Source organism: Mustela nigripes, chromosome 6 (genome assembly GCF_022355385.1).
Source record: "Mustela nigripes isolate SB6536 chromosome 6, MUSNIG.SB6536, whole genome shotgun sequence".
NCBI lineage: Eukaryota > Metazoa > Chordata > Mammalia > Carnivora > Mustelidae > Mustela > Mustela nigripes.
Window position 1 is genome coordinate 71,323,355 of NC_081562.1, and position 134,832 is coordinate 71,458,186.

At 35.9% G+C, this 134,832-nt stretch overlaps 1 protein-coding gene and 1 pseudogene across 22 annotated transcripts; both read left to right on the forward strand.

Annotated features, from left to right (window-relative positions):
* Positions 1 to 21,520: 21,520 nt before the first annotated feature.
* C2CD5 (C2 calcium dependent domain containing 5) lies at positions 21,521 to 119,194 on the forward strand. 22 transcript variants are annotated; one of them, XM_059402811.1, is made up of 29 exons: positions 21,521 to 21,716; positions 21,873 to 21,991; positions 36,084 to 36,170; positions 41,438 to 41,609; positions 44,792 to 44,887; positions 48,010 to 48,165; positions 49,420 to 49,618; positions 53,576 to 53,700; positions 60,346 to 60,431; positions 61,164 to 61,196; positions 66,546 to 66,654; positions 69,343 to 69,408; positions 78,547 to 78,661; positions 81,547 to 81,642; positions 84,256 to 84,447; positions 88,398 to 88,584; positions 92,355 to 92,519; positions 96,417 to 96,557; positions 98,688 to 98,751; positions 99,604 to 99,665; positions 99,883 to 99,981; positions 100,449 to 100,538; positions 101,031 to 101,118; positions 102,065 to 102,151; positions 111,508 to 111,558; positions 112,456 to 112,557; positions 113,878 to 114,068; positions 116,856 to 117,002; positions 117,883 to 119,194. In XM_059402811.1, exons 2-29 carry the CDS (start codon positions 21,902 to 21,904, stop codon positions 118,012 to 118,014), a joined length of 3,228 nt encoding a protein of 1,075 aa, XP_059258794.1. In that variant the 5' UTR covers positions 21,521 to 21,716; positions 21,873 to 21,901; the 3' UTR covers positions 118,015 to 119,194. The 22 variants fall into 22 exon arrangements, with proteins under 22 accessions (XP_059258794.1, XP_059258793.1, XP_059258795.1 ...); XM_059402810.1 differs by lacking the exon at positions 53,576 to 53,700 and adding an exon at positions 54,684 to 54,835; XM_059402812.1 differs by lacking the exon at positions 53,576 to 53,700 and adding an exon at positions 54,684 to 54,835 and having other exon boundaries at positions 112,486 to 112,557.
* LOC132020127 (leucine-rich repeat-containing protein 34-like) lies at positions 45,296 to 47,204 on the forward strand (annotated as a pseudogene).
* Positions 119,195 to 134,832: the final 15,638 nt, after the last annotated feature.

A 134,832-nucleotide genomic window follows, 5' to 3' on the forward strand; every position in this document is an offset into this window, starting at 1 on the left:
ATGTGGGGTGTGTGTGTGTGTGTGTATATATATACACACACACACACACACCCCACATATATACACACACACACACACCCCACATATATATATATATATATGCACTACTATGGAATTATTGCACTACTATGCAGTCATCAAAAGAAATGAAATCTTGTCATTTGTGATGACGTGGATGGAACTAGAGGATATTATGCTTAGTGAAATAAGCCAATCAGAGAAAGACAACTATCATATGATCTCCCTAATATGAGGAAGTGTAGATGTATCATGGGGAGTTTGGGGGGTAGGAAAAGAATAAATGAAACAGATGGGATCAGGAGGGAGACAAATCATAAGAGACTCTTAATGTCACAAAACAAACTGAGTGTGGCAGGGGGTAGGGGGGTAGGGAGAGGGTAGTGGGGTTATGGACATTGGGGAGGGTATGTGCTATGGTGAGTGCTGTGAAGCGTGTAAACCTGGAAATTCACAGACTTGTACCTCTGGGGCTAATAATACATTATATGTTAAAAATAAAAAAAAAAATTAAAAAAAATCTAAATCTACAAACAAGGTTGCTAACAAATTGAATGTGAGGTACGAAACAAAGATAGTCAGGATGGCTCAAAGATTTTTTTTTTTTTGTCTGGGGAGGTAGACAGATGAGATCATTTTATGAGATTGGGAAGAATGCAAACAGCAGTTTGGGGAGGACTGATTAGTGAGATCAGAAATTCTATTTGAGAATACTACATTTGAAATACCTATTACAATTCTGCACCCAATATTGATGTGTGGGTTTTTCCCCTACAATTCTCTAACACTAGCTGCGTATCCTACAATTTAACTTATTTCTGACACTGTCTACCCGATAGTAGTGTGAGATTCCATGGGATAAGGGCTCAGACCTACAAGACTGCCCTCCCCCCACCTCAGATGGCAGGGCAAATTCATGTTGACGCTAAGGTTTCTGACCAAATGACTATGGGTTGGAGACTCCAACATAACTCCCTCCTTGGGTTTGATTACTTGTCAGGCAACTCATATGATTTAGAGAACCATTTACTTGCTAGATTACCAGTTTATTATGAAAGGATAATTCAGGAGCAGCCAGATGGAAGAGATGCATAGGACAAGATATATAGGAAAGGACATGGGAGCCCCCGTGTCCTCTCCAGGAGAGCCATGGTCTCCCAAATCTCTGTATGTTCACAAACCTGGGGGCTGTCTGACCCTGGCCTTCTGAATTTTTATGAAGTCTCCAATTCTGTAGGCATGAATGATTAAATCACTAGCCATAGATTCAACTTCCAGCCTCCCTTCCCCAGAGGTCGGGGGGGGTAGGACTGAAAATTCCAGCCGCCCAATCACCAGGTTGGTTCCCCTTGCAGGCAGCCCCCATTCTTGGTGCCTTTCAAAAGTCTTCTCATTAACATAAACTTAGAGAGGGTTGAAAGAGGTTAGTTTTGAATATCAAGACACATTTATCACTCTTATTACCCAGAAAAATCCAAGGTGCTCTACACCAGAAGTAAGATGAAGATCAAATATGTATTTCTTAAAAAACACAGTATTATATCTATACACATCCATTCTACAGGAGAAATAGTCAGGCTGAAGACATGAATTTAGGAGTTGTGAGAATACATCATTTAAAGCCAAGGGAATAAGAATTATCTAGGAACTGAGAATAAACTGAGAAGGGGAAATACAAAGATTAAGTCCTGGGACACTTGAATGTTCAGAGCAAGTACCCTCAAATTATGGTTTGTGGTTCAATGGGGTTCTCTGAGATTTTTACATGGAGGCCTGGAACTATTTTTGTAATAATACACAAACAATATCTGCCTTTAAAAAAAACAAAAACGATTAACAACTGCACTGAAAATACAGAAACAATGGTGGGTAAATCTGCTGCCACTTCAGCACAAATCAAGACAGTATCACTGAACTCTATTAGAAACCATTGTACTTTTCATCACTGCTCTTGTAGTTAAAATAAAGGTGCCAGTTTCACTGAAAAATGTTCTTGAGGACAGAGTAAACATTACTCATTGAATCTCAACCCTTCAGTGAATATTTATTTAACATTCTATCAACAAGGAAAGTCCTTTTATAGCACTTTTAGTACAAGCCAAAAAACTAGCCTTGTCTTAAAGAAAGACACTTGTGCCTCTGTTTGAATTTCAAGTTGAACTAACTGATATTTTTCATAGAACACAATTTTTACTTGAAAAAAATGACAAACAGAAAAAAATATGCTTTTTCAGACTTGTGTTTTAACAGACATCTCCTGGAAAATGAACCAAGTGACCTTGCCACTTCGAGGAAAACAACTAATAGCATTAGTTGCCAGTGATAAAATTTGAACTTTCAGGCAAAACTTAGAATTTTGGAAGACTGATAGCTGCCCCTATGAAGCGTGAGAGGTTTCCAATACTTGTTTGATTAGATGGGTAGTAATAATAGCAAATCTAATTTTTTTGGATATCATATAATGAGATGTGCAGACACTTGGAAGATCTGTATAATTCAGAGAAACAATATGTTATCTCTTTTTTAAGATTTTTTTTAAAAGATTTTATTTATTTATTTATTTGACAGAGAGAGTCACAGCAAGAGAGGGAACACAAGCAAGGGAGCAGCAGAGGGAGAGGGAGAAGCAGGCTCCCCTCCAAGCAGAGAGCTCGATGTAGGGCTCGATCCCAGGACCCTGGGATCATGACCTGAGCTGAAGGCAGATGCTTAATGACTGAGCCACCCAGGCACCCCCAAGATCTTATTTTTTAAAGTAATCTCTACACCTAACGTGAGGCTCAAACTCATGACCCCAAGATCAAGAGTAGCATGCTGTTGGGGCACCTGGGTGGCTTGGTTGGTTAAGTGTCCGACTCTTGGTTTTGGCTCAGGTTATGATCTCAGGGTCCTGAGATGGAGTCCCACATAGGGGCTTCACGTTCAGTGGGGAGTCTGCTTGAGATTCTCTCCTTCTATCTCTGCCCCCCCCCCCCCCCTCAGGCTCTGGCTCTGTGTCTCTCTCTCAGATAAACAAATAAATCTTTAAAAAGAAACGCTCTTCCAAATACATTTCTGTGTGAGGTCAGATGTTCTTCATATGTTTCAACCCCAATAACCTATTACAATAGATTAGCTGTTAAAACTGGATTAGGAATAGGCATTTTTTTTTCTATAAAAGTCCATGTACTAAAAAAGCCCATATTTTAAGATTTGTGGGCCATATGATCTCTGTCACAAATATGCAACTCTTCACTTGTAGAGAGAAAGCTGCCATAAATAATACAGAAGCAAATGAGTATGGCTGTGTTCTGGTAAATCCAGTAAAATAGGCAGTGGGCAGCATTTGGTCTGTAGGCTGTAGTTTGTGGATCCCTAGACCTCTAAGCTGGACATTAAAGACATTTTTAAAACTATAAAGCAAATGCCAGTCTTATCACCAATTTGTTTTGGAAAAGACAGTTTTCTTTTTCATAAAATGGTATTTATGTTAATATGCAATTGATTATAATTATTATTTTAAATGAATCAATAGATAATTATTGTAAAAGTCTCAGTTTAATTTCCAGTGGAGTAAGTATTAATAGATATAAGCCATGTAACCCAAAGCTTTTTGAGGTTCTCAATAATTTTTAAGATATTGTAAAGGGGGTCCTGGGACTAAAATGTTTTAGTACTACTGGTTTAAAAGTTGGGGACACGAGAAGGAACTAGCAAATGAGATAGAGGACCAACTCACGAGGAAGTAGGAACACTGGAAATGTAAATTCTTGGAAGCCAAGTCAAGAAATTCTTTCACGGAAGATGGCATAAGGTTAACTATGTCCATTGATAATAACCTAGTCAAAATGCTAATGAAGAAACCAATAGACAGGGAAGTGTTAAGCTTCAAGGGAGGGAAGGACTCATCACTTTCTGTAGGACACTGGAGAAGAAGGAGATGGTATCCAGAGCACTGCTTGAAGCCTTTGTTTTAAATGAGTGAAAAGCCCCACTTCTACTAAAACAAGAGGTAGTAAATAAAGGATAAGGGCAACTGCAGACACATTTGTAGGTACAGAAGCAGGAGACTGAGGGAATGCCAATCTGATGGCTTCTATTTTCACATAGAAGTAGGAGGTGAGGCATCTGTTGGGATGAGGGGGTGAAATGTTTGGAGGCTTAGAGGAGTGAAAAAACGTGAAAGGCTGAAGAAAAGAGAGCTGACTAGGAAAATTAGAAGGAAAACCAGGCAATGTTGAATTTCCAGGTGGGGTTTAGGATTATGAATATATCATTCAGTGCACCAATCTGTATAATTGTTGGTTTTTCTCCAGCAAATATTTAATAGTCCAAGCGTTAGTACAGAGATTATAGGCAACAGACCTGCTGCACAGGGATAGGTAAGTTTTTTCTGTAAAGGGACAGAGTCCATATTTTAGCATTTGTAGGCCAGATGGCTTCTATCACAGCTATTCAGCTTGGCCTCTGTAGTATGAAGTCAGCCATAGACAATATGTAAACGAATGAGCATGACTACATATTCAAATAAAACTAGACACTAGAATTTGAATTTAATACAATTTTCTTGTGTCATAAGATATCTTTATTTTGAATGTTTTAACTGGTTAAAATGTAAAAATAATTACTAGCTTGTGAACTATACAAAAATAGGCAGCAGGTAGATTTGGTCTGCAGTGCCCAGTTTGTGTACCTCTGCACTGGACTGTGGCAGATTTTTTTTTTAAAGATTTTATTTATTTATTTATTTGTCAGAGAGCAAGAGAGCGAGTACAAGCAGGGGGAGTGGCAGGCAGAGGGAGAAGCAGGCTCTCTGCTGAGCCAGGATCCCCATGTGGGAATTGATCCTAAGACCCTGGGATCACAACCTGAGCCTCAGGCAGATGCTTAACCTACTGAACCACCCAGACATCCCTAGACTGTGGCAGATTAGAAAAAGTTGCACTGTCAGGACTTTGAATAGAGTCTGGGTTGGTTTCCACTTGTTCCCTTTGTAGGGTACTGTTGTGTAATACATAACTGCTATCTCTTTTTTTATTTTATTTTATTTTTAAGTAAGCTCCATGTCCAACATAGGGCTTAAACTCATGACCCTGAGATTAAGTGTTGTGTGCTATTCTGACTGAGCCAGCCAGGCACCCCAACATGCATCCTGCAGAGTTAGTCTATCAGGTAATATGACAACAGGATACAAAGCATGGGAATTGAGAATATCAATACAAAATGTCTGAAGTGATGCACCACTGCAATATAAACAGGATGGAAAAATAAGTGAAAAGTGGAAAGCAGCCAATAGACACCGATGTCAGAGGGTCAAGGGTAACTAAGTCTTGATGAGCTCAAGGAAATGATGGTTAACAGAAGTGACGAAGGGAAGAATTGGAAGGAAGATCAAAGTCCTAGAGTAGTACGTTTGCATGTAAGATTTTAGAGTGAAAGGGCTGCAGGTTAATAACAGGATATGGATGGCTCACCCAGGGGTCAAACTCTTTGATGAGAAAGTGATAATGACCAGGTTGCCAATAAATGTACCAACAAAGGTTAGAGGTTGATGTCATGAATCACAAAGGAACAAAAAGAGTGAAGATGTAATAATCTGAAAATGGTTCAGGGACAAAGTGAAGATCTGTCAGTTGCTCTAACACATGCCTGACCCTTCCTGGTCATCTCCCTTCCAAAAATTAGCTCCCAACCTTTGGCTACTGTACTTCAAGGAATTAGGTCCTTTAAGATCCTTTTCTTTCCTCCTATAGAACTGGTCTGGCAAGACGATAGTAGAGAAGAACCTAAGAGGCTAACAGGTGGGGGAGCAGAAAAGCTTGGTGTAATAAATTTTGCCTTGAAAAAATTCATTGTTTTTAAATTTTCTTTTGGAATCTCCAAGTTGAATGTATTACAGTCTTCATAAACTCAATATGTCCAAAATAGATTTTAATTTCCTCCTTGACACACCCTACACACACCTTAAACTTTTGCATCCTCTCTAAACTTTTGCATCCCCTTACGTATATTCTCTTAAAGCCAACCTTTGCTGCCACAATTCCTTTCATAGCCATCCTTAATCCATCCAATTGTCTTTATAGTCACTGTTACTTTGCTGCTTCAGGCTCTCATCATCTCTCACATAATAATATCCCTCCCTAATAATCCTGACTTTATTTACGATTTTCATAAATTTTTCATCATGGATTTTTTTTTTTAAAGATTTTATTTATTTATTTGACAGAGAGAGATTACAAGTAGGCAGAGAGGCAGGCAGAGAGAGAGGAGGAAGCAGGCTCCCTGCTGAGCAGAGAGCCGGATGCGGGACTCGATCCCAGGACCCTGAGATCACGACCTGAGCCGAAGGCAGAGGCCCAACCCACTGAGCCACCCAGGTGCCCTTCATCATGGATTTTTTGCATTGATTTATTATACATATATTTTTAAAGATTTTATTTATTTGACAGAGAGAGAGGCAGCGAGAGAGGGAACACAAGCAGGGAAAGCAGGAGAGGAAGAAGCAGACTTCCCGCTGAGCAGCGAGCCTGATGCAGGGCTCCATCCCAGAACTGTGACCTGAGGCCTGAGCTGAAAGCAGCCATTTAAGGACCGAGCCACCCAGGGGCCCCAACATTAATTTTTATTTTTAAAAAGTATTTCACGGGGGTGCCTGGCTGTCTCAGTCAGTAGAGTGTATGAATCTTGATCTCAGGGCTGAGTCTGAACCCCATGCTGGGGGTAGAGATTACTTAAAAAAATATATTGCATGAAAATGTCATTTATCTTGTTTACTGAGTTTTCTGGTTCCTCCTTAAGTTGTGCATACAAAGCCAGTGCTTCACTCAATTCACCCTTGTTCCAGCTCTACTTACTACCTCTATCTTGTCTCTTGCAGTCTGTTTTCCATTCAGCAAGGACAGTCAACTAAAATACGTGTGAAGTCATGCCACATTTCTGCTTAAAATTCTTCAGTGAATACATTTCAGGTTAATTCAATGAGACCTGGGGGTCCCTGATTACTATTTAAGCCTCTTTTGTAGATTTCCATCTCCTTTACTCACCATCACCATGACTAACATTACAAAAGAGCACAGAATGAACATATTGTGTTTAGAGCCTTAATGTATTATCTCATCCTATATGATGAAGTGGGAGTAAATACTATTATTTTATAGCCAAGATACTTACCTATAAAGTTCTGTAATTCCCCACCATCTAAGTCCCTTTAATGCTTTTCCCCATGTTTCCACTTTCTGGAAGACTCTTTATTCTCCTTCTCTAGTTATTTCCTGTGGCAGGCTAAAAAAAGCCCCCTTCTCCCATAGAGGCATCCACATCCAAATCCTGAGCACCTCTTACCTTACATGGTAAAACAGAATTTGTAGATATGATTTGGTTAAGAATTTTGAAATGGGGTGATTATTTGGGTGGGTCCAGTATAATCACAAAGGCCCTCATAAGAGGGAGGCAGGAGGATCAGAGTAAGAGAGAAGATGAGATATGGAAGTTGAGGTCAAAGTGATACCATTGCTGAAAGGGGGCCGTGATCCAAGGAATGTATGTGGTATGTAGAAGTAGGAAAGGGTAAGGATCCAGAAGGAATACAGTCCTGTGGACACCTTGATTTTGGACTTCCAATATCCAGAGCCCAGAACTGTAAGAAAATAAATTTGTGCTGTTTTTTTTTTCAATTGATATATAATTGACACATAACATTGTATTAGTTTCAGGTATAAAATGTAATTATTTGATATTTGTATATATTGTGAAATGATCACCATGGTAAGTTTAATTAACATCCATCACTGCACATAGTTACATTTTTTTTCTTGTGATGAGAACTTTTAAAGATCTACTCTTTAAATAACTTTCATTAAGTATAGTCACCATGCTGTACAAATATATGTTGTTTTTATGTCGCTAAGTTTGTGGCGGTTTGTGACAGCAGCAATAGGAAACACTTCACAGGGAAGCCTTTTTTGATTTCTGTCCCCACCACCCCCCACTCTGGCCCCAACTGGATTAGCCACCCCTCCTCAGTGTGTGCTCAACTCCCTGTCTTGCCTCTCCCATGGCATTTGCCTTGCTGCATTGCATTTCCCTGTTAGGACCCCACCTCTACCTCTACACTTTATGTTCCTCCAACAGGGATCATATTGTTCCTCTTTATCCCTGGAGCCTAACTTAAAGATACATACCTGCAGCTGAATAGGTGTTTGTTAGCCCTCCCATTCTCGAAGAGGGCTAAGATTATGTATTTATATTAAAACCCTATGTAGTGTCTATTTAAATGCAACTGTATTTGTCTTCCTAGCAAGAAAAATTAAAAAAAAAATGCACAGACTGGACTTTTTCTTAAACGTGCCACAAACATAAAAGGAAGAAGGGGTTACCTCAACAACAATGAGAAATCTACTTTCCTTAGAGATACGAAGTAACAAAGCAAGAGAGAGTGAAAAAATTAAGAACTTTTGAGGTTTAGCAGGGGCTTCTAAGTTTTTTATACAGTGAGGCATATGCTTAGATATGACGTAAGTGTCATCTACCAGCAGTTTTTATTCATGACAGTAGTGAATTACACGTGGCTGTGCTGGGCTTGCTACCACCATATATGACTCCAACGTGAGTCAGGGCCACATGACATTTTATTTATTCTTATCTTCCTTTTGCTGTAAATCTTTGTTACATCTGAGTTTCACAATGTAATTTTAGTATGCTGACTCTCAAAGGCAGAGGTCATTAGAGAATTTTGAGGGGACGTTACAGAGTCCCCTGAGTTTCTCTCCCATCCTCTACCTTACCACCTGTTCGGAGGTGTGGCATGGTGGCTGTATTCTCCGCTCAGGGTACTACAAGTCTGAAACCAAGGAGACAGCCGGACTGAGTTTTTGTCTGGAGGCTCTGGGGAAAAATTCACTTCTAAGCTCCTTGGTGTTTTAGTTCCTTGTGATTGTAGGACCAAAGTTCCATTTACTTGCTGGCTGTCAGCCAGGCCCTGCTCTGAGCAATGAAAGGCCGCTGTTAGGTCTTTTCCCCATGGCCACCATTGTTACTTCACAACATGGTATGTTTGCTTTCTTCCAGGCCAGCCAGAGCACAGTTCTCGAAGTTTGTCTTCTGCAACCAGCCAGAGAAAACTCCCTACCTTTTAAAGAATTCATATATTTAGGTTAGACCCATCTAGATTAATCTCCATATCTCAGGCTCCCTTCTGCCACAGAAGAACATAATCATAAGAGGAAAAGTCATTTTAGTCATAGTCCCAAGAATTATTAGGGCATGCACAACAGATGGGTGGAAAATTAGGTGCTATTTTGCCCATCACAGCGCTGCACATGAAAGCCCATTAGAATGGGAAAAGAAAGTGTATTTTGAAAACAATGCAACCAGTATGTAAACAAAAACACCTAAGATTTTTCTTAGTACCTTTCCCCACCTTCCCATAGAGAACTAATTTTTAATGGCATTAAACTTGAACAACTCATAATTACATAATTAGTTTCATTCAGTGCGATTAATATGACTAATGCAGTTCTTCCAGCATGACTCTTGACTTCAACTGGTCACACAGTTAGCTTGTGCAGGCTACCCCTGTTGCCCATGGGTAGCTAATCCATAAAACAATAAAACATTCTTTTGGAGAGCTAACAATAACAGGTGGTGGTTATGTTATACTAGAGTTTTGCTACTACTAGGGGAAACTGGATAAATGGTACTTGGGATTCCTCTATTACTTCTCATAATTGCACGTGAACCTAAAAGTTTCATCTCAAACTTAGAAGTTTAATTTAAAAAATTTTAGTTTTAATGTGGTGGCAAATTAGATCTAGGTGCCACATGTCAAATATCTGTATTGGTTTTGCTCTTTGCAGAATAAAAAAGATGACCAGAGGTAGGATAGAACTGGAAGCTTGAGGAGTGGGAAGGGCATTTGGAATTCCCTAAGTAAGGAATCTGGTAAGAGCTCAATGCATGATGAGCTAAAGCTCCAGAAGAGCAAAGGCTCTTCTTCAGCTGAATTAGCAGTTTCTAAATTTTACAGAGTGGCCATTCATTTAAATTGGCCATTCATATTTTGGAACTTGTGCATTGTTTAGAAGGTTAGAAACCCAAAGCTTTTGTTAAGTTTTCTTTCTGTTATTCGGAGTGCCAGATGTCTTGAGCAACAACTGTCTGTTTTGTAACCACTTAATAGAGAGTGATTAAAAAAAAAAAAAAAGCCTTGTTATACACAACTGATGAATTTTTGAACTCTACATCTGAAACTAGTGATGTACTATATCTTGGCTAATTGAATTAATTTAAAAAAGAGGGGCACCTGGGTGGCTCAGTGGGGTAAGTGTCTGCCTTTGGCTCAGGTTGTGATCTCAGAGTCCTGGGATTGAGCCCTGCATTGGGTTCCCTGCTCAGCAGTGGGTCTATTTCTCCCCTCCCCCTGCTTGTGCTTTCCCTATCAAATGAATAAAAAATAAAATCCTTTAAAAATTAATTAATTCTAAAAAAAGAAAAAAGATGTTAGTTGATAAATAGTTACATAAATAAAAATAAAAGCCCCCAAGGAGCAAGGTGCTTATTTTCTCCTAGACACCATTTCTGTAATTTCAGTTACCATCACCATGTGCCAAGGAAGGCCCATCAAGTGTTTTCTCTGTGGATAGGTTACATCCTGGCAAAGTAAGGAGAAGATGGAAATGTGCCTTTGATTCAGTCAATTATGATGCTGACTATAAAAAGTATTTTAAGGGATACAAGGCTGGCTCAGTTAGAGTATGTAACTCTTGATCTCAGGGTTTTTCTTTCTCTCTCTTTTTTTAAAATTAACACATAATGTATTATTTGCCCCAGGGGTACAGGTCTGTGAATCATTAGTCTTACACAATTCACAGCACTCACCATAGCACATACCCTCCCCAGTGTCTATAACCCAACCACCTTATCCCTCTCCCCGCCCTCCAGCAACCCTCAGTTTGTTTCCTGAGATTAAGAGTCTCTTATGGTTTGTCTCCCTCCTGATCCCAACTTGTTTCATTTTTTTCTCTCCTTACTCCCCATGACCCCACTCCCTGCCTCTCAAATTCCTCATATCAGAGAGATCATATGCTAATTGTCTTTCTCTGATTGAATTATTTTGCTTAGCATTTTATATATATAATTATATATATATATATATATACATTTTATATACACATTTTGCTTAGCATTTTATATATATAATTATATAATGCTAAGCAAAATGTATATATATATATATATATATATATATATATGCCATATCTTCTTTATCCATTCATCTGTTGAAGGACATATTGGCTCTTTCCATAGTTTGGCTATTGTGGACATTGCTGCTATAAACCACTTGGGTGCATGCCCCCCTTCGGATCATTACATTTGTATCTTTATTAATCTCAGAGTTTTGTTTTTTTTTAAGATTTTATTTATTTATTTGACAGAGAGACAGAGAGAAAGAGAGAGATCACAGTAGGCAGAGAAGCAGGCGGGGGCGGGGGGACTCCCCGCTGAGCAGAGAGCCCGATGCAGGGCTCGATTCCAGGACCCTGAGATCATGACCTGAGCTGAAGGCAGAGGTTTAACCCACTGAGCCATCCAGGCACCCCTGATCTCAGGGTTTTAAGTTTGAGCCCCATGTTCGGTGTAGAGACTACTTAAAAACATATTTTTAAAAAGTATTTTAAAATAATTATTAAATTTATATTTTATCTTATTACATAATGAAACATCAAAGTACTATATCCTATGATCAAGTTTATTCTTCAATTTATCTGTTCTTTTAACCCCAAGCAAAAAATTTCCAGGCAACTTTCAAATGCTATCCATCAGCTATTTTTTCTTTACCTCTTAGTTATTAAATCTTCATGTGTTGTTACTCCAAGCCTGTTTAATTGAGGAAATGGACTAAGATATCTTCATTCTGCTAATCCCTGCTTATTTTTCTCAAACTTATTAATCTTCAGGGAACACCATAAACCATCATTTCTATTTCTGAGTCAGAATAACAAAAAGTGGGGAAAGTTGTGGATGACAAGGACTCTTGGAACATTAGACAATCTGTCTTTTATCTGGAAAGAGAAGGATTTGATATACTGTCATTATACGTTCAAGGTGCCCCAAGGCTAGGATTATTTGATTCGAAATACAAACTTTTAAAAAGCTAAGACAAAGTCAAAGGAAAAAAGTATAAAGGATGTTTTTGCCTTTGTATCTTACTCTATGTCATGAGAATTTTTGTATTTATGCAACACTTCAATTAAAGGAAGCCCACCTTTCAAGGCCCTAAACATAAAAAAACAAAACATTTTAGTTTGATGTCATTTTAGGCATCAAGGTCACTTTGCAAGGGAAGACCTGACTAGGTCATGACAGTGGGTCCTGGCCACAGATGTATTTTTCTTTTTCTTTTGTTTTCTTTTTTTAAAGATTTTATTCATTTATTTGACAGACAGAGATCACAAGTAGGCAGAGAGGCAGGCAGAGCCTGATGCAGAGAGCCTGATGCGGGGCTCGATCCCAAGACCCTGAGATCATGACCTGAGCAGAAGGCAGAGGCTTAACCCAGGCGCCCCTCACAGATGTATTTTTCAAACGTTGGTAACAGTGAAGGCAATGCATTTCACCAGCAGATAGCTTTTGCCCTATTGGAATGCTGCTTGAGGCCACCATGTTAGAGCCAATCCATCCTGCCTGACAGGCAGTGCCGAACACAGATTTGTAAGACCACATTCCAGTGAAGTCAGACTATATGCCGTTATACGAATGGGTCCAGTAAAACCTACAGAACTGATGTAAGCAGGCCAAGTCAGAGGACCCAGAGGGATGTCCCACAGGACCAGCCAAGAAGGTCCTTCCTTGGCTTCACACAGGATAGAAATCAAATTCAAGCCAGGAGGAAGTGAAAGCAGAGATTACTGAGTAGTCTAAGTGATTGAGTATAGCAGATGGAGTGTCTGGGAGACTTGGAAAGGAAAGGAGAGTAAGCCTCTTTACTGCTTGGGGTGAGGGGTTTATACTGCAAAGGGGTCCAGGGTATGTGTTTCTTCGGGAATCCAGGGCAGAGTCTGATCAAAGGTGAGTGACAGGTGAACAATAGGTGTTATTTCATAAATCACTGAAGGTAGGGGGTATTGATATCAGCGTCAGCTGAGGTTTGTCCAAAGCTAATGTCCTGGAACACATTTGGGATCCAGTTCTTAAGATGTCATCAGGTGTTTGGGGGCTTACGATGAAATTTAAAAAATGATTAACTTTCTTGCTTCCCCATTGGAGTGGGAATATAGCTTTTTTGACTTATTCAGGTGCAAGGTAAAATATAGAACATGAGGAAATGGGACCGAGCAGGAAAACAGCAGAGATGGAGCCTTTCCAAAAAGGAAGTCCCTTTAGTTTTCCCTTCAGAACTATCCAACTAACCCACAGAGCAGTGAGCATAATGAATTCTTGGGAAGTCACCAAGTTTTAGGGAGGTCAAAACAGATTAGAATGGTTGAGGAAGACGTCAAGGAACTCAACACGAACAAAACTAGACTCGTTTTTCTTGACCTTCAGACTTCATTTTTTCTAATAATGATGCCACCATTTCTTTTACTCTGTTTTGAAACAGATGCATTTTTTTCTTCCTGTCTTTCTCTCCCTGATATATAGTGTCTAATGGTTGTCAATTTTTCCTTAATGATTTCCTTCTCAACTCTCTTTTCTATTACCACTTTCATGCCAATTTCATAATGAAAGTACAATAAAGATTTTTTTGCTTCTGGTCTTCAGCAATTCAATTTAAACTGAGTCCTTGTGTAACTGTCATTGTACCAAAATATTGTTCCACTTATGCTTCTTTCCACCAAAAAAAATCTTCAATGGCTTCCTTTGCCTACACAAGAATGTTCTTGATCATCAGCTTTGTCTGTTGAATCGCCCCTTTCCTAATTGTGATTGCTACGTATATTTCCAGGCATAGCCTATCTGTCTCTCAAATTATTGTTTTTCTACAAAAAAAAAAGAAAAAAAATCCCAATTCTAGCCAAACTAGCTTACTCACAGTTTCCAGACTATGCCATAAACATTTTTTAAAATCATTTTTGCTCTTGATTTTTTTTTCTAAATGAATTCCCATGCATCTAGAAATGTCCCATTCAAATTCTACCTTCTATGTGAGGCTTCCTCCTTAATTATGCCCAAATAATTTTTATAAACTACTTTAATATTTTATTGTCCAAGCCATTGTTAATACCCAATGGTATACAGTCACTTACTATAGTTACATTTCTTATATATACATGTTTTATCTACAACACACCTAAATTGTAATCTTCTGGAGATAAAGGTCTACATTTAATGTCTTTATATATAAAGTGTTGTTAGAAAATATTAATTGATGTTGAGAGAGGCAGTAAGATTTGAGTAGGTGGGGAGAGAAGGTACATTCTAGAGGAATAGGAGCAACAAGTGAGAATATGTATGGTTTATTCCAGAAATGGGAAAGAGAGTATCAAATCAGGGGTCAATTTAATTACCTAACAACAACAACAATTCAGCACACAGCTATCATTCTCCACCTCATTTACTTTTTTCCAAGGCACAGTGATGCTCATTTATGCCTCAGGATTTTTACACACTTGTGGAAAATATGATCACAGAAATAGAATTTTAAAAATACTTTGTTGTTTGCAAATACTGTGTTACAGGAAGGAAAGAGGGGGAGTGTTCACTAACCGGAGGCAAATTACCACCATATGCCAGTGTCAGGATCTATTTTACACCTAAATTCTCCTCCCCATCCCCCAGTTGCCTAGTGGTTAGCAGGGGAGGAAATATCTCAAAATACCCAGCAGGGTTGGGGGAAGAGTGAGTCCAGTAGTCAAAAAGAGATCGATGCAGATGGCACAAGTCATCTTATGTGGAAAAGTCATGAAAATAAAGCTAGTATCATTGGTAGGGGCCAGATTACATAATCTAGCAGAGTTTTATAGTCTAGATTTTAAGTCTTGGTTTTTGACTAAATAGAAGTAAACAGGCACTCAAGAGTAGCATGAATCAGTGTACGTTTGAACAAACCTCCCTTAGCTGGGGGAGGTGGTGGTCAGTTTCTTTATCCAAATGGGAAGCACTACACAGATTATCTACCTGGTTGTCAAGACACAAGAGGAGCAGCAGTGGGTAAGGTCCCAGGGTATGCAGCTGGATTTAAATTTAAGTTTGTTCAGGGGCACCTGGGTGGCTCAGTGGGTTAAAGCCTCTGCCTTCGGCTCAGGTCATGATCCCAGGGTCCTGGGATCAAGACCTGCATTGGGCTCTCTGCTCCGTGGAGAGCCTGCTTCCCCCTTTCTCTGTCTGCCTGCCTCTCTGCCTACTTGTGATCTCTCTCTGTCAAATAAATAAATAAAATCTTTAAAAAAAAATTTAAATTTGTTCAAATCCCAACATCTTTAGTATTAAAAGCTATGTAACTGACTTATCTTATTCCACTATGGTTTCCACAGTATTGTTAAAATTTCAAGTTCACTTCATTTGAATTGCAGTAGCCTTCTGCAAGCATGACACCAGTAGTATGTGAAACTACTCCCTCCTGTGGGAATCAACCCAACTTATAGCCGGTTTAAAAATCCCTTACCCAGCTATCTAGAACAGACCAAATAGGGATCATATCACAGTAGACTATACAAGGTACTAGCCATGAACTCAGCTCACTTTTGTTCTTGCCATCAATTGCAATAATTAGTAACCACTCTACTAGTCAGCACTCTTCTATTGAGTAACACTTATCCACATTGGGAACTGAATCTTGTTCATGACAATTTAGTAAATATATAGCTCTAGTTTTGCTTTCCAAGGTACACTGGATATATTACGGGACTCCTCTTCCAAAAGCAGGAGACGATTTGAAGTTAACAAAGGGGTTAGGAAATTATGTATCAGTGTAATTAATCCAATTAATGTGTTAGTATCTCTGTGAAGATAATGGCTTACTGGATCATAAAAACTCCATTAGTGCCACCTAATTGGCAAAGAAAAAATGATATGCATAAGAGGAAATACTGTGTTAACTTTAAAGGGTCAGGCATATAATTTGGATCCTATGATCTGAGGTGAATTGCGATCTATTTCAATTTGTAGATACCGAAATGGAACAATGCATTTGAACAACAATTCAGTTGAAAGGGAATAATCTCTAGGCGATTAATTAACACAAGGGGGAGAAGGCCTTGTTTGACTTTAAAAAACCCAAGAATGCGAAAATAAATTAAAAACCCACTTCTGATGTCCTGCTCTTGAATTTCTGGACATTTTAACTTTCTTATAAAGAAAAAGGCTTGCCAAGAATAGGGATCTTTGGCAAGCAGTTTCCCTAATACAAAGTGATACGAATATTTGTTATTTAAAAAGATCACTTGCACTACTTTATGCTGAATGGATTAGATGAAAGCAAGAGTGGAAGTGGGGATAGCAGTCTTCCACGTGAGAAATAATAGTGGAAAGTAGATGGATTTGAGAAATCTTTAGGAGTTATTAACCATAACACTTGGTGATATAAGTAGAAAACCTCCAGGCTTTGCAGTACAGAAACAGCTAAGAAGAGCTTGTCCTGGGTGCTGGCTTGATCAGAAAATCAAGGCCTATAACCTTTCCATTACACCTAGGTGACGTGGCTCACTGAGAGCATTGATGGGTACTGATACAAAGCAATGTGTTCTACTTCAGTAATCTTCCAATCTAGAGAAGGTTTTACTTAATGAGGTCATTGTGCCTACTATACATGAGACACACCTTCATGGGAAATAAGGGAACTACTGGGAAGATGAACTGACCTAGCTATTTAACTCATTTTTACCCCTTTATTCAGCTGATCTGCTGCTTAAGAAGTAAATCAAAGTAAAAGTACCTGAAAGTTCAAGTTGCCATTTGTATCCAACTTAAACCGGTGGTTTCTGGCTTGAGCACTTGACTAGGTAGCTGGTGTTCTGCGATTTGAGACGGGTAACAGAGTAGACAAGGACCAGGCTTTTTATTTTGTCGTTGTTGTAATTGCTGCTGCTGTCCTTGTGGGAGAGAGAAAGAAAATAAGATCAGTTTTGGATATTGACTTTAAGGTCACTTTGATACTCCAATTGGAAATAGGAACCTGGCATTTTGAATATATGGGTCCAGATACCAGAAGAAAGCTGTGGGATGAAGATAAAAACATCATCAGAATCCTGCTAAATAGATAGAACTTGAAATTACAGGTATGAATGAGATCACCTAAGGAGAAAGTATAGTTAGAAGGAAAGAAGGTCAAGAACTGAAACCCTGAGGAAAACTCATACTTTTGTTAGGACCAGTGAGGAAGCTGAGAAGGCAAATATTTATATGGTGCAACATACAAGAGAAGCATAGTATCTGAATATAAAGTGGAAAACCATTTCAAGTGGAACATGATTAACAGTGTCAAATGCTACTGGGAATCCTGTAGAACAAAAGCTATCCAATGGATTTAGCAATGGATTTAGGTCATTGATGGCCTTAGAGAAAGTTGTTTTGGTAGAGTGGCTGTAGCTAATGTCAGAAATATTTTGTTTTGTTTTTATTATTATTTTATTATTATTTTTGAATTTAGAGAGAGAGAGAGAGAGAGAGGGAGTGTGTGTGTGTGTGTGTGTGTATGTGAGTTGGGGGAGGGCAGAGGGAGAGAATCTCAAGCAGACTCCATGCTGAGGGCAGAGCCCATAGTGGAACTTGATCACATGAGAGGGAGAGGGAAAGATAAAGAATTATCTATATAGACTGTGCAACAATAGATGCATTAGATTTAGTGGTAGCATAGTAGTGAAAGTGAAGAGTACGTTTATCAGGAAGGAGATAAGGGAAGACATTAGAAATAACATTCTGAGTTATGAATTCTTAAGTGTTTGCTAGGAAGAGTATGAGAAAAAGAAAAAAAAAAGCATAGTTTATAGGAAACTATACACAACCTTTAAAGAGGGGTTCTTGGAATCAAATTGTTTAGATATAAAGCCTGTCTCCAACATTACTAGCTCTGTGACTTTGGGTCATTATCAAGTAAGCATTGCAAAGTCTCAAATTCTTCACTTATAGAATGAAGGCTGATAATTCCTATTGTATAAGATTCTAGGGACCTTTAAAAGCTGGGAAGCACTGAATTCAGTAGCTGGTATTCAATACATGTTATTATTATGGGATCTAAGATGCAAAAAGAGTGGTGAAGTATGAAGCTACAGAAGCTAATTAGGAACCAGATCATGATAGATTTTTCAGGAAAGTTAACACTGCTCCCAGCATTAATTAAAAGAAACTAGTACCATTATTAGAAAACAAACTGAAGTCAGGCTTAATTCTACTAAAAAAAAGTCTTCAGGAAACATCTTAATTATAATCTCCTGTTAATGAAGCCTAAGGCAACAGGTATGTATGTGCAAGTACCTTACAGGATACTAATTAGGAGGCTGAGATTGCTAACCTCTAATTGTCCAATTTGCAAATATATTTTTATATTACAACATCTTATAATACAAAGCATTGTTTTCCATTAAGATTGTTACAAAACTTCAGTTTTCCAATTTTTTTCCTTCTATGTTTGAGTACTTTTCAAATTCTTATTTAAATTCTAGTTAGTTAACATACAGTGCATTATTGGTTTCAGGAGTAGAACTCATTGATTCATTACTTACAACACCCAGTGCTCACCATAACAAAACCCCTCCTTCATGTCCATCACCTATGCAGCCCATCCCCCCAACCCACCTTCTTTCAACAACCCTCAGTTTGTTCTCTGCCTTTAAGAGTCTGTTACGATTGGGTACCTGGGTGGCTCAGTTGTTAGGCATCTGCCTTCGGCGCAGGTCATGATCCCAGGATTCTGGGATCAGGGTCCCTTCTCTGTGGGAAGCCTGTGTCTCCCTCTCCCACTCCCCCTGCTTCTGTTCCCTCTTTTGCTGTGTCTCTCTCTGTCAAATAAATAAATAAATAAATAAATAAAATATTTTTTTAAGAGTCTCTTATGGTTTGTTTCCTTCTCTTCCCCCCCCCATCTGTTCATCTGTTTATTTCATAAATTCCACATATAAGTGAAATCATATAGTATTTGTCTTTCTTTGATTTGTTTTGCTTATGGGGAGTATTGCTCCCCATAAGCAATAAGTATTGCTTATGGGGAGTCTGCTTCTCCCTCTGACCTTCTCCTTGCTCATGCTCTCTACTATATTTAGTAGAATATACTCTGGCTCCAACCACATCATTGCAAGTGGCAAGATTTCATTCTTTTTGATGACTGAGTAATATTCCATTATATACCCCACCCCCCACATCTTCTTTATCCATTCATCACTTGATGGACATTTGGGCTTTTTCCATAGTTTGGCTTTTGTTGATACTCAGGTTTTTTTTTTTTTTTAATGAATTGGTAGTGTGGTATTACTTTGATTTCAGTAAAAAGGCTATTTCAGGGTGCCTGGGTAGCTCAGTTGGTTAAGCATCTGCCTTTGGCTCAGGTCATGATCTCAGGGTCCTGGGATTAAGCCCTGCATTGGTCTCCCTGCTCAGTGGGGTGTTTGCTTCTCCCTTGCCCTCTCTCTGTGTTCTCTCTCTCACCTCTCTCAAATAAATAAAATCTTAAAAAAAAAAAAAGGCTATTTTGGGACGCCTGGGTGGCTCAGTTGGTTGGACGACTGCCTTCGGCTCAGGTCATGATCCCGGAGTCCCGGGATCGGGCTCCCAGCTGCATGGGGAGTCTGCTTCTCCCTCTGACCTTCTCCTTGCTCATGCTCTCTCTCACTGTCTCTCTCTCTCTCTCTCAAATAAATAAATAAAATCTTAAAAAAAAAAAAAAGGCTATTTCAACTCTACCACCAAAACAAAACACACCAAAATTAACTTATCACATCGTGTTGCTCACCGTGAGTGTTTGGTAAAGGCATTTTACGAGTAGAGTTAGACTCCACAAAAAGCTGCAGTAGGATGCAAGGAAATCCTCATGTGAGCTGTACTCTTCTACTCTTTTTTCATAGTTTGAGTGGATGAAGTTTTCTTTGGTCTGAAAAGTCAATGATTTATCTTACAGATTTTTATTTTGAGGAAGACTTTTTCTTTTCTCTTTGTAAGATTTTAACTTCTCACGTGAATAATATTCCCTCTATAGAAGGAACTTTTGCCTTCAAAAGAGAATTCTGGGTCACCACTGCCTAGAGTTAGTTTAATCTGTTCAGTATTTTCTTTAAAATATTTGATTTTAAGTAATCTTCACACTCAATGTGGGGCTTGAACTCACAACCTCAAGATTAAGAGTCACTTGTTCCAACCATTGAGCCATCCTGATGCCCCAACCTGTTCAGTATTTTTAAGGTTAAAAAGATTTATCAGTTTGGGGACATGGATGACTCAGGGGGTTAAGCATCCCACTCTTGGTTTCAACTCAGGTCATGATCTCGGAGTCCTGAGATCCATCCTTGCAAAGGGCTCCCGGCTCAGTGCAGAATCTGCTCTGGGTTCCCTCTCTCCCTTAGCCCACACCCATCCCCATGGTCTCCCTTTCTCAAATACATCTTAAAAAGAAAAAAGAAAAAAAGAAAAGAAAAGAAAAGAAAAGGTGTATCAATTAAAAAAAAATCTTCGTTTGGGAATTTTCCATTCCTAATGAATCCTGTGGTAAAATCTTTCTACCTGAATTGTTAATGGCGATTTTGTTATTTGATATGGCGTGTACTGTTGATACTCGGTATACGGTGACTTAGGTTACATCGTGTGCGTGTGCCTCAATTTCCCTAATTTTTTTCCCGATGGTTTGAGCCTACAGATTTCGCCTCTTTTTTGCATGTTTATTTACATATATTATTGGGTCGATTGTCCCAGGTGTTTCATTAAGAGCACCAGGTTTGTTTTTTGCAGTTGTCTAGAAATTTCATAGCGGAGGAGGTCCTGAACTCCTGCCTGCAATGTAGGTCTTTGGCTTGTTGATCCTTAGTAAACACACCACGTCCATCTGGGCGTGCAGGGGAAACTCTCTAACCAGAGGCTTTGGATTTCAAAGTTTTGTTTTTCCCCAAGACACACAGTAACATCTACAGCCCAGCACACGTGTACATGACTGAATAAAGAATGTTGCTATAGAATATTTACGACTACCAGAGATGTCCCTAAAATTTCATACTCTAATTCATATAAAACCAAAACTGCATTCATTCCAGGTAAACTTATTTTACAAACGTGGTTAAAGCCCGACTGACATCGCTCCTCTAACAGTCTCCGCCTCTTCTCCTTCTATCGCAGCCCTCGACAGTGCGACGTTTGCAGCTGGGAAGGGAGAGACCCGCGATGCCCCCGAGCCCTACGCCAGCTTTGCTCGGGAAGCAGCGAGCCCGCTCGCAAACAGCTGCGCACCGACCCACTGCCCCGGCTCGGTGGATGATGCAGGGCTCGACCCATTTCCCTGCCCTCCGGCTTCCTGGAAGTCCGCCCCGCCCCCTCCAACTGCTCTCCGTCGATTTAATCTCGCCGCTGTAAAGTGGGCCGAGCGCCGAATGATCGATGTTCCCTCCACGCCCCGAGAGCCGCCATTTTGGGGGGAGGAAAACAGAAGTAGGGGTGGCAGGTCGTCCACAGGATGTTGGCTGGCTTTTGCTTCTCTTGCCAACGCTGTGGGACCGGGGTGGAAGAACCCACCGGGGCCACTCCTCCGGCTGCCTTCCCGGAATGAGGCCTGAGCGCCCGCGCTGGACGGCCCCCTCATTCATCCGAGAGTGAGTGGCGGCGATCAGCGGCACGGCGCGCCCTCGCGCGCCCTCGGCTGTCAGTTACCCGGCGCGCTCCCGCCGAGGCGCAGCTCCCCGCGCGCTCCCCGCCCCTCCCCCGCCCGGCTAGGAGCTCGGCGCAGACTCGCTTGTTTGTTTCTGCAGGAGCCCACGGAGAGGCCGAAGCCGAGAAGATGCCTGGCAAGCTCAAGGTGAAAATCGTGGCCGGGCGCCATTTGCCAGTGATGGACCGAGCTAGTGACCTGACTGATGCCTTCGTGGAGGTTGGTGCCAGGTCCTGCCCCTCAAAACGCAGGGAGCACCCAGCCCCGCCTCGCCCCCAGCTCTGCAGCCCTTTCTCCTGTCGGCCGCTGTCCTTTGTGGGGGTGCTCGTCCAAGCCCTCCTTTGAGAGCTTGAGCGCCGGGACTGCAGCCCGTCTGATGGGTGCCCCGCTCTAGGGCGTCTGCGGCGCCCTCCCCGCGTGGGGAGGCTCTTACTGCTCTGCATGCTGGGGTGACCCTAATGTCAGGACTCGGAGCGGGCCACCTGCCAGGCAGGAGGCGATCCTGAGGCGTGGCCGCGCAGCCGGCGGAGCTCAGGCGCACACACACACGCGCGCGCACACACACACGCACACGCACACGCACGTGGGTACCGCCATCGACTCAAGGAGAGGCGGTTCCTCCAGCCAGAGTAATGGAGACCACGTGAAGAAGGTAGATACAGTCCGTTATGGGCACTTGGAGACCTAGAGGGCCCGATAATCCATTCTTGAACGCAGCATTGTCTGAATCATCAGTGTAAACAACCATAACGTCCTCTGCTCTTGTACAGACTGGTAGGTATGATGAACTGTTTTAGGGTAATTTAGTGCCTTGAGGTAGGAAGCCAATTAAGTGCCATGGATTTAAATTGCAAAATTGCTTTTTAAGCCAGATGATTAGTTTAAAACTCATGCAAATTAGCACAAGCCTAGGGCTCGGAAAGTAATAACCCTGAGTCTGAAAGAAGCCAAGTAAAAATTGTAATAAAAACTGACTTGATGAGCCAGAGCATTAGAATAATAATCATTAGGGCTAGTAATGCTTAAGAGTTGACAGCTACAGGATAATATACAACCTGATTTCATCGCAATATACACTATTCTTGATGTTCTGTAAAGGTTCTCTGACGTAATAACTGCAGTCCCCCCCCCCCCCCCAACATTGCCGTGGTCATTCTTAATCCCAACTTGAGAAACAGATGCTGAGTGTGCTCTTGGGCCAGATGTTGGGTAATGGGGATACACAGATGGCCAGAGCATAGTTTTTGCTTTCAAGTAGCTCAGGGACTGACGCATACAGTTTAGGTTAATAACTGATAGCTAACGTGTTGAGTCTCATTGCCAGATCTTTGCTAACTACTTTTTAATTCTTATTCCTCATAACAGTCCTATTATATTGTTATCCCATATTACAGTTAAGGTGTCGGAGGTCTAGGAGCAGTAAATAATTTCCCAAGGTTTCTTAACCTTGTAAATAGGCTTGTGGTCTGTTCTCTTAACCACTGTGCTAACGTTGACTCTCTAGACAAGGTGATGAATGTAGTAGAATATGGAAACTTCATTCTGTCTCTGAAAGTTTAGGAAGTTTTCCTAAGAAAATGACATTTGAGCTGAATCTTGAAGGACACTCAGGATTTTACTAGGCAGAGGGAACATCAAAGGCACAGAATGGGATACATGGTATGTTCAGGGAACTAGGTTTGAGATATGTCTGGAGTAAAAGGGAATATGCGGGTAGTGGAGGCTGGAAAAGTAGATTGGTGCCAAATCTCACTTTCTGTACTAAATAATTTTTCCTATTCTATAAGCAGGGGCAAACAAAGAGAACTTTTTAAGGAGAAATGGAATAGGATATTTATTAGGTTGTTTATAGGATGACTATATGATGGACTGGACAGATGAAAGATGAGACAGGGAGATCAGTTAAGAAGGTGGTAAAATTATCCACACAATATGTGCATGTTGAGAATGACTGTGGAAACTGATTAGAGGTGGAAGACTTGAGAGGGACATTTCCCATTTTTTTTTCCCCCTTAAGATTTTATTTATTTATTTGACAGAGAGAAAGCATGAGCAGGGGCAGGGGAGAGGGAGAGGCAGGCTCCCGTCTGAGCAGGGAGCCCAATGTAGGGCTGGATCCCAGGACCCCTGAGATCATGACCTGAGACAAAGGGAGATGCTTAACTGACTGAGCCATCCAGGAACCCTTTGAAGGACATTTTTTAGGTACAATCGTCATGCCTTGGTAATAAATGGTTTTGCTGGTGAGAGAATGGTTGGATTCAAGAGTGACTTTTAATTCCTTCTTTTTAGCAAATAGTTATTGAATGCTGTTTGCCAGGCCAGTGCTAGTCACTGGTATAACTGATTGCCTATGTGATAGTAAAGAAACTAGACTTGGTTCCCAGTTTTATGGAGTTTATATTTTGGTGGAAGAGACAGACATTAAAAAGTAAAGAAATGATTAAATAGATAATTGTGATGGGTGTCATGGTAGAAAACAATAGAGATTAACAGGAACATCTACTTTGGGTTGGGTGAGCAGGAGACCTCTGAGGAAGTGTCAATCAAAGACCTACTGGATGAGGAGGAGCCCGCTGCTCAGGGAGTGTGTTAGGAAGTGAAGGAAGATGGGTGTGGCTGGGATCTGGCGCAAGTTGGAGAGTTAAGGAGCCAATCATGCAGGATCTTAGAGGCCATGATTAGGAATATGGATTTTTTTTTTTTAAAGATTTTATTTATTTATTTGACAGAGAGAAATCACAAGTAGATGGAGAGGAAGGCAGAGAGAGAGAGAGAGAGGGAAGCAGGCTCCCTGCTGAGCAGAGAGCCCGATGCGGGACTCGATCCCAGGACCCCGAGATCACGACCCGAGCTGAAGGCAGCGGCCCAACCCACTGAGCCACCTAGGCGCCCCAGGAATATGGATTTTACTCAAGTTCTATGGGAAGTGGTTGTTGAGTTTAGTACTTTTTTTTTTCTTTTCCTGTCTGGAGTATGGACTGAAGAGAGAAAGAGCTGAAGGAGACAACTAATTAAGAGATTCTATAATAATTCATAAAAAGAGAAGGTGGGGCCCAAGATGTTGGTTTGGTAATGGAGAGAAATGGGTGGATTCCACATAAGCCTTGAAGATAGATTCTAGAGGATTTATTGGTTGACTAGAAGAGGGAACCAGAGAAAGGGAAGCTAAAAGATGACTCAGGGCTTTCTGAAATCTTTGGGGTAATTTTCTGAGGCTCCATAGGATTTGTAGAGGTTGTTTGAGTAGGTGGAGGATCAATTTCTGTTTAGGTGTCTTAGGTTTGAGATGTTAATTGGAGTTGTCCATGAGGGAGTTAGATTTGTGAGTATGGTGTTCAGAAGAAAGATGTAGGGGGGCGGAAAAAAAGAAGAGAGATGTGAATTAGAAATGAGCTCATACAGGCCATTGCTTTTCCACTCTGTGAGACCCAGTGCCCCCTTTATATAGCAGGTATTTTGAAATCCACTCTTTACTATGCTGTCATAATATTTATGGCCAATGTAACTTAGCCTCACAATTAAAAAAAAAAATCAATACATTGTTCTAACTAGTAGTTTGACAAATTAGAGAATTTTTTTAGTATGTATTTCAATATAGAAGTACTTGTTCATGATCACAGTAGAAGATACGAAGTAATCAGATTAAGTCCGTGAATATTTATTAAGTCTTTGTATATGTCCATCACTGTACTGGGTATAGTATAGTGTTCTGGAGATATAGTAATGACTAAGACAGAAATTTCTTTAATCATAGAACTCACATTTTACTGGGAGGATGAAGTTCATAAAGAAGGTAATTATAAGATAAACTGATAGATGGTAAGAATATGGAGAAAATAAAGCAAGGATACAAGATAGGGAGCATCTCACCTATGTGTAAAAATCATGTGAATTTGACTCCATATAGTGAGATAGTCACGCAGTTTTGACATCTTAGACCTTCATTGCTATCTGATTTTTCAAAATAATCAACTAATGGGGAAAAGCAGAATTTTCCCTTAATTTACATGATGGTTATATTTCTTGACAATTATGTTTATGAAAACTGCATTACAACCTCCCCTTTCTTCCCTCATTACAACATCTTTATCTGTAAAATGAGTTAGGTTTTTAATCCTATGTGATTATCTGGTAGGACATTTGAAAGTCCTGACATGAGACAAGTCTTCATTGTTGGGAACTATTTCTTGCATTGCAGGATACGTGCCTCCTCTGGCCCTGCTTCTAAATATTAGAACTGTTCTCCACAAATATAGAAATATCTAAAATTCCCTTAGGAGTTGGTCTGTCCCTTTTGTAAACCTCTGACTTAGTGGGGGAGAGAAGAGGTATGGATCCTTGAAAAAACTTGACATTAAGCTATTAGAGGAGGAAGATTAGGGGAAGAAAACAGATTATCAGCCAATGGGGAGAGAGAAACATCAGGAAAGTAATGTCTCAGAATGCAAGAGGAAGTTTCTGGAAAGAGGAAACCCTCAACCATTAAATGGCATAGAGAGGTCAAGTAAAGAGAACAGAAAAATCACTGAATTGTACAGTGTGGGGGTTGTTACTGATTCTGATAAGGAGAGTCAAGAAAGCCCATACTGTAGTAAGTTAACAAGGGTTAAAATACAAGGGAGGTGAGGAAGAGGTGAGGCATGAATAGGCAGCTGTTTCAAGAAACAGGGGTGTGAAGGGGAGAGGAGAAATTGTGTGGTATTTGGGGAGTATGTAGCTTTTAGTATTAAAAAAAAATAAATGAGAAGATACTAGAACATATTTCTGTGGTAATAGGAAAAATCCTGCAGGAAGGGAAAGATTAATGCAGGAAAAGGGGGATAATGAAGGATTACTATATAATAAAGGGATAAATTGTGTGATGTAGCCTCTTGTACTATTTAAGCTCATAGGAAAGGGAGATAACGATGCCAGAACTGGTCACGAGAAGTCTTTTTGCTGGGCTTGAAGGATGGCAAAATTTCTATAGGCAGAGAGGAAAAGGGGCTTTTTTAGATGAATAGGACAAACTCAGTAAAAGCAAAAGGAGAGAGAGAGAACATCTGTAATTGCTGGGAGGGTTCTTTTGTGGAATAAAAGTTGCTATATAGGGGGATGCAGGTTATTGAATGATCCGAAAACTATAGGGGGGAGAAGTCTGTACAGTAGAAGCTCTCTTAAACAACTTCTATTAGCTCACTTACCACAGTCCTCAGTGCTCTGCATTCCTTCCATGAGGGTATTCTTGAATACCCCACATTGCTAGATTATTCTCTCATGTTCCTACTTCTCTCATCAGTTGGCTGATAATACTTTACCAGGAGGTAATTATGTTTTTTCCCCAAACCTGTTTATGCCAACTCTATTTGTTATTGTAATTTACTTAAACCTTATGTAAATTGGTGAAATAAGAGTGAAAATGAAGTTGATAATGCTATGTAAAGACATATGGATACAGTCACTAAACATTACTCTAGAATTAGATGGAGAAAAGACTAAAAAAATCTAGGATTCTGCGTTCATATATTTTTACAAGCAATTTTAAGTTCTACCACCACATAAAAAAACCCAAACTGGAAATCACAGATGGTACATTATGGGTGTGGTTTATGCAAAAAAAAAAAAAAAAAGATGCAGAATTCTAAAATAGTGGACCCTTGCTTAAAGAAGAGGCCTTTGCCTTACATTCAAATATAGGGGAATGAATATTTTATTTATATGTCTTATCTTAAAATGTTTACCATTTGAATCATTTTTAATGATTCTTTGATTTAACCAGATTACCAGATTATTTGATTAACCAATCAAATACTGGTCCTGATTGCATTGGTTGAGGGAATTTCTACTGTGTGTGATGTGAGTAGTTTACGAAGCCAGTGAAGACCAAATAGTATGCATACATGTATGTATGTATTTAAGGACTAATTTATTTATTTTAGAGAGAGAGGATAATATGGGGAAGGACCAGAGGGAGAGAGAGAGAGAGAGAGAGAATCACAAGCAGACTCCCTGCTTAGTACAGAGTCCAATGTGGGGCTCAACCTCAGGACCTTAACCAACTGCACCGCCTAGGCACCCCACCAAGTAGTAGTTAAAGATGGTTATTCTTACAGGAATCCCCAGATGAATGAGATGGAATTCTATATAATAAAAGTATTAATGGAAATTTATCCCAGTATTAATGAGCATGTTACAAACTGACAAGCTATATTATCATTTTGTGTTTATCCAGGAGCCTTCGAGGGAATAGGGAGAGGAAAAGAAATTAATATTTAATGATGTACCAGACATTTTGCTAGTCTCTACATGCATTTTCTCCTGTAATAAAACAGTCCCCCTTTCAGAGGAGGAAGCAGCTTTAAATAGCAGGTTAAATAACTTTCTCAAGGTAATTTAGCTAATGAGTGGGGAAAGAGAATGCTTTTCTTTACTAGGGAATCTCATTAAAATCCCTGATGTTCTTTAACAAAGTTGTAAGGTATTCATTTAATTGCTGGGTAATAAAAGCTCCTCCGAATTAAATAAGACCAAATGAACTGTGATCCTTCTTTAGTAGAAGGGGAATCATCACAATTTGGCAAAGTACGCATTCTGGCCTTTTTCTTTTCCTGAAATCTTGGTTTTTGTTTGTTTGTTCGTTTAATACAGTTGGGGGCTATCAGATCTTTACTATATCTAGAATAGACAGTTGACCAAAAGAAGAATAAAAGGCACGATATAGCAGTACAGTATAGTGGAGCAAACCTGAAGATGGCTGAGCTCACAATTTATTTATTTATTTTTAAAAGATTTTATTTGTCAGAAAGACAGAGAGAGTGGGAGCACAAGTAGGGGGAGTGTCAGGCAGAGGGAAAGAGGCCACCCGTTGAGCAAGGAGCCCGATGTGGGACTCCTTATGGGGGCTGAGGTGTTTGATATTTGTGTTGTTGAGGTTATAGAAATAATTATTGAATATATTTCATTTTTAAAAAAGGTTTTATTTGTCAGAGAGAGAGTATGCAAACGGGGAGCAGCAGACAGAGGGAGAAGCAGGCTTCCTGCTGAGCAAGGAGCCCATGCAGGACTCAATCTCAGGACCCTGCGATCATAACCGAGCCAAAGGCAGACATTTAACCGACTGAGCCACCCAGGCACCCTGAATTCATAATTTAAAGAACGATATGGTAGTTTTGGTGCTTGAACCTAAGCTTTTAGCTTTTGAAAGGTTTTGAATGATTTCATAATCCTAACAATGTTTTACTTCAAATGAAGCTGGTATTAGGTAAATTAGAAGTATTTCCTTGATGTTTTAGATATTAAAATGTACTGAAAATTAAATTAGTAACTGAACAGTAACTTCTATTCTTCCCAGGCTCTCCGTCCCCCATATCCCCATTAAGTTTCATTTCTTACTGTTCGTGATTTAAAAAAAAATTATGGAAGTAATACATGAATGGCTTCCATTACAAAAGATTCAAATAACTCAAAAGTGAAACTTTAAAGCCCTTTACTTGGTAATTTACTACACTGTATTGTATTCCCTATACCATGTCAGTCCTTTCTTCAGAGATAATTACTCTCAGTGTTTTGGCATGTGTTCATTTACTCCGCCACCTTTCCTTTAAAAAAAAGAAGAAGTCTTACTTACATTTTAAAAAACGTAATCATGCTTTATAGATTCTGCAGCTTTTTTTTTTTCCAGTTATTATGTCATTGACATTTCCACATGGCAGTACTTAAAATCAGCTCCATTCTTTAAGTAGCAAACATGTGATTTATTCAGTCATTTTCCTGTTGAATGATTACTTAGGTTTTTTTAGTGTGTTGTAGGAAGGAGACTCATGTGAAAATGCTTCTTTAGGATAAATTCCTGGAAGTGGATCCAGAATTCTATAATTTCAAACAAAATAATTTTAATTTGAATTTTTTAAGTTTTTGAGTTTTAAAATAATACAATTTACAAATAGGAAAAATACATGCATTCAGAATTCAGAAGGTTCAAAGTGGCTTAACCTCTCACATCGTGTTTCTTTTAACCAACCAGTTCTGTTGTTGGTAGTGGCCACTGTTAACATTTGTTGTATAACCTACTAGAAATAACCTATGCTATATATAGGCATATATTATATGACTTACAACATTTTGCCATTTTTTTCTCCCAAAGTATGCCATACATGCTGTTCCACAGAAGAAAGATCTGTCTTGGTGGTGGTTCTGTACCAGTGTGGAGGGAGCTGCTTCGTTCTTCTATTTAGCACTATACTGTGTGGCTTTACCATACTTCATCCAACCAGTTCCAAATTGGTGGATATCTCGGTTCTTTCCAATCTTTTTCACTCTAATGCTGCTTGTACATGTCATTGTGTACTTCTATATAAAGTTAAAGGGTGTAGTCATTGAACATTTTGATATTTGTCAAACTGCAGTCCTTAGAGATTGTTTTATTTTATACTCCCATCAACAAAGTATTAGAAGATCTCATCAATACTGTTTTCAAACATAAGTAAAAATGTTGGTTTAGTTTGCATTTCTGTTGTGGTTGATCATCTTTTGATATATAGTTGACCCATGAGCCATTTGGGGCCTTGTCAGGGCAGTTGACATCCCCCTCTCAATCCAGCACAGTTGAAAATCACATATGACTTTTGATTCCACCCCCCAAATTAACTACAAATGGCCTGCTGTTGACCATCAGCCTTACTGATAATATAAAGTTAGTTAACACATAGTTGAAATGTTATATGTATTTTATATTATATTCTTACAGTAAACTAGAGAAAAAATGTTTTTAAGAAAATAGGAAGAGAAAACATATTTACAGTACTGTGCTGTATTTGTAGATACAGTAAGTTTACGCTGTATGTTTATAGGATGAATCATCTGTCAGTAACAATATCAATATTGTCTTAAATGATACAAAACATAGTAGATGTTATACATATTACTAACACTAGACATTAGAAATGAAAAGATAATGTGAAAAAGAAATTCATGTTTATTTACAAATACAATGATTTATGCATTGATAACAAAGAAGCAGCAGTATGACTGCTTTATGGCAGCTCAGTATAATTGATAGAATTGCTTCACAGTAGCCTAGCCTATATACTAACAAGTGAATCGTTACAAAAATATTTTATGGCATACAGCATTGCAGTCATATTTATAATATAGCACTAGAAATATAACTTGTGATTATAGGCTGATAGCAGTTTCCCCAATTATCAAAGAGAGGCATACTGTAGCTACATAGCACTTTGAAAGAAAAGTTATAAAACAATAAGAAAACTAACTTCTGGGACACCTGGGTGGCTTAATTGGTTAAACATCTGCCTTTGGCTCAGGTGATGTTCTTGGGGTCCTGGGTTGGAGCCCCATGTTGGGCGCCCTGCTCAGTAGGGAACCTGCTTTTCCCTCTCCTGCCCGTCCTGCTTGAGCACACATCTCTTTCTCAAATAAGTAAATAAATCTTAGGAAAAAAGCTAACATCTGATTAATTTTGTGTTAAATATTGCTCACCTATGACTATATAAGTCTAGGCTAAGCACTTCTATATAGTCTTACATAGGACGACTACTTAGGCAATGATGATGACAGAGAAGTGCTTCAGACAGATCTTGCCATGCAGTTACTAGATTTTCACATGGAGACATTCGCATATACACAATATATAAGTTTATTATCTGTACGGCTTGATGATTATATTCATGAAGTGGAAGTGGATTGTCATAAAGGTTTCATCCTTGTCTTCATGTTGAGTAAGTGGAGGAAGAGAAGGAATCGGTCTTGCTGTCTTGGGTGGCAGAACAGGTGAAGGAGTTGGAAGGGGAGGCAGGAAAGACAGGCACATGTGGAATAAGTTTACTGAAATATGTTGTAACTTCTGACATTTTTTTGCTTTTTCATTTTTTTAAAGACTATTTCTATATAGTACCATTGTTTGCTTTAGTTTCAGTGCTAGTATGCTAGAAAGGTCCATGTTGTAAAAGAAATCAATAGCAGTCTTAAATAGTCAGATCCTTTCTGTCAGGTTGTCTAATATCAATTTGTTCTTGGGCATTGCTTCTTCTGTAGCTTCTTTCTTGTCATCTGGCACTGGTTTGGAAGCATTCATCTTCATCAAGTTGTCTTCTGTTAATTCTTCTGGTGTGATGTTTATTAGTTCTTACATTTCTCCAAGATTCAAATGTTGAAACCCTTCACCTTTTACCTTTTTTGTCATGTACGTAAACTCTTCCCTTATTCCCTTGATTGGCTCTGTTGTAAATCCTGTGAAGTCATGTACAACATCTGGACATACTTTTCTCCCCCAGGAATTTATTTAATACTGATGGCTGTCATGGCTTACTACAATGGCATCTTCAGTGGTATAATCCTTCTAGACTTTCATGATGTTTTCTCATCAGGGTTCTCTTCCATAGTGTTGACATGGTATTCTTTTCAAAGAATACCATGTAATGAGTTGTAAAGGGTCTTATGACCAGTTGATCTAGAAGGTGATTATAGAAAGGTTGTGTTTGGGGGTAAGTAGACCATTTGATGCCCTTAGTGTTGAGCTCATGGGGTTCTGGGTAGCTAGAGGCATTGTCTAGTATCAAAGGAACTTTAAAAGGCAGTCCCTTGGGAGCCTGTGTGGCTCAGTCAGTTAAGCGACTACCTTCGGCTCAGGTCATGATCTCAGAGTCATGGGATGGAGTCCCACATTGGGCTCCCTGCTCAGTGAGGAGTCTGCTTCTCCCTCTGCTGCTCCCCCTGCTTGTACTCTCTCTCTCTCCCTCTCTGTCTCTCTGTGTCAAATAAATAAATAAAATCTTAAAAACATAAAAAAGGCAGTCCTTTAGTGGGAAGGTATTTCCTGACTTCAGGGACAAATCATCAATGGAACCAGTCCAGAAAAAGGATTCTTGTTATCCATACCTTTTTGTTGTACAACCCAAAGACTGGCAGCTGGTATCTGTCTTTTCTCTTCAAGCCTTGGGGGTTAACAGCTTTATAGATAAAGGCAGTTCTTACCATACACCTGACTGCATTTGCACAAAATGGTAGAGTTAGCCTATCCCTTCTTGCCTTAAATCCTGGAGTTTATTTTTGTTCTTCCTGACTAAAACACTTCGTGGCATTCCCCCCCCCGCCGCCCCCCCAGCATAGGGTCCTTTTGTCTGAATTAAAAATCTGTTCAGGCAGATATCCTTTCTTCTCAGTGATTCTCTTGATCATGTTTGGGAACTTGTTTGCTTCCTCTTGGTCAGCGTAAGCTGCTTTTCCTGTTATTTTGACATTTTTTAAGCCAGTCCTCTTTCTAAAATTATCGTACCATCCTTTGCTGGCATGAAATTATCCAGCTTTAGATCTTTCACCTTCCTTTTGCTTTAAGTTGTTATATAATGACTTCACTTTTCTCTTGAATCATATTAGGCTCTATAAATATACCTGCCTTATAGCAACCCTGCATTTTCAATATGAGATAAAAAGGTATTTTGCAAAAAGCATAAGGCTTTTGCACCTGTTAGCATGGCTGCAGCATTGGCTTCATGAATTTTCTTTTATTGCAGTGGTTCTTTATGCTGGATTCATTTATCTTGAAGTAACAAGCAAATGCAGCTGCAGAATTCAAACTACAGTGCATGTCAGGCAGTTCAGCTTTTTCTTGTAACATAATGACTTTTCTTTCATTCTTGGGAGCACTTTAAGCAACACTAGTGGCACTTTGTATGGGTCCGATGATGTCACATAAGATACGGTGTTGCCTAAACAATGAAAAATATGCAAGAACTGTAAGAGGTCACTTTGTAGTGCAACATGCTATTTACTGAAGAGATGGACTGCTTACACAGAGATAGGTAGTATCACACCTTGTTTTAAGCAGATACTAGCAACACTTGGGCTCATGTTAGTTGCAACAGAAGGTGGTTTGAAATTATCGTACAGTAGTACAGTACATACTACAATTCATCTTGTGCAGTTATAATATTTTTTTTTTAAGATTTTATTTATTTATTTGTCAGAGAGAGAGCAACCGAGAGCGAGCACAGGCAGACAGAGCGGCAGGCAGAGTCAGAGGGAGAAGCAGGCTCCCTGTGGAGCAAGGAGCCCGATGTGGGACTCGATCCTAGGACGCTGGGATCACAACCCGAGCCGAAGGCAGCCGCTTAACCAACTGAGCCACCCAGGCGTCCCTGCAGTTATAATTTGATACTGCATCTTTCCATTCATTTACATTTCCCTCAACTGCTAATGGTGTCATGTGTGGTCTGTTATGTATTTCTGTGCATGTTTTGATCAAGTCTAACTTTTTATCCTTAGTGTGTATTTTATTATCATTTTATTAAATGATAAAATAGACTAGTATTTACATATATTTTATGCATTCATGACATAATTGTTTCTTAGTTTTTTTGCTATTTCTCGGATACATGGTTTGTCTATTAGTTTTTTCAATTTGTCACAAATCTCCAAAAGATTTTCCAGTATATATATTGAAAAAAATCTGCCTATACATGGATGCGTGCTTTTCAAATCCATGTTGTTCAACGTTTAGCTGTGTTTTAAAAGCATCTGTGTTAAAATAAATAAAAACATCTATATTTTCATTTCTTTGAATTGTCTGTTCATGTCCTTTGCCCTTTTTTTTGTTGGACTATTGATCTTTTTCATATTGCTTTATAGAAACTCATTAGAAATAGAGGAAAGTTGCCCTTTAGTATATATTTAGCAAACATTTTTTTCTCTCTTACTTTTTTTTTTTTTTAAAGATTTTATTTATTTATTTGACAGACAGAGATCACAAGTAGGCAGAGAGAGAGAGGAGGAAGCAGGCTCCCTGCTGAGCAGAGAGCCTGATGTGGGGCTCTATCCCAGGACTCTGGGATCATGACCTGAGCCGAAGGCAGAGGCTTTAACCCACTGAGCCACCCAGGCGCCCCTCTCTCTTACTTATCTTTGACTTTCTTATATTCTTTATTGTGCCAGAAGTTACTATTTTCACATAATTTTTTTAACCTTTTCTACTCTCTAACCTGCCTAAACACCAAAGTGGTTGGTACCATGCCTAAGAATTCAAATTAAATGATAAAACACCTAGGAAAATATACAGAAGATAAAAACAATAATTCTTTTGGATATTCTGCTTTTAGAAAATTCCCTGGACTGATAAAATAGGAAAATCAGCAAATATCATAATACCGAAGGAGAAGGAGGTTTCTTTCAAAAAGGAAAGGAGGTTTCATAGTTTATCTGCTTGAACTAGCATTTCTTAGGAATCTACAGTGTGTTTGTGATGGATATTGTCTTTTTAAAAAAAATTTAAATCAATTAATTAACATATACTCTATTCATTTCAGATGTAGGGTGTAGTGATTCATCAGTATTTCTTAATACCCACTGCTCATTATATCATGTGCCCTCCTTAATGTCCATCACCCAGTTTCCCCATTCTCCCATTCCTCTCCCCTCCAGCAACCCTCAGTTTGTTTCCCATGAGTAAGAGTCTCTTACTGCTGGAAATTGTCTTAAAGGGGATAAGCTTTAGTTAATTTAGAGGTTAGGAAAGATAATGGTAATAACTAGTAGAATTAGGGAAGAGATCAAATTTAGGAAAGGCGAGGCCATCTAGGAAGTATTTCCCTAGCTATTTTGCTCTTAAGCTTCCTGACCACTTCTCAAGTTGAGTCAGATTTCATAATCTCCATTCCTTGTTGGAAGCAAGTCCCAGGGATTTAGCCTGATTTCTGTTTCATTCCCTTCTTATTTATTTTTGGATCTTTGTGATTTAGTGTCTGCCAAGACTGGCTGTGAAATAAGATAGTTTCCCCATCCAATCCCTTTCATTGTCCTTGAAGATAAAACCTTTAAAGATAATGGTTCGTTGCTGATCACTATATGTGCACCGATAAGGGATTAAAAAAATAACAAAAATGGGGAAGCTGAAAAATACAAGGATCTATTTCTAAGTTCTTGCAATAATGGGCTGGAGTTTTGGATTCCCAAACTGAGATGGTGAAAGGGTGGTCAGCTGATGTTTTTTACCTTCTGATTTTATTCTCACTGGTCCTCTGCCATTAAGATTCCTCTTCGGTCTGAGCTTTTGTTCCCTGAAGGCTATATTAACTTCTTCCTTCATGTTGACAAAATTGTTTTTAATTTCTGTGTAGAGCTAGTCAGCCAGAGCAGGAGGTAATCTCTTATTTCAGGTGTAGCCTATAAACTTACTGGATTGTACTTTCTTCCCTTTTGTTTCAAGGAATAGTTGTCCTTTTTTTCCCCTTCCATGGTTCTTCCCACTGCTTGGCTGAGATCAGAATTTACTTTTATTCATATCTTTGATGTTTATATTTGGATTATTTGTTTTTAGGTAAAATTTGGAAATACCACCTTTAAAACAGACGTGTATCTCAAGTCTCTCAACCCTCAGTGGAACTCAGAATGGTTTAAATTTGAGGTAAGTTTTTAATTTTTTATATTTTTAAAATATTTTATTTATTTGAGAGAGAGCACAAGTGGTTGGGAGGGGACAGACAGAGAGGGATAAGTAGACTCCCTGCTGAGCAGTGACCTAAGCCCCGAGCCCCTCCCCTGTCCGCCTTCCCCGGTTTGGTGCTTGATCCCAGGGTCCTGGGATTATGATTTGAACTGAAGGCAGATGAACTGACTGAATCACTCAGCTGCCTCTTAAGAAAAGTTTTTAAATAAAACTAAATAAAAAAAGTTTTTTAAATAAAACTAAACACAAAGAGTTTTTTTTTTTTTTTTGACATGACCCCTTCCCCCCAGGAATGATAGGAGTACCTTTTATTTCAGGTATAGTGGTTTTCCTACACCATAAAAGATGACTTTCTTTTTTGCTTAACTAGGATTATTAAGTTCTTAAAAAAATAACGTTATAGTTAAGAAACTGCAGTGTATGAATCCAAGAACACAGATTTGAAAAACAAAAAACAGAATCCATTGAAGTATATTATTGCTGTCATATTCTCTGGATTTTAGTATATACCAAAAACCACTTACGAATAGTGTACAGATTCAGTTCTTTAAAAAATTACAGTCAAAAGTATACATTAAAAAAATGCCATTTTAACCAATTTTAAGTGTAATTCATAACATTGATTATGTTTACAATGTTGTATAGGCATCACTACTATTTCCAAAACTTTTTAATTACTCCAAACAGAAACTACTCATTCAGCAGTAACTGCTCCCTCTTCTAGTGCCTGATAATGTCTAATCTACTTCCTGTCTCTTTGAATTTGCCTGTGTTAGACACAAGTGAAATCATTGTGATATTTGTCTTTTTGTGTCTGGCTTTCACTTAGCATAATGTTTTCAAGGTTTATCCGTGTTGTTATCATGTATCAGAATTTCTTTACTTGTTATGGCTGAATAATATTCCTGTGTGTGTGTGTGTGTGTATGTATCACATTCTGTTTATCCATTTATCTGCTGATGGACAGATTTGGTTTTCACTTTTTGCCTACTGTGAATAATACTGCAGTAAACATTAGTGTACAAGGATCTGTTTGAGTCCCTGTTTTCAGTTGTTTTGAGTATGTGCCCAGAAACGGAATTGCTGGGTCATATGATAAATTGTATGTTTAGCTTTTTGAGGAACTGCCAAACTGTTTTCCATAGTAGCTATACCATTATCTATTTCCACGAGCATATATGAGAAAAATCTAATTTTTCCACATCTTTGTCAAGCTTTGTTATTTTCTGTTTTTAAAAAAAATCATGCCATCTTAGTAGGTGTGAAGTGATGTTTATAGTGTAATTTTTGTCATGGATGAGGTGATGTATGTTTTTTTTATGGTTAAGGACCATTTACATTTCTTTTACTTTGAACTACCATCTCATATTTTAACTCCCCAAAGAAGATACTTAGAGATGACATTATGGAGGTAGACTTCACAGGTCTTGGTGACTAGCTTACTGTGGAAAATGTAAATGTGATGTGGTATGTCATTGGTTTTGATTTGCATTTCCCTAATGACTAATAATGTTGAACCTTTATTCATGTGTTTATTGCCTGTTTGTTTGTCTTTGGAAAACTGTTCAAGTTCCTTGCTCATTTTTTTTTTTTTAATTTTATTTATTTATTTGACAGACAGAGATCACAAGTAGGCAGAGAGGCAGGCAGAGAGAGAAGAGGAAGCAGGCTCCCTGCTGAGCAGAGAGCCCGATGTGGGGCTCGATCCCAGGACCCTGAGATCATGAACTGAGTGGAAGGCAGAGGCTTTAACCCACTGAGCCACCCAGGCGCCCTCCTTGCTCATTTTTAAGTTGGGTTTTTTATCGTATTAATAATTTTCATGATAGTAGGACATTAGTATTTAAGAACATTAATTTCATTTTATTGATGATGCAGTACCATAATTTTTAAAGCTGCAAAGTACTCAAATAGCTTAGGTAACTTTAAAAGATATTTGTACTTTACTGAAATAAGGGATTTTTATAAATGTTAATGAGATTTAGCAACTAAAGTTACCAGCCATTTCCCTTAAAAATTTACTAAGTTTACTATTTTGGCTAGTACTTCTAATAACAGTGTATATTGTGTGAAAGATGTTCTTAAACTTTGTTTTGTAGTTAACATTAATTATATACTTTTTTAACCTTGTCATTTGCGATTGGCATTAATTTATATCTTGTGAACTCTCAAATATCATGAACAAATGGATGTTTTGTTTTCTTTTAACTAAAAGAAATACTGGGCCAGGTAGTATAATGATATTTTGAAAGCTCCATTTAATCATTTGGGACCCAGGATCCATTTGTCTTTGTTCTTCATCATCCATAGTCTGTGGCTTCCATATTCATGATCACATTAGCCTCCAAGTTAGCATCTGGAGTTCCAGTGGTCACATCAGTGTTCTAGGCCTGTAAGAAAAAGCAGGAGAGGAGGTGGTGAGTTAATACATATTTTTCAGCTGAGCGAGCACTGTTTGAGAAGTTTTTCCCTACCCTATCTAGCTCTATATAATGATTTATGCTTATATCTCAGTAGTTATGAAGGAGGGTGGGAAATTTAGTCTTTTATCTGGACAAATTGCTGTGTAATTAACATTTTTAAGCACTTAGAACATTTATGAGAAAGTCTTACTTTATAGTTTTTCATGATTTGATATTGGCTCAATTAAATCTATGAAATATCCTTAATTACCTTATTAAAATTAATTTCTGAATTTCTTTCTTCAGATTATTTATATTATTAGCTATCTATATATATCATAAACAATTCTAGTCATTTAGTTCTAATGGAGCCCTATAGTGTCAGGGAAGGAATACCTTAATTTACAAGTACATAAGATAAAGGTTCTCATAGGTAAATGTATAGGTGGTTAAATAAGTGTACACAAAAAATGTTATTAATGGAGGTGAAAATCGGAGGGATGTGTTTGGGGCAGTGGTTAATGGCTTAGTTTATGACTCTTTCCCTTTTACTATATATATAGGGAATACCGTAATATGGAATGCTGTTGATGACATATGGTTCAGAATGGATTGGAAATAAGAACTATTATTTTAACATTACACTATCGAAATTTTCAAATATGCATAAAAGTAGGCAGGATGCCTATCCATCATCTACATTTACTTTTACCTATACATTGTGCTGTTCTTGTTTTACCTGTTACATCACCCCCTACTTGGAGGGTGGGGTGACAGGAATATATATATATATATATATTTTTTTTTTTTTAAAGATTTTATTTATTTATTTGACAGAGAGAGATTACAAGTAGGCAGAGAGAGAGAGGAGGAAGCAGGCTCCCCGCTGAGCAGAGAGCCCGATGCGGGACTCGATCCCAGGACCCTGAGATATGACCCGAGCCGAAGGCGGCGGCTTAACCCACTGAGCCACCCAGGCGCCCAGGAATATATATATATTTTTAAGGTTTTTTAGTTATTTGATAGAGAGAGAGCACAAGTAGGTAGAGTGGCAGCATAAGGAGAGGGAGAAGTGGGCTCCCTGCACATGGGGCTCTATCCCAGGACCCTGGGATCATGACCTGAGCCGAAGGTAGACACTTAACTGACTGAGCCCCGACAGGAATATTTTAAGGCAAATTCAAAATATTATGCAATTTCATCCATAAATTTTTAATTATGTCTCTCTTATTGAGAGGTATCCCCTTTTTGAAGGCAAATCATCCAGTCACATTATTATATCAGTGATATCAACAATAATTCCTTCTTGTACTTTAATTCTTAAAATAATCTTCAGCGGTTAGATTGTTAGTCTAAAATCAACAAGAAATTAAATGGAATGGGGAAAGGCATAATATTTCATAATTAAGTTTAAAAAATTAACCAGAGTATATGGTTTGTAGAGATACCACTTGAACAGAGCATATGTAAGGAAAATAGAGATTTTAGTGTACTACAAACTCTGTCTTAATGAACAATGTGGTATATGTGCTGTAACAACAAACATTCGTAGACTGCATTCAAAAAGTATAGTATTTTAGTTGCAGGAAACAATAATCCCTTTGTATTCCATCCTTACAGATATCTGTGATATTGTGTTCCATCTAGCCACCACATTTGATGAGGAGTACTGGCAAATTTAGAGGATGGTATGGTATCCAGAGGATGGCAGCCAAAATAATGAACATGTCTTCTAAAGGGAGAAATCTTTTTTTGCCTCATTCTTTGCCTTAGTCAGTTTGGCTTGCTGTAACAGAATACCATAGAGTAGGTGGCTTAAACAATAGCCTTTTATTCTGATATTTCTGGATGCTGGGAACTCTGAGACAGAGTACCATCATGGTTTTATTTTGCTGAGGTCCCTCTATCTGGCTTGTAGATAGTGATCTTTTTGCTGTGTCCTTACATAACAGGGAGAGAGATCCTCTCTCCCCATCTTCACTTGTAAGGATCCCAATCCCGTTCGTAAGGACTCCACCTTTATGACCTAATTACCTCCCAAAGACCTCATCTCCAAATATCATCGTATTGGGGATTGGGACTTCCATATACAGATCTTCAGGGGACAGAAACATTTAGTTCACTGCATTCTCCATTTTTAGCCAGTGCTTGGCATGTGATAAGTAATTGATAGTCAGTAAAAGGAGAGAGTACATTTATTTCACTTACTTAGTTCATGAGCTTTAGTTGTTTTTTTTTTTTTTGTTTGTTTGTTTTGTTTTTACCAATAATATGTTAGTTTTCCTACAGTTTTATTCTGGGAAATTGTCTTTAGAAATAAATGATGGTATCATGGTGCTCATTAGCATCTTTGCTCTCCTGTAGATATTGTATGGACCCTGTTATGACATTCTTTAAGCATTTTTGCTGGATATTATATGTAGAGTAGTAAAACACAGGATTGTATGTAGAAACAGAAATTAAGCACGGCCCTGGCACAGAATAAAATGTAGAAAAAGAACTTAAACATGCAGCCCAACACGGCCTGAACTCATGGTGCTGAGATCAAGACCTGAGCTAAGATCAAGAGTTGGATACCAACCAACTGAGCCCCCAGGTGCCCCAAACTATACTTTTTTTCCTTAGAAATTTGGCATCTTTTATAGAAAAAGGGATTATAACTTTTGTGTGTGTGTGTGTTAATTCCTTTACCTTTGTGCTTAGAGATAAATCTGTGTTGTTTTTTTTCTATAAGTAAGTCATCATTTATATTTGGTATATATGTATATTTATGGTAATGAAGATTGAAAAATAAAAAGATTTAATTTTAAGGTATACTTTCAGGTGGACGATGAAGATTTACAGGATGAGCCTCTACAGATCACAGTTCTTGACCATGATACTTATAGTGCAAATGATGCCATTGGTAAGGTGTACATTGATATTGATCCCTTACTCTACAGTGAGGCTGCAACAGTCATCTCAGGATGGTTTCCAATATATGATACCATACATGGTAAGGAGTATATTTTAAGAAAATATATCATGATTATTAAAAAATTATCCATAGAGACTTCTGTGCTATATTTGTGGTTTTAAAAGATATATATGTAAGAGACATATATATATATATTTTTAAAGATTTTATTTATTTATTTGTCAGAGAGAGAGAACGTGAGCACAGGCAGACAGAGTGGCAGGCAGAGTCAGAGGGAGAAGCAGGCTCCCTGCCGAGCAAGGAGACCGATGTGGGACTCGATCCCAGGATGCTGGGATCATGACCTGAGCTGAAGGCAGCTGCCTAACCAACTGAGCCACCCAGGCGTCCCAAGATATTTTCCTTTTAATAGAGAGTCACAAAGTATTGTTGGTGAAATTGTTATTTTTCAGAACATAATTTGAAGTAATCCCTGCTAAATTTGTACAATAAAGAAAATAAATGCATGATTTAAAAATCATCTTACAAAGGTACAGTGGAATTTTCTGGAGTTTTTATGATCTATGATATCACTGCACATTGAATACAGACCAGAAATAGAATCTAACTGTATTCCATGAAGCTAAACATTATAGAGAACTAAAAAAATGTAAGTGCTATTCTCATTACTAGTTTCTTGTTTTTCAAAATTAGTTATTTTTATAAAAATGTTTATAGTATTAAGTAATTACTTTTTAAAATTCCCAGCTTTCATTTTCATTTTCAATTTAATTTTTAATCTTTAATTTAATTTGATTTAATTTTTTTAAAAAAGATTTTATTTATTTATTTGACAGACAGAGATCACAAGTAGGCAGAGAGACAGGCAGAGAGAGAGGAAGGGAAGCAGGCTCCCCGCTGAGCAGAGAGCCCAATACGGGACTCGATCCTAAGACGCTGGAATCATGACCTGAGCCAGAGGCAGAGGTTTTATCCCACTGAGCCAACCAGGCACCCGTAATCTTTAATTTTAAAATTTTTAAAAAGATTTTATTTATTTGAGAGAGAGAGGGAGAGGGAGAGAATGAGCAGGGGGTAGAGCAAAGGGAGGAGAAACAGACTCCCCACTGAGTGGGGAATATGATCCCAGGACCCTGATATCATGACCTGAGCTGAAGTCAGAGGTCCAACCGACTGAGCCATCAAAGTGTCCCTCTCACTTTTAATTTTTTTTTTTTTAATTTTTTTAAAGTTTTTTTTTTTTTTTTAAATATTTTATTTATTTATTTGACAGACAAAGATCACAAGTAGGCAGAGAGGCATGCAGAGAGAGAGGAGGAAACAGGCTTCCTGCTGAGCAGAGAGCCCGATGCGGGGCTCAATCCCAGGACCCTGGGATCATGACCTGAGCCGAAAGCAGAGGCTTAACCTACTGAGCCACCCAGGCGCCCCTCACTTTTAATTTTAATTATAACATGGTAAATACTGACATATGATGCATATAAACAAAAACTCCTTGAAGTTCTCAATAATTTTTGAGATTATAAAGTGGTTCTGACATCAGAAAGTTTGAGAACTGTCAGCCTGAAAATGTGCCATCTTTTTAGAATGGCAAATGGACCCATAAGGAACTGGCAAATGTTTCTCTCTATAGTCTAGCATCTTTCTGCCAATTTTTCATTTTTGACCTGGCAATTCTGTTGGTAGTAGTTTTATTATAATAAACAGATTTATGTCAAAGTATATTTATTGTGATACATTCTATTATTATTAATTAATATTTATAATGCTAAAATAAATTGGAAAAGAAGATTTACTTAGATAAGTTAGAGCATATATAGATCATGAATTGTTCAGCCTGACCAAAATGCATTTTTTAGAGTAGAATGGCATAGCAAAATTGTAAAATTTTGTAAAATTCAGATTATAAAACATTACTACTATAGGATGATTACATATTTGTTTAGAAAGAAAAGAATTGCATATATGTGATATCATATGATAAATTGGCAGAATACATGATAAAATGTTTATTCTGTTTTAAAAAAGATTTATTTTTTTTAAAATAAAAAATAGAGGAGGGAAAGAGAGAGTATGAGGAGGGGCAGAGGGAGAGAATCTCAAGCAGACTCTCTGCTGAGCATAGAGCCCTATGGGGCTCCATCTCAGGACCCCAAGGTGATGACCTGAGCTAAAACCAAGAATTGGACACTTAACTAACTGAGCACGCAGGTATCCCACTAAAATGTTTATTCTTGGATAGATTTATTTCTGAACTACAATCCTGTTTTTGCTCTTTTGCTTTATTCTGTATTTTTTATAATATAAGTGTATTATTCTTGTAGTCAGAAAATAAAATCCAGTAGTGTATTACCAATAAAACACACCACTGGAGAAATAATCAGAGTTAGCTTAGCTTAGATTAAAGGCAATAGCAGTATGAATGAATGAATTATATTTATATATTTTATATATATATAAAATATATATTTATATATTACATATATATATATTTTATATTAAATGCTGTTTATATTTGGTTTAATGTTTATGGACCCTTTGTTAAGAACATCATCTCATTATTTTAGTAGGTCACTCTTCTTAGAAGGCCTTCAATAACTGAATTTGATTGACATGCAATCAGGACAGTCCAGTAAAAATATTTAGTAATTGTTAGGAATAGAGACCGGGTCATTTTTATTTATTAGGGCATATTCTGAAAAACCCTTATTTTTGGAATTTCTTAGCTCATTTTAACTTAATATATTCATTGAAAAGAATAAAGTTTTTGTGGTAAATCAGATTCTTCGCATTTGTTGTTAAGACCATTTAAGATCAGACCTAATCTTAGCTGTACTACTTAACTAGTTATTGACACTATGCAAATTATTTAACTTTCATTAAACTTTAATGTTTTCCTCTATACCATGAGGATGGTATACTACAGAAATTACCTTACTGGGTTGGTGTGAGATCTATGAGATACTACACGTAAGGCATTTAGAACATTATCTGTGCTCAGATGTTACCGTCATTATTGTCATCAATTCAAATGTGGCTCCTTTGATTCAAATAAGTAGAGACTTATTCATTTTCTAGTGTGTATATGTACTTCAGAATATGTAATAAACTACTTAGAGTAAAAATAATTAGGAAAGTATTAGCATTGCTATTATGATTGATGTTATTTTAAAATCACAAGTTGGCATTCATTTACTGGATTATTTAATTGTGCTTTATTTTGTTAAGGTAAAAACTTGATTTTCCTTTTGAAATTTTAGGTATTCGTGGGGAAATCAATGTAATTGTCAAAGTAGACCTCTTCAATGATTTAAATCGATTTAGGCAATCGTCGTGTGGAGTCAAATTCTTTTGCAGTAAGTAAATGCATTTTATTTCACATTTAACAGGGAATTTAATTGTCAAATATAGTTAATCAAATTAATACTTCAGAAAGCTAATGGAAAACCTATTATACTTTGGTTTTAATACCTAAGAGAGAATTGTCCATTTTTCAGAAACAATTACTGTAGCTCTGGGGACTATTTATTTGATTTTAAAGTTGAAATCTTTCTTACAAGTTCTTAGAAATTTTTGTTAGAATAGTCCATTGGGGCATGAGGTATACATGGTTATCATGACTACGAGGTTGGAGGAGTTTGTGGAGCAGCAGGAAGGAGACCACCCTTCCTGACCCTACTCTGGCTTATACTCTAGCCCCTACTCCAGACTCTGGAAGAAATCACAGTAAACATTGCTGGTAACAGTTGCTTACTGCTGGTAGAATGACTGGTGAAGATTTTGGGTTTTTTCCAGAATTTCAACAAAGAATCCATGTATTAATGAAACAACTTAATCTTTTTTACTTAAATCTTATGTTAGTAATATTGGGCCTGAAGGTGAGAATTGATTGCAAAAGAACTGCGTAATAATACAACTCTGAAATATCTAAGAATGACTGGAAACAAGTTTGAAAATGAGGGTGGGATCTGTTTTACAGGAATGCTAAAAATTAATTCATTCTTACAGAAATGAGATCGGAGTGACTGTGGTCTGGAAATGCAAAATGTGATAGCATTTGCTACAGTCCTAACTGAAAACCAAAAAACTAAGGGAATATACCCAAACTTACCTATACCATATGGTGAATAGGAGGAGTCTGCAGTTCATCTAGGCCCCATGCTGAAGGAAAATCACTGCCTTGTTGCATTGTGTATATGTAAGCACGATATTATAAAGAGTTAAGTGATGCACTATATCTGAACAGTAGCCTGTGCTACCTTGATGTCAGCTGGTTATCAGTAGTCAGCAACAACGTAGGGGGAGATGGACTTGTACTTTCACAATCAATGAAAACAAATCCCATGCTCTCTAATATCTACAGTTGGGAAAACAAACTTGATGAGGCTACATGTGTTAAGTTATATAATCAGACTTAATTCAGATTGACCATGTAATACCATCTGTACTAGGTAATACAGATATGGAGCCATTTGTGGTGGGTGGACAGGTATATTTTGTAGAAGTCTGCAGTAGTCTTAAAATGCATTATTATCAGACATCAACTTATGGAGAAGCTTACAGCTTTTTTTTTTTTTTTTTTTTTAAAGATTTATTTTTTTGAGAGAGAGGGGAACATGCAGTTTGGGGTAAGGGCAGAGGGAGAAAATCTTCAAGCAGAGTCCACACTAAGCAAGGAGCCTGATTTGGGGCTTGATCCTAGGACCCATGAGGTCATGATCTGAGCAGAAACCAAGAGTTGGACCCTTAACTGAAGCGAACACCCAGGTACCCCATAGGTTTTCCTCTTCTACCAGTAGGTCAATCTCTGTGAAAAGCAAGCTCTAAAGTAATTTCCCATATTTATCTTATTAATTTCACAGTGATGAATATTGCCAATTAAAGTTTTCTTTTACAAATTAGAACAAGTTGCTTTGTTAATATGTAGAAGATATGACTATATATATATATTTTTAAAGATTTTATTTATTTATTTGACAGACAGAGATCACAAGTAGACAGAGAGGCAGGCAGAGAGAGAGGAGGAAGCAGGCTCCCCGGTGAGCAGAGAGCCTGATGCGGGGCTTGATCCCAGGATCCTGGGATCATGACCTGAGCCGAAGGCAGAGGCATTAACCCACTGAACCACCCAGGCGCCCCTAGGAGATATGACTATATTAAACTTTGTGTAACTGTCAAAAAAGAAAAATCCAGTGGTATTTTATTTTTTTACCTTTATTTTTATTTATTTATTTTTTAAGATTTTGTTTTTAAGTAATCTCTACATCCAATGTGGGGCTCAAACCCACAGTCCTGAGATCCAAGTGTCGTACGCTCTACTGACTGAGCCAGTCATGCTCTCCTCCAGTGGTATTATAGTATAAGACATTGTTAAGGTAAGAGCTGAGCACTATAACCAAACATTGTGATGCTATCCAAAATTAAATAGGTATCATCTACAGATATAGTCCCTCAAGTGCCATGAAATATGGGCTGGCATTGGGCAGATGTAGGCAGTCACAGCCAGCCTGGATTAATTGGGTTGAAAACTCCTAAGTAGTTGAGTTAGCTTTAAGGCATGGATATCTATTTTAGGAGACTAATTTGGGATAGGTGTTCTTAGGTTCTCCCTTTTTTTAAAAAAATTGTTTTGCTTGTTTTTCTTTAGGTTATCCCTTTTTTGGATCTAATTAGATCTTATTTTAAATCTAACGACATTTGGTATTATTTATATTAAATGAGTTTGTTAAATAGTCTAGTGACTACTGAACCAGTTGGCCATATGGCCATAGATTATTGGAGGGGCACCTGGGTGGCTCAGTTGTTGAGCGTCTGCCTTCGGCTTGAGTTGCTGTCCCGGGGTCCTGGGATCGAGGCCAGTGTCAGGCTTCCTGTTTGGTGGGAAACCTGCTTCTCCCTCTCCCACTCCCTCTACTTGTATTCCCCCTCTTGCTGTGTCTCTTTCTGTCAAATAAATAAATAAAATCTTTAAAAAAAAAATTATTGGCAATTGCAGGGCTGTATGACTCCTCAGATTGTCAGAAAGGTGATGGTTTTGACTTTTGAGGCTGCACTGTATGTTGTAAGGAAGAACTTTTTCAGAGGGCTTTGAATAAAGTTTTTTGTATTTATTACCCACTCTGTACCTATTTATACAATGATTACCTAGCTGACATTCATTTTGGTTTTTTAAACTTTGTATTGAATGCTATCTAAGGTTGTCTCTGGCTGTTTTCCAAATTATAAAAATATAACTTGTATCTACTGTTTTTACTATGTGAAAAACAAGAGGTCTTAATTAAAGAAAATGATTATTTCTAAGAACAATATGGAATTTAGAAGACTGGAAGTATGACTATTATAATTACATTGAAATTAACACAGTAAATGTGTTCTTGTATTATGTATCCAAAAGGTAAGAATTTAATTGTACATTTTTTAAAAAATTGAATTTAACGTTGTTATAAATAGAAGCATAATAGACAATTTCTTTCAACAGCAACATCTATTCCAAAGTGCTATAGAGCTGTAATAATTCATGGTTTTGTAGAAGAGCTTGTGGTCAATGAAGACCCAGAATATCAATGGATTGATCGAATTCGTACACCAAGGGCATCAAATGAGGCCAGACAGAGACTCATTTCTTTAATGTCAGGTATTTAAAAGAAATAACTTCATTACTGATATACTTAATACTGTTAAATTTTCATTTCCTTTTGACATGCTATGTGGAATTTTACAGTGAAGGCTATGAATTGCATATGACTGATTCTCTACCCTTGCCCAATCTTTCTGAATGTACCACGTTGACATCTTATAAGAGGAAATCTGAACCAGAAGCTTATATTTCCTTCTTAACTAGGCAGTAAAAGGAATTTGTGCTCACGAAGTGGCATAGTGGAAAGAACCCTGAGCAAGGAAGTAGGAAACTGGGTTCTGGTTTTCCTTTCTCTAGCATTTATTTATAGTCAGAGTTTAGGTAATCTCTCTAATGTTTTTTGTTTCCTTTTCATAGTTTTTCTCTGACAACATGTTTTAGCTCCGTGTACTTCTTCCTGCTATTCTTACCCCATTACTTTTCTTTTTTTCTTTGAAGAACTTGTTTTTCATTTAAAATGTATATGTACAGGGGCGCCTGGGTGGCTCAGTGGGTTAAGCCACTGCCTTCGGCTCAGGTCATGATCTCGGGGTCTTGGGATCGAGTCCCACGTCGAGCTCTCTGCTTAGCGGGGAGCCTGCTTTCTCCTCTCTCTCTCTCTGCCTGCCTCTCTGCCTACTTGTGATCTCTCTCTGTCAAATAAATAAATAAAAATATTAAAAAAAAAAATAAAATGTATATGTACATATGTGTGTATATATATGTATGTATGTATATTCACATATGTATATCAGACAATAAATGAGTATAAATGTTATATTTAATAAATATAAACGTTATATTTATATATAATGAATTTATGTTTTTAAATATAAAATATATAAACATTTATATCATATTAAAAATATATCAATTATACTTTAATATTTATAAATCACTATAAATATATTTATACTTACTATAATATATAATGTCATTTAATCTATTAAATAATATATCTTTTTTGTTTACCTCTGTATTTCTAGCACTTAGAAGAAAGAAAGAATGCCAGGCACATAGTACACAACCAGAAATTATTTGGTAAATGAATGCATGAATGAGTGAATCTTAATTTTGCTGCATCTGTAAAATGCAACTAGTTAATGTCTTACCTCCCTGAAATTAGGAGGCTAGAGCAGATAATCTTTTAGGTTCTTTTCAAGTTCTAAAAATCTATGATTTTTTGACTTTTTTTATTGCTGTCATATCCAGCTTTATATTATGTAATGTGAAGATCTAAAGCAGAATGCATTTTCTTCCCTTTTTTTGCAGGTGAACTGCAGAGGAAGATCGGCTTGAAAGTGCTTGAAATGAGAGGAAATGCAGTCGTTGGGTACTTACAGTGTTTTGATCTGGAAGGTGAATCTGGGTTAGTGGTACGAGCCATAGGAACAGCATGTACACTGGATAAACTAAGTAGCCCAGCAGCATTCCTTCCTGCATGTAATTCCCCGTCCAAAGAAATGAAGGAGTAAGTATGAATCAATGAGTCGTTCTTATGGAGCTTTTTCTCTTTTACTCTTGTGGTTTCATTTGATTTGAAATATTCTAGTAGGGTTGTTTAACATACATTTTTTAATATGGTGATTTTTTTCCTATGGTAATTTTTATTATCAGAGATGACTATGAAAATCTGAAGCTTTAATCTATTTAGCTATTTCTAATAATTTATTTATACTTTCTTAATATGAAATTCAAGTTAAATAATATAAAGCTAAACTTATTTCAGATCTTTAGGTACTATATATTCAGAACATTTTTACTTATTCTTTGGGGAATGCCTAAAACCCAGTATTATACCTTATAATCCAATTTTGCTTATTATTAGCAACATAGTATAGAAAAGAGAAGTATAGCAGGAAAGATTGACTAATGCAGGGGTCTCATGCAAATGTCTACAGAGGATCGTTTATGTAAATAAAATAATTGAGTATAATTAAATAGGGAGTACTGAGGATTGTGTAAAGCAGATGTTGGCAAACTTTTTCTGTAAAAGGCCGGATAGTAAATATTTCACGCACTAGCCATATAGTTCCTGTCTTTGTTTACCAAAAAAAGGAGTTTGCTGTTCCTGAGCTAAAGGAATTTAGGCTCATACATTTTATAAAAACTGAGTGTGATTCAACAAAACATTTTGGTTGGCTGGATTTGGCTTATGTGATACCATTTTTGTCTAAGTCAGAAGATACTCAATGTGGTGGGATGGTGCTGTCTACAAGGAATGTTTAAAATGAAAATTTTCTGTCATGTTGATTGGGGTGTGGGGGCAGATCCTGGTTGGGAACTAGAAATGCTCACTGTTGTACACAGCAAAGGACGACTCTGTACAATGAAGACTTGTTCCATCCTAGTAGTACTTCCATTGAGACCCACTGATTTAGAGATTCTTCTAGATCAAGGGTCAATAATTTTTTTTTGTAAATCACCAGAAGATACAGGTAAATAATAATTTAGTCTTTGCTCATAACTGTTCAGCTTTGCCATTCTAACATGAAAACAGCCATTGACTATGCAAATAAGTGAGTGTGGCTGTGTTCCAATAAAACCTGATGATTCACAAAACAGGTACAGGATGGATTTGACCTGTGTAGTTTGCTGACCCCTGCCCTGTTTCATCAAGGAGTCAGGATTCTGTAATCAGAAAACCTGAAATGCTTCCCGGATTAACAATAGTCAAGAAAGGTTGACTAGAAAACAATCACAGTCTTTTTTAAAAAAATTTAATTCCAGTGTAATATATAGTGTTCTATTAGTTTCACATGTACAATATGGTGATTCAACTTTTTTTTAAACAGTATTTTTAAAAATGAGATTTTCCTCTTAAGCTTATTCTGTTTAACTGTTTCCTTTCTGTTGGCCTTTAGTCATGCAGATTAAATTCTAGTCATGAGAGAGCACAGTATTATATATATGTTGCCTGATTTTATTGGAAAGTACCTTGGCAAGTGAAATGACTTGTTTTAAATAAATCGAAGAGTGAATTTGCTCTATATTCCATTTAAGATATGTTTTAAAACAATATGAACTGCCTTCTGCCACAGGTAGAGTCAGATTGCAGGTGTAACTTCTTGAGGGATTCACTTTTTATTTTCATTTTCCACACCAAATTTAAGTAAAGACTTGAGTACTTCCTTCTCATGCCGTCCTCCAGCTTTATCTAAGTTGCCTGAAGGGGCCTTGCTTTTGCAGCTGTGATGTCTGAGGGTTTCCTCTTTTCACTAAATTATTTAGTAGAAAGAGAATATTATATTGTCTGTTGATGTCTTAAAATGATATAGTGATAGTAATGGATATGTTTTGGCTACATTTAAGAATAATTCTGTTAATGTAAATCTTCTGGGATTGTGTAAATATTCTGCTTTTCAAATTTTGCTGTAGCCTGTTTGCCCCAAGTTGTCAAATAGTCACATCATGAAGAATTTAAGTTGCTTCATTAAGATTTTCTGAAAGACATCTTACTACCTCAGTCATGCTATTAAAAAACAACAACAACAACTCAGTACTTGGGCTGTTTTATCTCAGCCAGTTTCTTTGTATTTTTGATAATGAATCAATTTTGGTTGCTAGTTTAAATTTTTTTATAATTCACTGATTATGATTATTTTGACATTTAGTTACAATATTGATTCTGGACAGGAATTTGATAAAAGGTAGTTTGGATTATGTTCCTGTCTGAATGAATTTAATATTAGAAATGCCACTGGTGTATTACTGCAAGGTAATCTTTCATTCAAGAAGACTGATAAGAATTAGAACTCCAAGAATACATATGATGATGGTCCATTATATTTGGATTTTAACTAGATGTCATAATTTGAGGCTTTTACAATGTTCATTTTATTTTATTCATTTTATTTTACCTTTATTAATACTGTGTTCTACTTCATTTTTTTTTTCCCCTTTCAGATATTTAGTATAATGAATGATTTAAATCTCTTTGGTATTTCCTTGCTGAACTATCTCAATGGTAGAAAGTGCATTTAAATAAGACGTACTGCTTCTCTACTTTGAAAAAAAAGTACTGCTTAAGAGACGTTAGCTGTAATTTCTCCTCTGTACAGTACTGATTCTTAGAATTTTTAACATTAGTCACTTCCAACAGAGAAAGAGAAAACAAAAACGAAACCTCACTCTGTTGTTTGTATGCAAATAGGTCACCAATAAAGTGTTTAATTTTTAATCAGTTGTATTAAACACATTTTTATTTTAAACTAGCAACAAAAACAGAAACATTGCCCTATCATAAAACCAGTGATATTTTCAGAAAATAGTCTGTAGATTCTGTGAAGGACCGTTATTGCCCGTCAATGATAGCTCATGTTTGAACTTTGACAAATTATGATTGCTGGGAATGTTCACTGGCCAGTAAAAAAGAAGAGGCCAGGAAAAGTTGAACTCTTGATCTGCTTTAAAAAAAATGGAGATACGATAGTTTCTCAGTGTTTTCACATATGATTCTTTTTCCCTCATTATGCATAAGCAAAGGCACTGCTTAGTGAGATAATTGCTAATATGAAGTACAGGATTCTTAGTTGTCTAATATGCTGTTTTTCCCTACCCAGTGTAACTGTGCCCTTTTAGCAGAATTTCTTCATGAAAATTTAAATATTATATGTGAATATATATCTATGTGTATGTGATGAAAATATGTCTATACATCCACATAGATATAATCTATTGCACGGTGTCAGTTGATAAAAAAATTTCAATTCAGAATGTAGTTTAATAGACTCTTTAAATTTAAATAATATATTCTATTTGAGAGCCACACAAAAATTATCTACATTGTTTTTTATTAATGTGTTTTGAAAAGCAGTGTCCCCTTGTTTTTTGTGTGTGTGTGTGTTTTTTTTTTCCCAGTATAATCTGGAAAGCAATATACTTGGAGTGCTGAAATACTGGCATGTTTATATTTGCTTGGATCCATTTAGTTTATTTTTCTTTATGCTGTCATTTTCGTATTCTTTAGTACCACTATCTTGCTATTATAGACAGAAACAGCTCTGTTAAACTTTCTTTATAGAAAAATAAAATTACATGTAATCAGTTTCAGAAGCAGCATAAGAGCTTTATATTTGACTATTCATTTTTATGAGTGTTTTGTCCCCGTGTAGTAAACTTTATGGTGATCAAAAATATTTTAAAGCAACTCAGAATCCAAATCTTAGTCTTTCTTATTTAATGCCACTATTCCTGTTTTTCTTATTCACAGTCCTAATTATTAATCTGATCCCTTAAAACTATACCTGTATCCTAACAAGTTAGTATTTAGCTATTCTTTTTAAATTTCAGTCTGTTTTTTTGCATGTTGGGGGTTAAAAATTCCTTTCCCCTAACTAAAGCTCCTTTGAAATTATTTTAACATAACTTTGCTATCTGTTGTATGTATTGTTTTCTTTTCTTCCACTTTGACTACAAATTCCCTCAGGTCTCCGCTGGTTCATCCTCCAAGCCATGGATGCCGCTCGACTCACAACAGCCCAATTCACACTGCTACTGGCTCACGACTTACTCAGAACTTCTCTGTGTCTGTTCCCACTCTCATCTATACTGGTACGAGACTGCTCAGACTCCAGAGCTGGGGAAGGCAGGCCACAGGCAGAGTGGCTGTAAAGGGCAGGCAGGTAGCATAGTGTAGGCAGGTGCCACAAGTCTTTGCTTCCTCCTTTTCTTACTTGAAGTCCAGCTGCAGTGAAGAAATCCAGTATGTAGCCACCACAGAGGCTCTCACTACTCTGAAGTGAAAGTGTTCTAGCTTCCAAAGTCTCTTCCATAGATCCTGTAAGAACCCTATCTTATGTATGCATCCTGTAAGATTTAGGAGTATCCTCCAGTATGTGTTTTGCCATTATTTCTACATTTGGTTAGAAATAAAATTGATGATTGGATTCTAAATGAAATAGCTGTCAAAGCTTCTGATTTTCTTATTTTATTTATGTACAAAACCTGTTACATAGTAGGGTCTGTTTTATTCTGTGGAAGAGAGCTGTTGGAAAACAGGTAAGCAACTCTTCTGCATAAAATGCAATGGTTCTGTGTAGCTATATTCATTTTTCTCTTTGCTGTGTTTTTAGCTGTGGCACTCTTGATGCTATAGGATAAGGAAACATTTTTCTTTTGAAGATATCTGTGTGTGCAAATATAAAAACTATTCTGAATATTTGCACATACCATTTGCAGCATCATTTTTTCTTTGTAACTTAAAAAAGCATTGTTTATTTGAAAGTATTTTCAGTCATGTATTTATTTTTTTTGTTTACTTTTCCTTTTAATATTTTTTACTCCCTTAGTCTGTCATTTCATGCTTCTTTGCTTATTTACTTGGCTTATTAACTGTTTCAGTGCAGATAATTATTTATCTGGAGAATGATGAATGGTTAAACAGCAATTGGTTGTCTTTGGCCTCATACCCAGCTCCACACTTAAGAAATGACTGCTGGCCCTGCCCAATACTTTCCTGGTGTTTGGATCATGCTGCCTTCCGTCAGGTCCTTTGGCACATGATTGCTTAATATTTCTCCACCTTCTTCTGGCAGGATTCCCTTCAATGAAGATCCCAATCCCAATACTCACTCATCAGGACCCTCAACCCCTCTGAAAAACCAAACTTATTCCTTTTCACCTTCCAAGTCCTACAGTCGACAGTCCTCTTCTTCTGACACAGATTTGAGTTTGACACCCAAAACTGGTAAGGCGCTTCCACCCACCTTTTTCTTTTTCTTTCTTTCTTTCTTTTTTTTTTTTGTTTTCCAGATTTATTTCTGTTCTTTATTAGCTTTCCATCCAAGGCTTTCCTCCTATTTTTGGCATTTAAGTTAAAAGATAATATGAATACTGATCATTTTCAGTTACTACCATTAAAATATGAAAATTTCATATAGCTCAGAAATTATCTTGTTCAAAGATCTGTATTTATTGATTTAATCATAGTGTAGATATGAAGTCCAGAATTTATTTTTGCATGTAGACATTTTTTCATTTCATGCTCATATTATGAGGAATAATATCTTAAAGCTTTTGAATAGAAGATAACATTAGTAGCTTGCAATCCAATTCCTCATGTAGTAGAAACATTTTCAAATTCATTTTTCTTTCTATTTCTGAATTTAATTCTAAGATTTTATTATGAAAAAGTTTTTAGAATTGAAATGGTTATATTGGAGTACATATATCTATTAACTTCTTGCTATTTCAAATGTTTGGTTTTGCTAGTCTTGCTCTCTAGGTTAGAAAGTAGCATTTTTGCTTTACTTATTCTTACATATTTCTCAATGTATGCAACTTAGAGTTTTTCCCTTTCCTATTTGTATTTTTGATGAATAATTTCTGTGAGTTTTTATGAATGTTTTATGATAAAAATTGTTTAAAAAATCAAATTATTTCATTACTTCTTAAAGTAGAATTAAGTTATTCAGATCATTAAGAAAAGTAAAATGTAAAAAGTTAAAAAGTTAGTAGTTAACAATTTTTATATTGTTTTTGTTTATCAGTTTTCTCTCCAGATTGATGAAAACATTTTGCATACCTCCTGTGTCATTTTATCATCTTTAATATCTTTTGTGTGTTACACAAGAAATTTATAAAATGATCCCAGATTTTGAAAACAATGAAAAGAAATCAACTCTGAAAAACCAGTGCTAATTCTAAAGAAAGGGAATTAAAAAGAAAGCCTGTAGATTTAGTATCTATTTTTATAAATGTAGTCGCAGAGTGAGAGGAAGATAATTATGGATACCTAATTTTTTGAAGAAGTAGCTTTATTCTTTATTTACGTATACATAATATGCGTAACGTTTAAAAATCATGAGATTTTTTTTTAAAGATATATTTATTTTAGAGAGAGAGCATGCGCAAGCCCACAAGCGAGTGTGCGCACATGCTCATGGGATGTGACTGTAGGGAGATCAGGGAGAGAATTCCAAGCGACTCCCCACTGACCACAGAGCCCCACTTGGGGCCAGTCTCCTGACCCGAGATCATGTCCTGAGCTAAAATCAAGAGTCGGACACTCACCGACTGAGCCACCCAGGTGCCCCAAATCACGAGATACTTGATAGTAATTGATGCTATTTAATGTGGCATCTTAATCATATTTATACCATAAAAACTGAACCATTCCAACCATAGTGAAGTGTGTGTTTGTTTGTTTGTTTGTTTATTTATTTAAATAAAGTTTGAGATTCTGGCCTCCAAATTCATGCCTATCAAAACAAGAAAGACTTAGAATAGTATTAAAGAACAAGTTTTCTTTCTTTCTTTCTTTCTTTTGTTTTAAGATTTTATTTATTTGACAGAGAAATCACAAGCAGGCAGAGGCAGACTGAGAGAGAAGGGGAAGCAGGCTCGCCACTGAGCCACGAGCCCGATGTGGGGCTCGATTCCAGGACCCTGGGATCATGACATGAGCCGAAGGCAGAGGCTTTAACCCACTGAGCCACCCAGGCGCCCCATAAAGAACAAGTTTTCTTAAAATATTTTTTTCAGGCTTTGAGCATTGGAAAGCATCTGCTTTTCAATATTTTTATCTATATTTTATTCTTTGTCACATCACAGACAAATTTTTGGAAGTATTTTCTTGGTCTTTCTGTTTCCTTTTCTTTAATTCACCAAATGGCCAAGTCTGAAAAAGTTGTCAAGTAATAAGTTAACTGAATCAGATTTGTGTTCCCTTATCTTTCTCGTAGGCAATCAATTGTATTTTCAATGAAAGCTTTTTTACATTTTATTTTCTAGTTCCAATTTTAGTTTTTAAAGATTTATTTATGATAGTTACTGATTCTCATGTATTTCTGTATTTATCAGATGCTTCTAAATAATTTTGTATTTCTACTATCATATGCTATTCATTATCTTTAATAGCATACTTATAGAACATTAATAGTTTTTTAATATTTTCACTTATCGTGAATCCCTAAATATCTTTGAATATTCCAGAAGAGATTTGAAATGGCAAAATTAAAATTTTAATTTTAAAATTTCTAAAACTATAATTGAGTATGTGTTTCATAATTCTTTGCCTTCAAATTTACCTATATACAAAATCAGTCTTTTGAGGAATAGTGGGGGTAAGCTGATTATGATTGATTGATTATATGCAACTGGGGAACCAAAAATAAAGTTAACAAAGCTTTAGACTAAGAAAGTTGGTTTTCTGTTTGTAGTTAAAGCTATTGTCTTTTTTTAAAGATAGGTCTCATTAAAAAATAAATTCATATTGATTTATTTCTATAAATTCTAATTTTTGACATTTTACAAGGCTTTATTTTCATATTTTTTTCAAGTACTCAACTAGTAGGAGTGGAATTTTAGAATGCTAGTGTTAGGATATTGATTTGACATGTGACTTAAGCTTAAAAAAAAAAGTCAAGCTTTTAACCATGTATAGTTTTGGTGATTTGAGAGCATTTGCCCCTTACATACTCAAATCCTTGTAGATACAAACAGTGTTACGATCAAACTCGAATATTAAAATTTTAGAGGAAAAAGAATAGGAGTAATATATATCTCAAAGATGCACAGAAAGAAGTTAATATTTCAAATTAGTGATGGCAACCATTTAATGTGGTGCTGTTTATTTTTTATGGGTATTAAATTAAAATACTCATAAGTGATATGTTTTAGTAACATTTGAAGAACTGTACTTTGCCACTTTAGATAATGTTTATATTTGGGGCAGTAAGTTTCTGGCTTTAAAAATTTACAAAATATACCTTTTAACTTTAACATTAACTTTAACATTCTTAACCCAAAAAAGGCAGGTTATTTAAGTGTTTTTGAGAAATCCGCTCCAAGTTATTAGAATGGCACAAAATCCCATGTTAGTGATTTAAAAAATTTTAACAAATGCAAAGTTCTATGAAGGTTTTACTACGTTTTAGACTATGCCTTTAATTTATATTGTGTTGGGTAGATGGTCTTGCTAATGACTTCATATGCTTAGTGTAATTTATGTAGCATTTTAAAATCCATTTTTACTGTTACGTTTTGTTTCATCATTGCTTTCCTTATTCTGCATTTTCTGGTCATCTTCTGAATCTGCATCTTTTCTCTGCTACTTTCCTCCACAGCACCTTACTCACAGGGGCCTAGGATTTACCTGTGTCCCAGCTCCCCCTCTCTCTCTTGTGGTTCCCTTCATCTTAAAAAGTCCTGTCTCCTACTCTCGGAATCTAGCCTCCCCCCTCATCATTCTAGCCCTGTCAGCCCAGTTCTGAGGAAAAGTGTTTCTTTCAGTGAAGAGCTGTTCCTGGCTGCTTCTGGTAGGATCACATTATGTCAGCTTTTTAATCCCTTTATTTTAACTCACCTTTGAAAACAAGTAATTATTTCATACTATTAAAGAAGTATTGGGTGTCTTGCACAGGGCATACTTCTTATTTTTCTTATTGGTGGACAGAATTAAATGATTACAATGATGGTTGAGGATTATTGGTTGGATAATTATGAATATTCTGCTGAAGTCATTTTGTTTACTAAAAAAATTATATGTCTGAGGACATAGATCTGCATATTTCCAAGGATTATTGGGTTTTTATTTCTAGAGTTTCTGTTTTAGATGCTTTACTTTCTTTCCCTTCACACCAACTCCATTCACTTCGGACCTGCACCATCATGTTGCTAAGCCATATGGTTACATTAGTAAATTATTCTGTTCGAATTGGTTTAAGTCTCATTTTGGTGGTATTCTTTCTTTATCCATTTTTTTTTCTGTCCATTGCATTGATTTTCAAATTATTCTGCTGTATTTTCTGATGTTTTATTTACTTCTACAAAATTACATTTTATTTTATGGCTTTCAATATGCTTCATACAAAGATATTAGTTTCATTTCTATGTTTAGTATTGTATAGTCTCTAAAACCCATATTTAGATTCCTACAAGAAAAATATGTTCCTTTTTTATTTTCAAAGAAGAGAATGGGACTATACACATGCTAACCTTTGTTTCCTTATCCAAGAACAGCTAAAAATGTGAAAGTGAATTAGTTCCTTTTTTAAGTCATTGCAGTAAATTTGTATGTATCTTCAGTTTCAAAAGGGTGGGATTGAACTGTTAACTCTAGCCTCTAGAGCACTGGCTTCTCACCTGTCCCCTACTTTCTATAATTCTTTGATCATAATTGGTCTATTGGTACTATCAAAAGAATAAAATAAAGTAGGGAAAGAAATTAAAACTTAAGCCTTTAAAAAATACATCTTAGAGCTTGGGAATATAATTCTTCTCATCCATAACTATGTACATTTGTGATGTGTCTATTACATGTCTGTGATTTTTAGTTTTTAAAAATATTTTATGTTGATTTTTGCAAATGAGTATTGAAAACTATGAATGTTAATAGTGTTTTGTCACGAATGTTATATTTAGGAATGGAAAGTTACCAGAAAATAGATTGGACTATATTTCAAAATTGCCTAAAATTCACACTCTTTAGAGAATTTTGGAATATTTTAAATAAGCACAATTAAACGTGCTTCTCTCTATAGTTACTTTTAAACAAACACTTGATGTTTCTAGATTTCTTTTAGTAAGTATTCTTAAATTGTGAGCATAGTAAGTACAGTTGACCCTTGAGCAACACACCCCTGCGCAAATTGAAAATGGGCATATAACTTCTGATTCCCCAAAAGCTTGAATATTAATAGTCTACTCTTGACCACAAGCCTTACTGATAACATAGTCAATTAAAACAGTTATATTACATGTATTCTATACTGTATTCTTGCAATGGAGTAAAGCTGAGGGAAGAAAATGTTACTAAGAAAATCATAAGGAAGAGAAAGTGCATTTATAGTACTGTCCTGTACTTATTGAAAAAAATTAATGTATAAGTGGACTGTGCAGTTGAAACCCATGTTGTTCCAGGGTCAATTGTAATTGGTAGTATCTTGATTATTTTGTATTAGAAGACTCACTCAACACTTAAAAAATTGAATATTATACAAAAATTCATACATTAACAAAATTTTAAAAATAAGTTTTAGAACAGATTGAATCTGAAACTCACTGTGATCACAGTTTTAACATCTAAAATCTTTGTGAATAAAATAGTAAAATATGTGCCTAATTGCATGTCAAGTACTTTAAATGTTTATATCATTTTAAGAAATTTGACTCATGATATTTATAAAGATGAATGCAGTTAACTTTCTGTTTCTATAGTTGTTTTTTGGTTGTTATTTATGTACTGATGTTCTGTAGGAATGGGAAGTGGTAGTGCTGGAAAAGAAGGGGGGCCGTTTAAAGCTCTTTTAAGACAACAGACTCAGTCAGCACTGGAACAAAGGGTAAGAGACACTCAATATTCTCTATTCTTACACTGTTAATATGATTTTATTATTATGCTTCTACATATTTATAACTTATTTCCATAAACTGGTTTGATCATGTATATGTAATATAATTTCAGAGTCCCAAAATTTATTTAAGGTATTAAAGAAATTTGTTTATGAATAATTAATTTTAATTTGGAATTCTGTAACTTTTTTTTTTTTTGTCTTCTAATCTTTCATTAGAAGTAATCTATTTGGAAATATCCATTGGGTGATGAAATCATTTGTCATTTTACCTTAAAATTATAATATACAAAAGGAAATAGTGGACATTTTTCAGAAAAATATATTTCAGTTGTACTATATTAAATATCTTTCTTGGGGTGCATGGGTGGCACAGTTGGTTAAGCATCAGACTCTGGATTTCAGCTGAGGTTTTAATCTTAGGGTTGTGAGATTGAGCCCGTGTTGGGCTCCAATTTCTAAAAAAAGGTAATTCTTCAATATATTAATATATTTATATGCTGAGATTATTTTTATGGTTGGCCAATCTCAGGGGTAAGAAATGCACAGATTCATTATTTCTACAGATTAACATAAACAGTGTGGTTATTTGGTATGTGAATATATCTCTTTTAATTATTATAAGTTTAATGTTTAGTTAACTTTGTTAATTGGGAAAATAAAGAGTCACAATTTTTGGATGATTTTTCTCTTTTTTTTTTTTGTATAAACTTCATTGCTAAGGGAGGATCGCCTCATAGGTTCTGTAGAAGGCGGGTATGTTTCTGAACATGTGTGAGAGCCTTTTTCTTGTATTGGTAGCTGTTCTAGTTTTAATCTTGATCATTTAAGTTTTATTTAAGCTTTAACAAATGTTGCCAGCTTTATTTCTTTTCGTAATGCATTTTTAAAAAATTTATTAGCACTATGAGGCTCATTTTTTTTCTACTCAACTAACACAGTGCATGATTATTTATATGTTATGTCAGTTATTTTAAGGCACAGTCCCATAGCTTTCATTGTGTCTGATTTGGAAGTTTATAAGCATTTACAGAATTTTCTTTTACATGTTCCCATTTTACACGAGCATTAAAAAAAAAGATCAAACAATAAATACCTTTAGAAGAATGCATTTTTTAAAAAAGGTATTTCATCTCTAGAGGTTAGCTTTTTGAGAATAGGGTTTTCAGGGTCTGTTACTACAAACAATATACACAGTTTACTTTTTTAGACTTTCTTTACTGTGCAGAAGTATCTGTATGTACCCTTTGCCTTGCAGACAAGGTTGGGGGGAGCAGAGCAGAGCTGAGCTAATCAATCAGCGTGATGAGCCATTAGAGGTACAAAGTGGTTTGCTTTACCCCTCAGCAGGCAGCATTTGCACTTGAGCTGCTTTCACAACTTGCAGGCATACCGGCTACTATTGTGCAAAAAAGCCCACTTAAACATTGGGACCATTTATTGAAACCAAATATAGAAAGAGACTGGAAACACAGAGAAGAGGGTCAGGGGGAAGGTATGTGTGACTGTTTCTTAGGCCAGAATGCTCTTACCTCCTCCCCACTCCCACTTTTACATTCTCTACAGAGTTCCTTACACTAGGAATATTCCTTGTAATTGTACTAGAATTCATAGGAACAGAAAAACTCATATGAGATACGAGATTTTGCCTCTATTTTGTGCCTGTGACTTTATTATTGATATTAAGAGCTTTTGTAAACATCTAGCTTTAAGAGAAGAAAAATACTAATCAATAAAAATTGTTTTAAATTTAGTTTGGATAAAATTTATGTTTTCAAATATGATTTTAAACATTCTTCAAGTTTTGGACACATTATTACATTGGGTATACATTTCTAGATAATCTTTATGAACTTAACAGTAAAGATGTGGGAGAACTATAGTTTTCATTTACAACCTTATAAAATCCGAGTTGGCAATATGTTTATGTTACCTAACTCTGCAGTAGTTACTTGAGTTTATGAGACTACCTCACTATCCTGGGTACACAGTAAATAGAACAAGCTTCGTTTTTAGCTTTCCCATTCACCTGTGGTGGCTGTTAGTATATCTTTGTTTTGGGAAAAAATTTGTACAGAAGTATGAAGAGTTTTTCCCATATGTGTTCAGATATGCCTTAACTCTGTCAAGTTGAATATTAGATCGAGGTGAACATATGATATACTTAATACCATTTTTATATTCATTTTTAAAATATTAATTTCTATTCCTTTTTAAAGTGTATGGCTTCCCCCCACCTTAGGAGAAGAGAACCTTTGTCCAGCATGCTTTATTTAAAGGGTTCAAGTAACAGTTCTCAAAAATAAAAGTGTTACAAAATCAGTGAAAAATAAGTTGACAGGATCTTGGTAATAGGTGTCAAGTGATTAGGAGATAAGATGTAGAGATATAAATTTGATTAGATTTAGGGTCTACCTATGAATGATTTGATGTAAAGCAAATAGGTTTACTTTTCAATATGACTCTTCTTTCACTTGTAAGAAAAATGAAGTTACTTTTCAGATGCTGGGAGATATATTTTTCTTCAGTAAAGAAACCTAGTTGACTTGGTTTAACTTAGTATTTCCCAAATATATTTTACAATGGAATCTGCCATGCAAAATACCTGTTAGTGAGGACCACACTTTGGGAAACACTTATACAAAGCAAACTCTTTTAATAATTGTGATGTTTTCGATAGTGGGGTAAAATTATATAATAAAATCATAGTAGGAATCTGGCACAGAGTTCTTTTTATCTAGAAAGTTGACTCTCATTTCTTGGGAAAATAAAAAGAATACTTGGTTGAAAAATAAACTATTTAAATATATTCTAAGAAAAATTCTATTTAAATGTTAAAAAATTACTTGCATTGTGTCCCCAGATTTTCCAACTAGCCTGTCTTTGAACACATGGTATTAAATAGATTTATGCTGTATGCATTTGGCTTATTGTCAAAATGTCAACATACAAATTTCCACCTAGTTGTACCACAAGGCAAGGCACTTTATTTTTTTTTCTAACTTTTTTATTTTTAAGATTTTATTTATTTATTTGACAAAGAGGTCACAAGTAGGCAGAGAAAGAGGGGGAAGCAGGCTCCCTGCTGAGCAAGGAGCCCTGTGGGGGCCTGGATCCCAGGACCCTGAGATCATGACCTGAGAAGGCAAGGCACTTTAAATATTAGGGGTTTACAGAGAAAATATCTTCTGTGGTTTTGAAATTCTCATCTAGGCATTGAAAACGGGTTGGGCTTGGCTGATCTTAAGGAAGCTGTTCTTTTCAGTGGAAAAGAACCTACAAATTCATCAGGTATAATGATAAACTAGAGATTAAAACCAGCACCTTGTCTCACTGTTTTAATCAGAAATTTCAAGAAGCCAGATGATAAGGCTTGTTGCTCACATAGAGCCGAGGCCTCCTTGACTCACGTTAGCGTATGGGAAAGATTATAAAGTATAGTTTTAAGATACTTTGCCGAGGTCTGGCACTCTGTAAGTACTTCACAGTAGTCACTCTGTAGTGGTGGTGGAGATGAGCGCTATTTAACAGTCACTGGTAGTCACTGGCTACTGGTGAGAGGGGTGGAAGTGATAGGTGTTTAATGGTAGGTATCTGCCATAGTGTTTCTGGGAGAGTTATCTGAAGATGTAGTTGTGGTTGAATAAACCATGTCATTTTTATGTACTTCAGGTTAAATTTTGTGTGTTAAATTAGGTGTGTTGATTGGACATGTAGGACAGAGTTTAAGTTTGTGGAGTGATCGTCTGCCTCTTTGGGCAGCCATTCCCCTACTTTTTCTGCTTATGATCACCAACTCTACTATGCTGCTTTTCCTCTTGTCTCTTTTTATCCCATCTTCTGGAATTTAGGAAAAAGAATCACAATCTCAAGTAGAGAAATCATTTAAGTTAATTTTTATACCTACCTAAATTCTTATATTCAGATGTTTTCCAATATGTGAATTTACCTATCTTATTTCTCACTTTCAGAAGAAAGTACAGCTTTCCCTTTAGCTGTTTTATTTTCAGTGTCTCTTGTCCAGAATATTTAAAATGTTTAAGTATAAAGATTAAATGTAAAGTGCTTTTTTCTACTATACTTCAGTATTTTGAGAAAATTTAAAAACTGTCTACTTAAAATTGAAAAAAATCATGAAGGCCTAACTTAGGTAAGATATTTAAGTTTCTAATAGCATAAACTTGGATGTGAGGGCGATCTGGCTGCGACATCTGTCACCCCATTGATCACCAGGGTTGATTCAGCTGATCTGGCTGGCTAGGCAGGTGTCCCCTTCCTCCCTCACAGCTCCATGTGCGTCCCTCCCGAAGCTGCGTGCTCGGTCGAAGAGGACGACCTTCCCCAGTAGAGGAGAGGACCGTTCTTTGGTCAAGGGTATACGAGTAGCTGTGCTACCCTGCTAGAACCTCCAGACAAGCTCTAATAGCATAAACTTATTTGTATATTTCTCACTTAAAACTTATATTTAAAAAACTCAGGTAGAAATAAGGAGGCATTTTTGACTAAATTTTTTATAATACATGTAAGTGAAATTCCCTTCCTATCCTCCCCCTTTTTTCTTTTTGCCTGTCAGCTGTGCCAAACCTATCCATTTCCATAGATAGGTTTTTACTTTTTTTTTTTTTTTTAATGTAGCCTAGGTTTTTCTTACCCTTGTTAATTTAAATATTTTAAATTCTAACTGAATTTATTTCTAAATTCTCTCTATATTTTATACTATGTCTTCATGGGTTATTGAAGTGTGCAGGACTGTTTGCCTTTGTGTTAAATGACTCCAAGTTGCTATGCTTTGTGAATTATGCTTTGGTGAGTTTGTATTCTCCATGCTTAGTAGCCAGTCAGTAATCTTGCTGCTTTTAATGTGCCTGCTTTTAGTAGTATTCTGTATGTCTTTATCTCTCAGCTTTCATTTGCTGCATTTAAATTATTGTGGTCAGAAAAAAAGATATTGCTAAACTTTAAAATATGTTCCTAAAATTATGTATTTATAATTGCTGAATGGCATAGTATGGATATGATCTGTAGGGATTTCTTATGAATCAAGTACATAAATTTTAGCACTTGGAAGTATGACAGTTCTTTGGACTGTTGAGAGCTCTGTTTTGCTTATTTTCCAGCTCTCAGTTATATTCTGAGTAGCTGAGGCTACTGGTAAGTGACTTCTGGATAAGTGAGCTATGGTAATCTTAAAGCCGTATGAGGCAGATATTAAATTTCCCTTGCTTGCATCCAATTTTGTGTAATGTGGGAGCCCTCTATACTTGGAGAGCCACAGGAGCTCTGCTTTCTTCTTGGGTGCTATCTCAATGAATTTCCTTTCTCTGTTTCCCATTTCTGCCTTACCTCTAAATTGATGAGATTGATGTTCTTGAGAGAGAAGGGGAGAATGAAACTTAGAAGAACTTGGGGAATTTTATTTCCTCGCTTGCTGTCATCTATTTTCTTCTCCCTTTTCCTTAATATGCATCTATGTACTTAGAATTTTTTCCAGCTGCCCTGGTGTTGATAGAGTAAATTATCTTACACAGCAATTCTGTACCCTCTTGACCTTGGTATTTGCCCTTCGCTTATTCCTGAATCTCTTAACCCACACTGCTCATTCTCTCACTCCTTCCTTAGTTCCACATTCTTGTAGATCTCTTGCACCAGGCCTTCAGAGTCTTTACCAGTAGCCTGGAATTGGGTGTGTGTATGTGAGGAGGATTCTGCCCCACTGAGAAGTAGACTCAGCCTCGAAGGGCAGGGGAATCCCCACATCTCACTGTGAATTTGCATCAAGAGTAGGAGATTGAAAGGAAGGAAGAATGTGTACAAATATCTTAAATCAAAACTCTGAGAACCTTTTTTTCTCATTGAGAATTGATAAAAAGAGTGTTTGGATTCTGTATAACATGATATATGTGGGAAAAAGGATTAGGAACTCTAAACATCTAGGAAGACATTTAATTACAAAGCATGTGTAATGTGTAACTGGTAGCCTTTTGTTAAGAGATAGGATTCATATCATAGTATGAATATAATCTATGGGGATCAGGCTTCTTAATAAGCAAATTTTTTGTACTTCACACATGGTCAGTTATATTTTCCCCCCTTTCTTTCTACTAGGAATTTCCATTTTTTACCTTGACGGCATTTCCTCCTGGATTTCTCATGCATGTTGGGGGTGTTGTTAGTGCACGCTCTGTGAAGCTTTTGGATCGTATCCACAATCCTGGTATGTTCTTTAAAAGCTTGTTTTCAGAGTTTCATTTACTTAAACTGGGATTATTAAAATTGATTTTTATACTAAAAAAAATCAAGTCTATCCGTAAAGAGAAATGAAAAAGAAAGTATAAATTGGCATGTTGCTTTAAGTATTTGCTATAATTCTGATTAAAAATAATCAAATAAGTAGAAGTATATTTTAGTTAGCTTTTTCATATAAAACAAATATTGATTCATTTTCCTGGCCAGGCATCACTTTGAAGAAGTTCCTAGGTAACATTTCAGTCAGCTTTTTTCTTTGACCCAGGCAGACAACAAATTTTGTAATTTGACCGTTGTGGCCATTATCTTAAGATGTTAATTCTTTCATTAGCAATAACTCTTCATAGATTATTTTAGTAATTTCCTTATTCCTAAAAGAAGTATTCCTTTGAAATGTAATTATAAACATTGTGTAGTATCTAAGAATTAAGAAAAATAGTGCTGTCTGTGCATTCCTGGTTTCTTTTCTAAAACTATTTGTTCTACATAAGCAAACAAGTAAGAATAGTAGCTCACTCCTTTAAAACATGGGGCCATGATCAAAAAAGAAGAAAGGCATCAAATCAATCTCAATTTCAGGCCCTTGGATTAGGAATGCTTTGATGGTTTTTCTAAATCCAAAATAAGCGTGATAAGTGGTAGAAACTTTCTGTGTGCAGTGTGTTCTTGCATCTCTTGACTGGATTCCCAGTAATTTGCTCAAGTCACTTATTATTTTGATGACATACTTAAAAAGCTGAAGTTATGTTAGTGTTCTTATTTGGCATATATACATACATATTTTTGAAAATTTTAAACTGTCACTTCCAATAACCTCTTCCTGAGGCTTGTACTGACAGCTACAAAAAGAGTAAAACACTGAAATTATTTTATGCAAAACACTGCAGATAGTGATTTTGAGGATACAGAGCATTACCATTCTTCTAAGTTAAAAAAAAATTTAATCTGTGCCTTGCGGTTTGATGTCTTTTCAGTTAATAATTCCAGAGGAGCAGAATGGAATTTTTTCCAGAGCTTGAACGAGATTTCAGAAGAGGAATAGTAGCTAGGATTATTTAACTCTTAAAGCTAAACAAATACATCTTTTAAACCTTAGTCTTCTCTTTTTTTCTTCTCTGGTTTATTTTTTTTCTGCTCTTCCTTATTTTTTCAAATCAATTTAAGATCTTTTCTTCATGTAGTTTTTGTGAATTCTGTAGTAATTAAAGGCACATTTAGATTGATGCTAGTTTAATGTATTGGGACATTGGGGACTCTGCAATTTCCATATCTTTGTGTTTAGGAACTTAAATTATTTGGAAAGCGCACGGAAATACTGAGTTAATATACCTGACATTAACTTGGGTGTGACCCAAGGCTTGTTAACTGCCGTTTCTTTGGACCATTGACTTAAATATTTTGCCAGATGGTGCCCACTGATAAGCTCCAAAATGGTTTCAGCAATATATTTAACTGTTCCGTTTACTGAAAACATTTTGATTTTATTGTGGCTTCCAGGTACTCTGAGTAAGCTATAGAGTCTGGGAGAACAAACAAGTCTTATTAAATAAGTTTAAGTAGAAAGCTCTATTTAAAATCCTATTATTTTTTACAAAAAACTCTTTTTTAGGGTTTATCATGCTTGCCAGTTTGTTCTAGCGGTGTGAGAAATATAAGAACCCAGGCCGAGGGAAGAACACAGGAATCTTTAATACAGAATACATTTTGTGTATTATAATTATCAAGTTATCCATTCTCTTCCTTTCCTCCCCATATCAGAATTTTTTTTTTTCAATTCACATGTAGGAAATCCTAGTTACTAATGTACTTATTTCAAAAGATTATGGGCATATAAATATAAATGCTTTTAATGATATGCAAGTTATATTTTAATTTTGTTTTATTTTCAGTTAATTTTAATCAACTACGTATTCTAATGGTTTCACTATTACATGATTTTGATATAAAAATCACATTTTGGGGGGTGGTTTTATATATGTATTATGCATTAAAAAAGGAAGATTTTCTTAAGAACATCTTATTGATGTTCTTAATATTTCATAAATAGTTATTTATGAAAAAGATTTAATTTGTTGAAAAAAGCTGAATGTTAAAACCCAAAAACCACTCTAGATTAGCATCTACCATGATAATGATATATTGATTTTATGACACTGAGTTACTCTGCTGAGAGAAACTTAAGATGGATTGAGATGCCTGTGCTGTTAAAATGCTGTATTTGCACTCTCAAATGAATCTTGCAGCTATTTTTTTTCTAGTGAATATGGGAACTTTTCATTTTACACTGGAGTGTAGAAGGAATAAAATCTTATTTTTAAACCACTACTGTCTGCTACATATAGATTAGTATTCTGGAGTTAGTTCCTTTAGCATATCCTCCTTTGTTAAATATTAAGCAACACGGACAAGAATGGGGTGGTTTTAAAAATCAAGGTCATTATCTTAAACAACTAGACTTTAGTTAATGTTAGATTATGATAGCATGCTCCTTCTTCTCTTTCTATTTCTACTTCTTATTAACTCTGCTGTCTGTGTCTTTCCAGTTGCTGTCGAGTGGTATTGTCAATTGTGTTCTTGTTTGTAGTGTTTTTTTGTTTTTTTTTTCCTACTATTCTGCACCTAAAACTGATCTACTAATTTGCTGTTTTGAACTCAGCCTTTGTCGGAATTATGGGTAACACAAGATCTTACAAACTGCTAGACTGGAATAGTTTCAATTCAGGTATTTTGATGGTCATTCAGTACTACATATGCTGACAAAAATTATGGCAGCTCAGTGAAGTTTTTAGAAATGTTCTAGATTAAATAGGTTTAATGGAAATTCAGTTATACAGATACATTCTGCAGTACATATGTTGTAACTCTTAAAGTTTCCACAGAATTGCAAATATAAAAATGTGTTAACTAAAATGAATTAACCAAAACCATAGAAATACCATAAATTACAAATGGCTTTTGTCAGGTGATTAACTTTCAGAAACCTAAATTTAAATTATATTTATTATATTTTGGACAGTTTTTTCATGTCAGTTAATTGTCATAGGCATTAGCTTTATAATTAAAGAGATGTTAATTGTTAAATGTAAGTATTAAATGGCTAGTTTGATAAGCTTAAAGTCTGCTTAAACATTAATTTAGACTTGAGTATAATGTATTTAGTATTCTATAAATACCATAAAAGTGTGACTATTACCATTTTGTTTTATAATTCCAGAAGTGTTTCAAAATTTGGTAAGTAAGAGCAGATTTTGGGGGGATTAACAGCTTTCATAAGCTCCCTTCCTTCCCCGTTTATGTGAGAATTTAATTTTTCTTTTTAGGTAATTTTACATATGGATATAATTTGTAAAATATAGTTTGTAGCTTTTAGAGAATCTAAACTAACTTTACAGCTGATGATGTGGTTTAGAGTCAAAGCCAGTTTTTCTTTTTGATAAAAGCATATTCTTCTAATATAAATATGTAAATTTTTCTGTTCTTTATTTTTGAAATTAAATAATAGAACCATTTTGATTCGGTATTAGAGGCTGGTATTTTGCCTGAAGTATTTTACCAGTTCTTTGTGTCGGAAAGTATATATCTATTTATAGAAAAACAAAATCACCAAGAGGCTTAACATTTTAGATAATATTTCATAATCTTTTCAATACTGTAAGCTTTTTTTTGTTCTTAGGGGTCCAGGATGTAAGTTCTGATGTAAGTAATGCATGTTTGACTATGAAGTATCTCATGTTCATCATGCAGGTTTACCTAAGTTCAGTCTAGTAAACAATCTGATCAGGTCCAACCTTTGCAGATTTAGACTGACATCAGTTGGTAAGTCTTCAGGGAAATTACCTCTCCTACTCAGGTTTTTGCCAGCATGTTACCATATTGATTAAAATTAAAATAATCGTTTTTAAATGTTATGTGTTATACTTGGTTTTTAGTGAGGAAAATACCCTGCTGGATTCATTTAATAAAAATAATGTTATTTTAAAGTGTAGGCAGATTAGTTTATAAGAAGTAAAAAAGCCTAATTATGTAAGAAAAGGACATTGGGAATAGACTGATCATTAATAATTTAAGGAACTTAAACGTTGTCAGGGCAAAGATGTTTAGGGTGAGATGAGTGTTAGATGAATGAACAGTGTTGGAAAGTAGAAAAGTAGTTAAATCTTATAATACTTTGTCCCCCATAAGCAGAACTACAGAATTTGGCAAGGAGAAACATGGTTGAGGAAGCGGTATATCTTGCCATCATTTAAAATAAAGTCAGGTAGTGAGTGTATGAAAAAAGATGGATAGAAGTTACAGAATAGTAAAAGAATTTCAAAGATGACACTTTCAGTTTAATGTTCTAATAGCTCTGTGCTTTTGACTGAGATATTAGAATCTCCTAACAGTGTATATCAGGCTGATTTTGATATTAGGTTAAGAAAAATAATGTGATAATTCTGAAATACAAAAATGTAATATTTATAAATATATTTGAATCATTTATGTATTCTTTTCTGTGATTGGGGAATAGATTAGCCATTGCTGTCCTGTTTTACCATAGAAAATCAGGAGTTGGCCACATCAGTAAGAAAAATAATTGTGGTTATAATTTTTATTAATGTTAGAAATTGTTCATCAATACTGTACTTCCTGGATTCTGACACCATTTATTTTGTGAGGTATCACCATTTTAATAATAGCTTTCCAAGAGAAAAGAGAAAGAAACATTACTATATTAAGTATATTGATTAATTACTAGACATGTTTATTTCAGAAACATTAAAATGTGGAAAGATATAAGAAACATCTTTATCACATAGTAGTATTTCATGAAATATGATCTATCGTGCAAGCATTTATTAGAACTTATTTTGTACCATACAGTTTGCTAGATGATAGGTGTGCGAAGATGTCAGTCACCTCGTTTTCATGAAAGTCATATTCTGGACAGTTAAAAAAATATGTTAATGGTTTACTGTGTGGTGTGGTGTGATATAAGGTAGAGAAGTAAAGAGGAAGGCATGATTAACTATGTGGCAGGGAAGCTTGGAGAGGTAATTCTTGAGTTCAGTTTGAAGGATATATATGACCTTAATGTAGATTTTATATTTCTGACAGTGTATTTGGAGGCATATTGTTCACTCCTTTGTAGTGCATTGCAGAACAATCCCCTAGTCATAACTTGTTTGAAGATGTTTACCCAGTTATTTTATACCTATTGCTTGCCATTGAATACAAAATGTCTTTGTTGCTTCAGCTTTTTATTGTTTCCCTTTTTCTTCTGCTTTGCTGTCTTGGGTTTTGTTAACTACAGTGATAGGAAATATTTTTATATAGCAGGAAGAAGGAAACTCAATTATCTGAGAATTTATTTTAAAATCACGGTATTACCTTTTCTTATCTTGCTTCTTATGTTTCTGGCCTGGTTAATGGACTTTGAGAAAGACAGGCTGAATCTTGCTGCTTAAAAGGAGGAAGCAGCATTTGCAGATCTTGTGTGTGACATGCCTGGAATGGGCTGCGTAGGAGTAAGACAGGGTATCCCATGGTCACATGTATGTTAGATCATTGGCTGTATAATGGAGAATGCATTTAAAGGCAGCAAGCCTATACACTGCAGTACTCCTGGCCTGGTAAGTGACCTAGGATTTGGTGGTGATAAGAGAGCTGAAGTTCACAGAGCACTTAACTATGTGCTAGGCACTTTTCCAAGTGCTGTATGATAGCAGGTCACTTAATTCTCAAAACACAGCTCTGAGATAGGCATTTTTCCTCTTTTGTGAATGAGAGAAATGAAGCATAACAATTTGCCTTAAGTGAAATAGAAAGTTGTTAAGCTACAATGTGAACTTAACTACGCTGGCTTCAGGGCTTACACTCTTAAGATAAATTAGAAAATATTTAAAACGTAAAATCATCAGGACTTGGTAATTAGTGGAATGTGGCAAATCAAACAGTCTCTTAGCAACTTTGAGCTGAGAGAAGGAGAAAGATGGATTAGAATGATCCCACATGGCTACAAGTCTAAAATCCCAGTGAGCAGTTGAATCCTATCTTTTGGAAACCCAACTCTATTTGAAAATTGAGTTATAAAAATATTTTAAGAGTAGATTTTAAAAGGCATAGCTCTTTCCTTCTTAAATGGCTATGCTATTTATTTTTCTTTCTTCTGAGTTTACCACTGAAAGTTATTTCTGGGTAGCAAACTGATACAATTTTTAATTAGGAATAGTCTCAGTATAGTTGAGAAAAAATTGTTATTCTTTCTTCATGTAGGGTACTTGTGAGCTTAGATATTTTTTTCAGGAAGTCCCAAGAGGAAACAATAAAGTAGATATATAATGTGGTTTGAAAAAATGCTAGTCTGAAATAGCTTCCAAACTTAGACAATATTTTTAAGAGCAAATGTTTTAAGTACTGAGTTAATAAAATAGCTAGATAACTTTCGTTTTTGAGCATATTTTAAAAAGTTATTATTTTAGATTGTAGGTTTAGGACATATGTTTGAGATTTTCTGTCTTCTAATAAATGAACCCTTGCTAGTGCTAAGGGAAGCTTTATATTAGTGGTCTGAATTCAGAAAATGTTACTCTTTTTTTGGTCATCTGAATTATAGTTGTTTTACTTTGGGGTCAAAAATTAATCATCAAAACCAAGAAAAATAGGTATAATTATTACTTTAAACATATTTTAACAAAATGAGTCAACAGATGTGTAAGGAACTATTAATAGAATACACATATCAGTCTGATAATCTAAATTTTTTTTTTCAGTTTTAAGTAAAAATCTTTTATTCAGTGGATGTTTGTGGTTTGCCTACTGTGTCTTGAGCATGATGTTGGGGATTGGGAATATGTTTGTTCAGCCAGGCAGACAACATGATTATACACCCAGTCTAGGCTATTTCTTAAACTATTTTGCTGTGTGTGTAGTAGTAGTAGTAGTAGTAGTAGTAGTAGTAGTAGTAGTAGTAATAGTTGTTGTTAAATGGAGAGAGGCTTTCTTGGAACTTGAATTCTACTGATGACCCCAGCAGTTATTTTTACTACATCTGAGAGGTACTCATGAGCAGATATGCAAAACTAAGCTTAAAGTAGTTAAGCAGCTTTTGGTTTTAAGAATTTTAATAAGGTTTTAAGAAGTAGGTATATGGAGTTCAGGAGGGCATAAATATAGCCATGTATGATGTGTGAGCTTCTCTTTATACGTAATGCAACATATAACTGTAATAAATAATTTTCTGTTTGTGTATAATGTAACTGCATATTGACTACTGTCAATCCTTATTATCTGTAAAAAAAAAGTCAGGTTTATAATTTCCTTAATTTATAAATTTTACTCTTTATATATATCTAATATAACTGGATATTAATTACACTATTATAAGGTGACATGTAAATTAATATATAACTTTATATATATAAAAAGGGAAATCTCACAGGTCAGGAGTGATTATATATCTGACTTATTTTATAAATAGTGAAGACTCCAGTTTGATCTAATATGGATTATATCCCAGCTACCATCCTAACATCCTAAATTACCACAAGTTGGTGTTTGCTCTGAATTTGCACATCATTTCCTGTATGATGGAACTGTTCTTCCTAGGTTGGTACTGAATCCCCATCTGGTTTGAGATTGTATATACACTTAAATATGAACTCTGTAATTCCTGTTTCATTAGGGGAAATTTATCTTCTTCAAAAAGTTGTTTTGTTTTGGAATAATATTTTAAGGTATTTAAGAATGTGGCTTTCTTATGCTGTCCATTGACAAGATAGATTATCATTGTATTAAAAATGTTTACTTGAGCCCACCTAACCTTTGATCTTGTTTAAAATCTCTTCTTGTTTATTTAAAAATTAGATTGAATAATTGTCCATTTCCTTTTTTTCTTTAAGTCAGATGTAAAGATTCTCAGTGGCAGAATTCTCTTCCAGAGTTATGTAACAACAGAATTAAATTGAACACTTTAGATAGTCATTATTTCTTAGTTGCAAGTGTGAGATTGCCTAAAATCTCAAAGGGATTCAGTTTTATAAAGGCCTATTATGTTGAGTTGTTCACTTCTTTACTTTCTGAGATATAAACATTTATTTTCATTATAGGAATACTTACCAGTTTCACCTGCATTTCAGAAACAAGATAAAATGTTAAAAAGATGGCAAGATATCAAGCTATGGCCATGCTCTAGAGAAGTGACAGTAGTAAAATAAATTAATTGTGATGCCAACCAAGTGTGCAGACATTACCTCTAAATGAAGCATCACTGAAGTATTGACCTACAACCCAGTTCATGACTATAAATAAAAGGATATAGTAAAAGATTGTGGGGCACCTGGCTGGCTCACTCAGTGGGGCATACGAGTCTTGGGATTGTGAGTTTGAGCCCCATGTTGGCTGTAGAGATTATTTAAAATTAGAATCTTAATTTAAAAAAAAGATTTGTGATATTATCTATGAAGAGTTTTGACCCATAGTAGAAAAAAGTAATATAGTTTTAAATATAATTTATTTAATAAATAAATTTTAATTTCTCCTAAAATGAGGTCTTTTTAAAATTATAAATAATTCTATGGATTATTAGGAGAAGCATGGTATTTAAAGTGAAGATATTTTTTTCTTGACATCTGTGAATTGTTGATTAATTGCGACCTTCACATCTCAGCTGTATTTCCTTCAAGTGATTAAATTGTATCCAGTTTCATGAGTGGCATGTATAATTGCCATAAATTTTTAAGCCAGATTCTTTGTTTTTGCCTTTATGTAAGTATAGTAGATCCTCAGTTTTGACTTTTGGAGAGTGTAAAACAATTCAAATTCAACTAGTGTGTTTCTCATAAGAATACAGTTAATAGCTTTTAGGCTTTAAAAATTCTATTATAGGATTAAATATGGTGATATTTCTGAATCTTCAGTGATATAAGTTAGGCTGAATCATTACTATATGAATATTCTCTGGCTCATCTCTGCCATAAATATATAGACTTTGAAGATAAATCTAATTTTTTAATATTAATTAAATTGATTATTCTTAATTTTATTTTAATTAAATAACCCCTAAATTTAATAGCCAACAAATTCATCCTTTGGCTTCTTGCTTACAGTTGTAGATAATTATTGTTAATTCAATTCCTAGTTTGTGATGAAGTGCTCCCTACTGTATGCTTGCCTTGCTTTCACCTAGAATCTAGGGCCATTACTTTCTGTAACCATTTCAGTGAGCTGCCATAGTTTTCAGTCTGTACTGTCACCTGATCCAAGCATGCGCCAAAATATCCACTGTTTCTGGCTCCTGTCTGCTGAATCTGCTTTGCAAAACCCTTTGTTCTCTGAGCTTTTGCTTAAGCCAAAAACAAAATTTAACAAATTCTTTGGAGTGTGGACATATGCCATTTGCTTCCTTAGCTCCCCTGTTATGTAACTCTTTAGCTTTTATTAAACTTGTAAATATTGTATTAAATACAACAATGGCATCCCCATGTGCAGTTGTGTGGCTCATGTGTCAAAATAAAGGCTGCTTGTGAACCTGCCAGAAGAATATGAATGCTCCACTTGTGCTGCATTCAGCTTTTTGTTTTGTTTATTATTTTTTTTTTAAATCAGCCACTTACTCTTTCATAGTGTTTGGTTTAATTATCTGATTATTTTGTGTGTTATACCAAGGTAAGTTTGATGTAAATAAACTTTGTATTCTATGTGGTTATATGTATTTCATAGTAATTATTACCTACTTTCCCATTTAGACATGCTGGCCATTTCTAAATAAATATATCCTGAGCTTAAAAAAGTAACTTCTTCCATTTTTTAAAAATTAATTTAAAAAATAATGTTATGGATTACTTTCTGTAAAATTCAATTTAAAACAGAAAGGCTACCATGTATTACTTGTGGCACAGATGTAGGCAAATCTAATGTGAGAAAATCTGCTTTTGTAGAAACATAGTATACAGTTATTTGCTTTAGCAAATAATATTTTAAATTCCCAGAAAGGTTTAAAAAGTAAATAGCAGGTTCTACTAGTGTTTTTTAAAAAAAGTTAAGTTAAGTTAAGTTAGCTTTTCAGGGAAAATTGTTGTTTTCCAAACTGAGATATATTTCTATTATATCTATGATACTTACTTTTAGAGAATCATAAATAAGTTGATAGATTGAGCAACTGCTTGAGTAAATTTTTGTCTTATGATAAAGATTCCCTTATTAAGAAAGGAAGACGTTAAATAGATACCCAAATTGGTCTGGGAACATGTATACCTAAAATAGAGAATGGATTTGAGAGTGTATTTGTGCTGTTAATGTCTGTATTTCAGGGGGAATATGAAGAAATTCTTTAACATAATAATGTATGTGCTACCTAATTGCCTTACACATTTCTTACACAAAATAGGGCTACCTAATTGCCTTACACTTTTCTTAATTCATAATATTGATTGCTAGTACCATATTGTAGTCTTTTCTATTTTTCTTCTTTCTTTATTTTATCTTGTCCTTGGATCTCTTCCTCAGTTTCCTGGAGTCTGGATTTCTTTTTTTTTTTTTTTTCCTGAAAGAAAGTTTTAGTGTAGCTCTGTCTTGGATCCAAAACTTTAATACGAGAACTGGCTGGCATCATTTGAAGCTCTGGCTTTTATCTCATTTCTCTATTCTGCTGATCCTCCTCCCTGTGGAGGAAACAAAATTACATCCTAGGAATGTCAGCTATAACAAGCCTTTTAACCTTTCTTTATTTTGCTGTCATCAGTATTTTACTAGTGAGTATAATTCTACTTATTCTGCTTATTTAAAAATCATTTTGAAAACTGAATATGTACTGAAATTCAAAAAAGAAAGCTTTTGGATTGTTTGATTTTCAGTTTTAATAGTGCCTTTTATATGGAAAATTTACAACAGGAGGCTAGCATCCTATTTTGAGTTAGATTAAGTTTTTTCTATCCCAAATTATTCCCAAATGGAATGGGCTCCAAAAAGAAACACATTAGGATATGCTCATTATATACTGTTTCTGTTTTTAACATCTTTGCACATGAAATGTTACTATAATTTGCAGCTGCTCTTCACCAGTACTTTGCAGCTAAATGCAAGTGTTTAGGAAGGATGTGTGCCAGATGCTCCATTTATAATGCTTTATTACAAGCAATATTGGACTCCTCTGTGGTAATAAAATGCAGTGCTGTGATTCTGAGGCATTTTCTTAATTACAGAACCATATATGAAGTTACAGTGTACTAACTGAAATTTGTCCTTATATACATTAACCAAATTATTTGTAATAATCTTTAAATGTATTTGCTTTCTTTATTTTTAAATTGGCTAGTCCCTTCATTTCTTGTTACTTTGCTTTAGGACCCACAAGGATGGCTACATGGCTTTCTCTTTTTTAACATTGACAAACCTTTGCCTTGGAAAGAACCTAGAATATAGTGGGTTATAAAAAAAAAAATAGGTACCAGGAAATGAAATCAGAATTTAAATTAAATTTGTGGATATGACTCAAAATGTTCACTGAGCAAGGTGAGTGAGACACAGAATATCCTCTCAGTTTAGGATTAGAATCTGGAAACTCTGGGTCTACATTTTAAGTTGTAGGTAATAAAATACCTCTCTATAGTATAGATGTCCTCTGAAGTAATAAAGCAATAGAACTAGCTGGTTTATTTTCTATCAATCAAGTTTAAAATGTTAAACTTTTTTGGAAGTAACATTGAATTAAAATGTTAATAAGCCTTTTGAGAAATAACATTTTAAACATGTGAAGTTAGTTTTAAAATCTGTTATAGACCAGTATGTCTTTGCCTTCCAAAGTATGTTCATTTTAAACATTTCTTTATCATATAGACAATGTGCTATTGAGTAGTGAACTGATTTAAAATTTATTTTTCAGATGAACCAGAAACTCGAGATGCGTGGTGGGCAGAAATCAGACAAGAAATAAAATCACATGCTAAAGCATTAGGCTGTCATGCTGTAGTGGGCTACAGTGAATCAACTAGCATCTGGTAAATGATAACTTGATTTCCTAGATGCTGTAATTTACCGATTGCCATCTGAAAGGGTAAAAGTTTTATGCAAGTATAAAGAAAAGAATTGTGGCATGATCTAGGAGCACGGGCCTTGGGAGTATATCAGACTGAGGTCCATGTGCCACGTTTGCCACTAAATTGCTGTAAAACTTTGGGAAAGTAACTACTCCTCTGAGCCTCAATTTATAGATTGAAATGGAGATAAAGACCACCTATCAATTAAGGTTATTGAAGAATTAAATGAGAATTGATACTGGCACACAGCAAGTATTAATTCTAGGCCGACTTTACTCCATTTTGTGGCCCTGCTGATTCCTTCCTCTGGAATATTGGGACCCTTGATCTATTGTAAATGAACTGCCATTTGTCTCTTAAGTTTGTCTGTAAACTCTTTCTGCCTTCTTTCACTAATCCTACCAACACATCATCCTTCTTGTCTCTGTCAAGTTAGGAAGGGACTTCCATACCCTTACTCTCAATTCCTTTTTCTCCTAGCTTTCCTCTCAGCAAACTCTGTTACTTTCAAGTCCTTGCCATTCCACAGTTCAGACTTTTCTGCCTCCAAAATATTCTTCCACCTTTCTTAATTCTCTGCTGTCTCCACCAGTTGAACATGGTTACCCTCCTTTCAACAGCTTGACCTTGTGCTTTCTCATTCACAAGTCCTCCTCTATCCCCACTTAACTTTCAACCACATTTTGGACTTCATTATTGCTCAAAACTGTTTACCTTTAAAAATTTGAAACTATAAAATTTCACTTTTGGATCACAGCTTGATATTTTCCATCCATCTCATTTGCTCATTTACATCTGGCTTATTTTGACTCTTACCTTGACCAAGACTTTCCCCAGTTCCTTACTCAGGTTCTGATTTAACTTTATGACTGCCATTGATGAACCCTGTTTTTAGCCACTCAAAAAGTTTATAACAGGGACTCCTGGGTGGCTCAGGTCATGATCCCAGGGTCCTGGGATTGAGCCCCACATTGGGCTCCCTACTCAGTGGGGAGTCTGCTTCTTCCTCTCCCTCTGCCTGCTGCTCTGCATACTTGTACTCTCTCTCTGTCAAATAGATAAATAAAATCTTTAAAAAAAAGTTTATAACAGATATCATCTAGAAATTGTTTGACCTTCTGCTATCTTATTTTCCCACCTATTCTTGAATAATTCTTAACTGTCCCGCTGTTACACCAGTAGTTCTCTTGTGCCTATGGTGGTCTTTATTGTTAGGAGAAAAATGATTAGACTCCAGTAAATGTGGACATTACAGAGACATGCTGTTTTATCTTCTGTTTTATCTTCTGTTTTTTTATCTTCTGTTTTATCTTCTGGGATCATGACCTGAGCTGAAGGCAGAGGCTTAACCCACTGAACCACCCAGGCGGCCCCTAGGGTTATAATTTTAAAAGATGTAGTGGTGGTTTTTTTTTGTTTTGTTTTGTTTTGTTTTAAGATTTTGTTTATTAGAGAGTGCAGGGGGAGGGGCAGAGGAAGAGAGAGACTCCTAAGCACAGAGCCTGACTCAGGGCTTAATCCCATGACCCAGAGATCATGATGTGAACTGAAATCAAGAGTGGGACACTTAACCAACTGAGCCACCCAGGAGCCCTTAAAAGATGGTTCTTGCCATCAGATTGATTTCTCCTGGAGGATTATGACAAGTATAACACATTTTATGATAGAGATGCTGAAACGTCAAACTAAATCTCAGGGAATGAGTGTGAATTATGTGAATGAAGAGAGGAGGCATGAGGGGAGTGTTCCAGGGCAGAAGAATAGCATACAGAGAAGTCCAGAGGTATAGATTCAGTGTGGCAGGGGTTAGGTCACAGATAGATGCAGGGATCTACAGAAAGGAGTCAATTTACCTAGACATTTGAATTCACCTGATTCAAGCTTCTTTTTTCCCTCCGAACCTCAAAACAAGTCTTTGTGTTTAAATCCTATCTACAAATTTTGTTTCTGTTCTAATCCATCCGATTTACTATTACTGGATTAACTCTCTGAAATGTACTTCTGCTTCCATAGCTCCTTCTTACTTAATCCAGTACTCTCCGTGGCTCCACATTATTCTTTTTGACATTTCCAGTGCGCACTTAAACATTTTAAGACTGGCCTCTCTCTACTCAATTACCGATCAAGTGACCATTTCTTTCATGTCCTTTCAGGGTTCTGGTCCATTTATACTTTGTTTTCATCATTTTGTCCCTTGACTGCTACTTTTGTCATTTGCTTTAGGTGCTCTCATTCAATAATTTTATTGATTATGTAATAAATTGATATTATGTAATAAATGATATTGATTATGTAATAAAGAAAGAATTCTTTAGAAAATAACTTTTTAATCATACATATAATGATGTAGTTTAAGCTCCATTTAGTGTATTTTGGATACTGTTTGTTTCAAATACCTTTTGTTATTAAGTTTAAAGGTACAGCAATAATGATATTGATTATTACATATTAAGCTTTTAAAGTAACTAATGAACTTCAATGTCATTTAAACAGTGCTTTAATATAGTTTTATGGATTATTGCTGAATTCAGCAATATAATTTGTTACTACTTTTATTTTGAAACATTTCAGTATTTGTCCGTTTTACCATATTTAAAGGAATTTATTGTCATTAATATTATACTTTATCTTTTATACTTCTAAAGTAATAACTCTTGCCCTTTTCATTTTAATAATTATTTCTATTTTTTATTCTAGGGTAGGAGATAATCCTATGATATGATTAATATTTAGTAGAGTCTAACTTGAATTTAAATTGTCACCCTTATAATCACTTTGATATTGAACACTTTCCAAAGCTAGGCTCCCTGGAGATAATAACTATTTAATATTTTTTTCTCTTATAGTGAAGAGGTCTGTATTTTATCTGCATCCGGCACGGCAGCTGTACTCAACCCTAGATTTCTGCAGGATGGCACCGTGGAGGGCTGTTTGGAACAGAGGTTGTCATGGCAGCCTGGCTTCTTTTCTATAAGGGCAAGGAAGGGAGAAGTTGACTTTTAACTTTAGAGCCAGGATAGTTCTGTATGAGGGTGGGTTTCAGCGGTACACTGTAGGGATCAGGACCAGCACACTTTACTGCTTTTTACCTAAAGAAGTACTGTTCTATACTATATGACACACCTTATTATAATTTTCCAAGTATCTTGATAAATTACATATGTGACTATCAGAGAATTTCAAGTATATATTTTTTGTTTGTTACAGTATAGAAATAATTTTTTATTTTTTCCTTTCCCCTTAGTCTTACTTCTGAAATAGAAAAAGGTTGTAAAACAATTTGCATAAAGAAAATTTATAATTTATAAAACAAAACACTATTTTACCAGAATTATATATAAAAGCTCTTAGAAAGTGAAGTATAACTTTAATGTTTGTGAAAGTGAAATTAAATGAGATTACTTTTTAGTTTATTTATTCATCCCTTAATCTGTAGACTTCCATAAATGTCAAAAATGCTTCCCATAAACAGATGAGATTATCAAATACACATACATAAAACCGTTTGTTTGGTGCCAGAGTATACCTGGATAATGTAAATTTTAATTACCCCTTACTCCACTGTTTGCATACTTGCTTTATTTTTAGTGTAAATTTGCCAGTCTCTGTATAACAAAAATATTCTAGCTCAGGCAGGCAAACAGAAGACCTTGGTCGGTTTCTTCTTTAGCTTGTATTAAAAATGGATTTTGACTATAATATATTACTGAGCATTGAAAGTCATCATAAATAGGAAAATAGAGATGTGGAACATTGTGAAGTATATTAAAGATCAGAGTGTTCTGTTGAGAAAACTGCCTGCTGGTGAGTTGTCCCAGTGATGCTCCATAGTTCTGACACATGTCAGTTGATTTTCATTCTTGAGTGGTTAGAAGTCCAATTGAGCAAATGACCTTTCCAATGCAGCTTGATTATTTTGATATTCTGGCTTGGGTGGATACAGTGAATTCTAATTCTCTTTTATGGCATTCTAGTGCAACAGATACCATCCCAATCTGCAAAAGAGGAAAATGCCCTTCTTTCTTGCTATACAATTATTTCTGCTTACTAGAGAAAATTTGAAAAATATAGGAGAGTAGAAGGAAGAAAACATCCCCCATTATCTCAATATTCAGAGATAGTCCCTTTTCTAGATTTCATATTTCGAATGTTTTCCTAAATTTAAATACTTCTATTTTTATGCCTATAATATTAAATCACTTAAGTTCAACTTTCTGTGAGGTGTTTAGTTAAAAATTGCCCCAGTTTTCATCCTTTTATGTCTTTTTGTAACTCATGGGCTTTGGTTCAAACAACCTGACATTAGAATCTGAGGTCTGCTACTTAGTATTTAGTGTGACTGAATAAGTTACTTAGTATCTCCAGTTAGTTTTAGGCCAAGAAGAATTAGTTTTTGTTACTGTTTGCTGCACATTATATTGGGTGTATGCTATGCTTATTAGCCTTTCTGGGTAAGTATTATTATTCTAGTTTTATAGATGAGGCTCTGAGAGGTTAAAAGATTTGTGTGAGGTCGCACAACTCCACTTAGAACCTGTTTGATTTCTCTATTACTTCTAATATACCAGAATGCCATCTCAACAATAAAAGAAGAATATCTGGGAGTGATTAGATTTAGAGGGTTATTGTGGATATTTAATGAAATAATATGTACAAGGAACTTGCAAGAAGCCTGACTCATAATAGATACAGTACAGCATTCCTTTCTCTTTAATTTGTCCACTTGCCAAGTTTCAACTTCTAACAGGTCGCTTTAGCTTGGAGTGAATTGAGAACCCATGTCTTTCCGGAGCCCTAGAAGGTGTGGCTTTGTGAAAGTCTGGAGTTCTCCATGAACTTCCTTTTGCTTTCATTTCTGTTGTTCCCTGAATTTCCTGAGATTTGATGAGTGAAAAAAATACTTAATCATTCTAAAATGAATTCATAAACATTATTACAACAAACATTTTACAGTGATTGGGAAGGTTGTGTATGGTCCTTTGTGGTTTATATATGATATATATGTTGCTTGTGAAACGGTTCTCAGAAATCTTAAAAGCAGTCACTAGAAATTAGAAATATAAGATTATGCCTATTTTTGACTTTTTAAATTTTTAAATAGGTTTGTTTTTGATCATAATTTTTTTTTTTCAAATTGTTAGATTGTCTGGTTAAAGAGATTTTTCTTCCTTGGGAATTCGTGTGTGTGTGTGAGTGTGTGTGTGTGTGTGATTCTATTTGAGTTATATTGGTATTTAACCATGTTTTTTTATGTTGTATCACAAAGAGCAACCTTTGGGATAATAGTGGTTTTTGTCAGGTGGGACATCCTCAAACGTATGAATTGATGCAAATCAGTGGCTACTTATGTAAGTCTTTTCTCATACGAAAGAGTATGGTTCTGATTTCATGGTCATTTTTAATTCTAGTAGTCATAGTGGTACTCTTGTAACCTATGGTGGTAGAAGTTGCAGTGTAGTGTGTATATAAGTACTGTATATGAAAAATATATTTTTGAAAAAAATGCATAGAATTTTAAAGAAGTCTTCATTTATTTTCTTTGTGTATTCATACAGGCTAGAAGAAAATTTGCCTGCTGGCTGTGGATTTTGCCACATACCATATGATGAACTAAATATGCCATTCCCAGCTCATCTCACGTACTGCTATAACTGCAGGAAACAAAAAGTTCCTGATGTTCTCTTTACAACTATAGACCTCCCAATAGATGCAACCGTTATTGGAAAAGGTTGTCTTATTCAAGCAAGGTATATTTACACAAACACTACTTAGGGTCCTTGAAAGAGTTATGGAGTATGAAGTCAAATAGACATGTTTCAAATGTCAGCTGTACTCCTTTCCTACCTGTGTGGTCCTGGGCAGGCTGGGCAATGCTATCCAAATCTTGTGTTTAATCACATACAAAATTGGGAGGAAGAATACACTCTTTGTAAAACTCAAAAAAGTTCATAAACAAAAGCAGTTTTAAACACTTAAATTCTGTACAGACATTTATTATTATGAAGATTACTAATTAACCTGTTGTGGGCTAGTAATGTGTCTCTATTTTAAGGACATTATGTAATACATTTTAGAAATTAATTTTTTTTCTTTTAAAGAACAATGCCATCTAGTGTTTCTTTTATTAATTCATTTAGCTGTTGACAGTTCCTTTTAAAATGTCCTGGAGTAGGACATGATAAATTGTGGTTGTCATGCAGGAAGTAGCTGTTACTGTCTAGGTCACTAACTACTGCCAGGTTGCCAAATCCATTGAGCAGTTCTGTCTTCCTCTTACTTGACATCTCAGCAGTATCACACAGTTGATCATTTTCTCCTTCATACTTCTTGACTTCATAGTGCCTCCTGCCACAACCTGCCCCAGGTTTTTCCTACCTTTATGCATAATCCTTAGTCTCCTTGTTGATTCCTCCTCCTTTTATTGATCCTAGAAAGGCCATGGTTCTGTACCCTCTTCTCAAAGCTCTCTCCCCAGTTGAACTCATCAACTCCTATAGGTCTGTGTGCTTTTTGTATGTTTGCGACTCTCACATTTACAACTCTAGTCCAGAACTTTCTGCTGAGCTTCAGACTCATATACTTTCATACCCAACTTTGAAGTCTTGTAGGTGTCATTTACTTTTTGAACCACTGATTTTTCTCCACTTCTTTCATATTAGCCTTCTTTATTTTATTTTATATTGTTTTATTTTATTTTGTTATTTATTTTTAAAAGATTTTGTTTACTTATTTATTTATTATTTATTTATCAGAGAGAGAGAGAACACAAGCTGGGGGAGCAGCAGGCAGAGGGAGAAGCAGGGTCCCCTCTGAGCAAGGAGCCTGATATGGGACTCGATCCCAGGACGCTGGGATCATGACCCGAGTCAAAGGCAGACTCTTAACTGATGAACCACTCAGGCGCCCCTAGCCTTCTTTATTTTAACTAATGATCTCCTTGCTGTGTCTAATTCTTCATGCCAAATGTGGTATTCTTTGACACTGTCCTCCTGACTAACCTCTCTGCATCAGTTATTTTACAAAGTCATGTTGAGTTTTCTTTTCTTTTTTAAGATTTTATTTATTTATTTGACAGACAGAGATCATAAGTAGGCAGAGAGACAGGCAGAGAGAGGGGGAAGCAGTCTCCGTGGTGAGCAGAAAGCCCGATGCAGGGCTTGATCCCAGGACCCTGGGATCATGAACTGAGCTGAAGGCAGAGGCTTTAACCCACTGAGCCACCCAGGCACCCCAAGTTTTATTTTCAAATGTATTTCTCATCTATTTACATTTGCTTTCATCTTGGACCTTCTATTTGGGATTGTTTTTCTTTTGCTAATACCCTTTAGTATTTATTTTGGTGGGTCTGCTGCTGGTGAACTGTCTATTTTGCTTGTCTGAAAATACTGACTTACCTTGAAAAGGTTTTGGGCTGCCATTTATTTTCTTGCAGCACATTGAAGATACTCTTCCATTGCTTTCTGGTTTTCATTACTACTATTAAGAAATAACCTATTAGATTAACTTTTATTATTTGTCCCCCTCCCCCACAACCAGGCTATGTGTGAGTTATTCTGTTTGTCTTTGGTTTTCTGCAATTGCCCTGTGAAATGTTAGGTATGGAATTCTTTTATCTTAATTGCTTTATATTGGGATTCTTGAATCTGTAGATTCTTTCATGTGCTTTAGACAATTTTTAGATATTAGTTCTATGTTTCATCTCTTTCTTCTTGATACTGAAATTAAAAATGTTAGACTTTCTCGCTATCTCTTTTGTGTTATTCTCTTGTCTGTATTTTCTGTCATTTTGTCTATGTCACATTTTGGATACTTTCATATCTATATTAAATTCTCTCATCAGCTGTCTCTAATATTCCAGTAAGCCCAATAATTGGGGTTTTAAATTTTTGATAATCTTTTTTTATTCTGTAAGTTTCATTTTGTTCTTTTTCAAATCTTTTATTATATGTTATAACCTGTGACTGATTCTTTAATGGATAGTTTTAATATCTGAAAAATATTTTTATTCTGTTACTTCTTTTCATTATTATTCATTGTGTTTTGTTTCCTTAGACTGTGATAGGCTCACAGAAAGTTGCAAAAGTGGTACAAAGAATCCCGCGTAGTCTTCACCCAGCTTCCTTCATTGGTGGCATTTTATACAGCTATAGTAGAATATCAACTAGGAAATTAACATTATTAATTGTTAACAATTAATTAACATTGTTAACTGTTAACCATACTACAGACCTTACTCAGTTTTTACACTTTTTAAAATTTGCATTCATTTGTGTATTTGTGTATATATGTATAATTCTATGCAACTTTATCCCACAAGTAGATTTGTGTAACCACCACCATAGTTAAGACACTAAACTGTGTTCCCTTACCACAAAAGAACCTCCTTGTGCTGTCTCCTTATGTTTATACTCTCCACTAACCCCTTGCCCTTGTCCTGTGATGCTTTTAAGAAGATTCTTAGAAATACATAATTTATCCAGTGTTTTGTTTGTTTTAGGTAGGAGGGAGTTAATGTCCACCAGTCTTCAGAGTGTCATCCCTAGATTAGTAGGATCACCATCCTTGAGAGAACTTATAGAAATGACGATTCTCAGGCTCTACTCCAGACCTATCGAATGAGAATCTCTGGGGATGGGTCCTAGTGATTGTTTTTTAATGAACTCTCAAGCTGAAGATTGGTAACTACTAACATTAATACCCTTTGTTAGTTTGGGGATCTTTCCTTCATCTTTACTGCTACCTTTTTAGTCTAAGCTGTCATTGTCTGTCACCTATATTGCTTCTTGTTACCATTTCCTCATCAGTTCTGTCATCCTTATTCCATGTTCTGTGTAGGGATATAAGTGATATCTTAAAACATAAATTGGATCATGTTACTACTTAAAAACATACCTGAATTTCTCATTGCTGGTAGAATAAATCAGATTGCTTAGCATGACCTGTAAGCCCCTAATATGATCATGTCCCCGTTTAACTGCACCCCCATCCATGCTGCTCTCACCCTTACTCACTTCACCTTTTGGTTCTGCTAATACATCCGCCCCATTCTGTAATTGTGTTTCTCTAGCTTTCTTGGCTCCATCTTGTTTTTAAGATCCCAAGTCAGGTATCCTCTCTCCTGTGAGGCCTTCTCTCTAGTTATTCCAATTCACGTCACCTGGTTCATTTTCTTCAGACACCTGAGTCTTCAACATAATCCAACCTTACCTTGTTTCTTTGTTTATTTCCATCCTCCTCCACTGGAATATAACCATGAGAACGGGGGCTTTGTGTTTTGTTTGTTGATTAGTGCTCACTATCTAGAACAGGGCCTAGCACATGGTAGATGCTAGGGAAAGTTTTGTGTTCTTTGAATGAGTAAATTAACTTTTTTCCTTTGCTGTCCATTCATCATATGACCACATGGAGTTATGAAACCTAAGATTTTAAATTATATTCTCTAGTGATCTTGACTGGTAATTTTTTCATTTCTAGAGATTTTTGAGATTTTTCTTTTTCATTTATTAAGATAGGACTTTTAGCGAAAGCATACACAATGAAAAAACTGACAGAAAAGATTATTGATATAACTTAATAAGCCCATTTGAAACAAGTAAATGTTTTAATTAAGTACACTTATAGAAAGTTTTAAAAATTGGACATTTCTTGAGATAGTACCAGGAATACTGTCTAGTGACTGAATTATTTTCCTTAACAGGTTATGTCGCTTGAAAAAGAAAGCACAGGCAGAAGCAAATGCCACAGCTATCAGTAATCTGTTGCCATTTATGGAATATGAAGTGCATACTCAGCTAATGAATAAACTAAAACTCAAAGGAATGAATGCTTTATTTGGACTGAGAATTCAGATCACAGTGGGTGAAAATATGTTGATGGGCTTAGCGGTAAGTTTAGATGTTTTGGTTTTGTTTTGTGATTCCTGTAGTTGTAATAGATTCTGTTTCATGTGATTCAAAGAGTCTTTTACAGGGACTTATTTAAAGAAACTGGCATTAAGATCTTTAAGGGTTGGGACATTATAGGAAGTAAAAAATAGGGTTATAGGCTTTTAAACATTTTATTTTTATAATTATGAATTATTTAAAATTCAACTAATGAAATTATATAGAATTTATTTATATTATATTTTTATATTCTGACAATCTCAATAGTGAGATTTCTTTTTTTTTTTTTTAAAGATTTTATTTATTTATTTGACAGACAGAGATCACAAGCAGGCAGACAGGCAGGCAGAGAGAGGGAGAGGAGGAAGCAGGCTCCCTGCAGAGCAGAGAGCCTGATGCGGGACTCAATCCCAGGACCCTGAGATCATGACCTGATCAGCGGCTTAACCCACTGAGCCACCCAGGCGCCCCAATAGTGAGATTTCTAAAAATTATTACGTGTAGCTTGTTTAGTAAGTGGGTCATCATTTTTCTGGACGTTATTATTTTTTATGCATTGCTAAGACAAGATTTCTCCTCAGCGCAGTTGATATTCGGGACTGGAACCCTCTTCATTGTAGGAGGCTGTTGTGGTCACTGTAGAATGTTTAGCAGGCACCCTGGCCTCCGCCCACTAAATGCTTCCCTTCAGTGTGATGAACAAAAATGTTTCCACACATTACCAGATGTCCCTGCAGGGGCACAATCACTCCTGAGGGGGAGGACCACTATGCTAAAATAATCTTTAGTCGTAGGAAGAAAATAAAGCAATACATATGAAACAGCCTACGGCTGGATATGGAATTAAGTTTCATCGTAAATGTGCTCCTGTGGTCAACAGTGGAATGTGCAATGAAGTATGTGTTTCTTTTTCTTTTTCTTAAGTATGTTTTTCTTAAGTGTTGATATATTGTGAGGCAGTAGAGGGGTGCTGGGTGTTTCAGTGGGTTGAACATCTGACTCTTCACCCCAGCTCAGGTCCTGATCTCAGAATCATGAGTCTGAGCCTGCACTGGGCTCCATGCCCAGCATGGAGCCTACTTAAAAAAATAGAAAAAGAAACGTTATGAGGAAGTGGGAAGGTCTTTATCTCAGCTTTATGTTCACCTTGTCTTATTAGAAAAGAAGTTCTGACTAAAAAGTCATCATGGGGAAAGCAAGAGTTGTCTTTATAAGTTGTTTGAGACCCAGAGAACTAGGTGCCTGCACAATATATACTGACCAGGTAGAAACTGATTAACAGTATTTATGGAAATCCTCTCCTATTTTAGACACTTGGCTAGCTACAATCTTTATCTGTGACACTGGCACTTTCCAAATTGGAATTCTCTGCCATCTTTCTGAGATGCATAGAAATTTAATTTAAAGAAATTTACAGAACTTGAATTTTTTTTTTAATTTTTTTAAAATTTTTTTTCTCAGTATGCATTTGTAGATTAAATGCTAAACTATTTCCTGTTCATGCATTTACAAATATGTAAATTGCTGTATGTAGGGGATAATTGTGTGATAATGATAAACTAATCAGGTAATCATGATTTCTATAGCAAGAGAAATTTGCAGTGATTAATGAAAGTAATCTGATTTATATTAAAATATTTGATATCTAGATTAACTTGTGAAGAAAGTGTTCATTGTAATTCATTCATCTAAAAACTTTCATGCTTAGCAATTATTAAACATGTATAATTTGGCTGAATACAAAACTGTCATTATTGGTGGGTGTTTGTGAAACTAAGACTTGATTCAGATCCAAAGATTTAAAAAGCATTGTGCCAGCTGTATCAAATACTTCTGGTGGTTGAGCCCCAGAAAACTAGTTTGTGTAATTTTTCAATGTCTGCCTAAAATACTGCCTTTTCTGATTCTTGCTAGTCTTTTCCTTCTTGACCACTAGTGACACTCATTATAATTGTTTGAGATTTTGGTCTTTGTGCTGTGGTTTACCTTGTGCAGTTAAGTCTCAAGGCCCCAGGAGTAGCTTCCGTGGTAATTGATCTCTGATGAATGTCTACTGCGTGTCTGGCTCTGTGCTACTCCAAAAGGAATGCAAGGTTACTTTATTAGAGGGGGAAATGGATGCTGTGATAGATTGAGACTTGTCCAAAGTGGTATGATTACATATACTGGAACTGAATTTCAAACCTAGGCCTGTCTTATTCCAGAGTCTGTGTTCTCAAGCTTTCTGGACTGTTGCCTTGTTAGTGAGCACAGTTAGAATATGTTAGAGGTGGTGTGCTAAAGTTTCATACGGCAGGAGGGTTCTGAGCTTGAGTATTAGAGACTGGGTCATAGACACAGTCATGGGCACTGACAAACCAGGAGAGAGAGCTTCTGAGGATCAGTTTCATCTACTGCACAGACATCATCATAGAGTATCATACCCTTTTTAGGATGAACTTTCACAAAATTGGCATTTGATTAGAAAGAATAATAATAACCCACACAGGAGTGCCTGACTCTTGATTTCAGCTCAGATCATGATTTCAGGGTCAGGAGACTGAGCCCTGCATTGGCTCAACAGGGCATGGAGCCTGCTGAAGATTCTCTCTCTCCTTCTCTGCTCCTCTCCGCTCCCCCCCAACTCACTTGCATACACTTTCTTTAAAAAAAAAAATAAATAAATAAAATTTCACAGTTCAAAATACACAAGTGTCCAGAGTTAAAAGAAATGTCTTTTCTTGTCTGCATTCTACTTCTTCGATGTTAACAATTTGATATTTATACTTGTATATATATATATTTGTTGCTTTGCTTATGTAAGCATGTTTAAATGTAAATGCACATAAGGGTGTGTGTGTGTGTGTGTGTGTGTGTGTGTGTGTGTGAAAATACTGTGTTTCATATTTCCTTTAATAGTTTTCTAATACTGCTGGCATGTGGTACCATTACAGAGTCAGAGATTAATAGTCATTTAATTAACTATTTAAAATAAATCTATATTAAGTAGTTTCCTTTCTTGGTAATTATGAAGTGGGGTGGTGTCATGAAAAGTTCTCGGGCTTTAGATTTTTTTTTTTTTTTTTAAACTTGAGACAGAAAGATCCCACAAGCAAGAGGGAGGGGGAGAAAGAGAGGGCGAAGCAGGCTCCCTGCTGAGTACGGAGCCTGAGGTCCTGAAGCCCAGGATTGTGACCTGGGCTGAAGGCAGATACGTAACCAACTGATCCACCCAGGTGTCCCAGGTTCTTGGATTTTAGAATGAGAAACATATTCAAATCTCTTCTCGACGTTTATTGACAGTATGATCTTGAGTAAGTTTCCTGTCCTTTTTGAAGTTCAGTTTCTTCACTGGCTTTGCAAAATTTTCCCTTTTACTTTGTCACTTTAAAGGGACATTATTTAATCAATCATGAAACATTTACTTTTCAACAACTTTTAAACTTTTTTTTTCTACACTATTTTTCAATGCAGTTTATTTTTTACAATCATAAGGTAGAAATTGAAAAGGGCTGTTGGGTATGCAGTGAAAAGTGCTGTTGGGTATGCAGTGAAAAGCAAATCCTTCTTTCAATGCTGGCCACCTGCCTACCCAGGATTCTCGCCAGAAGCAACCAATTCCTGTTACCAGTTACGTGTTTCTGCACTCTTCCAATGTACGTCCCATACATGCACTGATGCTAATTATATTTTTCCTCTAAGGCAAAGACCTCTTTCATAAATGTGAAAACTTAAGGACTATTATTCTTTAGATAGTTTTTTCTGATTATTTCCCCCATTATTTTTACAAGTCGGCCACAGGTGTATATTTAGCAGCTTTACCAACGCCTGGTGGCATTCAGATTGCTGGGAAGACTCCTAATGATGGCTCCTACGAACAGCATATATCGCATATGCAAAAGAAGATAAATGACACAATTGCCAAGAATAAAGAATTATATGAAATCAATCCTCCGGTAAGTGAAATAAATCCACATTGTGACTATGTAAGTTATTGTTTAGGGGTTAGCTTGTTTTGGCGTGATTTTATTTTGGACATAAAATATTTTTTTTTTGCTGTCCTCATTACTCATTCTTTTCACCTTTCTTTACATTCATGCTCAAATGTCTCCTTTTAGGGAGCTGACTCTGACTGCCTTATTTGAAAATTGTTTTCTTCCATCAATTTTTGATAACCCCCATCCCCCCTTTTTGTTTGTTTTTTGTTTCTCTTGTGAGTGTGTGTAAACCCAAAGAAATACGTTTTTTCTATTTGTCATTGCTTGTTATTCCTAGTAGAATAAAACTCCCTTGGGGGACTGTATTTCTGAGGCCTGGAACAGTTCTTTCTAGTAGTATCCTCTTGATGAAATAAATGGTTTGAATGTTCATTTTTAGTTAAAAGAAAGATTTCTTATTTATATGCTTAAAATGGGAAAGAATACACCATTTTTCTTTCTTTCTTTTTTTTTTTTTTTAAAAGATTTTATTTGTTTATTTGACAGAGAGAAATCACAAGTAGATGGAGAGGCAGGCAGAGAGAGAGAGAGGGAAGCAGGCTCTCTGCTGAGCAGAGAGCCCGATGCGGGACTCGATCCCAGGACTCTGAGATCATGAACTGAGCCGAAGGCAGCGGCTTAACCCACTGAGCCACCCAGGCGCCCCTACACCATTTTTCATTTTAGCTTCTTTCTCAGGATTTTCCTACCTGCCACTTTCATAGGCAGTCTTTGATACTAAGTGTGTAGGAGGTGTCACAGTGTCTCTTACTCTGAGGGTGTCTCATAGCCAGAGTCTGAATTGAAGGAAAGAAGTGTTGGAGTTAGAAAGAATCTATTTGTTTTCTTATGAGTGTCCAATCATGAAATACTTCAGTACAAAGAAAGTGTTTGGATAACATTATTATGGTGATTATTTGATTTTATACACACTATTGAATTTTGGTTGGTTATCTGGGACAGTGCATCTGCATTCTTAACTTCAGACTTGCAGCTTTCTCACAGAGTTCAGCTGAGAGGAATTTCAAAGATACAGTGGTGGTAGATAGCGGTCACATGTGACTATAGAGCACTTGGTATGTTTCTGGTCTGAACTGAAGGGTGCTATCAGCATAAAATACACACTGGATTTTGAAGACTTAATAGAAAAAAAATATAAGTTATCTCAAGTATCTTTTTATATTAATTACATGTTGAAAGTATAATCTTTTGGATATAGTGAATTAAGTATTTTATTAAAATTGACTTTGTTTCTTTTTGATTTTATTACCTACGAGGTGTGCTTTGTATTTCTGTTGAACAGTGCTGATACAGAGCTTCTTTAAATTCACTAAGGAAGTTGATGTGTTAATATATGTTTAAATAGCCATTGTAAAAGTTTTCCACACAACACTACTGACTGCTTGTTGGCAGTACATTATTTTTCTTTTATAATTATGTTTTGATATTTGACAAATAGTGTTTATGCCTCTTGGGGAGAATAATTTGCAAAGCTTTATGTTAGGGCTTCATGAAAGAACCTGAACTCTTGCTTACCAGTGTTCATCAACTATGTACTTACCATGCTGACCTCCCACAGGAAGAATTGACCCCCTCCTCCGTTACATTCCTGGTGTTTCTGTATGTGCTTCTGTCATAGGGCTTGTTCCATATTACTGCACTTAGCTTTTACATGTCTGTCTGGCTTTATGAGCCTTTTAAAGTCCAACATATTTAGAGAATGTGAATTAAATTATTTCTTCTAGTCAATAAATATTTATTGAGCTTTTCAGAGGGGGGAATAAATCTGTCACGATTCTTAAAATTTCAGCATATCTAGATTTAATGTATTGAATACGACTGTATTTCCACAAAAAGACTAGCTTATGAATTTTCTAATATGTCTCTCCTTATTTTAGCATAACATCTCAGAATTTGTTTGACAAAGTCAGTGTAGTAGGTCACTAGTCATATTACAGTTTCATCTTTTCTTCTTCTGAGAGAATGTATGCCCACCCTGAAAATGTGGATCAGTGTGTTTCTTGTCTTAGGAAGGTAGCTCCAGCTGAAGTGAATGTTCTTGTTTGATTTTTTTTTTTTTCTCAGCACTGAAAAATCTTTCAAATGCAGAGATGTAGTACCACTTAACTGGAGATAATTCAGGCAAACAAAGGTATCAAAAGGTGCAAAACTTTCAGAATAACAAACAGGACCAGTGGTGAAATTTCATTATGAATCTGAGATATATTAAATCCTGGATAGTTGCTTTCATGAGGTCCATAATATAATGACAGAAGCATAACCAAATCTTAAACTATTAAAAATTATAAAAAGAAAGGTGTTATCTAGTGGGAAGAGCATTGCACTGGGTAGGTTTATCACTTAAAGTAGTTTTCAAGCCCAGGCAAACTGCTTTACCTCTGAAGTAAAGCTCTTTCTCATTTTATAGGCGTTATAATAGGCACCCTGTCAGAATTATACAGGGCAAGTTAATTTGGGGTATAAATAAGAGAAATGAATGTAGAATTGCTTTATAGATCACTATTATGAAATTGTGATAGTCTCTCTTTTTTTTAATACTTTATTTATTTGACAGAGATCACAAGTAGGCAGAGAGGCAGGCAGAGAAAGTGAGGAGGAAGCAGGCTCCCTGCTAAGTAGAGAGCTCAATGCGGGGCTCAATCCCAGGACCCTAGGATCATGACCAGAGCCGAAGGCAGAGGCTTTAACCTACTGAGCCACCCAGGTGCCCCCAAATTGTGGTAGTCTTATGTAAGGTATGCACTAGTGATGAACATTTAAAGCTTCATTTTGAAAAGAAATTCTTATACTCTCTCTTTTTTTTTTTTTTTTAAACATAGCTTTGTTATGCCAACAATAGGCTATGTTTTTTGCATTTGTGCTCACGTATTCACATTCTGATAGTCCTTGTAGCCAACAGATATTTAGAATCTCTGGTTGGCTCTGATCTTTGACTGTGTAGTAGTAGGTAAAAGCTTGCAAACCCATATGGGGTCACACCATACACTGACCTCAATAAGATCATTGTTGTAGCTACCAAAGTTTATTTACCTTAATTAGTTATACAGCAAATACCTGCATAATATATGTATTATGTATACATGCACACATTTATCATAGTCCTCATTTTATTATGTGGAGCTTTGAAAAATTACCACTGGATAAGAAAAAATAAAAAAGGTGAGAATCCTTTTCGGAGACTACATTTTTAATTTTTTCTGGGCTTTTCGGTCTTTTAAATGCTGAGTAGAAAATACCTTTTGAGGGGCGCCTGGGTGGCTCAGTGGTTTGGGCTGCTGCCTTCGTCCTGGGATTGAGCCCCGCATCGGGCTCTCTGCTCCGCAGGAAGCCTGCTTCCCTCTCTCTCTCTCTCTCTGCCTGCCTCTCTGCCTACTTGTGATCTCTGTCTGTCAAATAAATAAATAAAATCTTTAAAAAAAAGAGAAAATACCTTTTGATTTGAAAGGACTGCCAGTTCCCTACTCGTTGTGGTGTCCTCTCTGTACACTAGATGTCAGTATTGCCTTGCTAGTTGGCAGTCCTATATGTTTATGGATAGGTGTAGCCAGGCTGCTATTATTGATAAAAGGAATATCCGTGTACTCTATAAAAGACTAATTAGTTATGAAAGTTAAAATTAAATATAGGCTGTGAATATATTTTTTAGACTTCTTCTCTACAGATATTTATTAATATAAAAATTTAAAATCAAACTGAAGTGTATAAGTATGAAATCATGTTATATATCTGAAACTAATATAATGTTATATGTCCATTATACTTGAGTAAAAAGAAAAAAAGTCTACAGTTTAAATAATAACGCCAAAACTGAAAAAGACTATCTCATATGACATAAAGCAAATGTATTTCTTTTAGGATATATCTGAAGAGATTATAGGATCACCCATCCCAGAACCTAGACAGCGCTCAAGACTTTTAAGATCTCAGTCAGAAAGCTCTGATGAAGTTACGGAATTGGACCTTTCACATGGGAAAAAAGATGCTTTTGTGTTGGAGGTATTACTGCTTTAGATTAATTTCTCAAAGTTTTTGGAAGATAAGATGTATATTGTTACAATCAGATCCTAAATTGATGTGACGTGATTTTGTATTATTGCAACTGCTGTAAATATACAAAAGGTTTATTATAGAAATTATAGCAAATTTGAAAATATTAGAAGTTGGTAATATATTTTTTGATTAAGCCCAGGTACAATAATGCAGGTGGTTTTGGAAAAATTAATGTATGGGTTGAAATAAAATTAAGATAATGCCTAAACTAAAAAAATAATGTTTAATTCTTAGAGCTATTTTTGTAAACTTGAATGAATTTAAAGTGCTGTTTTTTGATTTACTGTATTTACTTGCTTCATGTGTTATATAACATGTTAGTATAATTGTATCCTTTCACATGTGTATAATAGCACTACAAATTCTGAGTATAGTGTTTTCTTACTGAATTCAGAAGGTATGGTTGAGCTTCCATTATAAAAATACACTCAGACCTTTCCTGGAGAATAAATGTGGCATGGAAGATCTATGGAGCCTCCTGCCTCGCAAGTCTGCTCCCTTTGCCCTGCCCTATAAACAGTTAGCTTCAATGGGGATAAATGATCTTCCTTTGGTATTAAGGAAAGGAAAATAATTGAGGATACTCAGAAATGTTCTGGTAAGGTTCCAGTTGAGAGAAAAACATCAGATGCCTTTACTTTAGTAAAGCAGGAAGCTCATGGTAGAATTTTTTGGGGATGGGGTTAGACATTTGAAGAATCTAGAACAGTGCCTATAGGACGTGATTAGGATGTCAGCCATGGGAAATGCACAAGACTGAACTGAGGTGAGAGTGTTGACTTGTAGAAAACTCAGACTATATGGATGTTTGCCTGTTTCTCATATTTTTCTACAGTCTGAGAATGAACAAAAATTGGAGGTTGGTAAAAGAAAATGTCAGACTGAGGAGGTAAAAGGTGCTAGGGTACTTTTTGGGGTAGTGCTACTCAAAGTGTGCTGTGACTGCCTAGATAGCATCAGCACCATCTGGAATCTTGTAAGAAATGCAAATTCTGGAGCCCGTACTTCAGACCTAGTAAATGAAAATTAACTAAATGAAAATTTCAAAGTAGGCCCCAGGAATCTGTTTAACATTCTAGAGCATTATTGATCTTTATGGTCCTAGATCCTGGCTAAGTAGAGAGTGAAAGTGCTTCAGATCTGGGTAGAAGGCTGAGAGGAAGGTGCAGATTCAGTACGAGAGGGAACAGACAGGACATTGTAGTTGGAACTGGGTGTGGAATGTTTTTGGGAATAGTGGGCCGAGATATGGCCGTGACTGGATAGCTACGGTAAAGTTAAAAATGGTTCTTCAAGTCTCAACGGTAATGTGAAGGGACACTTGAAGTGTGTGAGAGTCAGTCAGATTCCTGCTGTATAGATGAATGTCAGCATATGTCTAGTTGGATGGTTTCACTATTTATTATTCACAATGGAATATTGTGAATTGTGAATAAGAAAAATAGGATTTGGATTTATTTTTCTTAGCTATGCCTTTAATTATCCCTATGTAATTTAGTTTTAAAGCAGTTTTGTATGTAAGTCAAAAGATCTTTTTAAATTGCCTTTATTAACTTATACAAGTAGAGATAATTGTTTATATCTGTATAAGCCTTTTGAAACATGTACTCATAAAGGCTTGAGAAAAGGCTCTCTCTTTTTTTTTTAACTGAGTATACTTTATAATGTGAAATATTTACTTAGAAGTATTTATAATAAGTAATGTGGAGAAATTTACAGATAATAGAACTTTTTTCTTTTTTAAGATTCTATTTTTTTATTTGAGAGAGAGAGAGAGAGAGCAGAAGGTCAGAGACTCAGACTCCCTGTGGAGCTGGGAGCCCTATGTGGGACTCGATCCTGGTACTCCAGGATCATGACCTGAGCTGAAGGCAATTGCTTAACCAGCTGAGCCACCCAGGCACCCAGAACTTTTTTTTTTCAAGTTTTGTATTTTAATTTAGGGGAAAATGGCTCCACTTTTTCTTGACTCTTATGTTTTCTATTTAGTAAATAATAAAAACAATGCTTTTTTAAAAATTTGAAGTTATTATACATTTAGTACTTACACAATAGTTCTAACCCTTTTATTTTCAGATTGATGACACAGATGCTATGGAAGATGTACATTCTCTGCTTACTGATGTTCCTCCTCCTTCAGGTGAACAGAAAAAACATACTTTTGAGATGAGATTCGTTTTATATGTCAATATTTTAGTTCATAAATTATTATAGTAATACTAAATTTATTTTAAAGGCTTTATCAGTGTCACATCCTGTCATGTACTTTGCTGCTCCAAGGCTAATAAAACATAGTTTACAATTACTTATGTTAGAACTTAGGTGAACTGAATGGGTGCCTGACCGGCTCACTCAATAGAGCATGTGACTCTTGATCTTGGGATTGTAATTTCGAGCCCAATGTTAGAGATGGCTAAAAACTAAAATCTTAAAAAAAAAAAAATGCAGGTGAACTAGATTTTTATCTTTATTTTTTATTTACTTATTTAATTTGTTTTTCAAAGATTTTATTTATTTGACGGGGACACAGCGAGAGAGGGAACACAAGCAGGGGAGAAGGAGAAGCGGGCTTCCCGCTGAGCAGGGAACCTCGATGCCGGGCTCAAACCCAGAAGAGAGCTCATCTACATGAGCAGGGGAAGGAGCAGAGAGGGAAGCGGAGAGGATATCAAGCAGACTCCTCACTGAGCACAGAGCTTGTGAGGCTTGATCTCAGGGCTGTGAGAGTCAGATGCTTAACTGACTTGAACCACCCAGGTACTTCTAGGTAGACTGATTTTTAATCCTTTCATGTTAATACATTAAAAAAAAAAAAACCCAAACTCATAATTTATTAAGATGGTCTAAAGTTTACTGAAAGTCTAGTGTTTTAGAAAAAAGAATAAATGGATCTTATAGTTAGAATTCCATGTAATAAGTGAAAAATGTTATTCTTTAACATAAAAATAGATAAAATAATATCATATAGTTTAACTATGATTTATTTTGACAGGCTTTTATAGTTGTAATACAGAGATTATGCCTGGTATAAATAACTGGACATCTGAAATACAGGTAAACCTTTCATAATTTTAAGCAACTACAACATTTATGATTTTAGCAAGTTCCTTCTTAATATGTTTTCTCTTTGACCACCTTATTGCAACTAAAATGTTAGCCTTTTTCATACCACATTATTTGTTATTACTCATTATTTGGCAGTTTTATCAACTGTCACAGTATTTAGATAAAAATAATAAAATGTCATGCTATTATATCTCCCCATATTTAGATGTTCACATCAGTAAGAGTAATCCGATTAAGCAGCCTTAACCTGACTAATCAAGCCCTTAATAAGAACTTTAATGATCTCTGTGAAAATTTGCTCAAGGTAGGAACATTTTGACTATATTTTAATTAAATATGCAGTTAAAAAAGAAAAGTATATATTATCTGGAATATCTTACACAGTTGTGGGCTGAATGATTTTTATTTACATATTATATTAATCTTAACTCTCTCATCTGGTAAAATGCTAAAGTTGTGCTCTCCATCTTCATATGCCACATGATTAAATATATTTTAAGTTATTTTATAACTTTAAGCTTCAAAGAAATGTATTGCATATGTGTAAATTTTTAAAAATCTTTGTCATATTTTTATGACTTAGTGATAATATGATTAAATCTTTTATTATTATTTAAAATAATCTAAGAGTACACAAAATAGAAGTGGACCAGCTTTGCTTTAATCTTTTAAAACTTTTCTTTTGCCATGATATAATGTGCAGTGGAAAATCAGTTTAAAAAAATTTTTAAATGGAAAGAAGTGATATTACTAATATATTCTATTATGTAGAGCCTGTATTTTAAACTGCGGTCTATGATCCCCTGCTGCCTTTGCCACGTAAATTTTACAGTATCTCTGCCTGAAGATGAACTAATACAGGTAATTAAGATTCGGTTTATTGTTAAAGAAAATTTCTGACTTTTATCTGATCTGTTTTAATATTATAAATCTGCCATAACTGAATAAATATAAAGGATTTTACTTCAAAATATTTTTAAACAAACATACTAGAATGAATCAGACCACATATGTTTTATTTTTCTAAATTCTGAATTATCAAAGGTAGAATCTCATTTCTGGCATATATGTAATAGGATGCGTACTTACACGGGATTTCTTCAGTCCCTATGTTTTAGAGAAGGTACTTCAGTTCTTTCTGGAATATTTAGGTTTAGGTATATATGGCAGACTCAGTTGTAGTCTAAATATCTGAGGTTTTCTGTAATTTTGGCTGAGAATCTTAACCAGAAAACCAAATTAGTTAGTTAATATAAATTGTTCCATTACTGAAGAAGATTACTGAGGAAGATCTGTGAGAAACTTATTTTGTCAATGATTATTTTGCTAATCATATTGTTTCTGTAATTCTAGGTAACAGTCACAGCAGTTGCAATAACTTTTGATAAAAATCAGGCTTTACAGACCACAAAAACACATGTTGAAAAGTCATTGCAAAGAGGTAAACCTATGATGGATGGGAACATAGTTCATGTTTGTCTACAGTTATAGTTCAGTGAAAAAGGTAGATTAAATAAATGACTTGTTTCTTGAAGAAGAGTTACTGTCACTTTTTCTGTTTATCAAGGTAACTTTGTGGTTGACTTGGTATTTTTCACATGTGAATAGGTGGTTGACTGGTGTTTATTTTATTTACATAGAGAGTGCTGCCATTTTTTAGATTTTGGTTATAGCATATTCTGCAGTAATTTAGAGGTTTCTGTCCCAGGACCTTTAGGGAGGTCCCCAAGGCATCTGAGAACCTACTGATGTAGTTAGCACCATGTGTTTTTCTTAGGAAAGATCCTTGGAGTTGTCCTTTATCCAGTAAAATCTAGGAAGTACCATTCTCAATATATCCCAAAGAAACTCCCAATTTAAAAACTGCTAATGTGTTCTGAAAAAAAGGAGAGGGAAATAGTATGCTTTCTAATATTTAAGGACTTAAACCAGCTAAATAAAATACTCGTGATTAGTCTAAAATTTTTATAGTTGATTACATTCTACATGTATAGCATTGAATTAATGTCAAATAGAGATGTATTTAACGATTGCATTCAGATATTTATAAAGGAGGATAGAAAATAGCTGGTTTACGTATCATAGAACCAGTATGGTACAAAGAATAGGATAATAATGGTTGTTATTGAATTCTTACTGTTTGGAAGGCATTGTGCTAAGAGATTTATACTTAATATTTTTCCAAGGCTTCACAACAGTCCTAGCAGGGAAGATAGCATCTCTCAACATTGTGCAGGTGAAGGAAGGGTCTCCAGGGGAGTAACAAAGAGGAAAATAACCAGAATAAATTGGATTGGAAGAAATACATGTTTTATCCCAGATTCTTAATTAAAAATAATTAATTCTAGATCATTACTAAATAACCAGTGTTTTTCTTGCCTCTCAAGCCTCTACAGATAATGAAGAACTTCTACAGTTTCCGCTGGAGCTCTGTTCAGATTCACTTCCTTCTCATCCTTTTCCACCAGCTAAAGGTTGGTTAAGTGAGGGAAATGCAAACACAAATAAATCCTAGTTTCTAGTTCCTTTTACTTCTTCATTGTAGGCAGTCTTACTTAATGTTGAGCTGAAGATTTATTCTTCATTCCCTCATTGTCTGTTTCTTCATGTTCATGCAGGGGAGAGAGTAATATTCCTCTTATTTTAATTTCTCAAGTAATCTCATCATAAATTATTAAGGTAATGCTTCTTGTGATATTCCATTCTTATACTTCAAATGCATTAAAGTTTTATTTTCAGAACTCTGGATTTCCCTCGTGATATATTGGTATTTATATCTGGTAAGGTTTTTTCCAGTCACAATCAAAATTTTACAAAAATTTTTAAATTTTTTAGACAACAAAATACTGATTTTCTTCAGAAGAGATGTGGAGAGGGGCGCCTCGGTGGCTCAGTGGGTTAAGCCTCTGCCTTCTGCTTGGGTCATGGTCTCAGGGTTCTGGGATTGAACCCTGCATCGGGCTCTCTGCTCAGCTGGGAGCCTGTTTCCCCCTCTTTGCCTGCCTCTCTACCTACTTGTGATCTTTTTCTCCCTGTCAAATAAATAAATAAAATCTTTTTAAAAAGATGTGGAGAGAGGTTTGGGTTGGGGATAGTACAAGTGAAAAAGGGATGAGCTGTCTTTAGAGCGTCTTGCTTATTATTGAGGAACATTGTTGTGTACTTAAAAGATACTGCCATATTTTCAAATGCAGAATGATAGTCTCAGCTTAATAGCAACAAATCTACTTAGATCTGTACAGTCTTTGGTGAAAAATGGGAGGTAGTATTTTCTATTTCTTTTCTGATTTCAGGACAATTTGTATTATAAGAATTACTTATAATTATGAATTATAATTGAATTATTCAGAATTACTGTACCTTATTTTGTAGCATTACATATATAATACATGTGGTTTGTGTTTTTTCATAATTTTTTAATTCTGAGAAATGATGCATTTGTTATTTCAAACCAAATTGGCTTTTCTAGCATTTATATTTTATAATATAAGGAAAATTTTTTTATGATTTATACTTCTCAGTTTGGTACCAAATTTGTTATGATACAGAATAGTTTTATAGTCACATTGTATATTAGTAGAGTCTTTACTAAATCAGTGCAAGCCCTGTTTATCTAGGTAAATAGATCTTGTCTCATATTTTGAAGATGAAATATAAGCTACTTTTATATTCTGAACTTTCTAACATGGTAACTGTGGTCCACTTTCTTTTTTAATCTATATTAAAATTCTAATTTAGAACTCCATAGAGAATTTTAGCATAGTTGAACTCCTTGAAAAAACAGAGAGGAAAAAATTAAATCCAAAGATAATTTGAGTTCAATTTGTAAATTAAATCTAGCTTCCAGAACAAAAAAAAAATGTGTAGAATCTTCCTTAGAACTGACTAGACAGAATATTTTTTAAAAACTTCTACTTTATATAGAAACTTGTATTTTTTTTTTCAGAAACTTATATTTAACACAGGGTTAATTCCAGATCACTTTTAAGATCATTTCATTTATCCTTATCCTCCAGAGCAAGGGGTGGGATATGAACAGAATCAAAACCAAAAATCTAATCAATAATAGCAAAAAGATTTGATCAATTGCTAATATATAGGTATATACATTTATGGATATTGGGCCCCTGTTACCTCAGCTTTACCTTGTTAATCATTACTGATTTCTGCAGAAGATTAGATTTAAGTTCTATAAATTTACCATATCTATATTGATACCTTGCAATTTCTGCATTAGCTTTCAAAATGTTTTCAAAGTTAATTAGAATTAGTGCTTGTTGAGGTCATTAGTCTATTTTGTACAAATTATACTCTGAACTGAAAAACAATGAAAGAAGAATTTGTGTAGAATAAGACCTATCTGAACAATGCTTAAAATATTGCAACTTACTTTATAATGTGGAGAGGGGACATAATGTGGACTAATAAAGTAGCAAACCTCGATTCTCTTCTCAGTTCTGCTACTGATAGTGTGAGAACTTGGGCCAATTAACTTCTAATAAGCCAACTAAGCCTCAGTTCCTCATATGAGGTAAATATGAAAAGATTAAGATTAAGACTCTCTCTACCCTTTAAAATTCTCTGATTCCTTGGGTTTCTATGGTTTATGGTTCTTCTAAAATTAACATGTTTCTATTATTAAGAACAAATCAAAAGCCAATTAATCAAAATCAAAAGGTAGTGTTCAAGTTACATTAAAAATTTCCAAATAGCTTCAAATCTGTTAAACCAGTAATTTTTAAGCTCTGCTTCTCCAGACCATGGGGTTTCTTCAGAGGTTCCTCGTGGCCTTCTAAAAAGGCAGGGTGAGAAGGGAGCTGAGGGCGAGTAGAGAGAGATTAGATCTCTGGACCCCCTTCCTACCTCTGAACTAGAACAGCTTTGATTCAGTATGGTTTTATTTATTCATTTTCTATATGTGATTTTGTTGTACGAGTTTCAAAAAGTCTGAAAACCACTGAATCAGATGTCATTATCATCATTTTCATAATATTACATCTAATACTAATATATAGAAACCTTTTATACTAAGTACTTAACTGCAAAATCTATGTGCTTTTTTTGAATATTACATTTTAAAATTATCAGTAAACACTAAATAGTTTACCTGTATCTTTTTATAAATAGTTGTATAAATTGTAGTTTATGCTGCATGCCTGTTTATTATCTTTGCTTTCTCAAGTCTTCTCAGGAGGACATGGGCTATACTAAATATACTTGAAAATGTTATCAACAAAATATTTTGGAAGATTGGGGATAGGATGGGTTTTGCAATATTTTAAGATTTGAAGATAGGATGGGTTCTGAAAAATGTCATAGAATGTAATACATGAATGTAGTAATTGAGCATTATAACATGGAATGTTTTGAATAGAGAATAGAAGTATGTGGCAAAAGTTAAGCGTAGCAATTTAGAAGTAACAGGCAAGAGAGGAAGGTAAAAGTGCTAGGAATAAATGCTAGGAATAAGTGCTTGGAATAAAGAGAAATACAACCACAAGAGGCTTAAAAGTTAACTACTAATATTGATAAGTAAATAATTGTATAGTTTTTATAGTTTTGTTAGGTCAGTTAGCTAAGCTGATGGAGCTTTTCTCTTTTTTATTTTTTAATTTTGAAAACTTTGAATCCTATTTTTCATGTTATTACAAATATGGCAATTTATTAAAAATTTTTTTATTTTATGTTGACAGAGTAGTTTCAAGAGGTATGCACAGTAATTTATTAATACTTCCATCTTTTAACTTGTAGATAAACCTTTCTGATAATTCTCTTTTTATGTTACTGAAAATGAATGAATATTATGTGAAAAAAGATGTTTCAATTACATGTATCCTAATTCACTGAGTAGAGTAAGCCTGGGCCTGAATTGTCCATCCATGTTCAAATTTTTCCTTTCATCCTTTGTTAAACTTAGTTTTGTTTCTCAAGGTAACAAAATATTTGTTTGATATATGGTTGGTTTAGTTACCTTGCTCTAAGTATTTGATTTTTCTGACTTGAATATTAAAAGATGCTGAGCCTGAATAATTTCTTCCAGGAAATTATGTGAAGGTCATCAAAATTCTTGATGAATACTATTAGGAACATAGATGATTGGCATCAATGTAAATACTTATATGAAGCTGTATTAAGAAAAAAAGGATGGTATAACAAGTTTTTTATATCACTCCCATGATGTTTTTTCCTCATCAATAGTGTGTATACTTTAGTTCTCTGAGTATTTACTACTTTACTCTGAAATGGCTTTAAGAGACTTTAAAAATGTTATAAAGGGATGGAACACATTCAGTAAAAATGGAGAATCTGAGGGACAGTAATTGGGGTGAAAAGTAAAAAAAAAAATAAGATTTGTTTTACAGATTATAGTTGATCTCAAAAATTTTATACATGTAGTTTTTATAGAAGGTTAGCATATTATTTTTGATACATGTCTAAAGACCTAAATCTCAATATCTTAAATACCATGCTGTGAGGCTTAAGATCTTAGGGAAATGTATGTGAATCATGTGCCACTAGAAATATATCTCAAGTACTTAATAAGTTTATAATAGGGTAATAGTTTTCATTCAAATTCTGAGAGGTTAGGCCTTTAAAAAGATTAGGTCAATTTAGTTTTTATTTACTTTTGGATGAAATTTTATGGAAGAAAAATCTTTTATACCTACCTTGTTCCTGCTTTCATTTTGCTTTATGCTGAAGTGATAGCCTCATGTTTAATGGCATAAGCTATAGGCTGGCAGGAGTACTCTTTTCATTAAGCAGCTGCCAATTAATGTGACAAGCATAGGTCACATTCTGGATTTCAGTATAAAAATAAAATCCTCAATACATTATATTCCATAATTAGGTATCACATTTGAAGTTTTTTAAATTTTTATTTTTATTGAGGCTATAAGGGTTATTTTTGTTAAGCCAAATTTGATTCTAAAAGGTAGTTTAATTTTTTACTTTTAATGACTTGCCTTACATTTTTTTAAAACTAGTGATTAGAAATATAAACCTATGAAAACTACAAAAGTTAGCTTTTATTTTATCCTGCCAATGAATGGTTCTAAATTCTTAAAACTATTACACAATTCTTTGCACTAACTAAAAATATCTTTATGTATTAACAATTCATTGCATGTCTGTTATTTCTCTCTTTTTAAAATGTATTATATCATTATGACCAACTGGTAGCAAAAATAAAAAATATTGAAGTTCTCCATGTTATTGATGGCCCCAACAATTAGTGGGAAGTCCTGAAAGGAGAGAGATATTGAGGGGAAGGAGATTGAAGGGAAAATAGAAAGCAGAGTGGAAAACTTATGAGAAACTTATCTGAGACATGGGGAGGAAGGAAAGAGAGAACTGATGGAGAAGTGTAGGGATAAGGATCTTTGCTTCTTCGAGGCAGCTTAAGTTCAGTGAAATCCAGAGTCTGAGGAAAAGGGAGTAAGGAGCAAAGAAAATTGAATTGGGTTACTAATGAAAGTAGGTGTTATTTGGAAGAGAAGATCTGAAGGGTGGGGGAGAGGGGAGAACTGAATGCCTGGAAACAAAGGCAGGAAAACAGAAGATGGGGTTTGAAGAATAGTGGTGTAGGCTGTTGTACACCTTTAGCTGGAAGCTTTAATGATGTGAATAGAGAAGCTATTTGTGTTTGTCGTCTAATGTATGTATCGTAATGGTGGTTGAGTTTTTCCTCTTAGTGGACTATCTACTTTGAAGCTCTTTACGTTTTTTTCTATGCTTTAATAATTTTTAGCTCTCATATGGCAATTATCACTCCACCAATATTTGAATATTTATTGATTTATACATAGTGTTTATACACATAACTACATACACACATAACTCCGTTGTTAGGCCAGATTTTATAGTTACAGGACATAGCTAATCAGTGCATCATAGATTGATGGAAATGCCAAAGGAAATATAAAACAAATTTTGATCATAATAACGTAAAACTGAGAATGTTTAGGGACACGTGGGTGGCTCAGTCGGTTAAGCGTCTGACTCTTGGTTTCAACTCAGGTCATGATCTCAGGGTCCTGGGATCCTTCTTCATGTTGGGCTCCATGCTCAGTGAGGCTGCTTGAGATTCTTTCCCTCTCCTGCCCCATTCCCCCCATGCATGAGCATGTACTCTCTCTCTCTTGAAAATAAAATCTTTTTCAAAAGTTTAAAATAAAAAACCCAAGAATGTTTTTAAAAAAAATTTTAAAAGATTTTGTTTATTTGAGAGAGACCATGCTTAACCCAGGAGCCCCTGTCTATTTTTTTTTAACATTTTATTTTATTTTATTTTTTTAAAGATTTATTTATTTATTTGAGAAAGAGCGAGCAAGAGAGAGCATGAGCAGGGGACATAGGGAGAGAGAAGCGGACTGTCTACTGAGCAGGGAGCCTGGCTTGGGGCTGAATCCCAGGACCCCTGAAATCACTACTGGAGCAGAAGGCAGGCACTTAACCAGCTGAGCAACCCAAGCACCCCCACCCCCCACCCTGAGAATGTTTGAATAGCTAAATAAAACATACATTTTTTTAAGACTTTAGATTGTATATATTTTCTTTTAAGTAGGCTCCATGCACATTGTGGAGCTTGAACTCAAACCCGAGATTAAGAGTTGTATACTCTAGCCATTGAGCCAGCCAGACACCCCTGATTGCATATATTTTAATATTTTTATCTGCCACAGAATCTTCAGAAGTTTCAGGAACTTTTTTTAGTTTTAGTAATATTCTTAAGGTGACCAGATAAGATTATCTCAGATACTTTTTAATTATTCAGAGCAAAGATGATCTGTAAATCCTAATGACATAAAGTGAACAAGTTGTCTGAGGACTTAGTGATTGGCATAGAGCTTTATCATAGCCAGCTGATACCTTTGTCATTGGTTATGACTGTTTAGAAGAATGGAGAGGCCTCAAACTTCAGAAGCACTGGAGCATATATAATTGTAGGAGGAAGAATCCTTGCCACATTGTTTTCTTTTGGTCATCAGTATGCTCATTTCCACTCAACTGCTTTTAACCTAGGCTAGTCCCCCTCCCCACACTGATAGAGCTTGTTAAATACTGTTAGAAGGTACTAAGAGAATAAGAAAACCTTATGTTCTGTTTGCCTTTCTCACTTTCTAGGGTTGTTCATTTATGGATAACAGGGTTATCACTTACGGGGGGCAGTTTAATGAGACGAAGTAATAATTTTCTTGTATCCAGTGGGAAAGGAGATTATAAGTGAAGTAGGCTGCTGTGTGGCTTGAATGAGACTTTCTGCAGCAGGAATGGGGGGAACCTAACATAAGAAGGGTTTGTCTCAAACTCTTCTATACAGGTATGGCTGACAGTGGGCATTAGCTCTTCAACAAAGCCCAAAAGATTTTAATAAGATTTCTAATCCTGAATATGAAATATGCTTTTTAAAAAAAAGTATTGACTTAGAGATTACATATGGGTTTATTTCTTTTTCACCTTAATTACTAGTTTACCACTGAACCAGACAGCTAATACCTGCAGTACCTTCTCTTTTGAGAAGACTTTTATCCTGGAAGCCAAACTGTAATTGGAAGAGCAGAGTAACTGAGAATCTGAGGTTATTAGACACCTGCAGTATTCAAATATCTGAAGTGCTGATGTTCGACTGTTTCCCAGACCATCTCATCTTGGGCCTTTTCTCTGAGAGAAAAATTAAGATCCTAGCAAACACGTTGGATGAACCTGCTCTCCTTGAATGAGATTAAAAAATGATGTATTTTAATCTTTCCCTTAAGAATATCTATAAAAGTTTTTTTTTTCCCCCAGATTTTAATTCAAATACATTTACATGTGGAGGCAGGGAAAAGACGTTTTCCCATGTTGCCCCCCACTTTTTTTGGAAAAAAAAAGTTTCCATTTTTGTGGGGAAGTAATAAATGTACATGGTAAAAAATTCCCATCTTACCAAAAAATCCTATAGTTCAAAATGAAGCTCCCTTCTTCGTTCATTTGCCTTTTCAAGAGGCAGCTACCCTCAACCAGCTTTATTGTCTGTCTTTGCAAAGATATTTTATTTTATTCTTTTTTAAAAAGCAAGTATTTAATAGATCACTGTGTCCCTTAATTTTTTTTTTTCACTTGATATTTAGAGTTGAGAACAGATAACTTTCTACATGTTTAAGTTCTTTGTGGACATTTGTCATTAAGTTATATACAGCTGCTACTGAGGAGTTTCATATTACCCAGATAATACTGAGATATAGAAGATAGTTTCATTTTAGTAATTTTCATATTTTTGAAGCTTTTTGCCCCCTGTTTCTTCACTTAAAAAACTTGCACAGAATTCCTGATGCCAGCTATATTTTTCTGTAAGTCTGTACTCCCTGAGTCTGTACTGCATAGGACATAGGAGAGCCCTGGGATTCTCCTGGCATATTTAAGCTTGGGTAGGCATTTGCTGTCCCAGCTTCCACACTACAGCCTTTTTCAGTACTGAACTAGCTGCCCGTTAGAGATGTGGTAAGCTTCTGAATGTCAGTTTTGTTCTGGTCTCCTTCCTATTGGTTCCATCTCCTTCTGGGCTTCCAGAACTCCTCAGGATCCCGAATCAGGGAGGATGTTTTCTTGCCTAGATCTGCAGTGTGAGGGCATGATGGTCAGGCACTTCCACAGCATGGTACCCTCACAGTCATTTTGTGGATCCTACCTAGTAATCCCTTTTATTCAATGGCTCTGTATTATAAGAGAAATGTCAGTCACTGTACACTTTCCAGTATTAGTTAGCGGTCACTTGCTTGGTAAAAATGGGAAGAGGAGGGAGTATGGAGAGATACTCCCATTGCACCCGATTAGCAGAAACCTGTACAAATCTTATTTTTAAAAGGCATATCTTTTGTTAATTTAAGAATATTACCAAAAGATTAACACACTAATAAGCAGGGATAAAAATATGTACTTACTTAATTTATAGATTCTTTTTAAAAACTGCATGATTGCAGTTATTTTTGGTGTTTTTTTATGAGTTATTTCTAACTTGGCAACGCTATTCTTTCAGTTATAAAATTCTTTGAAACAAAAATTCAAATATGCTAACGTAGAGTCTGAACTTTAGAAATAGATTATGAAGGTTTTTCTAATAGTGCTGTTCAAATTTGTATAATACTTTAAACAGGTATAATAAAAATACAAAATACTAGGGAAAATTCTGGATGCTTCTTTTATAAGGTTAGTGTTAGTGGAAAGGGAGTGATTCCAGTTTGGAATCCAGCTCTGTCTGTGGGGAACACTTTTTAGTTCTATGATGTGTTGATGCCACCAGAGGGAGCTGTTGATAGCAAAGTCCTTGAATGAAAGGGAGTTGGGAGAGGGGGAGGGTTATAGCTAGTAAGCAAGCAGTTTGTTTATCTTTGAGACATAGGTTATTGCCTGGTCTATAATTTTTAATCTTACTGACCCCCTCACCCCCACCTCCCACACACAAACATTTCCCCTCTCCATGTTTCATTTCAGATTTTCTTCCTAATACATTGATGCTTTTCTGTGCTCAGTTTTTTTGCCCTGTTTTCATCCTACTAACATTTGTTACTATGTTTATATTTTCTCCTGTCTATAATGTTTTTGAAACTCTTCTTGTGTTAGAGTAACAAGTAGACTTCCTTGGCATGATATTTATTAACTGAGCTAGTTTTCATAAATCAATAGAAACTGCATTTAAAACCTAAATACTTCTATTTGGTTTGCTTTTATAATGAAGCCATAAAGATTTCCTTGTATTCATCTGGCTCATAGAGGTTTTGACAAACAGCAAAGAAGAGATACTGGCTTGTACTTAGCATTCAAGCTAATGTTGTTCATATTGTCTTATTAGAACACCTGGAGAGTGCAAGTTCTAACTCAGGTATACCAGCTGCACAGAGAGGTGAGTTTGTCTAATTAAGCAAGTAGTCACCAAAGGTGTGAAATTCTAGTGTGGTGGTGCATAAACATACAGACATTGTAGAAATGCACTGGACAGTGGAATAGACACCAAAACGTGACTTTATTGTAGTTAGAATGTATCTTTTAAAATACTAATTAAACTAATATTTACGTTTTTAGCATTTTAATAGTTTCCCTGTTTCTAAAAATAAAATCTTAGCTCTTTAACATTTTTTTAGCTCAGTAATAGCAAAAGCTATTCTTTTGAAAAAGGAGAACTTGTTAGACTCCTACTTGCTTCCCCAGTCAGTGTCATCAGAAGCTTTGTTGCCAAAATCAGATGTGAAAACAGAATATTGACCAAAGTGACCTTTTGGCTTTCCTGTTACTGATGGTAGAAAGAATGTCTTTTAATAAAAGATAAGTCAACTAGTGATTTTTAAAAAATGTATCCTTCAGCATTTGATTCTTATTATTTTTTTGATTTTCAGGGTAAAAACAGGGAAGTGAATTATTCACCAAGTTTGACTTATAAATTAAAGTCATAAAATATAAAGTTAACACATTGTAAAGTACAAAGAATGGGAAATAAAATTAGTTAAAGCAGTATATGGTCCTTTCACTGATATTCTGTTAGACTTTGCTTCTGTTTTCCCTAAGCAACCACACAACTATGACATCACCAAAAGCGCTCAGCCAGCTAACTGAGAACTTGGTTTTGGACAAATCAGTGTCTAAAGCTTGACTCTTTACTCTCTCTCATATCTGACTTGAAAAGGACCATTCTTTTTCTAAGTTACAGTTAAATTACATCATCAGAAGGAGTGTTATGACGAGTAAGAGACGTCACCCATATTTTTTCTTTGTTTTTTCTTTTGTTTTCTGTCTGTGTTTTCAGCAACGTCAGTTGATTACAGTTCCTTTGCAGACAGATGCAGCAGCTGGATAGAGCTCATTAAACTGAAAGCTCAGACCATAAGGCGCGGATCAATTAAGACAAGTAGGCGGATGTTTCTACCACATTATGATCTGAGAAGCATATCCCTGATTTCCCAGTGGTGAAGGCTAGACCTTACGAACCAGCAATAACATTGCCAATCAATCACGTACTGGAGTGTGAAAGCTGCAGATACTAATGGTCACTTAGCCAAAGTTATTAAAGGGCCTTTAGATTTGTTCATTTTAACTGTACAATTGTGTTTTCAAAATTTTACTTTTTGTGACGGTATTCTTCCAAGTGTATAGAGACTTTTGTCCCTTGAATGGAAGGAAATTGTGAGCTCTCTTATTGAAGAGATGGTCTTCCAGGACCCTAGCTACCATGTAGTGATGGCATCTGCTAGTTTACTGACAGTGATACCCAGAGGGCTAAAAGAATGAGGTATTTCTGAGTAGAAAATAGCTAACTCTTATCTCACTGCTACAATCAGCATCATTACCTACATGTTCTTTATACTCCATGTGTTCTGGTAGAATCGGAGGTAAATGTATTTGAGTGAAAGAATTGACATTAAAAAGGAGGAAACGGTGTTTTGGAGGAAAGATCACAGGATATGAAACCAGACAGATCTGGTTTGGGATCCTATAAGTGTCGTTTTAATAGCTGTGTGACCTTGGACAAACTATTTAACTTCTCTGAGACTTAGTTTCCTCGTGTAAAATGGGGATAATAATACCTATATTGCTGGATTGTTGTAAGGATTAGATATATATACATATATACATATGTATGTCTGGCTTATGGTAGTTACTTATTAAGTGGTAGCTATTATTTATGTTACTTTATAAACAATCAATTTTGAGACAGCCAAGGTCATTGTTAAGTTTTTAAAATTGTGAGTTTGATCAAAATGGTTTGAAGAAGAAACCAATTACAACTAGTTAATGTAAGGTTTATCTACAAGTTGACAATGATGAAGTCGTCTGAAAAAGATGGAAAAAACTGCACTGGGAAATATAACAACTTTCACACTCTCTTTGTAATAATTTGTTCCTACAGCAGATAATTTTTAATGCTCTACCGCTTTTTCTTTTTCTTCACTTTATAACGATCATTGTGTGTGTAGCTGCACCGCATCAACATTTTCTTTTGCAGGAATGCCGTTTTTCTTCCAAAAGAATTCCATTCCAGCATTTCCTCTTAAGTTTTTCTTTCTCTCTCTTTTTAATTGCATGCAGTGCATGATAATTTCTTTACTTTCATGACATTGCTTAGCCTCACAGACAGCTGAATGTTGTCACCACTTACTTGGAAACCTTAGGGAATAATTGAGTTACCAACACCCGATCTTAATGTTTTTTCTTCTTTCTCCAAATTTAGCTGTGACAGTTGAAAAAGCAAGTCCTATGGGTGAAGGAAATTTCCGGAACCGTTCAGCTCCACCTTGTGCAAATTCTACAGTTGGGGTTGTTAAGATGACACCTCTTTCTTTTATTCCTGGAGCGAAAATAACTAAATATCTTGGGATAATTAACATGTTTTTTATTCGGGAAACCACTTCTCTTCGTGAGGTAATTTTACAACATTGTTTTTGTGAATTTTCTGATTAAAGACAGTAGTAACAAACTGTCTTCAGATTGTTATTTCAGATTGTTATTACAATTTCGATTTATTATTTTTTGCCAAAGTAATCACAACACTCATGCACATACATACAACTTTTTTTTTTCCCCAATAACCTGTATGGATTGATTCTAGATTAGACTTGCCAAATTTCATATAGCACTTAGTATTATCACAAGAGTTATGTTGGATTTAATTTCATTTATTATTAGAAATCCCAGATCCTCATTATATGATAAATAAAACAAGTAAATTTATCAATGTATGACTAGAGATTTAAAACAGCCTGAAATTTCAGCTTAGTTTTCTTAAGTAGTTATTTGTCTGAGATATATTTAAATAATAGTTTTTAAGGACTTATATTTAGAAATCATAGGGGACTAAATTATAGATAGGTGTCTATGGGAATAGTTTATAATTTTTTCCCCCTGAAAAAGAATTAAGCTGCTTGTTTTCTTTCCACCTCTCCAAAAGTACATGAGAATGCCATTTATTCAAATTCTTACCTCTTACTGGGTAACAGTAGTTACAGTGTTTTGATGTGGTCAAATTTAAGAATCACGGTCAGCCTATTATATCTGTAATTACACAGGAATTTAAACTCGAGAAAAAAATTGTATTTATATTGTATCTTATGTTATGAAATAAGACTAGAGCAAATACTGTGAATAGGGAAATTTTTTATTGAATAGGTATGAAACCCAATAAACTCTTCAGCAGTTTGTATTTTTTTAGAGTGTGTGCATTATAAAGATGACTTAACTCTGCTTTTTTCCCATTTTCTCTCCATTAACGTTTCTACACTTCCTTAGAAATAATAGCCATCATAATTTTTTTTTTTTTTTCCCAAGTAGGCTCCATGCTGGGTGTGGAGCCCAACACGGGGCTTGAACTCATGACCCTGAGATCAAGACCCGAGCTGGGATCAAAAATCAGACTCTTAACCCCCTAGCCACCCAGGCGCCTTGGCCCTCATACTGTTTTTTTTTTTTTTAATATCATGCTCACCTGCCTGGGACAGTGCCTGGCAGAGTAGACATAGGTATTTTTGTGTCAATGAGGGAATGACTTCGGACAGAATGATTAGGTAGATGTTTCCTTTACGATAAATTAGTTTTAAATCATATTCTAATTGTGTTGAGATGGAGAAGACAGTATCTTAATATAGTCTCAAAATCCTTTGAGACTTTAATATAGAATTAAATTAGGTGACGCTTAAGCCCATTTAAGTCTGACAAGGAAAGTTGAGTGTGAGAAGCTGGTATAGATTGGTGAATTAACTTTTCAGTTGCTCTTAATAGTACATGGATATTGCATTATTTTAGTCCATAAAATTTTATCCCCTAAGTGCCTTCTCTACTACTTGAGCAGCCATACCCCAACATGTTGCTTCATAGTAGATTTCCCTTCAACAGAAATTTGTAATATTATTGGCATAATATCCCAAATGTATTCATTGCTTGCTAAGTTGTTACTTGCTTTCAATTATGTAATCTTTTAAGAATTACCCCTCCGTAGTTTCTGTTACTCTGCCATCAGAATTTTGAAGTTTAAAAGACAGGAGTAAACCAAATACAAGTAAAAGAAAAAAAAAATGTACTGAGCTGTGAACTGAGTAGGAGGTAGGCTGAAATACTCAATTCCTTAACTACAAAGAGAGCTACCTTTAGATAGCTACCTCTCTCTGGCTTTTTAATAAGGTGTGTTCTGGTCAAATGTTTTTTCTAACAGTGCATTAAATTTTGCCCTTAACTTCCAATTTAAAGTTTGAAATTTATTCCTAGACTGTGTAAAAGCTGCAGTAGAATTTGCGGAAAACTTAGGTTCTAAAGTATTTTAGGCTCTCAGTTAGACTTTGGTTTCTGTTTTATCTTTGAACACTGAAACCCTTCCATAACCTACTGGATTTCATTCCCTAACAAATATGTATGGAATGCTCAGTGTGTGCACCTGTTGAACTAGGTGTTAGCAAAGAGTTACGAGCAAAACAGATGGCGGTCTCTGACCTGATGGAATTTACAGTCTAGAGGAGTGGAGCCTGGTGAACATTCAACAAGTAATCATTAACTAATGTATAATTACTAGTGATAATAAGTAATATAAAGAAATACAACAGAGGCTATCAGAGGATATAACAGGGGGAACTTAATTTAGGTCTGAGAGTTAGGGAATGTTTCCCTGAGGAAATTACATATAAACAGGGACCTGAGGAATTGAGTAAGAATTATCCTGGAAAATTGGGTGAGGATCCATCAGGGACTTACCCTGCACAAAGAATCTGAGGCAGGAAAAGTGCTTGATAGGTTTGAGAAACTGGTAAAAAGGCAAGTGTAGTTGGAACATGCTTCGGAATGGGAGATACAGCAAGCAGACAAGTTTATTGGTTATATTTACCATCAGTTTCTGTGAGTGATAGGAATGATTTGATGGAGATACTGGAATTGGAGAAAGTTTGAATTCTTGCTCTGCCATTTTTTATTAGCTATGTGGTCATAGTCATGGGCATGTGACACATTTTCTGACATCACTTTCATCATCTGTAAAGTAAAGGGATAATCCCTATCACAGACATGTTCAGTGAAGGTTTGTTTGTTCATTCATGCAACAAATCCTGTTGCAAGGGAAATTAAAATGATCACCTATTATATTAAGATCATTTAAGATGTTTTAGTATAATTTGGCATTTTGTATAAAGTCATGCATACAGTTAGATTTTCTTGTGTATTACTTGCTAGGAAGGAGGAGTCAGTGGTTTTCTCCATGCTTTTATTGCTGAAGTGTTTGCAATGGTGAGAGCTCATGTTGCTGCGTTAGGAGGGAATGCTGTTGTCTCCTACATAATGAAGCAGTGTGTCTTCATGGAGAATCCAAATAAAAACCAGGTGAGATGCAGTTACAAACTTTTATAAGTGAGGATTTCCCCCGTGGCTTTCCCATCTCCCACTGTCGCCCCACCCACCACCAAAGAGAACTGGTCTTCAGAACTTTTTGATTCTAGATGCTTAAAACATGTGTGTGCACCTGGATGCAATACATAACAAATGTATTGATAAGTACAGTCATATATAGATCAGATGCTGTTTTCATATGCTGGGTATTCTTTTTTTTTAAAGGTTTTTATTTTTTTATTTGACAGACAGAGATCACAAATAGGCAGAGAGGCAGGCAGAGAGAGAGAGGAGGAAGCAGGCTCCCTGCTGAGCAGAGAGCCCAATGAGGGGCCCGACCTCAGGACCCTGGGATCATGACCCGAGCCAAAGACAGAGGCTTTAACCCGCTGAACCACCCAGGCGCCCCCATATCCTGTGTATTCTTAAATACCTTTGGAAGTTTTGCTCCTAAGTTACTGTGGAAGACACCCTTTAGTTTGGACTGTGATCTGTCCAGTTCTAACTACCATAGTGGTGAAGAGTATGTCCCAATTATTATTCCTCAAAAATAATTCTGTTAGTGGGGGCAAAGAATTGTTGCTTAGGATTAATTTTAGAATAAATTTCTTTTATCAGTATTTTTCATATAATAGCTTACTTTGAATTGTTAAAGTTTCCTTTAAAAAATTAAAATTATCAATGGGGTTTTTTTGAATTTCCTTTCTTATGAATTACCTTCTTTTTTTTCCCCTTTGTTCATTTTTCTATTGTCTACCTTTTCGAAATGACTTAAAAGCTTGTGCTTTTTCAGCTATGTAGCACCCCTAAAATAGCCTAAAACCATGAGCATATCTGTGAGTTGGTGATTGGACATTTCCTGTTGTTTGTATAGGCACAGTGTCTTATAAATGTAAGTGGTGATGCAGTGGTTTTTGTTCGTGAATCCGAATTAGAAGTGCTGTCAACTCAGCAGCCTACTGCCAACTGCCAGCCATCATGTCCTGGAGGAGAAGTTACAACCTGAAGTAAAGCAGAAAGGAAGAACTCAACTAAATGAAATTCATCTGTCACCATTGTTTTTTCCTTAATTATCTTACTGGATTTTTAAAAGTGAACTTAATTTGAGATAATTAAGAAGGGAATGGTACATTATGAGTAGATTTGATTTGTCTGGAATTTCTAGGAGGCATGAGAATTTTAAAATCTTGATGTTTTGTTTGCCAGTCCTTGTCAGGCCCCATGGGATCTCAACTCCTCATTAAATTTGGGTAGATTTCTCAGAGAACTTAGCAGAGATGGAAGTTACTTGTAGTTTATGTTGACTTTAATAAAATCATACTTTGAAACAAAATGGTGAGATTATCAAGAAATTGTAATAGCTATCCTAATGTAATTGAGAGAAACTAAGCAAGAAATTTACAAATTGTCAATGCATTAAAAATCTGATTTGAGGAATGTGAGAAAATGGAGAAAAGTTTTAAAAACACTATGTGGGTTTCCTAATGTGTTTTATTTTGAGAACAACTGAATTTGGAATTCGGTAACAACTGAAAGGAAGCCATCTTTTAAAAACAAGTTAAAATTCTGCAGCTTGTATCCATACTCTGTCCTAACTGCTGTAAAAAAAAAAAAAAAAGTAATTTATTAGAGCCAGTGCCCTTCCATTGAAAGTTTTATTAATGTCTGTAAGGAGGGAGGAAAAATCTATGTAATCTTGTAACTGGCCAAATTTCGTTAGTGTTTAATTTGTCTAGAAGAGGCTTGGCTTCAACTGGAAAGAACTTTTGTTGACATAGTGAAAGTATGATTGATCTAGTAGGAGCATAAAATTATTTCTAATAGAATCATACTGCACTCCTACCAAATAAACAGAGTTACATCTTAGGGATTTTTGATGGTTAGTTAGATTGTATTTGGCATAGAATTTGGAAATGTAACTTGAATGTAAATATGCTGCAAAGTGTTGAATGTATACATAGAAATACTTTTTCTGTCAATGCCAAATACCTATTATAAATGAACCTTAAAAAGTACATTCCTCCTTTGCACAATAAAATTTCTTTATAAGACTTATGATTTTGCTCTTTCAGGATAACAAACCACCGTAAAGATTAGGAGTCATTTCCTTGTTATCACAGGTGTCAATATTTTTCTGTATTTTGTTTATAATTTTATTTTTTAAATAAAAAGTTTATAAACTGGAATATTCCCGAATCTCTTCTTTGCCTACTTTGTGTGGTGTAGTACTGCCATCCGATCACCTCCATTCATTCCTGCAGTCAGCAAACATCTTTTGGGCAGCTCCTAATCCTTGCGGCACTTTCATTGTCTTTGGTAGGTAGGTATTCACATTGTGAATTCACATTGAATGTATTCACATTCAACAACTACTGTATGCCTACTAGATATTAGATCCCAGGGCACAGTTTTAGACAGTGAACAAAACACACAAGTTCCTATGATCATGGAGCTCGTTTTCAGTGGCTACACAAGTAAGTTGTAAACTGTGCTGTGTGTGTGTGTGTGTGTGTGTGTACACACACTATACATACTATACATATATGTGTGGTGTATATATATGTATGTTTATATATGTATATATATATGTTTATGTCTTGTGTGTGTATATATACATATATACGTTCGTGTGTATACAGATATACGTATGTATATATGTATATACCCGCACTCACACACTAAAACAATTGCTAATGCTTACTGAATGCTTACTATATACCAGGTAGTATAATAAATAACTATATATATATTTTAATGATTTTATTTTTTTGTCAGAGAGCACAAGGAGGGGCAGCAGCAGGCAGAGGGCGGAGGAGACTGACTCCTTGCTGAGCAAGGAGCCTGATCCAGGACTGGATCCCAGGATCCTGAAATGATGACTGAGCCAAAGTCAGATGCATAGCAGACTGAGTCACCCAGGCACCCCAAACATTATTACTAATTCTTGAACATTAAAGTAGCTGGGTGGCATTAGCTCCATTTGGTATGAACAATTGTATACTTAACAGAGGCCTGGGCTGATTTCTAAAAAAAGCTGGAATTTCCTTAATTACTCAGGCTTGCTCTGTTGGCTCACATGAGCCATTTGCTCATGTGCTCTACCTTTGAAGCATAATTAGCCCAGGCCAAGAGGGGCTCCTTCCAGAAAAGTTCATGTTGCCCTATACCCCAAACGCTACTGCTTATTCCTTTGTGTGGATTCCCTCAAAAAACGATCATTTTTACAGATGTGCTGGGACTTAGTACTCACTCTTTTGGAAACACTGAGGCCAATTTTAGTATTTATAACATGCCTCATATGTATCTCTCTCATTCGTTATTGCTGCCCCAAGGGTCAGCTACAAAACTTAACCAATGTTAGATTTGTTAACTGCACCATCCCACTTCTACCTCCTCCTCTTTCCGAATCCATTGCCGTCTGGCTTCCAACTCCTCTGCCCTTTGTATGTCAATGACACAAGTACTGGATTGCAGTATTACATTGCAATTTTGATTAATGTATAGATGGGATCATATACACAATTTTAAAAAGAATGGCTTTATTTTTTTTTATCTTTTGGCCTGGCTCTTTCTTCTCTTTTCCATCACATCTCCATTAATCTTCTAAAGAGTTCTAATTTACAATTGATAAAATTAATCGATGTACAGTTCAAGGGGCTATGACAAATGGCTTCAGTTGTGTAACCAAGGTAAAGAACATTCCCATCACACAAGAGAACATTTATCTCTCTCTCTCTCACACACACACACACATGGACATACATTAAAACACATTTCCATCACCCCAGGAGGTTTCCCTTCTGTCCTGTAAATGGGATCTTGTGTTTTGTTGTTGTTGTTTTGTTTTGTTTTTACAGATTTTATTTGAGGGACACCCAGGTGGCTCAGTTGGTTGAGGGCCTGCCTTTGGCTCAGATCATAATCTCGAAATCCTGGGTTCGAGTCCTCATCAGACTCCTGGCTCAGTGGGGAGTCTGCTTCTCCCTCTGCCATTCCCCCTATGTATGCTCTCTTTCTATAAATAAAATCTTAAAAAAAAAGATTTTATTTATTTGAGAGAGAGACAGCACAAAAGAGAGAACATGAGAAGGTGGGGGGAGTGGGAGAAGCAGGGGCCCTGCGTGGAACTTGATTCCAGGATCCTGGGATCACGATCTGAACCAAAGGCAGCCACTTAACTGACTGAGCCACCTGGGTGCTCCAGGATCTTGTGCTTGACAACTTTCACTTAGTGTAATGATTTCGGTGCAACTACATGTGGACAACACTTTTGTCTGTTATGACTAGAGTGATTTTTAAAATTCAGTTAGCACTTTTCGGTGAAAACTGAATTCCTATTCTTTGGAGTTTACCTTTTCTTGTTGATAATTTGCCATGTGTGTGACAAAGTTTCCTCTTATTTTGTTGTCCACCAACATAGTTTATTTTACCTTTTTATCATATCCAAACATTTAATTTTATTATGAACAATATGACTATGACTATCTTTTCTTTCTTAGATTCCCTTAATTAAGATGATCTCCCCTTGATTTTTTGGTTACCTTGAAGGTTCACCAAACATGTCCTGAATTGCTCTCATCTCAATGGCTCCTCACCAAACTTATTTCTTACCAGATAAATGCCAGTCTTAGCTTGAGTCAGATACCTGAGGGAGATCCAAAGCCTAAACCTTTCTACTACACCACCCAATTTCAGGGAACAAGATGCATAAAGGTGAGGAGGCATGAAAATGTATGTGATATGAAAGTAACACATTTATTTACAAACAGTTTAATAGTTTCTTTTTCTCCAGAGGAGGATTTTTCACAGAGTACTTTGAGAATCTGATCTAAACTCTGGAACTTTTCCCCAGAGAAATAAGCAAATCCTTGATATTCTGCATACTTATTCAGAAAGTTTATTGAAACGTTGAAATCCCTTCACTGACCCCGACTTGAATCAATGGAGGAGAATAAAGAACCAGGCTGAAGTAGAGGTTAGGAATGATCAGGTAAATGCTATCCTAAAAATTTGCCTTTTCCGCAGTAGGAAAGTCAAATTTTTAAGATTAGATTTTTAAATATTAAAAAACCCAGGAGTGTCTGGCTAGTTCAGTTGGTGGAGTGTATGAGTCTTGATCTTGGGGTTGTGGGTTTGGGCCCTACGTTGAGTGTGGAGATTACTTAAAAATAAAAAATCTTTGAAACAAAAACCCCACCAATGTATCTATGGTAGGCAGAATAATCCCACCCCCTCGAAGACGTCCGCAGCCTAATTTTTAGAACCTGTGACTATATCACCTTACAGGACAAAAAGGACTTTGCAGATGTGATCAGAGTTAAAGACCTGGAGATGAGGAAATTATCTATGGTTATCTTCAAGGGTCCTAGAATCTAATCTTCCTCAAAAGTGGGAGAGAAAGGTTTCAAAGAGTAGGTTAGAGAGATTCTATGAGAGATGGACTCAATCTGCTTTTGAGGGCTTTGAAGAAGGAAGAAGGGAACAGTTGAGAAACGTGGGTAGCCTTATACTCCAGGAACAGTCCTCAGCTGACAGCTAGCAAGAAAACAGGGATCTCCGTTCTATAACTGAGTTTTAACAACTCAAACGGGCAAGGAGATCGATTCTCCCTTAGAGCCTCCAGAAAAGACCAGAGCCCTACTCATGGCTTGATTTTAGCCTTGTGAGACCCATATCAGGTTTCTGACTTACGCAACTGTAAGATAATAAACTTGTTGAAGCCACTAAGCTGGCAATAGTTTGTCATGGAAGCAATAGAAAATGAATACAAAGTTCTTATAAATTTAAACTACGCCCATATCTAAAGTTGCAATATTTATGGTAATATGAAATCCTTCACAAACTCAGGATATAAGTACAGTCCTTTTATTTTTCTAATGAGTTTTTTTTCGAATACCCAGCCTATTAGGGTAAATCCAGAATGTCCCACCTTTGAGGTCGTCTCCACTTCTAATACTGTTCAAGAACTGTAGGGGCTCAATGCAGTCCCCAGGACTTCAAGGCAGCTTCCCCACCCAAGCTCTGCGGAACACTCTTACCTTTGCTTCTCACTGCCACATGATGTCGCTGTTGGAATGGACTCCGCACAAACGGACCGCGCGGGTCTCCCGCAGTAATGACGCCAATTTAGCCAAGACTCCTGCAAAGGTTTGCTTGATTCCTGCAAAGCTTTGCTTGATTCTTTAGCAGATTGTCCTATTTCCTCCATGCCTACGTACATCATCTAAGGAAGCCTGCCAAGTTTCAGTTCCTAGTGCTCAAGCCAGCTGCCAATGGAGTCGTGAGAGTTTCCTATAAATTCTAGATATCAGAGGTTGGTTTGTTTAAAATACATATTTTGCAGACATTTTCTCTCAGTCTGTGACTTATTTTGCATTTCTCAAACATTGTCTTTTGGGGGAACAGAAATTTCTAATTTTTTAAAAAAGATTTTATGTGTTTATTTGACACAGAGAGAGCACCAGCAGGGGGAGTGAGTGAGAGAGAGAGAGAGAGAGAGAGGCAGGCTCCTCCCGGAGAAGGAAGGCCCAGGCCACGCAGGGCCAGATTCCAGGACCCCAGTATCATGACCTGAGCGGAAGGCTGAGCCTTAACCAACTGAGCCACCCGAGCCCCATATATTTTTTAATTTTGAAAAAGTCTACGTTTTTTTTTTTTCTTTTGTGGTTTGCGCTTTCTGTGTTCTAAGAAATTTATGCCTAACCTTACATTGTGAAGATTTTCTAGAAATTTCAGATTTTGGCTTTTCTTTTTTAGGTACATGATCATTTCAAGTTACATTTTGTATTTGGGTTAAAACTCTTCCCCTTTCTGCGCATGGATGTCCATGTGCAAATTGCTCCAACACAATTTGTTGAAAAGACAAACTTTAATATATTTGATTGACTTGACATTTTTGTTGAAAATCGATTAATTGATTGCCCATATACACAGGTGAGCCATTTTATTGGTTTATTTCTGGATCTGTCATGTGTTCCATGTGTTCCACATATCTATCCTTTTTCTGATATTACATGATCTTGATTCTTCTAATTTTATAGGTCTGGAAATCAAGGAATGTGAATCTTAAAAACTTTGTTCACATTCTTGAAAGATATTTCTGATAATTTTAGTTCCTCTGTTTCTTCCATATAAATTTTAGGGTAGCTTTATATTGAAGAAAATTCCTGCTTTTTAAAATTGGGATTGTGTTGAATCTATAGATCAGGTTCGGGAGAATTGACAATTTAATCCATGAACGTGCTATTTCTTTTACTTTTTTTCATTAATATTTTGTTGTTTTCAATATACAAGCCTCACACAAATCTTGCATGTTTCTTTTTTTTTTTTTTTTAAGATTTTATTTATTTACTTGAGAGAGAGACAGTGAGAGAGAGCATGAATGAGGAGAAGGTCAGAGAGAGAAGCAGACTCCCCATGGAGCTGGCAGCCCGATGCAGGACTCGATCCCAGGACTCCAGGATCATGACCTGAGCCCAAGGCAGTCGTCCAACCAACTGAGCCACCCAGGCGTCCCTTGCATGTTTCTTGAGGGGAGAGTTATATCTAAGTACTCCATGTTTTTTGGTCCTATTATTAGTGGTATTATTTTAATTTTTTTTTCTCTTTTGTGCTGCAAAAAGCTTTATTGTTTCCATTTGTCCCACAGCTTGGGAGGAGGCTCCAGGATCCTTAGAATGCTGCCCAATGACTGCGTGTAGGGAGGGGGCCAGGCGCAAGCACTGGCACCAGAGGGATGCCCGCGGGGCCCCTCAGAGGCCGCTTGGCTCCGGAGGTTTTCCAAGAGGAAGTGATACCCACCCAGCCCGGTCCCGGGGCAGCCTGCAGAGGAGAGGCAGGTGGTCGCCACCTCGTTGATGAGTTTCCCCTCCTCCCCCGGGAAGTGCGAGATGCGCGTCTGCGCAGACAGAACCGGGCACGCGGAGCAGGAGGGCCGGCCTCGGGGCTTCGCCAGGACCTGGCCCTCACGTCCATGTCTTTGTTACTCATCTTGGCACAGTTTGTGCAAGTCCTAGAAGAGAGCCGGCTTCCGCGCCGGTTTGGCGTCTTCTAGAGAAGTTCAGGGCCCTCGTGCTTCTCAGCCAGCTCGCGCTAACCCTCTCCAGAGCCACGTCGTCGCTGCAGTGGAAAGACAAGCCCAGGCAGTGCTCGGTGTTGGAGACCCGCAGGTGCATGTTGACCCGGCGGTTGGCGGTGGTCTCCAGCTCGGTGGAATAGTTCTGAGGACTCTGGGAGCTCCTGGGTTGATGGGACACAGGGAGCTAAGCTCAGAATAGGCTGCTGGCTGGTCCCAGAGGCAGAGGGTGGCCAAGGAGGTGCCTCCGAAGGTTGCCCCTGGGAACCAATGTTGCTGGGTGGTGTTGAAGCAAGAGACAGATCCGGGGGGCCGCGCAGGGCAAGCATGGCCTTAGTTTTCAGCGGTTATTTATTTTTAGTGTATACAAGAAGAAGTGATCGTGTGTCCTGCAGTTGGGTATTGCTTCTAGTAGTTTTTTGGGTTATGAATTTTTTTTTTTTTTTAATGTAGACAGACATTGTCATAATCGTGCCTCAGGACTCCGAATGAACTTTATTTATTTTTCTTGTTCCTTACTAAATTGGCCTAATTAGTGATCACCTTATTAAGATATTAAGTAACATGTCGAGTGGATTAAGTATTAGGTATGACGTATGATGGCAAAAATGGGCATCCTGACCTTTTTCCAGATCTGAGGGGGAGCCATTCAGTCTTTCACTGTTAAGTATGATATTGTCCCTGGGTTTCCCCAAGACCTTCTTTGAATTTTGTCAAATGCCTATTCTCCTACTGAGAAGATCGTATTAATCTTCTTTGGTTTGTTGATATGGTGTATTACACTTGCTGATTTTCAAATGTTAAACCAAATGTTCCCTTCTTTTCTGTTTTCCTGAAGAGTTTGTCTATAATTGATGCTATTTATTCCATAAATGTGTGATAGGCTTTGCCATAAAGAGTTTTCTTTGTTGGAATGTCTGTAACTATATTATAGACATGTTGATTTTGTTAATAGATAGGGGGCTGTTCAGGTTATCTTCTTCTTGTTGTGTAACCTTTGGTAGTTTGTGTCTAAGGAACTGTTCCATTTCTTCTAAATTGTCAAATTTATTGGTAAAAAAATTTTTGGTACTGTTTCCTAATTAATCTTTTTAATACCCGTGGTTCTATAGTGTTGTGGCTTCTCGCTTTATTTCTTGATCAGTTTAGCAAAAAGTTCATCTCATTTATTGATCTTTTCAAAGAACCAGCTTTCAGCTTCATTGATTTCTTGTGTTGGTTTTTCCTCTGTTTTCATTTTATTTGATTCTGCTTTTATCTTTATATTTCCTTTATGCGTGCTTTTGATTTAATTTGCCCTTATTTTTTTAGTTTCTTAAGGTGGAAACAGATTATTGATTTGAGGCCTGTCTTCTTTTCTAATATAAGCATTTAAACTGATGCATTTCCCTCTATACAGTACTTTAATAATATCTCCAAATTTTGATGCATTTTAAAAAATTTACCTTAAATTAAAAATATTTTATCATTTCCTTTTAACTTCCTCTTTGACTAATGGTTTATTTAAAAAGAATGTAGTTTAATTTCCAAGTGTTTTGGACTTTCCAGATGTCTCATTTGTGGTGAGAACAATGAACTCCAGGGCTTATTTATCTACTGTTTGCAAGTTTGTGCCCTGAAGTAACATCTCCCCCAATTCCCCAGTGTCCAGCCCATGGTAACCACCATTCTACTGTTTTTATGAGTTCAGCGTTTTATTTTTAAAATTTCATTATTAATTTTACTAATATAATTGACATGTAACATTGTATAAGTTTAAGGTGTTCAACATGTTGATATATTCATATATTACAAGTTTTAAAGAAGATTTTACTTATTTATTTGAGAGAGAGAGCCTGAGGAGTGCAGAGGCAGAGAGAGAAGCAGACTCCTCACCAAGCAAGAAACTAGACAGAGGTCTCAATCCCAGGTCCCTGGGATCATGACTAGAGCCGAAGGCAAGTGCTTAACCTACTGAGCCACCCAGATGCCCCTATATATTGCAATTTGATTACCACTGTGGTGTTATCCAATACCTCTCACCTCACATTACTATAATTTCATTTTTGTGGTGGGAATAATTAAGATCTGGTTCCTTAACAAGTTTAATGTTCATAATACAGTATTGCCTATAATCAATTATACACTAAATCTTTGATTTTTTGAAAGTCAGAATTTTATTAAAAAATTCCAGTATAGTTAACATACAGTGTCAACAATTCTGTACATTACTCAGTACATTACTCGGGTAAGTGTACTCTTAATCCCCTTCAGTTATTTCACCCAACCCCCACCCCACCCTACCCCGCTGCCACCTCCCCACTGGTAACCACCTGTTTGTTCTCTATAAGAGTCTGTTTTTTGGTTTGCCCCCCGACTTTTTTCCTTTGTTCATTTGTTTTGTTTCTTAAAAACAAGAAAGAACAAGTGTTGGCGAGGATGTGGAGAGAAAGAGACCCTTGTGAACTGTTGGTAGAATGCAAATTAGTCCAATCACTGTGGGAAACACTCTGGAGTGTCCTCAAAAAATTAAAAATGGAACTGCCTTATGATCCAGTAATCATACTACTCAGTATTTACCCAAAGAATATGAAAATACTAACTTGAAAAGATACATGCATCTCAGTGTTTACTGCAGCATTACTTACAAAAGCCAAATGATGGAAGCAACCCGTGCCCATCGACAGATGAATCGATAAAGAAGATGTGGTATAGATCTAGATCTATATCTGTGCACACAATGGAACACTTTTCAGCCATAAAAAAAGAATGAAATCTTGCCATTTGCAATCAGAGGGATGGAGCTTGAAAGTATAATGCTAACCAAAGTAAGTCAGAGAAAGACAAATACCATATGATTTCACTCATATGTGGAATTTAAGAAGCAAGTTTGATTTTTAAATACTTCACATGTGAGTAATGTTATACAGTATTTGTCTTTCTCTGTCTGACTTAATTTCATTTAGCATAATGCCCTCAAGTTCTTACTGATTTCATTGTATCTTCACTATTGGCATGTAAGTTATGTTTCTTTTTTAAAACGTTTTAGTGGTTTTTCTATACTTTTCAGTCTATACTTTTAATTTATCATAGTCTGTCTTCAAAGTAGATCGGTATGAGACCCTCCCCACAGACACACACAAAAGTACAGATTTGTATACTGGAAATACATGAAGTACTTACGTATAAGTTATAGTATTTCTTACTTCCAATAAACTAGCATAACTATTTTGTGGTTGGAGTATAGTCTCTGAATGACTGTAATCAAGTTTATTATTTTTTTTAATTCCTCTTTTCTTTAGGGTTCATCAGCTTCCTGGGGTGAATGCTTAAACTTTTTTACTGTCAGTCTTTCTTAATTCATCATAAATGTATCTAAAGTTACAAATTTCCCTGCTCTTTTATCATTCCACAAGTTTTATGCAGTATTTTTATTTCCTTTAAATCTGAATTTTTATAGTAACTATTGTGATTTCTTCATGAGTCTATAAATTATTTAGGAGTGCATTTCTAGTCTCCCAGTGTATGGGTTTCTTTAACTTTGTTGTTTTCTAATAAAGTTGCATTGTGATAAAATATTGTGATCTGATTGACAAATTCTTTGGAAATTCTTGAAAAATTTTTGTTGCTTTTCTTTCAATTTTCTCTCAATTTGTATAACTGTTTCATATGTATTTGGAAAGAAAATATGTTATTTGTTGCATACAAGGTTATATATATCTATCAACTATCATCTATTATCAAGTATCTATAAAATCGAGCTTGTTAACTAATTATTAACTTTTCTACACCCTTAACAATATTTTTGTCCCCTTGATTTATCAATTTCGGAGAGAGGTAAATGTGGTATATTGATTACATTGATGACCTCTGTGAAACTGTGACAGCAGCTCCTCCGATCAAGAGTGGGAATCTTTTTCTCCATGTCTTAAGTTTGGGCTGGCCTTCTGCCTTGCGCTGGCCAGGAGGATACAGCAGAGGTATTGATCTGCCTACTGGGAGCCTAGATCACAGGTGTAGTGTGTCCATTTGCTTTCTCTCTGGAACCTCCACCATGACATGCAAACAAGCCTTGGCTAACCTGCTAGAAGAGGAGAAACTTCATGGAGCCAAGATCAGTCATCTTAACTGTTCATCTTGCAGTTGAATTAATTAGCTAATGAGAAGATTCATGAGTAATAATGACAGTTATCTTAAGCCAGAGAATTTGGGGGTAATTTTTATGGAGCAATAACTAACCAACATACAGCATTAACATTTTACACGGTTGTGGATTCGTCTTTATAATTTTGGTACTTTTACTTTTTTGACGCTATGAATTTAGGTTTATGTAATTTTGTGATTTCCTATCACCTTTGTTGTTTACATCTTTTATCAATGTAAATGTGTTTTTTATTAACATGAAATATATTCCCACAGATGTATTTCTTAAAATCATATATTTTAAGCAATATGAACATTGGTGTGCCAGTTTTCTTTGGGTTAATTTTTGCCTGGTCTGCTTTTTTCCCAACCCATTAAATTTAAATTCTCTGTAGATTTTTGTTCTCATTGTGTCTTCTTATGTATGGCCCACCATTCCTTTGCTTCTTTTTTTTTTTCTCTTTCTGTGTTTTCAGTTGGATTCAAGTCCTCCCACTTTTTTCTCTCATTCCAGTATGAAAGTTCAGATTCGAAAAAGCTAATGGGTGATATTTTATTTTTCCCCATGTGTGTTCTGAAGCAACCGAGAGATAGACAAGAGAGTGAGGCAGACAGAGGTCAAATGCCACTTTTATTAGTTATGAAGGTCTTGGACCATGGGACTCTAAGTCTGTTGTCTCTGAATTAGGCAGAACTACCTGGTCCCTAGTAGTGTTGCATAACCACAGAACTCCTTCCTCAGGGACAAGCACAGTTGAGCAGAACAGAGTGTTTATGTTCTCTCCTGGTAAACAGATCACAAGAGAGGCAAGAGATTAGAAGGGGCAGAGCTAAGCATTCAGTTTTGTTCGAGGTCACTGAGAGGATGTGACCACTGGTTGGACTCATGAGCTGGACCCAGGGAAGTCAGAGGCTCTTCACCCTCTCCCGTGTCCTAAGAATGTATGTTCTACCTACCGTTCCCTGAGTAGGAGCTGTTCAGAGATAGAGCTTTGAGAGAGTGAGAGGTTGTTGAGACCATCTGGACAGTATACATGCCTTTGGGGGCGCCTGAGTGGCTCAGTGGGTTAAGCCTCTGCCTTCGGCTCAAGTCATGATCTCAGAGTCCTGGGATCGAGCCCCGCATCAGGCTCTCTGCTCTGTGGGGGAGCCTGCTTCCTCCTCTCTCTCTGTCTGCCTCTCTGCCTACTTGTGATCTCTTTCTCTGTCCAATAAACAAATAAAATCTTAAAAAAAAAAGAAAAGAAATAGACAGTATACATGTCTGAATCCAGCTAAGTCCTTCATATAAACCTCTAAGAGTCTGGCAGGGAGTGGCAGGGATTTTCTTGTCTTGCAGCAAGACTCCTATGCAAGTTTCCTTGCTTTTTAAATCTGTCACCTGCCAGTCTGGAGTGGGCTGCCTCTTTCTTCAGTCTCTCCTTGCCCTCTGTGTACAGTGGCCAGTTTGCAAACCAGCAAATTGCCTTTCCTGAACTGTCATTCTGAGAAGTAATTTGTCTATCAAACAAGAGTGAGGAGGAGTGGCCTGAGTGCTCAAGAACATTATTTTAATAAAAATCACCCTTAGAAACACAAGTGGAAGCATACGTATTCTTAGAAAATAAATAATATATTCCACAGCTGTTCTTTTAGTTACTACGCCCAAATTTTTAATCTATTAGTTTTCTATGGCTGCTGTAACAATTACAACAAATTTGGTGGTTTCAAACAACACACATTTCTTCTTTTTTTTTTTAAGATTTTATTTATTTATTTGATAGAGAGCACGAGAGCGAGCGAGCACGAGCACACAAGCAGGGGAAGTGGCAGGCAGAGGGAGAGGGGGAAGCAGGCTCCCTGCTGACCAGGGAGCCCAATGTGGGGCTCGATCCCAGGACGCTGAGATCATGACCTGAGCTGAAGGCAGACGCTTAACTCACTGAGCCACCCTGGCGCTCCCCACACATTTATTCTTTTACAGTTCTGGAGGCGGGAAGTCTGAAAGCAGTATCCCTGGGCAGAGACCCAGGTGACAGCAGGGCTCTCTTCCTTACAGGTGCTCTAGGACTTGAATCTCCTTCCTTCCTTTTCTGCCTTTGAGTCCTTCATCTTCAAAACCAGACCTTCAGCATCTTTGTTCAATCATTACATTGCCTCTGTCTCTATGCTCATCAACTTTCTTATGTGGACACTTTTGATTACATTTAAGACCCACTTGGGCAGTCCAGTGTTGCCCCAATTCAAGATCCTTAAGCCCATCTGCAGTGTCCCTTTGTCACATAAAACACTTTCACAGGTTCTGGAGAGTAGGACATGGCTATCTCTGGGGGCCAGTGTTCAGCTTAGCACACATATATATGTAATATTTTAGTTCTCTAACAAGTCTAAACTTAGAGCCTTTCTAGCCTTCTCTCAAATAAGTCAGGACTTAATGTTGTTGTCTATGATTTTTGATTCTAACATTTTAAAACACATACAAATGATAGTTGTTTTTATATTCTAAATATTTACTGAGATTACCAATGTGCTTTTTTGATGTCTACTTATTAGTTTCTTCTGGGTTCATTTTCCTTCTTGCATCTCAAGTTTATTTTTTAGATGTTGGTTTATTCAAATTCTTATCCTTCGATAAAAATTTGTACCTAGAATTGTTTTTGTTCCGCCTTCACTTCACTTCAATCTAATTTAGGTGATTATAGAATCCCAGGTTCTGGGGCGCCGGGTAGCTCAGTCCATTAAGCGTCTGACTTTTGATTTCAACTCAGGTCATGATCTCAGGGTCTTGAGATCGAGCCCCACATCAGGCTCCTTGCTCGGTGAGGAGCCTGCTTCAGATTCTCTCTCCCCCTCTCCCTTTGTCCATTCCCCCTCCTGAAAAAATAATTCTAGGTTCAAAGTATTTTTTCCTCAGAACTGTACAATACTTCTTAGCAGAGTAGCAGAACCTCCAGATGAATGAATGCGTTTTTCAGATATTAGGAGGACAGAATAGTGAAAATAATCCTGGATTAGGAATCAGATAAACTGGCTTTAAATGCCAGATCTTCTACTTATTACACTTAGGCTTTGGTAAAGCCATTTAGCATAATGGTCTCACTTGAAAAAGGGACCCTAATTCACAACATCTTTGTGAGTTTTGATATAAAAAGAAAAGAATGGATTTGAAAAGTATTTGTTATCATCCAGTTATATAATTTCTTAGTAATCAATTAATTATTGCAAGGCAATTAATATCAATTGACAGATGTTTCCAGGATACTGACTTTTAAATCCCCATCCACTTATTGCATTTGATAATGTGCCTTGCAGATGGTTTAGAGTTTTTGATAAGGTTGTTTTAATTTTCACTGCTAAACTGTAGAATTATTTTATTATGCTTCACAGACATAACTCTTACCTGTAGAATTTAATTATGTCAATTAGTACAAAGTATACTGCCACGGCAAAAATGGATATTGCATATTTAAAGAATCCCCTCTACTATAGCAGCCATATAGTACTTTCATTGTGGTTTTAAAAATAATTTTAAGTATAAATGGTTAGTTGGAAAACTTGCTATTCCTAGCTGTAATTTTTTTTGACAGGAAATTATTTATTAGAGATTGTTTAAGTGAATTACATCTGTAGAGAAGATGACAGATGAAGTTTAGAATGAATAATGATACAGAATCTATGATGGTTAGAAGAGGTTTTCTCCTTTTGCATTGCTGTCAGTCATGCAAGCATCTTTAAAAAAAATTATTTATTTATTTATTTATATTTATTTATTTTTAAAGATTTTTTATTTATTTATTTGACAGAGAGAGTTCACAGTAGGCAGAGAGGCAGGCAGAGAGAGAGAGGGAAGCAGGCTCCCTGCTGAGCAGAGAGCCTGATGTGGGGCTCGATCCTAGGATCCTGAGATCATGACCTGAGCCGAAGGCAGTGGCTTAACCCACTGAGCCACCCAGGCATATTTATTTATTTTTAAAGTAATTACTTTTATTTAAATTCAATTAATTTATAATATATTACTGGTTTCAGAGATAGAGGTCAGTGAGTCAGTCGTCAGACTTATATAACACCCAGTGCTCATCATATCACCTGCCCTCCTTAATGTCCATCACCCAGGTACCCCATCCCCCCACTCCTCTCTCCTCCAGTAACCCTCAGTTGGGTTCCTATGCTTGAGTCTTTCATGGTTTGTCTTTCTCTCTGATTTCATCTTGTTTTATTTGTTCCTCTCTTCCCCTGTGATCCTCTTTTTTTCTTAAATTCCCCGTATCAGTGAGATCATATGATAATTTTCTTTCTCTGATTGACTTATTTGGCTTAGTGTAACAACCTCTAGTCACACAAGCATTTTTCTCACGGGTAAGGTTTTCCAAGCAACCACTAGAGATCAGGGAACAAGGTGGATTCTTTCTGACATAAGGATATCCACACCCTACAAGACACAAACGTGTACATATGTTTTAATAGCAGAGTCATTTAGTTAAATTATTCTTGTCTGCCTTAGGGGTATTTGCTAAGCTTGTTTAGAGAAACTGGTTTATCTGCAGACGTCATCCCTATCTCTTTGTCACTCCATAAAATTGAGGAGAAATTATTTCTGTTTTCACCTGGGCACACTCAGTTATGTTTGATGGGCCTCCTCCGAATTTAAATTGAGGCATTTTTTAATCCTCCAATTTGAAAGAAAGTACTCGGCTGTTATTGGTTCCCAATGTAGATATTAGAAATGCTTATTGGTCTGTAAGGTTTTCTTCTGCACATGGCACAAAGACCTCATTTACCAAAGGGGTTGTAATGGGGGAAATAACTGCTAAATCATCACTTCATAATGAGTAGAAGGAGGTGGGTAGCAGCTGGGTTCTGGGTTGATTGCTGTTTGTCCCCTTGCGCGTTTTCCAGAGAGGCCTTTCAGATTTATTCTCATTATGTTGCCCAGGCGTGAACCTAAAGGACTGCCACTTAATGGCCCCCACCATAGACCAATTTTCTTTCATACTCAACAGGATGGACAGAGGTAAACTTTACCCCTAATAAGCTCTTTACAGTTGCTTTTATATTGCTTAAGCTAATCTTGGGATGTTAAGAGTTCTACCACCACGAGCACAGTGATTGGTACATAATAAGGGAAAGTAAATATTTATTACATGTAAAATGATCGAAAGCTTTTATTTCTTCTTTTAAAAAAAAAAACTTGAAAGGCTATGTTTTTACCGTCCAAGATAAATATTTAAGTAAAAATATGTTTAAGCTAAAAAACAGTTAATTCCCTAAGTGTTTATGTATAATCTTTAGTAGTTTGTTACCATATTGGTGTCAGGCTGTCTGAGTTTTAATCTATCTAGGAGTTATCTTGTGTGTCTTTTCAGTTAACATTTTATTCTTTGATATCAGTGTTTCCAAGTCTTTGAAAATTTTATCACTTCTTTTGTAGGCTTGTTTCTGGAACTCAATGTGATATTTTAAAAGGTCACTAACCAAGAACCTTTTATTTGATTTTTCACAAACATCCCCTGCTATCTAAATAGCAGTCAATCTGGGAAAAAAATTAAAAGCCAATGAGGTCAATTATTCCTTTGCCCAAACTCCAAATTGATAATCCTCAATTATGATATTCATTTTGTCTAATTACTTAAAGCTTTGGCAAAAGTAGTG

Bases quoted from the DNA above. Each gene is read 5' to 3' on its own strand.
- C2CD5 (XM_059402810.1), top strand. From the start codon at position 21,902: ATGCCTGGCAAGCTCAAGGTGAAAATCGTGGCCGGGCGCCATTTGCCA. The intron at 41,610-44,791 runs GTAAGGAGTATA...TTGAAATTTTAG, and splicing joins AATATATGATACCATACATG to GTATTCGTGGGGAAATCAAT. The intron at 92,520-96,416 runs GTAAGTGAAATA...TATTTCTTTTAG, and splicing joins TATATGAAATCAATCCTCCG to GATATATCTGAAGAGATTAT.